General features: G+C 42.1%; 1 protein-coding gene and 1 long non-coding RNA gene across 8 annotated transcripts; one reads left to right on the plus strand and one right to left on the minus strand.

Annotated features, from left to right (window-relative positions):
• The first annotated feature begins 1,830 nt into the window (after positions 1 to 1,830).
• On the plus strand, positions 1,831 to 89,225 carry LOC132681662 (uncharacterized). Of its 7 annotated transcripts, none has more exons than XR_009611186.3 (5): positions 1,831 to 1,908; positions 3,363 to 3,514; positions 5,304 to 5,480; positions 7,060 to 7,090; positions 88,470 to 88,595. It is a non-coding gene; the product is annotated as an uncharacterized LOC132681662 (long non-coding RNA). The 7 variants fall into 7 exon arrangements; XR_009611187.3 differs by lacking the exon at positions 88,470 to 88,595 and adding an exon at positions 18,811 to 19,578; XR_009611185.3 differs by lacking the exons at positions 5,304 to 5,480; positions 7,060 to 7,090 and adding an exon at positions 88,957 to 89,225 and having other exon boundaries at positions 88,470 to 88,568.
• Positions 47,242 to 48,997, minus strand: LOC145715562 (uncharacterized). Its single transcript, XM_081795887.1, has 3 exons — positions 48,931 to 48,997; positions 47,817 to 48,474; positions 47,242 to 47,443 (listed from the first exon to the last, which is right to left on the minus strand). Exons 1-3 carry the CDS (start codon positions 48,995 to 48,997, stop codon positions 47,440 to 47,442), a joined length of 729 nt encoding a protein of 242 aa, XP_081652013.1. The 3' UTR covers positions 47,242 to 47,439.
• Positions 89,226 to 144,179: the final 54,954 nt, after the last annotated feature.

Here is a 144,179-nt window from a genome sequence, read left to right on the forward strand (position 1 = left end):
TCTGCCCCTGCCTATGAGCGTGCACTCTATTCCTCTCTCAAAAAATAAATAAGTAAACTTAAAAAAAGAAAAAAAGAAAAAGAAAAGAAGTGAAAGAATCCAGTTACAAAAGATGGCTTATTATGTGATTCCATTCATATGAAATGTCCAGAATTGACAAATCTATAGAGACAGAAAATAGATTAGTGGTGCCCAGGGCTGGTTGATTGTTGGGGGTTGGGAGCAGTGGAAAAAGAAGAGGAGGGGGACAAAAGCAAATAGCTCGAGAGTGAAGGTTTCTTTTAAAGTGCTGAAAATGTTCTAAAATTGTGGTTGCAGGGGCGCCCAGGTGGCTCAGTCAGTTAAGCGTCCGACTTCAGCTCAGGTCATGATCTCACGGTCATATAAATAAATCCCCATTTAAATTTGATTTATATCTAATTGCCTTTATGTATATATACATTTAGATTAAATGAAAAATATGGCATGGGACATATTTTACTATAACAGTATTTGTTATTTATCTGAAATAAATTTTAACCACCTAAATTATATACCACTTTCCTTAATTTTATTTCCCGGATGATTGGCTCTCCTTAATACTTCCTTGCTTTGCCAAATTTGCTTATAAAGTTCCTGTGGTCACAGTCTATATTCCACTTACACTGTAACATATCATCTACAGTGGTCACATTCAGTTTATTATTATTTTGTCCACCTACTTAACATCCACTAATGAGAAAACATGCTCAATATTATCATTATAAGACAGTATGCTAAACATATACCAGCATAAAGCTAAAGTTCTGATGATTGCTCTTCAAATTTGATTGGTTGAAGCACATACCATCTTTCATGGCATACCTTGTCTTTTATTTATTTATTTATTTATTTATTTATTTGTTTATGTGTTTGTTTGTTTAAGTAGGCTCCACACCCAACATGGGCTTGAACTCACAACCTTGCAATAAAGAGTCACATGCTCTACTGACTGAGCCAGCCAGGTGCCCCCATAACTTGCTTTTTTTTTTTTTTTTTTTTTTTTTTTTAAGCATAGCACAAGGAGGGGAGGGGCAGAGAGAGAATCCCAACCAGGTTCTGGGCTGTCAGTTCAGAGCCGGGCGGGCTAGATCTCAAGAACCATGAGATCATGACTCGAGCCATAATCAAGAGTCCATTGCTTACTGACTGGGCCACCCGGGTGCCCATTGTTGTCCTTTTTTAGTTCCTTCTTCGGTAATATAGGTGATTCCACTTATTCCCATGCTAGAAGACTATTTAGCAACATCCAGTAAAACAAAACAAAACAAAACAAAACAAAACAAAACAAATTCTTCAAAGGATAATATTGACTTCAAAACCTAGTTACAAGTGTTGTAGTAATTATCTACCTCAAGTTGGAATTTCTCTTCCTGTTCAAAAGTACAGTTGACCTTTTCACCAGCAGCCTTGCTAACAAAAGGGATAAAGTTGATGCCAACTTTTTCCTTAACACACTCAGCAAATTCCTTTAAACAGTGGAGTACCGTTGAAAACCTTGTAGCTCTTCTTTCACTTTGCATAATCCTCTTACCAAACTGATTGAAGACAATGACCAAGAAATAGGGAGCTTTCACAGAATAAATTACACCAGTTCCCCCTTCTCTGGGATTTGGCTTTTCCGCAGTTCCAGCTCCAGGCAGTCAACCCCGACCAGAAGCAGGGGCATCAGAAGGTCAATCCGTTGCCTGACGCCACGTCAGTGAAGTCACAAAGTCTGCGACACGCCCCTCACTTATCCCATTCGGTGACGTCACAAAGTCTGCGACACGCCCCTTCCGTGATCCCTCACACAGGCATTTTATCATCTCACATCATCACAGGAGGGGTGAGTACAGTGAGACAAGATGTTTTGAGAGCCAGAGACCACGTTCACATAACTTTTATTACGTATACTGCTATGATTGTTCCCTTTTATTATTTGTTATTGTTGTTACTCTCTTACCGTGCCTAACTTATAAATTAAACTTTATCGAAGGTTCGTACGTATTGGAAAAACATAGTATATGTAGGCTTCGGTCCTATTTGCGGTTTCAGATGGGAGGTCGTAGGATGTATCCCATATGGATAAGGGTGGGGAGACTACTCTATTAAAACTCAATAAGAGGGGTACCTGGGGTGGCTCAGTCAGTTAAGCCTCCGACTTCCGCTCAGGTCATGATCTCAGGGTTGGTGGGTTCAGGCCCCTCGCTGGGCTCTGTGCTGACGGCTTGTTGCCTGGAGCCTGCTTCCAATTCTGTTTCCTTCTCTCTGTGCCCCTCTCCCGCTCGCAGTCTGTCTCTCTCAAAAAAAACATTAAAAAAAACAAAAACAAAAACCTCAACAAGAATTAAGGGGTCCTTTTCTTTATAATTAAAGTATGATTTTATGCTTCAAGTGATAAACTGAGAATTCCTTCAAATGTGTTTGTTAGAACTGAATAATGCCAACAAAATCATGACGTTTTTAATTGCTCAGTACAAAGAGGGTATTGATGCTGATGGCGTTAGTATACATGCTGAAGTAGGAGAACAGTTTCATAACAGTGTCATGACAGTGTCCAAAGAAAGAACATCATATGCTATCCGAGCAGCATTAGGCAGACTAGGGCGGGACAGCCAACACTTTATGGAATCATTGTATGCTTTGCTTCAACTTTGACTTTCAGCACCTTTACACAAACAACTGCATGGTCTACCTCCAATTCAATGTATCTCATTAACTCTGGCTTATAAGAGAGTCTTTGCTACAATTTCCTAATGTTTCTGAAGTCTCATCTGGAAGGGATTTCATGGACAATGGCCTTGTAAGCAATCCTCTTTCACAAAAATATTGCCCAATCAAGAGAAAAGCGTTTTCTGATTGTGGTTACTTGCATTAATGAATGTGGTTTTTACACATTTTAGCATTGCTGTAGATTTTGTCCTGGCCCTTGATTTGATGTTTGTTTAGTATTTGCTTGCAATTTTGAAATGAGAAAATATTTCTGATAGCAGTACATTTAAACATTTGAGCTGAATGAGGATATAGACCATGGAAGGCCATTACAGCCTCTGCTGTGATTATTCTTCATCTGAATCTCTCTAAATCATTTTTAAAAAGTTACTTTATCCTTTTCTTTCGTACTGATTGAGGAAGTCATACATCTCTTGTGCTCAGCTGCTAGGATATGTTGCTTTGTATCTGACAGTATTTATAGTGAGTGAACAATTGTATCTCATACAAAAAGCTTCAAAGGATTTTTGTTTTCTCATTTAATAAATGTCCACTGTTCAGAAATTGGTCATAAAACTTTATTCTCACATTTGGGGTTTTAATTCTGTGCAAATTATGAAATTACCAATTTGCTTTATCAATCACTGCAGAATTTGAGGATTGAATTTGGTAGTCTTCTGACCATGTTGCTGCCATCCATCACTCACAAATCAACTCATCATGACCTGTAACCAGGAACGAAGAGTTGCAAACTTGCCAACTAGCAATGAATTGAACTCAGTTGAACTCTGATGCAGAAAAGGTAAACGTTCTGTTTGCCTACAGGGGAAATCTATACAGCTGACTCTTGAACAACATGGGTTGGAACTGCACGTGCCCATTTACATGCAGATTTTTAAAGATAAATACAGTATGGTACTGTAAATGTATTATCTCTTCATTATGGTTTTCTTCTTCTTTTTTTTTTTTTAAAGATTTTATTTGTAAGTAACCTCTACCCCCAATGTGGGGCTTGAATTCACAACCCTGAGGTCAAGAGTCCCACGCTCTTCCGACTGAGCCAGCCAGGCACCCCCTTATAGTGTTCTTAATAATATTTTTTCTCTAGCTTATTTTCTTGTAAGATTATAGTATATAGAATACATACCATAAGAATAGGTGCTTATTTACCATATATGATAGCCATAAGGCTTCTGGTCAACAGTAGGCTATTAGCCATTAAGGTATTGAGGATTCAAAAGTTATGTACAGATTTTCAACCGCAGGGTCAGCGCCACTCACCCCTGGATTGTTCAAGAGTCAGCTGTGTTTGTAAGACATTGTTTTCTTGAGAAAGCCAGAGTTGATCTTATATAAGGTTTTGAGAAGCTTGACATTCGGGGATCGGTGGGTTTTCAGAAGTGGAGCGTGTACAGATTGAAAGATTTTCAGCTGTGTTAGTGTGTTCACTGGAGAAAGGCTGCTGTCCACCAGCTAACCATGACCTTCAGGAGCTTGGCTGCTGGAGTGGGTATTTTTTTGAATGGCTGTTGTCTCGAAGCGTGCATTGTCCCAGCTTGCTGACATTCAGGACTGGAGGTTTATCACCGAATGTCTTTCAGAAGCTTGGGCTGTTACTGATTTGCTCGCTTTTAGACACTTGGAGTAAGGCTGTTAACTGGCTGCTTTCCAGAAATAGGCCACAGGAGTGAGGCTACAACTGTTTGGCTGATTTTCAGAGCATGTGCACTCATACGAAGTTAACTCGAATTAACAATGCTTACTTGTTCACAGCTTGGGAATTTGGTCGAAGAATAGTCTTTTCTTGAGTATGAAAAAGAAATACTTTTCATTCTCAGTTCCTCTCTTTGATCTCCCTGCAGCCAAACCTGCAGGAGAGGCCATAAGAGATGGTTGAGATGTTTGTGGAGTATGGTTTGCAGCTGGTATTGCCATGTAAGTGATGTAAGTACCATTTACTGGGGCAGAAAGATAGCTCTAGGTGCGGATTTTTGTAATTTCTTTTAAAAAGCTGAATACAGGGCACTTAAGGGGTCATGACAAAGTCAGTACAGGGCACAGTACAACACAAATACGGGGCATGTCCTGTATATACAGGATACTGGCAACCCCACCTAAATGTAATATTCTAGCTATAACATTAAATATAACAGCAAAAGACTTGCTTTCCAAATTAAAAAAAAAAATTTAAAAATATCATCTGAATGGTCTGGGTTCCTTTAAAAACATGAATTATATTAAGCTGATGTCTTCTTTTTTTTTCTCTTTCTCCTTGAATCTCCCCAAACAATATAGAGATATTTAAGATCTATTCTGTAAAAGGAGGCACTTAGTTTCTCTTCTGATGACGATGGTAATAATTTCCCCCTAAAAGATTCTTAACATGAGGTCTGACTTTGCACTTAACCCTTCTGCTTTGTTTACCTCTTTGCCTTTTTCAAAACTATGATTCCATCGTCTCTATTAGATCAATAAATACCACCAGGAATATGATTAATGGGTATTGCTGCATTTTAAAAACAGCAAGTCAAGAATTTCATATTTCTTTTTCTTTTTTAAAAAAAAGTTTTTAATGTTTGTTTATTTTTCAGAGAAAGAGAGACAGAGCATGAGCGGGGCAGGGACAGAGAGAGAGGGAGACACAGAATCTGAAGCAGGCTCCAGGCTCTGAGCTGTCAGCCCAGAGCCCAGTACAGGGCTCAAACCCACAAACTATGAGATCATGACCCCAGGCCAAAGTCGGACACCTAACTTACTGAGCCATCCAGGTGCCCCATTTCATATTTCTTTAGATGTTTCTTAAAACAGTTTATGCAGATCGTAAAGCAAAAGCATTTTTACATAGGCTTCAAGAAATCTCTCATAGATCTCTTAATGGAGATCAAATCATAACAATGTGGATATAAATGTGCTTCATTTTATGCTGTATGTAAATCTAAAATAAGAGTTGTGGTTTAATGGAAATCTATTATAAGTAATTTTGTGAGACCCAACTGTAATTCCAGGAACCTGCAAGCCCATTCAGCAGATTCAATGGAGCAAAGGGGGGTCATAGTTACTAGGGGATCCTGGGGTGCCTGGGTGGCTCAGTCGGTTACGCATCCAACTTCAGCTCAGGTCACGGTCTCTCAGCTTGTGAGTTTGAGCCTTGCCTGGGGCTCTGTGCGGACAGCTTAGAGCCTGGAGCCTGCTTCGGATTTTGGGTCTCTTTCTCTTTTTGTCCCTCCCCCACTCATGCTCTCTCTCTCTCTCTCTCAAAAATAAACATTAAAAAAATTTTTATTTTTAATTAGGGAATCCTGTGCAAAGCAGCTGAGCAGGTTGGCCCTTCCCCCTTTTCCCCACTTAATATAAAGCAGAGGGAGCAGCTCTTGACCCCCGCAGTGGACCTTAGGTCTGAAACAGCAGAGCAGTGCCCTAGAGAGCTGATGACTCTTGGGAGGGGTAGGAAGGACTCTCACACAGAAGACACTGTTGGAACACCTCCTCCAGCTATATGTACTGCCCCACCCCACGATCCCTGGAGACGAGATGTAGGAAACAGAAGCTGAATCCACAGACATGTATACACAGAACCACAGATACAAAGATAAGCACACAACCAAGAGTCACCATTGGAGTAATACTGGGAAAGAAAAGCATCAACCCCAACAACGAATCAACACTTGAAGAAAAGACTCCAAGACAGTTCTTTTTTCAAGTTTATTTAATTTATTTTGAGAGAGAGAGAACAGGGGAGGCACAGAGAGAGAGGGAGAGAGAGAATCCCAAGCAGGCCCCTCCCTGTCAGTCCAGAGCCCGATGAGGGGTTCGATCTCATGAGTTGTGAGATCATGACCTGAGCCCAAACCAAGATGCAGATAGATGTTTAACTGACTGAGCCACCCATGCATCCTCGGGTCTAATGAATATCTTTGGGTAATAAAAGAGGAATACAGGTATATATTCATATGTAACAACATACGCAATTATGAAAACAATTCTTAGAAATCAAGAACATAATCATAGAACCTTTAAAACTTCAATAAGTGAGTTTTATAGAAGAATGGGCAGAGTTGAAGATTAACTCTGGGTAAGAAGATCTAGATGAAGAATTTGCTTATAACCTAGCACAGTCCAGAAGTTCTGATGTCTACCTCAGAGGAGGGAAGATGGGAGGGAAAGAAGAGAGAGGGCTGCCAGAGGTAGGAAGTTTCTAAAAAAATCAAGTCTTCAAAGAGAGATTTAAATAAAGAATTGATAAAAAATAAAATAATAAGTAGTCTTTAGTAGATATTAGCAAATATTAACACATTGTATATATTTATTCATAGACTTACCTTTAACACAACCTATTATTCTTCTCAGATAAGTGGAAGAGTCAAATGACCAGACTGAGGTGGGAATAATATATAAGATGAAGCATTTTGGAGAGGTCTGAGCAGATTCTGTCAAATTGTGCTTCTAGGACTTGTTGAGAGATATTGAAGTCTAAATAGATGCTGAGGATGAATGCTTTTTTTGAATGGGGAAAATACATGGGTCAGATGAAATGAGAAGTGTGTGTTATATGAGAACAGATTCCAGACCCTTGAGTGCTCACAGATGGAACAGTTAATTCCTAAGCTTCCTCCTTTCCTGTTGAGTATCTCATCCTATACTTCTGTTTGATGAGTTCTAGCATATTCTTCTCCTTTCTTTTTTCTTTTTCCTTTCTTTTCTCTTCCTTTCTTTTCTTTCTTTCTTTCTTTCTTTCTTTCTTTCTTTCTTTCTTTCTTTCGAAAGAGAGAGTGAGAGAGCACATGCTAGCAGGGGGAGAGAAGAAGGAGAGGGAGACAGAGAATCTTAAGCAAGTTCCATGCCCAGGGGAGCTTGACACAAGGTTTGATGCAGGGCTCGATCTCACAAACTGTGAGATCATGACCTGAGCTGAAATCAACAGTTGGACGCCTAACCAACTGAGCTACCCATTTGTCCCTATTCTTCTCCTTTCTAATGTGTTTTCTCTTTCTTCAGGATTCTCTTGCCCACCTTCATGACTGGAGGATTTTATTCCAATTTTATAGCCTAATAGAACTTCCCTCCACTGTGACATTCTCATTTCTTCTACAGTGTCACCTTTCTTACCAATGTTTTGATTATCATTATTTTTTAATGTTTATTTATACTTGAGAGAGAGAAAGGGAGGGGCAGAGAGAGAGAGTTGGACAGAGGGTCTGAAGTGGGCTCTGTGCAGGGCTCGAACTTAGAAACTAGGAGATCATGACCTGAGCCTAAATCAGATGCTCAACCAACTAACCCACTAAGGTGCCCCCACCCCCGTTATTTTTAATATATTAAAACTTTTTAGATATCTGATTAGGTAAAGCCATCAGGAAAATATGATTTTGATAAACATTTTAATATCTTGAATTTAGTTCATTGTAGGTGATAGGGGTTTAACATAATGTGCTTCAGAAACTCAAAGCTTAATTTATAAAAGATTAAGAAAATAAATTATCAGAAATGCTGCAAGCCTTATACATATTGTCACTCAACACCTCTCAAGTGACAATATAAGTTAACAGGCATTGTCCTATATTATTGGTGACACATTCACCTTTATTGGATAAAATGGTCAGATAAAACCAGGCCCAGGTGCTTCTTGGGGGAAAATATGTAAGGCTTTATTTTTGTTTTGTAATAAGTAAGCAAATGAGTAAGAGAAAAAAGTTGAAGAATCCAATTTTGAAAAATCTGATAAAGAGAAAAGGAAAAAGTATAGAAATAAAGTATGGGACTTTACATATATATACTAAATATTAAGGATCTTTTATGTATTAGGAGAGTATTACATATAATTTTATGACATTAATACTTTAAATGTAGTGTTTCTCTACAGAAAACAGTAGAAAGGGTAGAGAAATAGAAAATCTGAATACACTAGTATTTACAGGAAAAATAGCAAAAAACATTGCTAGGGCCAAACATTTATCCACAAAAGTGTCACCAAGCCATATTATTCTGTGGCCAGATTATCCCAAACCTTCAAGGAACAGGTAATTCAGGTTATAGAAAGTGATCCAGACAAAGGTGAAAAGTTCCCTACTTCATTCTGTTAGGCTGGAATACCACCACCACCACCAAAGAAAGACAAACAAAACTGTAGGCCAGCCTCAGTTGGGTACCCAGCTGTAAAAAGCACAAATGAAACATTAGCAAATGAAATGCATCATTGTATTAGCAAGTACAGTTTATCTCAGGAATGCATGGATGAGCCCCTATTAGAAGACGTATTACTGTTATTTACAACAGTAAGAGATCATAGAGAATTAATTTTATGATCTTGAGGTGAGAAAGACATCACTTGAGTGAGATTTAAGACAGGCCATTTTGGCACATGCATGGCGTAAGAGGTATTCACTTGTTCTTTCAAATGGATTCCGTTTTTTCCGTTTTCGTTTTTTTGTGTTTTTTTGTGTGTTTTTTTTTTTTGTTATATATTTGTTTTTTTATTTTATTTTTATTTTTTTTTAATATATGAAATTTATTGTCAAATTGGTTTCCATATAACACCCAGTGTTCATCCCAAAAGGTGCCCTCCTCAATACCCATCACCCACCCTCCCCTCCCTCCCATACCCCATCAACCCTCAGTTTGTTCTCAGTTTTTAAGAGTCTCTTATGCTTTGGCTCTCTCCCACTCTAACCTCTTTTTTTTTTTTTTTCCTTCCCCTCCCCCATGGGCTTCTGTTACGTTTCTCAGGATCCACATAAGAGTGAAACCATATGGTCTCTGTCTTTCTCTGTATGGCTTATTTCACTTAGCATCACACTCTCCAGTTCCATCCACGTTGCTACAAAAGGCCATATTTCATTTTTTCTCATTGCCACGTAGTATTCCATTGTGTATATAAACCACAATTTCTTTATCCATTCATCAGTTGATGGACATTTAGGCTCTTTCCATAATTTGGCTATTGTTGAGAGTGCTGCTATAAACATTGGGGTACAAGTGCCCCTATGCATCAGTACTCCTGTATCCCTTGGATAAATTCCTAGCAGTGCTATTGCTGGGTCATAGGGTAGGTCTATTTTTAATTTTGTGAGGAACCTCCACACTGCTTTCCAGAGTGGCTGCACCAATTTGCATTTCCACCAACAGTGCAAGAGGGTTCCCGTTTCTCCACATCCTCGCCAGCATCTATAGTCTCCTGATTTGTTCATTTTGGCCACTCTGACTGGCGTGAGGTGATATCTGAGTGTGGTTTTGATTTGTATTTCCCTGATAAGGAGCGACGTTGAGCATCTTTTCATGTGCCTGTTGGCCATCCGGATGTCTTCTTTAGAGAAGTGTCTATTCATGTTTTCTGCCCATTTCTTCACTGGGTTATTTGTTTTTTGGGTGTGGAGTTTGGTGAGCTCTTTATAGATTTTGGATACTAGCCCTTTGTCCGATATGTCATTTGCAAATATCTTTTCCCATTCCGTTGGTTGCCTTTTAGTTTTGTTGGTTGTTTCCTTTGCTGTGCAGAAGCTTTTTATCTTCATAAGGTCCCAGTAATTCACTTTTGTTTTTAATTCCCTTGCCTTTGGGGATGTGTCGAGTAAGAGATTGCTACGGCTGAGGTCAGAGAGGTCTTTTCCTGCTTTCTCCTCTAAGGTTTTGATGGTTTCCTGTCTCACATTCAGGTCCTTTATCCATTTTGAGTTTATTTTTGTGAATGGTGTGAGAAAGTGGTCTAGTTTCAACCTTCTGCATGTTGCTGTCCAGTTCTCCCAGCACCATTTGTTAAAGAGACTGTCTTTTTTCCACTGGATGTTCTTTCCTGCTTTGTCAAAGATGAGTTGGCCATACATTTGTGGGTCTAGTTCTGGGGTTTCTATTCTATTCCATTGGTCTATGTGTCTGTTTTTGTGCCACGTTTTTTTGTTTTTATTGTGGTTCTTGTTTGGGGGGCAATTTGGCTGAATCTATCAACACATTAAATATGCATACCTTTTGAGTCACCAACTATACTAATAGGAATCTATCCTAAAGAGATTCTAATTGTACGAATTCTCAAAGGTGTATATAGTTCAGTGAGATAACAGCTTGAAAATTTGGACATTTTGATTCCATTTTTGCAATATCCATCCCATCTCTCTACTGTTGAAAGCAGCAGAGCAATTTGGGGAACTGACCCCAAGACAAACAGGGTGTCTGAATGGTCTAAGAGTAATCCCAACCCCATTGCCATTGATTGGTTCAGAAATGGGCATGTGGCCCAAATTTAGCCAATCAGATGTGAGTTACCTTTAGCGAAGACTTCTGGGAAAGTTTTTTTCTACCCTTGAGAACTGAGGGCGCCAGATCTCTTTGTCCATTTGGCTTTGCAAATAAAAAAGCATGCAGGGGTGCTTGGGTGGTTCAGTTGGTTAAGCGTCTGACTTGAGCTCAGGTCGTCTCTGCCCCTCCCTTTGCCTCCCTGTCTCTGCCTCTCCCCCACTAGCTCGCTCTCTCTCTCTCTCTCTCTCTCTCTCTCTCAAAAATAAGTAAACATTAAAAAATTAAAAAAAAAAAAAAAGCGTGCAGTTCTTTCAGTCATTTTATGTGCAGAGGTGAGCCAGCCTTGGGATGGAATGGATTCTGAGAATGGCAGGGAAGAAGGATGGAAAGCACCTGGCTAAATGGTGGCTTTGTTGAGCCCAGACGTGAATATATCAGCAACAAAGCCTCTTTATCTCTCAAGTTCTAGTTCTGTCAGCTAAAAATTTCTTAATGGTTCAAGCAGATTGAATCAGAGTTTCTATTACTTTCAGCCAAATGCATCCTTCATACAGGCAGCACAGCTAGCAATAGCAGAAACAGCCAACCAATCTAAATGCTTCTAAGCAAGGGAGTGGTTAAATAAATTACAGTACTTTGCTTATCACGAATATTATGTAGTCACTAAAATAAGGTAAATCTGTGTGCTGACAGCTCAGAGCCTGGAGCCTGCTTCAGATTCTGTGTCTCTCTCTCTGCCCCTCCCCTGCTCAGGCTCTCACTCTGTCTGAAAAAAATTAAAAAAATTTTTTTTTAAGAAAAAAGAAAAAAAAGAAAAGGTTCCGGAGCAAGCTGTATGTATCTAGCTGATTTTAGGAATAAATGAATTTCAGCTTCCCCTGATACTAATGGGTATTATTGCTAATCTCATAGCTAATTATGTAAGAACTAGCACTTCAGCTTCAGTGGCTTTTTTTGTCCTATTCAGGATACCATGGTACTGACTGCAGCCTTTGGGACATCATAGTTGCTTTGTTATTTCGTAGTAGTTTACTTACATATTTGCTTCTTGCATATATCTTATATAAATAAATTCCTTGCAATAAATCTCATATATATGATCTATACTCTCCTATTGATTCTATTCGCTGGTAGAAACATTAATACACATGTCCATGATGTGATGGGCCCTAAATAGTCAATGATAAACAAAAACAAAGATGCAATTTACAGTTTAATATTGGGAGAAATAGTAAGTAGGTAAGTATGTATTTTCAAGTTGTTGTATGCGCCAAGAAGGAAGACAAACAGGTCATTGAATGGAAATTATTTTTCCTAATTTAAACCAGGTAGTCAGGGATGGCCTCTCTAGGGAGATGATGTATCAGGTGAAGTGTGAGATGGCATCAGCCTTGAAACATGCAAAAAGGGTCCTAGGTAGTGGGAACGGTATGTGCAAAGGCCCTGGGATCAGGTGAGTCCTTGACCTCTTCCTGGAATTACCAGATGACTGAAAAGTAATGTTTCTGACTTCTCTCTTGAAACTCTGGTACTCTACCAATCATCTATTTGGCATACCTGCATATATTTGTGTAACCAGTTTTTTGTCTCTCTCCCCTTACTAAATGAAAGTTCCGTAAAGGCAGAAGTTCTGTCTGTTTTGTTTCCCAGGTCTGCTTTCAACTATGTTGAAAAGTTCCTGGTACTTAGCAGGTACTCATAAATATTAAATGAATGAATACTTGAATGCATGAATGCATGAATGCTTGAATGAATGAATGAATGAATGAATGAATGAATAGTTACGACAGTTAGGAACAGTTGCAGGAGTCCAGGCAAAAGGTGGTGATCGTTTGGTTAAAGTGGAAGTGATGAGGTGAGAGAAGGGTCACGGGTTTGAGATACTTCTGGAGTCAGTCAGTAGCACTGGTTGACAGATGAGAAGTGTGATGTAAAAAAGGAAGAAGTCCAGTGGCTCACAGTTTTCCTGCCTAAAAAACAAGGTAGATCGTGATACCAGTGGCAGAAATGGAAGAGTCTGCAGGGGAAACATTTTGGTATTCCCAAAACCCAGCCTACAAGCTTTATGACTATTTGATAAGTGAATGGATGAAATGGTGAATTTAGTTTCCGTCACTGTTTGTAGCCAAAGGCAGCTGCCTTAATGTTCACTGATTTTCAAGTCCTATTTTACGTTTCCTGTTTTTTAATGTGTTTTTTTTTTGTTTGTTTTAATGATGTTTTAATGATGTCTTTAGCTCCTTCGAGGAAAAAAATGTGTTTTTTTCTTTCATCGTATAAAGTAAATATCTTAATAGTTTGAGGAACTGTGTTTGGATGAGCCTATGAAGGACTTCAGACTATAGTGAAATCTAATGAACAGGAAAATTCCACATGCTACGTGTTACCAAAAATACACATTCTTGATGCAATAACTACAGAATGGGCCCATGACTTTGACACACACACACACACAAAAGGTCTCCCTTGGTCTCTTCCTGCTTTCAGGTCAGATATGTGCTTTCACTTAAAATTTTAAAATTTCATCCTGTTTTAGTTTTGCAAAATATCCAAGTTATTACTTTTTTTTTCTCTAGAACAATTTTCCTCAAACTATCCATGATGAATTAGTATTAGCTCAGAGGCAGAGGAACTGGTGTGGAGACTTGTTAAAAAGTGCACAGTCCTAGGTCTTAGCGGAAACTTAATACATCAGCAATTTTGGGTATGGAAACCCAGGACCAGCATTTTAAATAGGCCTACATGATTCTCGAGCACGTGCCCTAAAAGTTGAAGACTACTACAGAAATATGAAAACATAGATTTTTAGAATAAAAACTCAAAGCGTAGTTTGATTTCATTTTCTTGGAGTGTTTTTGTTTTTGTTTTTGTTTTTTTTAAGAGAGAGAGCACAAGTGGAGGAGAGGGGCAGAGAGAGAGAAAATCCCAAGCAGGCTCTGTGCTGAATGTGATCAGCTCGGGACTCCATCCCACAACCCTGGGATCATGACCGAGCTGAAATCAACAGTCGGACGCTCAACCAACTAAGCCACTCAGGAGCCTCTCCTTGTTTGTTTCTTAATACAAATTTATGGCTCTTAAATGTTTATTTATTTTTGACAGAGAGAGAGAGAGAGAGAGAGAGAGAGAGAGAGCATGAGCGGGGGAGGGGCAGAGAGAGAGGGAGACACAGAATGGGAAGCAGGCTCCAGGCTGCCAGCTGTCAGCACAGAGCCCGACGTGGGGCCAAACTCACAGACCACGAGATCATGACCTGAGCCGAATGGGACGCTCAACCGACTGAGCCACCCGGGTGCCTGGATGGCTCTTAAAACTAGCGGTTCTCAAAGTATGGTGCAAGGGACCCCCAGGGTCTCCCAAGACTTTGCATGCAGTCCACAAATCAAAACTACTTTTGTTATAATACTAAGATGTTATTACTCATTCTCTTATGGATGTGCACTGCAGTTTTACAGAGGTTAAATGATGAATGGTATCACAACAAACTGAATACAGAAGCAGATAGGAGGATCCAGCTTGCTTCTATTAAGCTAGACACTAAAGAGATTTTCAAAATGTAAAACAATGCCACTCTCCTCATTAAGTATCTTTTTTGTTTTGAAAAATGCAGTTACTTCTCATAAATTTGTTACTTAGGCTAACACGTAATGCACCATTGATTGTTATTTTAAAATAAATGAATAAATGTTTTTTAAGTTACAGTTTTAATTTCTAACACACCAAATATCAATAGATATAATGCACACACAAAAGCTGTTTGGGATGTTCAGTATTTTTTTAAGACGGTTTTCCTGAGCCAAAAAATTTGAGAAGTCTTGTCCCAGATTTATTTTCCTCTATAAAAGAATCTTAGGGGATCTCGGGGCACCTGGTTGGCTCAGTTGGTTAAGGGTTCGACTTCGGCTCATGTCATGATGTCGGCGTCCGTGAGTTGGAGCCCCATGTAGGGCTCTGTGCTGACAGCTCAGAGCCTGGATCCTGCTTTGGATTCTGTGTGTCCCTCTCTCTCTGTCCCTCCCCCACTCATGCCTCCATTTCTTTCTCTCTCAAAAGTAAATGAACGTTAAAAAAATGTTTTTTAAGAATCTTTGGGGATCTCAGTGGGAACTCTTTTCTGGTTCCTGATCTGCCGTGCATTCCGAATCCATGTGATTTATAACCAACCAACTGCTTGCCCAGGTGGACAAATATATGGTGAAGCTCTTTGTCTATTCAAGAGCAAACAGTGATGGTTTCCATGAAGATAAATAAAAAACTAGAAAAGCAAGCTCTCAGAATTCCATTCAAGTAGCTGAGTCAAGTCAACACTGAAAGAGGAACAGATGGGGCATTATTAAAACAAAGATGTTTTAGGCATGCATAATATGACACAATAAAAACAACATTGTCCTTGAAGCAGGCCTTCTTGGAGTTAAGATTTCTATTTCTTGCTCTCTGTTTGGTCTTGGGCAAGTCAAACCTCTGGGTTGTCGTCTCCTCATCTAAAATTCATGTGTTCATTCATTTATTCACACATTTATTGTTTTTTCTTTTTTTATTCAACAAATACTGACTAAATATCTCCTTGGATCCAGACCTATTAAGTACTGGAGATACAGCACTGAATAATTTTATTTCAGACTGTGAGGTTTTCACCGTATATGAGCATAGAACATCAATGTATTTAAATTATTTAAGTTATTCTGACTTAAAATAGCTCCACATGTCCACAACTGTTTATGTCTTTTGTTTGTTTGTTTTTACATTTATTTATTTTTGAGAGACAGAGAGAGACAGCACAAGTGGGGGAGGGGCAGAGAGAGAGAGAGAGAGAGAGAGAGAGAGAGAATCTCAAGCAGCCTCCAGGCTCTGAGCTGTCAGCACAGAGCTCTATGTGGGGCTCAAACTCATAAACCATGAGATCATGACCTGAGCCGAAGTCTGATGCTTAACCAAATGAGCCACCCCAGCGCCCCTCACAACTGTTTGTCTGTATCCCACTAAGTATCTCTTCATAGCCCTTATCATCACATGACGTTTTATATGTTTCTGTATTTATTTTGGGGGGAGGATACTTATTATCTATCTTCCTCATCAAACCTTGAGTTCCAGGGATGCAGGGACTTTATCTTGTTGACCAATGTGTTTCCTGGCATATGGGTGACATTCAGTAACTATTTGTTGAATGAGTGAAAAAAAAAGGAGGGGAGAGGGAGAAGAGGGTAAGTACATATATGGGGGGAAGAAAGAAGAAAGAGAAAGAAAGAGAATGCAGAGGAAAACAAATCAATATATTTATTGAAAAAAGAAGAATGAGTTGCTGTTAGGTGAAGTTTTGGGGAGACAGAAAGTATTCTAGGTGGCAGGAAGAGCATCTACAAAGACAGAAAGTATGGAATAACAAAGAAATGTGAGTTGTTCAATAAAGACAGCCGAAGGGGCGCCTGGGTGGTTCAGTCGGTTGAGTGTCTGACTTCAGCTCAGGTCATGATCTCGTGGTTCTTGAGTTCGAGCCCCGCGTCAGGCTCTGTGCTGATGCTTCAGATTCTGTGTCTCCCTCTCTCTCTACCCCTCCCCTGCTCACACTCTGTCTCTCTCTCTCTAAAAAGTAAACATTAAAAAAATAATAAAGACAGCTGAAATGTGTGATCCATAGGCAAGGGGAGGCATGGAAGCGATGGGAAGTTCTAATACTCTCTGAATCTATCAAAGAATGAGTGGCTTTCTGTCACCCTTCTACATGACTACCTATATGATGTGGATCTTGACTGATAGACACGGTTTTTGTATGGGAAGGTTGTTAGCTGTTGAAAGGAAAAAACTCCATTTTTTCCCTTCTCCACACTCAATACTCTCACTACTTCACTTCTAGTCCCCAAATGTGTGGAGTTTTCTCTCCCACTGACCAATTCTCCAACACCAGCTGGTGTCCTACATTCAACTTCCTTCTGACACTATCTACTTGGAGAGATCCCACAAATTAAAGGGACCAGGCCCACAAGACTGCCACCTCACTTCAGACACCAACTGCAAGGCTAAGCTTCTGATTGGCTGTAAATTGGAGGGCTCCACGACCTCCTCCTCGGGTGTGGTAATTTGCTGGAATGGCTCACAGGACTCAGGAAAACAGTTTACTTACTAGGCTACTGGTTTACTACACAAGGGATACACCTCAGGAATGGCTGAGTGTAAGAGATGCATAGGGCAAGGTCTGTGGAAACGGGACAGAGAGTTTCCATGTCCCCTTGAGTCCTACCACCCACCCAGCACCTCCACATGCTCACCAGCCCAGAATCTTTCTGAACTCCAAGCTTCATACTTTAGGGATTTTTATGGGGGCTTCCTTATTTAAACACCATTGATGGAATCTTTGGCCATTGGTGACTTAATCAACCTTCAACCCGTCTCCCTTCCTGGAGGTTGGTGGGCAGGCTGAAAGTTCAACCTCTCTATTCACACAGTTGGTTTCCCTAGCAACCAACCCTCTCTCTCTCTCTCTCTTTCTCTCTCTCTCTCTCTCTCATCGAAGGGCTTTCCAAAATCCTTTTCAGTAACATAAACTCAGACACTGTTGAAAGGGGATCTTTGTGAATCACAAAAGACACTCCTTTTACCTTTATGCTCTGGAGCTATTTCAGGAACCAGTATAAAAGAACAAAAGATGCCCTCACTTCTCAGATTACTTAGGAAATTACTAGAGTTTTAGGAGCTGTGTGTAGAAGAGGGAGACCAAGTTTATATTTCTTATAAATCACAATATCACAGGCATCATCTAACAATGTTGATAACATCGTTATTATGATTATGGCTAATGCATAATGAGTCCTTACTAAGTGAAAAGCACTTGACCTATATTATCTTCAAACAACTTCATGAATCAGAGACTATTATGAATTCCCGGTTTCATAGATAAGGACATTAGTGCAGGGAGGGTCTATGGGACCTTCCCAAAATAAGTGGCAGAGCTGAACTATGATGGCAGGTGCCTAAGAAGGCTCTCAATGATCTTTACCTTGGGACATTCCCAACCTTGTGTAGTTTACCCTCATATTCAAATCAGAGCTGATTCTGGGGCACCTGGGGGGCTCAGTGGTTAAGCATCTGACTCTTGATTTCAACTTAAGTCTTGATCTCATGACCAGGCCATGAGATCAAACCCTGAGTCGGGCTCTGCCCTGAGCGAGGAGCCTACTTAAGATTCTCTCTCTCTTTCCTTCTCCCACTCGCATTCTCTTGCTCTCTTTCTAAATAAGTAAGTAAAATAAAATCAGAGTTGATCTGATTACAATCAATAGAGCATGGTACAAGCGATTGTGTATGACTTCAGAGGCTAACTGAACTCAAGGGGCTTGTCACCATCATATTGAAAACAAAGAACTTTGTATTGTTACAAGTAAGGAGACAGCTCTCAAAACACTGTCCAGCTTTGGGGTTTGTACAGGAAGCTTTTATTCAGTGTATTAGGGGCAGGGGGCAGGGAGCCTGCATAGACTCTTTGGTTCAATTGCATATGCCTGGAAGGTCAACATGTTAGTATATACATATATCATGTGTTCAAAAAATGGCTACAAAGTGCCCATAGGAGGAGATCTTATTGTAATGAGCTAAAGGTAACTTCAGGACAAATGAAGGGGACTTCTGTAGAGAGCCTCAATCCAATCTGGCTCAAACTGGCTCATGTAAAGGGCTAAATGGCGAAATACCTGATTGGATGTCTCCTGCTGATTCTACAAAACAAAACACATTCCTTCCCTCCTTTTGCCCCTTGCCCTCCTCCTTTCTGCTGGTAGCTTTCAGCCCTCTTATTTGAGTAACTTCCCATTGTGTCCCAGCTACCAAGTACAGCTTCAACCTTGATCTTTTTTTTTTTTAATTAAAAAAAATTTTTTTTAGGTTTATTTGGAGAGAAAGCAAGAAGGGAAAGGGCAGAGAGAGGAAGAGACAGAATCCCAAGGAGTCTCTCCACAGTCTCTGTAGAGCTCAGTCGTGGGGCTTGAACTCACAAACCCATGAGATCATGACATGAGCTGAGATTGAGATCCGAAAGCTTAGCCAACTAAGCCACCCAGGCACCCCTCAACATTGATCTTTTGAATTGCTCACTTTGGATGAAACCAGTTGCTATGCTGTGGTCAAGCAGTTCTATGAAAAGGAACTGAGATCTCCCATGAAGAGCCAGCACCAACCAAATGAACACCTTGGAAGTGGATTTGCAACCAGAGTCAAGCCTTCAGATGACGTCAGCCCCAAATGTGGACATCTGACAGTAACTTCACGAGAGACCCCAAGCCAGAACTGCCCAGCCAAGCCACACCTAAATTCCTGACCCACAGAAATACATGCGAGAATAAATGATTACAGTTGTGTTAAGCCACTAAATTTTGAAGCAATTTAATATGTAGAAATAGATCATTTATACAATTGGGATCAGAACTCAGATTTGTCTGACCTGAGAACCATATCTCTTATTATTTTTTTCCCCCTTACTACCTATGTTATAAAATAGCTTGTCTTGCTGAGTGTGACTCAAACAGTAGCCCCAGGAGTAAAGTATGGAATCCAGGAGAGTATTTGATTCTAAAACCACACAATATGCCCCAGTTAGAAAGCTAACAATTGTAGCTTCAACCTTCAACTCCAAATAAAAGGTTGTTTTCCTAATTTGTCATTGAGATTGATTTTTGTTTTTTTAAGTTTCAAGGGGCCATCTTGAGTATATGCATTTTTACTGAAGCAGAAGACAATTTTAAATGCTTACTTATACAATGTCACTTATTAAATCTGCTGTGTATATTTTAAATTAATACTATGTAGAATAATGCACTGGCTTAGAAATGTTATTTAACAAATCAACCATTTTATCCATACGTTCCGTATGCATCTTTTACGCCCCTGCTACAAATACCCATGGATCAACAGCATTGGCATGCCCTGAGAACTTGTTAGAAATGCAAAATGCCCCAGACTGCCTTGAATCAAAATAGGCATTTAAAAAAAATTTTATTTACTTTGAGAGAAAGAGAGAATGAGAGAGAGTGTACACTTGCCTGTGGGGGAGGGTCAGAGAGAGAGAGAGACTCCCAAGCAGTCTCTCTGCTGACAAGTGCAGAGCCCGACGTGGGGCTCGATCTCATGAACCATGATCATGGTCTGAGCTTAAAATCAAGAGTGGGATGCTTAACCACCTGAGCCACCCGGGTGCCCCCCAACTACACATTTTAACAAGATTCCTCAAGTTGTCAGTGTGCACACTAAAGTTTGAGATGCACTGATCTAGAGAACCATCTTGCCATCACTTGTGTCATCTGTTTTCCAGAACACATAATCTTCACTGCCATGTAAACTGCTTGCAATATAACATGCTTTGAACCTCCGATGATGTTATGGTGGATACTGCTCATTGCTCTCCCACCAGCCCTTCCCCTTCCCCCTAACTGTGGAACTCCAGTTGTGTTTGGGTAGACCGATGGGCTCCGATAGAAAAAACTCAGCTTCCCAGATTTCTTTGCAGCTAGACTTGACCACATAGCACAGTTTAACTTCTGACCCACAAGAGGGAAGCAGAAATTAAATGCTGGCTGGGTCTTTAGGAAAATTCTTTATGAAAAGGGAACTCTGTTTGCATGCCCTTTTTTGACTTTCTCTTCTAGTCCTAACCCTTCCTTGTATTTCTGCCCGAAATGTGGATGAGCACCGGGGGAGGTGGAGCTGTTGTCTTGTAATCACAGGGACTAAAAACACACAGTGGAGCCGGGGAAGGAAAAGTGAAAAGGAGCCCAATGGGTTGGCTGCCCTGCCTCATGTGGATTTAGTCTGCTTATGTCTGAACTTCTTGCCATGTGGAAGGAATTCAGTCCTTTTTTGATTAAGCCATTGTAGTCAGGCTTCTGTTACATGCAGCTGAACACAATCCAGAAGCAAGTCACAAGCCCATGTTCACATAACAGCAGGCCCGTATTGTTCCGCATTCCTTCTGTAGGTGTGTACTTCCCTGCTTGCCAAAATTTAACCCCTCACTATACTGCTCTTAAAAGTAATTTTGGGGGCGCCTGGGTGGCTCAGTCGGTTGGGTGTCCGACTTTGGCTCAGGTCATGATCTCACCGTTGGTGGGCTCGAGCTCGCATCGGGCTCTGTGCTGACAGCTCAGAGCCTGGAGCCTGCTTCGGATTCTGTGTCTCCCTCTTTCTCTGCCCCCCCTCCCCTGCTCAAGCTCTGTCTCTGTCTCTCTCAAAAATAAATAAACATTAAAAAAACTTTTTAATTAAAAAATAAAAGTAATTTTGGGGCCCCTGGGTGGCTCAGTCAGTTAAGTGTCTGACCCTTGGTTCGGCTCAGGTCATGATCTCATAGCTCATGAGTTGGAGCCTCATGTCCAGCTTTGTGCTGACAGTGTGGAGCCTGCTTAGGATTCTCTCTCTCCCTCTTGTAGCAGGATTCTTGCACAGAGAGTCGTGACACCGAGGCTTTTCTTTCCAGGAAGCAACTTAATTCCTGCTGGTACCACCCAGATGGGTTCGTACCCAAAGAACTGAGCCCTTAACGCCATGTGGCCATTGTTTACTTCTTTGTCTCCCACGTACAATAACACACAAACATGTAGTCTGATTAAGTGGTCTCATGTTACAAGGCCACGAGGGCTGTTGTCAAGTACACAAATAGCAAGGTTGCCTTGAGGTTTGTTTTTTATTTCCTTTCCTTAGGGAGGGTACCCTAACACACTCTCTCTCTCTGCCCCTCTCCCACTCACATTCTCTCTCTCAAAAATAAATTTTAGAAAAAAGTTTATAGGAAAAAACAAAACAAAAACAAAATAAAACGTTGTTTATAAGAATGTTTAATTGTAACTGTGTGGTGATATACCAGGAATAATGACAAAAGCTATGTTAATTTATTTTCTTCCTTTGATTTTAACTGAGTCGATCAGGTGACCTCTATAAGCAGCCAAAATTAGCATGGCTTGAGCGCTTACCCAAATAATACTTTGTTTTCCAAAGTGGAACAACTGAATTACGACTTTAAAATAGAAAAACTTCATGAAAGCTTAAATGTAAGGCAACTTCCTCTTTTCTGATAATCCTTAACTTCTACTTAGGCATCGAGAAGCATCAGAATAAATCTGGGTATCTGGTATTCTGAATCTAGGTACGGTCAATATTATGGAGGTTGACCTGAGCCCTTAAGGTCTTCTCTCTTTCTAGCCAGGGCGGCTTCCTTGGGGATGGGAATTAAAGGTAGAGTTAAAAATGGAAAAATGCTAAACATTAAATTTTTTTTTTTTTTTAAAGTAAGGGGGTACTTGGGTAGCTCATTCGGTTAAGCGTCTGACTCTTGGTTTCAACTAAGGTCATGATCTCATGGTTTGTGGGTTCAAGCCCCGTGTCAGGCTCTGTGCTGGGAGCATGGAGCTTGCTTGGGATTCTGCCTCTCCTCTCTCTGCCCCACCCCTGCTCATGCTGTCTCTCTCTCTCTCAAAATAAATAAACATCAAAAAAAAATTTTTTTTTAATGGAAAAATGCTCTTGGAGTTTGGGATAAAAATCCTAAGGCAGAGGGAGATTTCTAGAGAAGCAGTTGAATTCACTTTATGGGCACAAGAGCCCTATTTATGGTGTGTTTTGAAACATGGTGTAGAAGAGGCTGGATCTTCATTTCAACATAAAGTGAACTGAACTGAAAATTCTAGAAGAATGGGAGTTTCCTCCCAGAGACTGGATTTTGGGTTTCCGGAATAGCATGACATGGGACTGCAATTATTCACTTGGGTGTTAAGAGACAAGTTGACCCTAGAACACTGGAGGTTTGGAAAGGACTGAGGTTTCATCTGGAAAATCACCTAGCACATGTGTCTAGCATATGGTAGATAGCCACCACAGGCTTGTCAAATGTGAACACATTCATTCGACTATGCCCAAGCTAGGTTCGAAACAGTATAAAAGCTTATCAGGAATATAAATCAAAACAACGGTCCTGTCAAGCCAAGTGTTCTGTATAAATCTCCAGAATTGAATTCAAGATTCCGAACAAACACTTAGCGAGCCTCTGCTTTGTGCCACGCACTGTGCTCGGAATTTTCACGTGCATGTTCACCCACTCCTTGCAACAGTCCTTGCCTTAGAGGTTTCCTCTGCTCAGTTGGCTAAAACAGAAGCCCCACTGCTACACTTGGCAAGGTCCTGTGTTAGTCAAGCCCAGGATGTTCTGCCCCTGCAGAGGAGCTGACCCGCCGGCTCTGAGCATGTATTCCATGTCTCCCTCTCCCCACAAGGCTTCTGGGTAAGAGTGAATTATTTGTGGGGCGCCTGGCTGGCTCGTTCAGTAGAGCATGTGACTCTTAATCTTAGGGTTGTAAGTTCAAGCCGCACATCGGGTGTAGAGATTACTTAAAGATAAGAAAAATCTTTAAAAAAAAAAAAAAAAGAAGAATGAAAGAGTGCCTGGGTGGTTCAGTTGGTTAAGCATCTGACTTCAGCTCAGGTCATGATCTCATGGTTCGTGGGTTCGAGCCCCACATCGGGCTCTGTGCTGACAGGTCAGAGCCTGGAGCCTGCTTCTGGTTCTATGTCTCCCTCTCTCTCTGCTCCTCCCCTGCTTGTGCTTTGCCTCTCCCTCTCAAAAAAATAAACATTAAAAAATTTTTTTCTAAAATATTGAATTGTTCAGTTCTCTGTAAGGCTGTGCATTCCTACTCAAGAACTACATTTACTGGAAAACAGGATGGAGGTTCCTCAAAAAATTAAAACTAGAACTACCCTACGACCCAGCAATTGCACTACTAGGTATTTATCCAAGGGGTACAGGTGTGCTGTTTCGAAGGGACACATGCACCTCCATGTTAATAGCAGCACTATCAACAATAGCCAAAGTATGGAAAGAGCCCAAATGTCCATCGAGAGATGAATGGATAAAGAAGATGTGGTATATATATATACAATGGAGTATTACTTGGCAATCAAAAAGAATGAAATCTGGCCATTTGCAACTACGTGGATGGAACTGGAGGGGATTATGGTAAATGAAATTAGTCACAGAAAGCCGCATATCATATGACTTCACTCATAGGAGGACTTTAAGACACAGAACAGATGAACACAAGGGAAGGGAAGCAAAAATAATATAAAAAGAGGGAAGGGGACAAAACATAAGAGTCTCTTAAATATGGAGAACAAACAGAGGGTTAATGGAGGGAGTGTGGGAGGCGGGGTGGGGTAAATGGGTAAGGGGCATTAAGGAATCTACTCCTAAAATCATTTTGCACTATAGGCTAACTAACTTGGATATAAATTAAAAAAATAAATTAAATAAAAATAAATAAAGTAAAAAAAAAAAAAAAAAGACTACATTTATGCCTAAAACGACTAACACCCTTCACTAATTCCACATCTTTCCACTGAAAGAGCAATAGCATATTAATTTCACCTGAATTTACATCTCACTCAGGGGAATTAGTTCTCATTTAACAGAAAAACTGAGGTAAAGGGGGACTAATCCCAGATTATAGTTAGATATTGTAGTTTAAAAAATTTGTGTAATGTATGACACTGATGTTTCTCAAATTTAAGAATTATATTAACTTTATTAAATTATTTTGTAATTTAAAAATAATTTTAATGTACGTTTTAATTTAAATTTTTAAAAGTTTTTAAATTAAAAAAATTTTAAAATAATATTAACCTTTCCAAGGGGAAAAAATTCTCATAAAATCCCAAGACTAGACCCACTTACCTCAGTGGGAGAAACACTACTTTAATAAACAAAAGTTGTTAGTATCCAAAATATACCAAGAACTTATAAAACTCAACCCCCAAAAATCCCCCAAATAATCCAGTTAAAAATGTGCAGAAGACATTTCTCCAAAGAAGACATCCAGATGGCCAACAGACACACGAACAGATGTTTATTGTCACTTAACACCAGGGAAATGCAAATCAAAACCACAATCAGATATCACCTCACACCTATCAGAATGGCTCAAATCAAAAACATAAGAAACACGAGGTGTTGGCAAGGGTGTGGAGAAAATGCCACCCTCTTGCACTGTTGGTGGGAATGCACACTGGTGCAGCCACTGTGGAAGACAGTATGGAGGTTCCTCAAAAAATTGAAAAAACAACAACCCTATGATCCAGCAATTGTACTACTGGGTATTTACCCAAAGAATACAAGAACACTAATTCAAAGGAATATATGCACCCCTGTTTATTGCAGCATTATTTACAATAGCCAAATTATGGAAGCAGCTCAAGTGTCCAATATATATATATATTATATATTATTATATATATTATTCAGCCATCAAAAAGAATGAAATCTTGCCATTTTTAAAACATGGAAGGAGCTAGACAGTATAACACTAGTAAAATAAACCATTCAGAGAAAGATAAATACCATATGGTTTCACTCGTATGTGGACTTTAAGCAATAAAACAAATGAACAAAGGGGGGAAAAGAGACAAAAACAAAAAAAGAACGAAAGTCTTCTACAAAAGTTTTTCAGGTGTGAATTATCACTACAGATGGATTATTTCTTTATAACCAGTAAGATGGTTTTTATACTCTTCTTTACAATGGAAACTCCACATTAAAATTCTTCACCAAACTCCCAAGCCTTTAAGATTTGAGTAGGTCCCTCCCACTGCCTCCCAGTATGGGAAAATGTATGCCCAACCACAAGATTATTTCTATACAAAACCATTTCCAATCACGTATGGGACTTTGGAGGCCCTGACAGGGAAGGTACCATGCAGATTTCCTTCTATGTGCCCTTAAGGGGGAAATAACCCAGCATAACGCTTTCAACTTAGTCCCTGTAAAATATAGTTAGTCTGCATTTCATCCTCTGGGTTTGCTGGGTGTGTTGCACAAGCTTTTGAGCCACATTTGCATTTTCAAGCATCAGATGCCCTCTGGGGTAGTTCTCTCACATGAAGATGCCCATTCTATCAGTGGCCAGTGTTGCAAGAGTGCCAAGGCCTTGGGAGAGCTTTGTCCTCTGAGGCTACTGGCTGCCCAGAAATCTGCGTTTGTGATGACATGTGGTTGTATGCCATATGGTGTCGCAAGGGGTCTGGGATCCTTTCCTGTAAGAATTCAGCAGAATTGTGTTACAGTGTCCATGGTCTCAGGAGATGCACTCAGTACTGACAAATGAACGGGTGACCTTCTGAAAAGCCCACATAGAAATGGGGCAAGCCACGGAAATGAAGGCACGGATTTACCCATTGAGGAGCAACTCAAGGGAAAAATCGGCCGGGATTCCCCACCAAAACCTGGTGATTCAAAGGACTCATCGTAGAACTGTTCCAAAATGTTGGACAGAACTTTCAGAGTTATATTTATTAGCAGTTCCATTTGGTTCCTATAAAAACTGTTGCTTCAACAAGACTGATGATTAAACATCTCATAGAAAATTTGTTATTCTTATTACCAGAAGGAACAGCATCGAATCTGTGATGATTTTCAGTGGTAGGATGACAAGTGATGTTTTTTCTTTCCTGCTTCTATATGTTTCCTGTGCTTTCCGAATGAGCTCTCATGATGCAAGAGCCAGGATTTAGACTCAGACAGGTGGCTCCACTATCTAATGCCCACCTGGCCTTGGGCAAGGTACTAATCCCACTCTATTTCATTTCCTTCTATAAAATGGGGATAACAGCACTAATAGTGTCTGCCCCCATGAGGCTCTTATGAGGATTAAATAAGACAATACTGGCACATAGTAACTACACCCAAATCTTAGCTGTTATTCCGATGCCTACTAGCCTTCACTGATCCTAAAACTCACTTTGTTTCTCTTTCTAACTTATTACTTCCTACTAATTAGGATGCATCTTTACCTTGGATGGAATAAATGGCTTACCGGGCGGAATTTTTTTTTTTTTTTTTTGGTAAACTTGGTGATACATAAAACAGAAATGCATCATTAGCTGATGGTATTACTTTGTGTTGCATGAGTAGTTATTTCCCATTGTTGTATTTCCAGTAAAGGATATGAGGAAATCGAATTTAGCTCTGATACTTCTGGCCTCTCAGAAGCAGGAAGTACCTCCCCAACCAAAGGGTATGGCAGAAACTGGGCTGAAGAGACTCCTTTCTTGCCTGGTCCTCATGAGACTGCAGTTTGGAGAGGGCGAGTTGAATGCAAAAACATGTTTGCAGCACACCTGGAATAATAGATAAGAAGGAGAATTGACTTGGGTGGCAAAGTGGCAGTATTAGAAGTTTTAGGTGAAGCTGGGTTGCACAGATTTTTGACCACGGTGGTTTCATATAGTAAGTCTGAAAAATTGTACAATTAACTTTTAACTGCTGCACATAAGTGAGCATCTCTTTCTCTTGTGTATTTTATTTTTGTTCATTTTTTTATTAAAATTTTTTTTAACATTTATTTATTTTTGAGAAACAGTAGTGGGAGAAGGGCAGAGAGAGAGAGAGGGAGACAAAGAATCCGAAGCAGGCTCCAGGCTCTGAGCTGTCAGCACAGAGCCCTATGCGGAGCTTGAACCCATGGACTGTGAGATCATGACCCGAGCCAAAGTCTGATTCTTAACCGACTGAGCCACCCAGGCGCCCCTGTTTTTGTTTTTTTTTAAATGTTTATTTATTTTGAGAGAGAGGAAGGGAGAGAGTGCTAACGCTCTTGCAAGCAGGAGTGGGGGGAGGGGCAGAGAGAGAGGGGAAGAGAATCCCAAGTAGGCTCCATGCTGTCAGACACTTAACTGACTGAGCCACCCAGGCTCCCCAATCCTTGTGTATTTTGAACTTGCTGGTTACTGCTGCATATGAGGCTCTATTCGCAGGCCAGTGGTTGTCTTTAATGGAGGAGAACCCAGCAAACATATGAGGGCCACAGTTGGCCTCAGCAGACAGCCACGAGGGGGCTGGTGAGCAGGCAGGCACTGAACTTATTGTCCTCAGCAAAGGTACTGTCCCCAAACGGTGGCTTGACTATGCAGGCTGTAGCTGGTCCTTGGGTTACACAGGCGCGTGTGCTCTGGCCTCCTGGGCTTCTGGCAATATCAGTAGGTCTCAGAGGGATTAAAAGCTGGAGGAGCGGAGGCAGCCATCCAATTTTAGGAAGACGATTCTTTGGCCGTACTTTTAAAGCAGCGTTCTTCAGCTGCTTTGAAGTGCGAGCAGCCGAGTTGTGCGTGTGTGTGCGCGCACGTGCCGCAGAGTCTCAACTGTGCCAGACCTTCTAGGGAGCACCGGCTGCGCTGTCTCAATTCCATTCTGCATCCAGGCCCAAGGAGTGATCTGTGAAGGGGCTAACCTTGGATTCACAGGCCTGGAGCACAGATGCAAGAATTTCCCTAACCATGTGATCTTAATGTGGCTCAAATTAGAAGGCAAGGTTCTGGGGACTAGCGGACCAACAGCAAGAGGTGGTACAAACAGCCTCGATGGCCAAAGACAGAAGAGGTCCGCTCTTATAAGAATGCAAATGCTGGGTGCCTGGGTGGCTATGTCTGTTGAGCGTCTGACTTCGGCTCAGGTCATGATCTCGCAGTTCGTGGGTTCCAGCCCTGAGTCGGGCTCTGTACTGACAGCTCAGAGCCTGGAGCCTGCTTCGGATTCTTTGCCTCCCTCTCTCTCTGCCCTTCCCCCACTCCTCTATCTCTCAAAAATAAACGAATGTTAACAAAATTAAAAAAAAAAAAAAAAGAATGTAAATGCTATGTAACTGGCTGGGGCTGGCCTTCAATTCACATGGGGTTCTAGTGAGGAAAAATGTATGCTCCAAACTATGAAACCCATGTAACTTTGTCACTATCCAGCTAGCACACACTTTTCATGGTTCCCTGATTCTGATTCTCCAGTGGCTATTTTACAACTTTGTAAGTTGCAAATAGTGGAGGGCAGTACCAAAGAATTCCTGTCTACGGTCATGGGAAGGATCTTACGCAAAAGCCAGGTTTGTATGCGTTTGTATACTCATTTCAACACTGCTTACTCTGTAAAAATTTGTGCTTCCTTGACTTCTTTCTCTCAGCCAGTTGTCTGCCTCTTCCATTTAATCTAGGAGTTATATAAAATCTTTAAGACCTGTTCATTTTATATCTGTATGTCAGTCGTGTATTTGCTTCTTTTCAAAATATCTTTTAACACTAGAAACATGGAGTTTATAGGAGGAATGAAAGTTTAGAAAGTTTTCAATATATTGGATAGGAAAGAAAGACATCTTAAATAAGACTGAGGATGCCACCAGGTCACATTTCTAGACTTTGCTGAAAGCAGCAATATCTTAAATGCCCTCCTGTGACAAAAGACAATCTGCGCAAGTGGATTTTTCTCCCAATCTAGAAAATTCATGAGTTGCAAAACTAATTTCCTGCCAAGAGACATTTCCCAACTGATTTGAAGATCACAGAGCACAGATTTTGGACAAGTGGAAGAAATTCTGGCACATTGTTGTAGCTCAACCCAAGGAGGTATCCTCCTCTTTTTCAGTGCCACTGAATTTCTACAGTGATCCTTGCCAACTCTCTTTGGTTTAAACTAAGTACTGAGTCCAGGGAATGTAATTTGGCTCTGGGCTAACTGCCATGGGGACTGGGGATTGAATCATTTTCTAAATTTGGTAGATGTGGGGCCAATGCTAGGGTAATCTTATGTGTCCTACTAATGATTAACTCTAGACTTTTTCAAGGGTGGTTTGTGAGAGATTTAGCATTAAGTGGTACCCCTTCTTACGAACTACATTAATTATGGCAGGGAGCAGCCTCAGCTATAGCTGCTGGAAGAGTCATAACTTTACTGAAGATGGAGAATCCATCTCTCAAGACTGAATAAAATAAGAAATTGGAAGGGGTATATTGTGAACTTTAATGTCTTTGAACTTTCACACTGAAAGGCAAGGGAAATTGATTCTGGACTTTTAATTCCTTTGAACCATAGTGGCTTTCTATTTGCCTTGTAAGTAGGGCTTAGTGTGTAGACCTCAGTTGTTCTTTGAGAACTGTTACTGGAAGGGAGTTTATTTTTTTTTTTATTTTTTTTATTTTTTTAAAATTTTTTAACATTTCTTTATTTTTGAGACAGAGAGAGACAGAGCATGAACGGGGGAGGGGCAGAGAGAGAGGGAGACACAGAATCGGAAGCAGGCTCCAGGCTCTGAGCCATCGGCCCAGAGCCCGACGTGGGGCTCGAACTCACGGACCGTGAGATCGTGACCTGAGCTGAAGTCGGACGCTTAACCGACTGAGCCACCCAGGCGCCCTTGGAAGGGAGTTTATATTCATACCAATATGTTGACCATTTTTGGTTGGACTATACTCACATTGTCATTTCCTATCATTGTGAACCACTAACAGACTATGTTGGACAATGAGGCTGCTCAGAATTTGTGATGGGAAACAGAACAGGTTGTTACCTGGTAGAATTGGGTAGAAAGTGGCCTTGGTCTTAATCTACCCAATGTATTGTTCTGATGCATTTATGAGCCTTCTGGAGGCTAAATCAAAACTGCCCATAGGTGGTCCCAGCATGCTATTCAAAGCGGAAGGCATTGGTATTGAGTCACTCACGGGACTGCTGCTATTTTCCCCCAAGCAGGTGGCTGCACCTCAGGATTAATGGCTCATAGAGCACAAAACTAGAGACTATGTTTGGGAAACACTCCTGATGTGTCTTCCTTGTGAAAGACAGTCATTAGGTAACTCTCCACTCCCTCACTTAATCAGATCCATGAGTTCGGAAGGAGAAAATGGGCCTGCATAGCGTAGATTATTCATTTTCCCCTCCTCCCGAGGGTGAGCTGCTAAAGAGAACATGCACCTTCCTCTTCCTTGTACAGAGGACAGCCCTGTCCAGTGCTGTCGGGAGAGGAGCCATCTAATTCTGGTTCCGGTATCTGGAAGCCTCCTTGTCCATAGATACAAGCCCCCTTAGCCATCATCAGCACCAGCATCAGCTTTATTAGTAATAAAGGTGATGTTGGGATCACATCCAAAACAGGCCCCACACTGACAACAGTGAGCCCGATGTGGGGCTCAAACTCACAGACTGTGAGATCATGACCTGAGCTGAAGTTGGATGCTCAACCGGCTGAGCCACCCAGGCGCCCCCTTTTTTTGGTAACTTTATTTCAAAACAACTCAAGGAGAAGAAGGGTGTCATTTTTGGACTTTCCTCAAATCCCTATATTGTACATTCATATTTTTCATGGTTAATACATTTTATTTAAAAATTATCTCTTAATTATTCAAAACAAACCAATCACATTCCAAAGAGTAAATGGGCTCTACTGAAAAATCCTGGGCTTTTCCCATAAATGCATGACCTTGAGTGAATTTGGGGAGTCTTTGTTTTGGGCTCTCTGTTTCAGCTACTTTGATGTCTTGTGATTTATCTCTTGGGGGACAGCTCAATTTCTGATGTGTGACTATACATCCTGATTTTTCTATGATAGTCCTGATGTCCTAGAGTAATATATTCATACTCTTCTCTTTCATTCTCAAAATTATTCCAGATAGAAGAGATTAAATGGTCACCATACAGGGGCGCCTGGGTGGCTCAGTCGGTTGAGCGTCCAACTTTGGCTCAGGTCATGATCTTGCGATTCATGGCTTCGAGCCCCGCGTCAGAATCTCTGCTGACAGCACGGAGCCTGGAGCCTGCTTCAGATTCTGTCTCCCTCTCTCTCTCTACCCCTCCCTCACAGTCTGTCTCTCTCTCTCTCTCAAAAATAACTAAATATTAAAAAAAAATTTAAATGGTCACCATACAGATGAATGACAGCATCAACAAGACTAAACACTATATGCTAATTTCTTCTCTAAATGATCCATGGATTAGAATTCTACTTAGGTTCCTAAAAAATTAAAAAGAAAATGTGAAAACATAAAGTCATGTTTCATTCTAAACATTTCTAGATTTGTCTGCCCAACAGAACACTGAGGTGGAAGAAAGAAAACTACTATTAATACCCTCTGTTTACATTGCTCTTTGTTGGATACCTTCACGTTTACCAAACCTGTTTAATCCTTAGGATAGATATAATTCCCTTTTACGTGAAATGAGTCTTCGAGAATTAGCTCACAAACCTCAGGGATGACACAAGAAAGGGAAAGAAAAGTTTTGTGCTGCAGGTGGATTCAGACCAGATTCTTTCATTCCTTTCCAACCACAATGTGCCTCTTCTTGGTAATATTATAACATCGTCCTCACACTTGGTTAAGGGGCAGAGGTAGGGCAGGAAAAAAAAAGCCTTAATTTAATTCTGAAATATATGGAGAGCTTTGATTTGAGGAAGTGCTAAATATTATATCATGGCTTTAGTTAACTATAAACCCTACCTGACTAATTACTGCTCCATTTTCTAAGGTCTGTGGCTTTGAAGAACATTTTCACACATGTAATAAAGTAAAGGAATGGAAAATTATGGGGAAAAAATGTGTCTTTAACCATTCTGGGTGTATCGAAGAATGTAAGCCTTCATTTGGACAAGTGAAGGTTTAGACACAAAATCATAGGATTCTGAGGAATATGGGATAGCACTCTGTCCATACATAAACATTAAAAAAAATGTATTGGTATGCTAGGGCTTAAACCATTTTGTTTTTTGTATACTGTTTTTTTCCCTGTGGTTTTTTCATTTCTGTTTCCTTTGTCTTGCCTTCCTTGCCTTTCAGCATTTTTTGGAAATCCATTTGGATTCATCCAGCATTTTTGGAGTATATTTCTATTACAGATTTTTTTCATGATTGTTCTAGTTATAACATTACAGGTGCGTAAATAATCTTAGTCTACTAGTGACAACATTTTATCAGTTCTAGAGAAGTGTAGAAATTTTACTTCCCTTTGAGTCCTTCTAGTTTCTTCCCTTTATAATATAATTGCCTTAAATACTTCCTCTGTAAACAATGAAACACAATGTCTTAATTTTTGTCATATTTATGTCAAACATAATTGAGGAACTCAAGAGAAGGAGAATGTATTGTATTTACCCATATTTGTACCCTTTCTATTGTTCTTCCTTCTTCCCTGATCTTCCAAGATTCCTCCTTCTTTCATTTCCTTTCTGTCTCAGGAACTTCCTGTCGCCACTTTTTAAGGGCAGGGCAGTTCTGCGGGTGACAGATCCTCATCCTTTTCCTTCATCTGACAATGTCTTGATTTCTGCGTCATTTCTGAAGAATGTTTTCCTGAGTATAGGAGTCTGGGTTGACAGTTCTTTTAGCACTTGAGAAATATTAGCCCCTTCCTTCGGGCCTCCAGGGTTCTGATGGGAAATCTAACATCAGTCAAATTGTTTTTCTTTTATTGGTGAGGTGATGCTTCTTTCTGGTGGATTTCAAGATTTCTCCTTGTCTTTAGGTTTTAGAAGTTTGATTATGATGTGTTGTTGGGGTTTTCTTAAATTTTTTTTTTAACATTCGTTTTTGAGAGAGAGACAGAGAGAGACAGCATAAGTGGAGGAGGGGCAGAGAGAGAGGGAGACACAGAATCTGAGGCAGGCTCCAGGCTCTGAGCTGTCAGCACAGAGCCCGACGTGGGGCTTGAACTCATGGACTGCGAGATCATGACCTGAGCCAAAGTCGGACACTTACCAACTGAGCCTCCCAGGCGCCCCTGTTGTTGGGGTTTTCTTTAGGTTTATTCTACTTAGAATTCATGTAGCTTCTTGACTGCTTACACATAGATGTGCTTCTCTGTCTTGCCAAATTGGGGACATTTTTCAGCTATTATCTCTTCAAATGTTAGAAATTTTGTTGTAATCACATAGGTCCCTGGAGCTCTTTTTTGTTTGTTTGTTTGTTTTCCAGTTTATTTTCTCTCTGCAGATCACATTGGGTAATTCTATTGTTCTGTCTTCAAGTTTACTGATTCTTTCCTCTTTCTTCTTCATTGTGCTGTTGAGCCCATACATTGAGTTTTTAATTTTAGTTATTGTATTTGTATCTGTAAAATATCTATGCGGTTTTTCTTTATGTCTTTTTCCCCCTGAGACGTTCTCTTTTTTCCATTTGTTTCAGGTATGTTTGTGAACCTCATTGATGAAATTTATTTATTTTTTTAATGTTTATTTATTTTTGAGAGACAGAGAAAGTGCAAGCAGGGGAAGGGCAGAGAGAGAGGGAGACACAGAATCCAAAGCAGGCTCCTGGCTCTGAGCTGTCAGCACATAGCTGGACATGGGCTCGAGCTCTTGAACCACGAGATCATAACCTGAGCCAAAGTCGGGTGCTTAACTGACGGAGTCACCCAGGTGCTCCTCATTGACACAATTTTATAAAAAATTTCTTTTTATTATGTTTATTTTGAGAGAGAGACAGACATAGTGGGAGTGGGGGAGGGGCAGAGAGAGAGGGGGACAGAATCCGAAGCAGGGTCCAGGCTCTGAACTGTCAGCACAGAGCCCCATGCAGGGCTCAAACCCACAAGTGGTGAGATCATGACCGCCGAAGTCAGATGCTTAACCGACTGAGCCACCGAGGTGCCCTCTTACTGATGCAATTCTATGATAGCTGTTTTAAAATCCTTGTCATATAATTCAAGCAGCATTTGTATCATCTCGGTATTGGCATCTGTTTATTGTTTTTTCTCATTCAAGTTGAGATCTTCCTTATTTTGGTACAAAGGGTCATTTTCTTAGTGAGTATTTTGGACTTTTGAGGTATTATGAGACTCTGGATCGTATTTAAATCTTCTGCTTTGGCAGACCTCTTCTGACATCACACCAGCAGGGCAAGGGGGTACTGCCCATCACACCAGCAGAAGAAGGAAGGAGGTGCTGGGTCGGGTTAGAGATCTAGGTTCTTAGTTCAGCCTCTTTTGATGTCTTCAGGACAGGGAGAGGGCACCTCATTACAGCTGGGTGAGGATGGAAGTCTAGGCTCCCTATTTGGACTTTGCTGACAGGATTGGGTGGGACTTCAGTTTTCTCCATGGTGTTTGGCTGAAGTTGGGTGGTCATTGTCAAAAATTTTCCATCTTGCAGGAAATTTTCCATCTGGGTGGCTCAGTCGGTTGAGCATCTGGCTTTGGCTCAGGTCATGATCTCTTGGTTCGTGGGTTTAAGCCCTGGATTGGGTCCTGTGCTGACAGCCTGGAGTCTGGAGCCTGCTTCAGATTCTGTGTTTCCCTCTCTCTCTGCCCTCCTCTGCTCACACTGTGTCTCTCTCTATCTCAAAAATAAATAAACTTTTTAAAAAAATTAAAAAAAATTTTTCCATCTTGCCAGGCTGGCCCTTTCTTGGTCCTTTGGCTAGAGAATAAAGGCTTTCTCTGGGCTTTATTTTTTTCTTTGTCTGTGCCTGTTGGTGTTTCTGGGTTCCAGGCTCTTCCGGCACCCAGTCCAGAGTATGCAATGCAAAAGAAAATCCAGAAAATGCACTGCCATGTTTTTTTCTAAGGTTTCAAAGTCTCTGGCTGATCTCTTTTCTTCTCTCAATCTCTCCAAGTATTCTTATGCTTTTATTCTGTATAACGTACAGGGCTTTAGCTATACCTAGAGGCAAAGACTGGAAGAAGTATGTCCATTCTATCTTGTAGCTATAATCTTCTAACTCATTTTATGCACTCTTATGGTCCAAATATTTTGAAAAAACTCTGAGCTCCAGAAAGTTCTATTGCCAAGGTGGAAATGTGGATCCCTGTGTCAGCTGGTTCCATCAAATATTTGTATACCTTTGTGTATGTCATTGTGTAGTGTCATTGTGAAGGGATATTAATTTAGGAGAAGATTTACATTGACTGACTTATCTTGGTCAAATTTGCCTTTTCTTTTCCTTTCTCTTCTTTTCTTTTCTTCTTTTCTTTTCTTTCTTTTCTTTTCTTTTCTTCTCTTTTCTTTTCTTTTCTTTTCTTTTCTTTTCCTTCCTCTCCCCCCCCCACCAACCCCACCCTAGAGAATGTGAGCAGGGGAGGGGCAGAGAGAGAGGGAGAGAGAATCCCAAGCAGGCTCTGCCATATCAGTGCAGAGCCCAGTGCAGGGCTCAATCTCATGAACCATGAGATCATGACCTAAGCTGAAATCAAGAGTCAGATGCTTAACCCACCGAGCCATGCAGACGCCCTTAATTTGTCTTTTCGAATTGCATTCTGCCAGGTTACTTTTGGCCACGTTTCTTTCTTTTGCCAAATCATAGGCAAAGTTTAACTTCCTGAGTGAGTATTGACTTCTTTTCCTAATTGGTGAAATAATTTCAGAGACGTTTGCTTTGGATTTAGCAGTGAAACTGAAAGATGACCTCAGCTGCCTCCATTTTGATCTCAAACTTTCTAGCTGGTTTCTCCTTCCAACTTGTCTCTGGGCTCAGGTGGAAAATCCTGAGGGAAAGCATCCCCTGATGGAACTGAAACTAACCCTTTCTGTAATAAGGGCTTCCCTGAGCCTGCAAGACCCCACCTAAGGTTGACTCCGAGACAGTGATCAATTTGCCCTTCACTGCCCATCTGCAGGTACACAGCCACCTTCACCCCACATTCTCCTTATATAAACCTGGAAGTATTTTCATCTTCCCACTGTTGGCCTTGCTGAAGTACATTCCTTTCTTGTTTCACCACCCCTCATCTCTCTGCCTTTGGATTTTGTCAGGGGCCAGTGGCTAAACCTGGTCTGTTTGGGACCCTGGGGCCAGTGCTCTTACATCTCTGCTCCCTGGCTACCAAGCCGCTTTCTCTAATCTCACAGCTCATTTCCAATATGAGCTCCATTGACAGAGTTTACCTGTGAGGTGTGGTTGCTGAGTAAATTTCAGGATGTTGTAAATTCCTTTTCAAGGGAACTTAAATCTCATTGTGAGTGATGTGGGTTCTAGAGTAAGGCAGCTCCAGATTGAGAACCTAGAGTATGTTCCTGGAGGGAGTCACCAGAGTGGAGGCTTTGGCTAAGGGGATCGAGGAAGAGCCCAGGGGATGACAAAGAAAAGGAGAGAAGGGTGTGGTATAAGGTGTGGGAGAACCAGTGTGTGGGTGAAGCCCCAAAGGTTAGAGAAAGGCCACCCAAAGTGGTATATTCCTGAGAGCTAGTCACGTGACTGACTTTGCCTATCAGGGTGGCAGAAGCCAGGGATTTTGTGCTGTATTATGAGAATCAGATTAACTATGACAGGAATTGCAAACTCAGATGGGTACAGGGACCACGGTGATGACATGGTTATGAAAACTATTTCCCTTCCTTCTTAGCTCTACCATAATAAAGTCAGTAACTCCAGCCTGATTATAATTAATAAAACACTACAGAGGCTTCCCGTGTCACCCAGAAATGATAGATTCCTGTCAGTAGTCTACAAGACCCTTTTCTTTCTCTTCCCTGCTATCTCTCTGATCTCTTGTGTATTCTGCTCCAAACGAGAATTGCTGTTTGTTGAGGATGCCATGTCAACTCCCTTGTTTGGGCAGTTGCCTCTGGCTAGAATGCTCTTCCCTGAGTTGCATATATGGCTCGCTCCCTTATCCATTCAGGTTTTTTTTCTCAAAAGTCACCTCTCATTTTCCAAAGAAGACATCCAGATGGCTAACAGACACATGAATAGATGCTCAACATTACTCATCATCAAAGAAATACAAATCAAAACCACAATGAGATACCACCTCACACCAGTAAGAATGGCTAAAACTAACAACTCAGGAAGCCACGGATGTTGGCGAGGATGCGGAGAAACAGGAATCTTCATGCTCTGCTGGTGGGAATGCAAACTGGTGCAGTCACTCTGGAAAACAGGATGGAGGTTCCCCAGAAAGTTAAAAATAGAACTACCCTACAGCAATTGCACTACTAGGGATTTACCTAAAGAATACAAAAATACTGACTTCAAGGGGCGCATGCACCCCAATGTTTATAGCAGTATTATCAACCATAGCCAAACTGTGGAGAGGGACCAAATGTCCATTGACTAATGAATGGATAAAAAAGATGTGGTATATATAAATATAATGGAATATATCATCAAAAAGAATGAAATCTTGCCATTTGCATTGATGTGGATGGAGCTAGAGTGTATAACGCAAAGCAAAGTAAGTCAGTCAGAGAAAGGTGATTACCATGATTTCACTCACGTGTGGAATTTAAGAAACAACACAGATGAACACAGAAGAAAGGGGGAAAAAGAGGGAAGCAAATCATAAGAGACTCTTAACTGTAGAGAACAACCTGAGGGTTGATGGGGGGTTGGCCTACATGGGTGTAAGGTATTAGGAGGGCACTTGTTATGACGAGCACTGGGTGTTGTATGTAAGTGATGACTCATTAAATTCTAAACCTGAAACCAGTTGTACTGTATATGTTAACTGGCTAGAATTTATTTATTTATTTTTTTTATAAATTTTTTTTTTTAACGTTTATTTATTTTTGGGACAGAGAGAGACAGAGCATGAATGGGGGAGGGGCAGAGAGAGAGGGAGACACAGAATCGGAAGCAGGCTCCAGGCTCTGAGCCATCAGCCCAGAGCCTGACGCGGGGCTCGAACTCACGGACCGCGAGATCGTGACCTGAGCTGAAGTCGGACGCTTAACCGACGGAGCCACCCAGGCACCCCTGGCTAGAATTTAAATGAAAACTTGAAATTAGGGGCGCCTGGGTGGCTCAGTTGGTTGAGTGACCAACTTCGGCTCAGGTCATGATCTCACGGTTCGTGAGTTTGAGCCCCGCGTCGGGCTCTGTGCTGACCGCTCAGAGCCTGGAGCCTGCTTTGGATTCTGTGTCTCCCTCTCTCTCTGCCCCTCCCCCACTCATGCTCTGTCTCTCTCTGTCTCAGAAATAAACATTAAAAAAAATTAAAAAAAACCTTGAAATAAAAAAAAAACAAAAACAAATTCTAAGCTAAAAGAAACGAAAGTCACCTGTGACCCAGGGCTTCCCTGACTCCCTAGTTAACATCTACATTTTTTTGTGGATTTCATCTTTTTACTTTGTACTTATGCCATCCAGCAAACTATGTATTTTACTCATTACATTGTTTGTCTCTCTTTCTCCAAACCCGCTAAAATGGAGACTTCACGTAACTTCACGATGGTTAGGCATTTTTGCCTGTTCAGTTGCTGCTTTATCTCCAATACCTAGAATGAAGGGTCTCAATAGACGCACAGGTGTTAAATGAATGACAAGGAACATGTAACGAGCGTTGGGAAAAGGGTCGTAAGTGCAGGACCCTTCGGCAAAGTGGAAAAGGTATACTTCTTCTAAAGGGCAGCTAATACCTATTTCCTGTGATTTGGGGCTTGTGAAAATATAGATCAAATAATGCCAGACATTTTGATCTTCAGGGAAAACTAAACATCTCAAGTCATATAAAAATGTTGCCAGTTTTTAATTTTTCTATCTTATTGAGGTAGACTTTATGTATAATAAAGTGCATTTATTTAAGTGTTCAACTTGATGAGTTTTTTATTATTATATGAAATTTATTGTCAAATTAGTTTCCATACAACACCCAGGGCTCATCCCAAAAGATGCCCTCGTCAATGCCCATCACCTACCCCCCCCCTCCCACCCCCCCATCAACCCTCAGTTTGTTCTCAGTTTTTAAGAGTCTCTTATGCTTTGGCTCTCTCTCCCACTCTAGCCTCTTTTTTTTCTTTGTTTTTTCCTTCCCCTCCCCTATGGGTTTCTGTTAAGTTTCTCAGGATCCACATAAGAGTGAAAACATATGGTATCTGTCTTTCTCTGTATGGCTTATTTCACTTAGTATAAGACTCTCCAGTTCCATCCACATTGCTACAAAGGGCCATATTTCATTCTTTCTCATTGCCACATAGTACTCCATTGTGTATATAAACCACAATTTCTTTATCCATTCATCAGTTGATGGACATTTAGGCTTTTTCCACAATTTGGCTATTGTTGAGAATACTGCTATAAACATTGGGGTACAAGTGCCCCTATGCATCAGTACTCCAGTATCTCTTGGGTAAATTCCTAGCAGTGATATTGCTGGGTTGTAGGGTAGCTTTATTTTTAATTTTTTGAGGAACCTCCACACTGTTTTCCAGAGTGGCTGCACCAGTTTACATTCCCACCAACAATGTAAGAGGGTTCCCGTTTTCCCATATCCTCTCCAGCATCTATAGTCTCCTGATTTGTTCATTTTGGCCACTCTGACTGGCGTGAGGTGATATCTGAGTATGGTTTTGATTTGTATTTCCCTGATAAGGAGCGACGTTGAGCATCTTTTCATGTGCCTGTTGGCCATCTGGATGTCTTCTTTAGAGAAGTGTCTATTCATGTTTTCTGCCCATTTCTTCACTGGGTTATTTGTTTTTTGGGTGTGGAGTTTGGTGAGCTCTTTATAGATTTTGGATACTAACCCTTTGTCCGATGTGTCATTTGCAAATATCTTTTCCCATTCCATTGGCTGCCTTTTAGTTTTGTTGATTGTTTCCTTTGCTGTGCAGAAGCTTTTTATCTTCATAAGGTCCCAATAGTTTTTGCTTTTAATTCCCTTGCCTTTGGGGATGTGTCAAGTAAGAAATTGCTATGGCTGAGGTCAGAGAGGTCTTTTCCTGCTTTCTCCTCTAGTGTTTTGATGGTTTCCTGTCTCACATTCAAGTCCTTTATCCATTTTGAGTTAATTTTTGTGAATGATGTAAGAAAGTGGTCTAGTTTCATTCTTCTACATGTTGCTGTCCAGTTCTCCCAGCACCATTTGTTAAAGACACTGTCTTTTTTCCATTGGATGTTCTTTCCTGCTTTGTCAAAGATAAGTTGGCCATACTTTTGTGGGTCTAGTTCTGGGGTTTCTATCCTATTCCATTGGTCTGTGTGTCTGTTTTTGTGCCAATACCATGCTGTCTTGATGATTACAGCTTTGTAGTAGAGGCTAAAGTCTGGGATTGTGATGCCTCCTGCTTTGGTCTTCTTCAAAATTACTTTGGCTATTCGGGGCCTTTTGTGGTTCCATACGAATTTTAGGATTGCTTGTTCTAGCTTCGAGAAGAATGCTGGTGCAATTTTGATTGGGACTGCATTGAATGTGTAGATAGCTTTGGGTAGTACTAACATTTTAACAGTATTTATTCTTCCAACCCATGAGCACAGAATGTTTTTCCATTTCTTTATATCTTCTTCAATTTCCTTCATAAGCTTTCTATAGTTTTCAGCATACAGATCTTGTACATCTTTGGTTAGATTTATTCCTAGGTATTTTATGCTTCTTGGTGCAATTGTGAATGGGATCAGTTTCTTTATTTGTCTTTCTGTTGCTTCATTATTAGTGTATAAGAATGCAACTGATTTCTGTACATTGATTTTGTATCCTGCAACTTTGCTGAATTCATGTATCAGTTCTAGCAGACTTTTGGTGGAGTCTATCGGCTTTTCCATGTATAATATCATGTCATCTGCAAAAAGTGAAAGCTTAACTTCATCTTTGCTACTTTTGATGCCTTTGATTTCCCTTTGTTGTCCAATTGCTGATGCTAGCACTTCCAACACTATGTTAAACAACAGGGGTGAGAGTGGACATCCCTGTCGTGTTCCTGATCTCAGGGGGAAAGCTCTCAGTTTTTCCCCACTGAGGATGGTATTAGCTGTGGGCTTTTCATAAATGGCTTTTATGATGTTTAAGTATATTCCTTCTACCCCGACTTTCTCAAGGGTTTTTATTAACAAAGGATGCTGAATTTTGTCAAATATTTTTTCTGCATCGATTGACAGGATCATATGGTTATCTTTTCTTTTATTAATGTGATGTATCACGTTGATTGATTTGCGAATGTTGAACCAGCCCTGCATCCCAGGAATGAATCCCACTTGATCATGGTGAATAATTTTTTTTATATGCTGTTGAATTCGATTTGCTAGTATCTTATTGAGAATTTTTTGCATCCATATTCATCAGGGATATTGGCCTGTAGTTCTCTTTTTTTACTGGGTCTCTGTCTGGTTTAGGAATCAAAGCAATACTGGCTTCATAGAATGAGTCTGCAAGTTTTCCTTCCCTTTCTATTTTTTGGAATAGCTTGAGAAGGATAGGTATTATCTCTGCTTTAAATGTCTGGTAGAACTCCCCTGGGAAGCCATCTGGTCTTGGACTCTTATTTGTTGGGAGATTTTTGATGACTGATTCAATTTCTTCACTGGTTATGGGTCTGTTCAAGCTTTCTATTTCCTGCTGTTTGAGTTTTGGAAGTGTGTGGGTGTTTAGGAATTTGTCCATTTCTTCCAGGTTCTCCAGTTTGTTAGCATATAATTTTTCATAGTATTCCCTGATAATTGCTTGTATCTCTGAGGGATTGGTTGTAATAATTCCATTTTCATTCATGATTTTATCTATTTGGGTCATCTCCCTTTTCTTTTTGAGAAGCCTGGCTAGAGGTTTGTCAATTTTGTTTATTTTTTCAAAAAAACAACTCTTGGTTTCGTTGATCTGCTCTACCGTTTTTTTAGATTCTATATTGTTTATTTCTGCTCTGATCTTTATTATTTCTCTTCTTCTGCTGGGTTTGGGGTGTCTTTGCTCTTCTGCTTCTATTTCCTTTAGGTGTGCTGTTAGATTTTGTATTTGGGATTTTTCTTGTTTCTTGAGATAGGCCTGGATTGCAATATATTTTCCTCTCAGGACTGCCTTTGCTGCATCCCAAAGCGTTTGGATTGTTGTATTTTCATTTTTGTTTGTTTCCATATATTTTTTAATTTCTTCTCTAATTGCCTGGTTGACCCATTCATTCTTTTGTAGGGTGTTCTTTAACCTCCATGCTTTTGGGGGTTTTCCAGACATTTTCCTGTGGTTGATTTCAAGCTTCATCGCATTGTGGTCTGAAAGTATGCATGGTATGATCTCAATTCTTGTATACTTATGAAGGGCTGTTTTGTGACCCAGTATGTGATCTATCTTGGAGAATGTTCCATGTGCACTTGAGAAGAAAGTATATTCTGTTGCTTTGGGATGCAGAGTTCTAAATATATCTGTCAAGTCCATCTGATCCAATGTATCATTCAGGGCCCTTGTTTCTTTATTGACCATGTGTCTAGATGATCTATCCATTGCTGTGAGTGGGGTGTTAAAGTCCCCTGCAATTACCACATTCTTGTCAATAAGGTTGCTTATGTTTGTGAGTAATTGTTTTATATATTTGGGGGCTCCCGTATTTGGCGCATAGACATTTATAATTGTTAGCTCTTCCTGATGGATAGACCCTGTGATTATTATATAATGCCCTTCTTCATCTCTTGTTACAGCCTTTAATTTAAAGTCTAGTTTGTCTGATATAAGTATGGCTACTCCAGCTTTCTTTTGACTTCCAGTAGCATGATAAATAGTTCTCTATCCCCTCACTTTCAATCTGAAGGTGTCCTCAAGTCTAAAATGAGTCTCTTGTAGACAGCAAATAGATAGGCCTTGTTTTTTTATCCATTCTGATACCCTATGTCTTTTGGTTGGTGCATTTAGTCCATTTACATCCAGTGTTATTATAGAAAGATATGGGTTTAGAGTGATTGTGATGACTGTAGGTTTCATGCTTGTAGCGATGTTTCTGGTACTTTGTCTCACAGGATCCCCCTTAGGATCTCTTGTAGGGCTGGTTTAGTGGTGATGAATTCCTTCAGTTTTTGTTTGTTTGGGAAGACCTTTATCTCTCCTTCTATTCTAAATGACAGACTTGCTGGATAAAGGATTCTCGGCTGCATATTTTTTCTGTTCATCACATTGAAGATTTCCTGCCATTCCTTTCTGGCCTGCCAAGTTTCAGTAGAGAGATCCGCCACGAGTCTTATAGGTCTCCCTTTATATGTTAGAGCGTGTTTATCCCTAGCTGCTTTCAGAATTTTTTCTTTATCCTTGTATTTTGCCAGTTTCACTATGATATGTTGTGCAGAAGATCGATTCAAGTTACGTCTGAAGGGAGTTCTCTGTGCCTCTTGGATTTCAATGCCTTTTTCCTTCCCCAGATCAGGGAAGTTCTTAGCTATTATTTCTTCAAGTATACTTTCAGCACCTTTCCCTCTGTCTTCCTCCTCTGGAATACCAATTATGGGTAGATTATTTCTCTTTAGTGCATCACTTAGTTCTCTAATTTTCCCTTCATACTCCTGGATTTTTTTTTATCTCTCTTTTTCTCAGATTCTCTTTTTCCATAACTTTATCTTCTAGTTCACCTATTCTCTCCTCTGCCTCTTCAATCCGAGCTGTGGTTGTCTCCATTTTATTTTGCAGCTCGTTAATAGCATTTTTTAGCTCCTCCTGGCTGTTCCTTAGTCCCTTGATCTCTGTAGCAATAGATTCTCTGCTGTCCTTTATACTGTTTTCAAGCCCAGCGATTAATTTTATGAATATTATTCTAAATTCACTTTCTGTTATATCGTTTAAATAGTTTTTCATCAGTTCGTTAGCTGTCGTTATTTCCTGGAGGTTTTTTTTGAGGGGAATTCTTCCGTTTCATCATTTTGGATAGTCCCTGGAGTGGTGCGGAACTGCAGGGCACTTCCCCTGTGCTGTCTTGAGTAACTTGCATTGGTGGGCGGGGCCGCAGTCAGACCTGATGTCTGTCCCCAGCCCACTGCTGGGGCCACAGTCAGACTGGTGTGTACTTTTTCTTTCTCTACCTCACTGTGGGGTGGCGTGGCCTGTCTGGGCTACTTGCACGTTGCTAGGCCTCTGGTGCTGGGGATCTGGCGTATTAGCTGGGGTGGATCGGCAAGGTGCCCCGGGGCGGGAGGGGCAGGCTCAGCTGGCTTATCCTTCGGTGATCCTGAAATGCCCAGAGTCTAAGAGACCCCCAAAAATGAACCACCAGAGTCCAGAGTCAAAGCTAAGCAGCAAGGGTCATTTATTGCAGGTTCGAACCTGGACCTCTGCGCCCTCGTTGCCGGTGACGCCGAGAGGTCCTGAGAGAGGTTTTTACACCCCTTTTATAGACAGGTACAAACAAGTCATGGGGAAATCAGGAATTTTCCACAGTTACAGAGCTGCGATTGGTTGGTGTTTAAAGTTGGACACTTAACAGTATTCGATTGGTTCCTGCCTTTAGGTCAGACCACAACCGGGGGTACGGGTATCACAATGATTGATCAGGAATACACGGATGTGCCAGGCAACAATGATTGATCAGGAGTACACGGATGTGCCAAGTAACAATGGTTGATCAGGAATATACGGATGTGCCAGGCAACAATGATTGATCAGGAATACATGGGCACACCAAGCAATTGTACAGAAGCGGAACAAGCTGGTTAAGCTTGGTTAGGTTTCAGTTTCCTGTAACTTAAGCTTTTAAGTTTTAATTTTCTCAGGCCTCTCATTCCCCCCTTTCTCAAGTACCTGAGGACCCAATCTTGGGTCCTACAGTGTTACCTAATCAAACTCGCTTTCCATGTCGAGGAGCTGATACTGTGGTCTAAGGACCATAACCTGAATGGTGTTTAATCTATCTCTAATAAAGTTCATTATTTTGTTTGGCGTGCGAGGTCCTCTTGGAGCTATTTAATTTTGGTCCGAACTATTCCTGATTTATTGGCATAAAAGCAACATTTTTCTCGTAGGGCTAAGCAGATGCCACCTTATTCTGCGGTTAGCAGATCTAACCCTCTTCTATTTTGTAACACCACTTCTGCTAGGGAATCTAGTTGATCTTGCAGATCCTGGATTGTCCCTGACAAGGCCTCGACATCGTTAATTAGTTGCCGAGAGAGTCCCAGATAGGAGTGTATGGAGACTCCTAATCCCGCTGTCCCGGTAGTTAATGCACCTGTAATTTCTAGGCTTGTCAGGAGGGGGATAAAAACCACAGCTCGTTTGGATCTGCCAGTTGCAAAGTTTAAACTAGGGATGGGCATGGGGTTCCGGCGGACGGCTTTTCCAACTGAGCCACGGCAGCCAGCTTGAAGTTGTATATTATTATCACTAGCTTTTGCTGCCCTGTTACTCTGTAGGATAGCTGTAAAGTAGGTAGTGGAGTTGTCTGGCCCTATACATTGCTGATAGGAGTCATAACAAGAGCTATGCATCGACTCCTGGAAAGTAGAGCAAGGGCATTCTGCTATGGGGGGCAGGGGCTTAGGTTTGTCAACACATAATCACTGCTGTTTTGGGGGTCCTGTGATGTCATAGGTCTGGGTTAAGTGAGCAATTGTGGTCCCACAGTCTTGGGTTTGAGTGTATCTTCGCTGATAGTGACCACCCCTTCCTACAGAGCCGGCTACTAGCCTGTTACCATGTGGCAGGGTAAGGGTTCTAACTACGCCACCTCTGCAATCACAGGGCCTTCTATACAGAGCTCCGTACAATTTCTGTTTGTCAACGGGGGCATTTAGTCCTCCCTCCAGGAGGTTGAGGTTGAGGGCTAGTAGGACAAGGGTTACTATCTTGAACATGTCTAGGGGAGGCACGGCGCAAGGTTAGTTTGAGGGTTTTTTTTTTTTTTTACTCCGGTCTACAGTCCAAGTAGTATTTTTATCAGTGTGTCCCACGAGGTCAGACAGCGGGTCGACAGGCTTCACGTGGGTGTGGTGAATCCAGGTGGGGAGGTTATCTACCTTGATGGCGGTGGGAGTCGTCAGGATGATTTAGTAAGGTCCTTTTCACCTGGGTTCAAGGTTCTCCTGCCAGTGTCACTTGACGAGGACCCAGTCTCCTGGACGATACTGATGAGGAGTGGGTGGGGGCCCCGTCTCATACAGTTCTTTTAGTTTAGGCCACACGGCCTCATGAACCCGCTGTAGAGCCCTGAGAGAAGACAAGAGGCTGTTATCTTGGTCTAATTGAATGAGGTAGGTATGATGAGGTAGGTATGATAGGTGTGGGTCGGCCAAACAGGATTTTATAGGGTGTAAAGCCCAACTTGTATGGGGAGTTGTGAACCCTGTACAGAGCGTAGGGGAGTAACTTTACCCAATTAGCGCCAGTCTCCATAGTCAATTTAGTAAGGGTCTCTTTTAATGTTCTATTTATTTTTTCTACTTGTCCTGAACTTTGGGGCCGGTAGGCACAATGTAATTTCCAATCTGCCCCAAGTACAGAAGCCAATCCCTGACTTACCTTAGAGACGAATGCAGGTCCATTGTCTGACCCTATCATGACTGGAAAACCATACCTGGGCAGGATTTCCTCTAGGATCTTTTTGGCTACTATCTGCGCCGTTTCCTTCTTGGTTGGAAAGGCTTCAGTCCATCCTGAAAAAGTGTCTATGAACACTAGTAAGTATTTATAACCATATTTGCCGGGCTTTACCTCGGTGAAGTCCACTTCCCAGTGGGCTCCTGGTATGGTTCCTTTTTTTCGGTGGCCTTGGGCTGTGGTGTGTGGGTGCGCGTTTTGGAGTTGACATGTGGAACAGGCTGTCACAACCCTTTCCGTCTGGTCAGAGATGTTTCTTAATACCAGTTGAGATCGTCTGAGGAGATCCTGAAGTCTTCGGGGCCCCAAATGGGTAGAGTGGTGTATTTTTGTCAGGATTGCGTGGCCCAATTTTTCGGGAAGGATAAGGCGGTCTCTAGAGTCCCTCCACCATCCATCTGTAACTTGGGTCATGGGGAGCTTGCGCATTCAAATAAGATCATCTTCTGAGTATTCAGGCTCTGGGGGTAAATCTCGGGGCCCTGGGTCTGGTAGCTGCGCAGGGAGTACTTGAATGGGGTTTTGTGCTACCTGGCGTGCAGTCTGGTCAGCGAGGTTATTCCCTCGAGAGACTGGATCAGTTATTTTTTGGTGACCCGGGCAATGTACTATGGCCAATTTTTTAGGGGCCCAAATAGCGGCCAATAGGGCCAGAATTTTATCTTTATTTTTGATGTCTTTGCCTTTAGCAGTGAGTAGTCCCCTCTCACGGTATATTGCCCCATGTATATGGGCCGTGGCAAAGGCATACCGGCTGTCTGTATATACAGTCACTTTGCGGTCCCGCCCCATTCTTAATGCTTGGGTCAATGCAATTAGTTCTGCCCTTTGGGCAGAAGTCCCTGGGGGCAGAGCCTTTGCCCATATCACTTCAGTCTCAGATGTCACTGCTGCCCCCACATACCTCTGTCCTTGATGGACGAAGCTGCTTCCATCAGTAAACCAGGTGACCTCAGCATCAGGTAACGGCCGGTCCTGTAGGTCTTTCCTTGTTCCATGGATCTGCGCTAGGATGTCGGCACCGTCATGGAGCGGGGAGTCCAGGTCAGGGTCGGGTAGCAGCGAGGCCGGGTTTAGAGTTCGGGGAGGGGTGTATGTGGTCTGCAAGGGATTTAACAGGAGTCCCTGATAATGGACCATCCGAGCATTGCTCATCCACCTATCGGGGGGATGCTTGAGTACTCCTTCGATGGCGTGGGGTGTGGTGACATGTAACTCTTGACCCAGGGACAGCTTATCGGCGTCTTTAACCATTAGGGCTGTAGCCGCTATTATCCGGAGACAAGGGGGCCATCCTGCGGCTACAGGGTCCAGTTTCTTTGAGAGATAGGCCACTGGTCTGGGCCATGGACCTAGATGCTGGGTTAGCACTGCCTTGGCTATGCCTTTATGCTCATCCACATATAAGTGGAAGGGCTTAGAGATATCGGGCGGTCCTAGAGCTGGGGCCGATAGGAGAGTTTTCTTTATCTGTTGGAATGCCTGCTCAGCTTCCGCAGACCATTCAAATGATGGTTGGTTTTTAGAGACTGCGTAAAGGGGTTTGGCCATTTCAGCAAAACCTGGGATCCACAACCGGCAGAATCCCGCAGACCCCAGGAATTCCTGAGTTCTGGGTAAATAGGATGGGGGCCGCTTTGGTTTGCCATGGCTCTGACCCCGAGCGCAGTTGCTTCTTTTTGGGACAGTCACGAATCCAATGTCCTTTTTTTCTTTTTTTTTTTTTTTTTTTTTTTTACAGTATTTGCATTGGTCTTTGTCTAGGGGGCGCCTAGGGGGGCGAGTTTTCTGCTTATCCTCTGGAGCGTCCCGATTATTATATACCCGCTGAACAATGCGGAGTAAATCCTGGATCTGTTTTTTTTCTAAATTCTCTACTTTTTGGAGTTTCTTTTTGATGTCAGGGGCAGCCTGGTTTACAAAAGACAGATTTTCAGGGGCCTCAGGGTCCATGGGAGTGTACTGTCTAAAGGCTTCCATTAATCTTTTTAAAAAGTTGGCAGGGCTCTCTGTCTTACCTTGTATTACCGAGTACACCTTGGCCAAATTGGTGGGCTTGCGTGCTGCAGCCCGGAGACCTGCCATTAAAGTCTGGCGATAAATGAGCAGTTGTCCCCTACCTTCTGCCGTGTTGTAGTCCCAATTAGGCCGAATCAGGGAAAATGCAGCATTAATGAGGTCAGGGTTAACAGTGGGTCGACCATCTTCCCCGGGGACCAGCTTCCGCGCCTCAAGTTGAATTCTCTCCCTTTCTTCCGTGGTGAACAGGATTCGCAAAAGCTGTTGGCAGTCATCCCAGGTAGGCTGGTGGGTGAACATTATGCTCTCTAGGAGGGCTATAAGATCTCTAGGGTTATCAGAAAACCGAGCATTTTGGGTTTTTCAATTATATAGGTCACTGGTGGAGAAGGGCCAATACTGGAGTCGGGGATTGCCCGTTTCATCGGGGGGTCCTATTTCCCGCAGGGGTAGGGCTACAGTGGAGTCAGGGAGGCGAGAGCTTGGCTCACACTGGGTGCGCTGGCGAGTTTGGCCGGCTGGCCCTTTAAGGTTGGTTACATTTTCAATAGGGCTTGGCACGGCTGCTGCCTGTAGCCTCCCTGGTTCTGGCACAGCTGCTGCTTCCCACCCCCCGCCCCCGTTCCCCTTGAGGGGCAACCAGAGGGGCAACAGGTGGGGCGGCCGCTTCGGGCAGGGCCTGGGGTGCAAGGGGAGGGGGAAGATAGGGTGAAGGGTTTTTAACAAGATCTTGCCAGACGAGGATGTAGGGAACCTGGTCTGGTCTGGGTGGCCCTGACCTTGGCAACTATAGGCAAACAAAAAGTGCCCTCAGTAGGCCAGCCCACCCCAAAAGTGGGCCACTCAGACTGGCAGAAAGTGATGAGTCTCGACCGGCGGATGTCCAGGCTTAGGTTATGGCCTCTCTCTCTTCTTCCAGCCTGGACATCCTTGAAATTAGCTAGAAGAAGGGAGAGAGGTGTACTCTGGTTCTGTCCCATAGCCTGTATAGGAAAAAATAAATGAGCCAAGTTAGCTTATGTTCCGGAAACGAGTTGGATATACCTGCAGGGGAGAGAAGACAAGTTAAATCGCAAGCGCGGCGGCAAACAGAAAGTGCCTTGGAGAAGAGACCAGATACAGAACGGGTGTCCGTAACCCGAACAAAGAGTTCTGATGGGCCAAAATAGTGCGCCAGACGGGAGCCAGAGGACGTCTCCTACTGGTCCCGACTGACTTCCCTATAGCGCGTCCGCCAGGGCTAGGTCAGTCACTGATACAGATCCCGCGCGGGAGAGCCAGAAACGGACAGACAACTGACACAGACACAGACACAGACACAGACAGAGCCGGCTCACTCACCGATCGGTCTCAGAAATGACCCGTTGACTTGGGGTCTGGTGGGTTTGGGGGGGGGGCCTTCCCAGCCAATGCACCAAATGAAATGCCCAGAGTCTAAGAGACCCCCAAAAACGAACCACCAGAGTCCAGAGTCAAAGCTAAGCAGCAAGGGTCATTTATTGCAGGTTCGAACCTGGACCTCTGCGCCCTCGTTGCCGGTGACGCCGAGAGGTCCTGAGAGAGGTTTTTACACCCCTTTTATAGACAGGTACAAACAAGTCATGGGGAAATCAGGAATTTTCCACAGTTACAGAGCTGCGATTGGTTGGTGTTTAAAGTTGGACACTTAACAGTATTCGATTGGTTCCTGCCTTTAGGTCAGACCACAACCGGGGGTACGGGTATCACAATGATTGATCAGGAATACACGGATGTGCCAGGCAACAATGATTGATCAGGAGTACACGGATGTGCCAAGTAACAATGGTTGATCAGGAATATACGGATGTGCCAGGCAACAATGATTGATCAGGAATACATGGGCGCGCCAAGCAATTGTACAGAAGCGGAACAAGCTGGTTAAGCTTGGTTAGGTTTCAGTTTCCTGTAACTTAAGCTTTTAAGTTTTAATTTTCTCAGGCCTCTCAATCCGCTTCAGGAGGGGCCCTGCAGCACCAGGAGGGAGTCAGATCCGCAGAAGCACAGCGTTCGGTGTTTGTGCGGTGTAAGCCAGTTCCCAGGCAGGAACTGGTTCCCTTTGGGATTTTGGCTGGCGGATGGGCGAAGGAGATGGCGCTGGCGAGCGCCTTTGTTCCCTGCCAAGCTGTGCTCTGTCGTCCGGGGCTCAACAACTCTCCCTCCCATTGTCCTCTAGCCTTCCCGCTCTCTGAGCAGAGCTGTTAACTTATAACCTCCCAGATGTCAATTCCCGCTTGCTGTCGGAACACACTGCGTCCGGCCCCTCCGCTTTTGCAAGCCAGACTCGGGGGCTCTGCTTTGCCGGCAGGCTGCCCCTCCGCCCCGGCTCCCTCCTGCCAGTCCGTGTAGCGTGCACCGCCTCTCCGCCCTTCCTACCCTCTTCTGTGGGCCTCTCTGTGCTTGGCTCCAGAGAATCCGTTCTGCTAGTTTTCTGGCGATTTTCTGGGTTATTTAGGCAGATGTGGGTGGAATCTAAGTGATCCGCAGGACTCGCTGAGCTCAGCATCCTCCTACGCCGCCATCTTCCGAGTTTTTTTTTTTTAAGCAATCTTTACACCCAATGTGGACCTCAAATTTACAACCCCAAGACCAAGAGTCCCATGCTCAACTGACTGAGCCAGGCAGGGATGAATTTTGATGTATGTATACAACCATCACTACAATTAAGAAACAGAACATTTCTGCATTGCTTGGGTGGCTCAGTTAGGCGTCTGGCTTGAGCTCAGGTCATGAGCTAGCAGTTCATGAGTTTGAAATCTGCGTCAGGCTCTGTGCTGACAGCTCAGAGCCTGGAGCCTGCTTCAGATTCTGTGTCTCCCTCTCTCTCTGTCCCTACCCCACTGCTGCTCTGTCTCTTTGTGTCTCTCAAAAATGAATAAAAGGGCGCCTGGGTGGCTCAGTCAGTTAAGCCTCCAACTTCAGCTGAGGTCATAACCTTGCAGTTTGTGGGTTTGAGCCTCCTGTCGGGCTCTATGCTGACTGCTCGGAGCCTGGAGCCTGCTTCAGATTCTGTCTCCCTCTCTGCCCCTCCCCGCTTGCACTCTGTCTCTCCCTCTCTCTCAAAAATAAATAAACGTTAAAAAAAATTTTTTTTAATGTATGTTAAAAAAACATTTAGAGGAAGAAAGAAGAAAGAAAGAAAGAAAGAAAGAAAGAAAGAAAGAAAGAAAACATTTCCATTGCCTGGAAGTTTTCCCTGTGCACTTTTCCAGTCCTTTACTCCCTCCCCTCCACCCTTAAGTCACTGATCAGCTTTCTGTCAAAACACACTGGCTTGCATTTTCTAGAATACTATACAAATGGAATCATGTGGTATATGCTTTTATTTTCTGGTGCCTTTCACTCAGCGTAATGGCCTTGAGATTCAAATCATAATGTGTGTATAATTCATTTAAAAAAAAATGTCAGGTAGTGCTTTCTGGGATGAATATACCACGATTTGTTGATCCATCCACCTGTCGATGGATTCGGGTTCTTTGTTTGTCGATGGATTCGGGTGTCTTTGTTTCGGCAAAGACAAAGCTACTGTAAATATTCACGCACTGGTCTTTGTGGGGACTATGTTTTCATTTCTCTTTAATTCTCCTTTTTTTTTTCAATGTTCATTTATTTATTTAGAGACAGGGAGAGAGTGCATGCACCAGCAGGGAAGGGGCAGAGAAAAAGGGAGAGAGAGAATCCCAAGCAGGCTCCTCACCATCAGCGGAGAGCCTCCTGTGGGGCTCCATCCCACGAACTCTGAGATCAGGACCTGAGCCGAAATCAAGAGTCGGATGCATCAGGTACTTGGGTGGCTCAGTCAGTTAAATGGCTGACTTCGGCACAGGTCATGATCTCACAGTTTGTGAGTTCGGATCCCGCATCAGGCTCTGTGCTGACAGCCTGGAACCTGCTTCTGATTGTCTCTCTGTCTCTCTGCCCCTCCTTTGCTTGTGCACTGCCTCTCTCTCTCTCTCTCAGATATAAATAAACATTTTAAAAAAGAGACGCTTAACCAACTCAGCTACCCAGGTGCCCAATTCTCCTGATTTTTAAATATTGGTAAATGATATAAAAAAAAAAAGAAATTTAGGGGCACCTGGGTGGCTCAGTCAGTTAAGCATCCGACTTCAGCTCAGGTCACAATCTCGCGGTTTGTGAGTTCGAGCCCTGCATCGGGCTCTGTGCTGACAGCTCAGAGCCTGGAGCCTGCTTCGGATTCTGTGTCTCTCCATCTCTTGGCCCTTCCCCTGCTCATGCTCTGTGTCTCGCTGTCTCTCAACAATAAATAAACGTTAAAAACTTTTTTTAAAAATTTTAAGCCCAAGCAGGCCAATAATGAGTAGTTTAAATAAAATGTAGCTGTAAGCCAGCAGGTCCAGCCTGTGGCTGGCCAGTTTGTAGTAGATACTGAAGTGTTATGTTTTTCTTTTTGGTAACAGATGTATCCAGTGGTTTTTTAGTGTAAGCTTTCTGAGGCTTGAGCCCAGATACCTGCATTCACCATCCTGAGGTTGTTCAGTCATGCAGAGACCATGATATGAGGCCATAATTTCTGGCGTTGGTAGTGTTCTTCTGCCTGGACACACTCATTGGGAGTCCGCTGAAAGGGGCTGACCATACACAGCAAGCTTGCGTTCTAGGGATGGGAGGGTATCCTGGCACATCTCCTCCGATGAACTGGAACTGTCGGGACAATTGTCATAGTCAGTTCGGGGTGCCTACTTGGGGTACTTCAGTCTGGTCCCACCTCCCCCCCCCCCAACTCCACCAAAGTAGCTGACTGGGAGCCAGACAGCTTTCTTTCATCTCTGCCTGTGTGGTCCCCCCCAGCTCTTAGCTCCCACAGGTAGCCTCTTAAGGGCTCTGCAGTGACATTTCCAGGAAGGCAGGAACACAGGGATCTTTTGTTCTCTTTGACACGAGGAGGAGGGAGAACCGCAGGATTGGTTTGGACATTAATCCTGTTTATTTATCTTTCACTTCCTTTCTATCAGAGGTAGAGAAAGGGGAGAAGAAGTCACTCCCAGCTCTGGAAGTTCACACTGTCCTCTGCACAAAGGGCAAGTCAACAGAGAAGGTCAATTTGGGTAAAGATAGGTGATAGTGGCCTTGTGAGACCTTCAGTCCCTTGGCTGAGAGGCTGGCAGGAACCCAGCAACAGTGCAGAGCTCTTTCAGGACCGTGTGAGGAGGGCTTCCCTTGGGGATACTGGCAGGGGACATCCCCGCAGGAGAGGCAGCAAATAGGAGACCCACATGGTAGCCAAGATAGTGGTTTCAGGTCCCATGTGGAACACAGCCTGCATACTCCTCCGTGTGGGATGAATTTGAGCTGAGATTCTGCAGAGCGGGTGTGGACAGGCCCGGAGAAATATTACGTTGTTATCACTAGTATGCCCCTCTCCTTTAAAATTGAAAACAATAGCCAGGGACGCCCGGGTGGCTCAGTTAGTTGAGCACCTGACTCTTGATTTTGGCTCAGGTCATGATCTCAAGGTCCGTGAGTTCAAGCCCTGTGTCGGGCTCCACACGCACAAAGCACAGAGCCTGCTTGGGATTTTCTTCCTCTCTCTTTCTGCCCCTCTCCCTGCTTGTGTGCATGCACTCTCTCTATAAAATAAAAAATAAAAATAAATAAGAAAAAGTAAAATTAAAAAAAAACTCTGATTTTTTTCTCTTATAATAGTAGTACACACTTGCAACAATTTCAGAAAATTCAGAAAAGCATGAAGACCAGTATAAAAGTCATTGGAGCCTCTACTATGTAGAGATAGCCACTGTTAACTTTTTGAAGAATATCTTCCTAGAGTTTTCAATATTCAGGGAGCCAGAATCTAGTATATCTATAATATAAAATATAGTATATAATACATAATATACTATATACACATTTATGTGTACATACATATACACATCCATACATAGATACAACATATCTCATGACAGAGACATCCACAGGGCTGGATGTTGGCTGGCACCAAGGCTTTCTGGAAATCAGGCAGCGAAAAGACTGAGGGAATCTAAGGGATCATCACAGTGCCCCTGAAGCCTTGAATAAAGTCAGCAAAAACTCACAAAAGGCTGACAGGGAACAGAGTTATTGTGAAGGAGTAAGTTTTACATTGAAGTCCTAGTTCTAGGAGATGGAACAAGACCAGTACACCCGGGCACAGAAGTGCAGAGGCAGCTGGAGAGACGAAGAAGTAAACTTCCGGGGAGTAGTCAACTCTCAAAGTGCGTTGGTGTGAATCCAATCCAGCTGTCTCGAGGTCCAAAGCCAGTTCAACCCCAGTGGGCACCTTAGCTACTACTTGGCCCTCTCGCTCTCTTTCCATGCATATGTATATGTTAATACCTCTGTGTTGATATATATCAGCACATACGTATGTGTAAATATATATACATACATATCTATATAATTTTCTTTTAATGTTTATTTATTTTGAGAGGGTGTGCGCACACACTTGCATACGGTGGGGTGGGGCAGAGACAGAGAGGGAGAGAGAGAATCCCGAGCAGGCTCTGCACTGTCAGCACAGAGCCTGGCGGGGGCTTGATGGCCACCAACCGTGAGGTCACGACATGAGCCGAAACCAAGAGTCAGATGCTTAACCAACTGAGCCACCCAGGCGCCCCTTAACTTTCACTGTTTATATCTTGCAAATAACTAGCCAGTTGTCCCAGCACCACCGTGTTCTCAGACTTCATATGTCTAATTTACGGCCATCTTATTTTGGCCCCAGATTGGCGGAGATAGAGACATGTAAGAGACACATATGGAAGCTGCCTGCCCCTCTTTTTTTTTTTTTTTTTTTTTTTAATTTTATGTATTTATTTTGAGAAAGAGAGTGTGTGGGCATGAGCCAGGGAGGCACAGAGAGGGAGAGAGAGAATCCCAAGCAGCCTTTGTACTGTCAGTGCAGAGCCCATCACGGGGCGGGAACCCAGAAACCACGAGATCACGACCTGTGGGGAAATCAAGAGTCTGCTATTTAACGGACTGATCCACCCGGGTGCCCTCAGAATATGTGTTCTAACACTGTTCCCCAGGTGATTCACATGCACGATCGTGTTTGAGAAGCCTCAGGGTATTTGTTCAAGGTGATTGGTAGGGACAGAACGTGGACAGTAGTAACTTGAGGTGACAGCATATTGCAAAGAGGGGTTTTTCAGAATAGGGGAGATGTGCACAGGTTTTGGCTGGAAAGGAAGGGAACAGGAGTGGGGAAGAGATTCAAAAGGAGGAGAGAGAGTTGAAGAAAGCAAGTGGATGGAACCAGCAGTGAGGAGAAAAGCTTCTCCTTCTGCAGGAAGTGGAGGGGGAGGGGTGTGGGCACAGAAGGTAGAGGAAAGGTGGTCGTTTTCTCACATAATGCACAGCCTCGAGGACAGGGGCTGTCCTGGGTCACCTACTTTTGGGCCATCCTGAGACACTGCTGTCCTTTAGTAATGATTCATGGAGGGAAACAAGTGAACAGGATAAACCTCAGCAAAAGCAGAATTCCCCGTTGTTGTCATTGGGATTTCCAGGACACTGGAAGGGGACTCTCCCCCAAAGTTATTTCCTCAATCTTTAAAATTTGTTTCTTGTTAAATCGCTTTATTGCTTTTTTTTTTTTTTTTAAACAGAGAGATTGAGAATGAGCTGGGGAGGGAGACAGAGGGAGAGGGAGACAGAGAATCCCAAGCAGACTCAGCACTGTCAGCACAGGGCCCGACTCGGGGCTCGATCCCACAAACCATGAGATCGTGACCTGAGCTGAAGAGTCGGAGGCTTAACCAACTGAGCCACCCACGTGCCCCAATGGGTTTATTCATCTTAACTGATATTTTAAAATAAATTAAGCTCTCTCATATGTGGCTTTCTTAAAGTGGAAGGTCACACTAAAATTAAGTTGTCCTGCCGTTGATATGAGTTTAGTATTCAAGCTATGTGTGTGGGCCCCTAAACTTGTTTTGCAAACTTGTTTTCAGGTGAAATGAAAAAGAATGAAAAGGCATACAGGTTAAAAAAAACTCTGATAAGGTTTTTTTTTTTAATGGAAAAATTAAAATAGGGGTTCTTGGGGGCGCCTGACTGGCTCGTTCACTACAGCATGTGACTCTTTGTGCACTGTAAGTTCGAGCCCTGCAATGGGTATAGAGATTATTTAAAAGTAAAATCTTAAAAAATAGTAATAAATAAATAAAAATTAAAAGATAAAATAAGGTTTCTTTTGTCTTTTCTTTGCAAGTTCAAGTTTACTGCATAATTAAAACATACTTTTTTTTTTTAAGTTTATTTACTTATTTTGAGAGAGACACAGATAGTGTGAGGGAGGGAGGGGCAGAGAGAGAGAGGGAGACAGAATCCCAAGCAGGCTCTACACTGCCAGCACAGAGCCCGATGCAGGGCTCGAACTCACGGAACCGTGAGATGGTGACCTGAGCCGAAACCAAGAGTAGGATGCTTAACTGACTGAGACACCCAGGCACCCCTTAAAGCATATATTTATTCAGGATGTCACAAGAACACATTTGTCAAGCTCCTGTACTGATACGATGGATGTAACAAGCAGGTGTGAGTTAATAGAACAGGCTGCAGGCCAGATGCTGCTACTTGATGTTTGATTTCCAAAAGCAAACCACAAAAACGTTTCATTGTAGAAATGATTAGCATCCTTTGAAAAATTTGCTCAAGAGGAGAAACAGGTCATAAGAATGTGCAAGGGGGACAAAGTCTTTCTTCCCTTGACCTTCTTTCCCTCACACTCTTAAAATCAGAAGCAATCTTTAGAACCAGAACTTCTTTAAAAAGGTAAGAGAAGTTTCTCATGTCTCCCTGTTGGCCCATATTTTGATACAGGGAGCCAGAAGCATGAGAGAGTGTGATCACGAGAACAGTGTGGTGAGCAGGGCGGAGAGGAACCTGCCAAAGGTGAAAGAAAATACAGAGATTTTGCATACCAAAGAGAAATTTCTCCCATTTCACAAGCTTTCTAGGGGTCACCTTAAAATAAACTTCCCTTCAATTCATGTGAGTTTAGCATTCAAGCTGTAGGAATGGCCGAGGAGTTATTTGCAAACTTGTTTTAAAAATGGTTCTAGGGGCACCTGGTTGGCTGGGTCAGTTAAGCGTTGGACTCTTGATTTTGGCTCGGGTCATGATCCCAGGGTCATGGGATCGACCCCCATGTCGGGCTCCAAGCTGAGCCTGGAGCGTGGAGCCTGCTTAAGATTCTCCCCTTCTCTGGGCACCTGGGTGGCTCAGCTGATTAAGCATCTGACTTTGGCTCAGGTCATGATCTCACAATTTGTGAGTTCAAGCCCCAAATCAGGCTATCTGCATACAGCCTGCTTTAGAACCTCTATCCCCTTCTCTCTCTACACCTCCCTCGCTCATTATCTTTCTCTCTCTCTCTCAAACATTAGAAAAAATTTTTCTCTCTCTCCCTCTGCCCCTCTTCTCCAGCTAGCACACTCCCTCTGGAAAACAAAAACAAAACCAAAAACAAATAGTTCTAATGTTTTAATCCGTGGTTTTTATTTCTACTAACATCAAAATTCAGTTTTCCTGCGCCTCACCTGAAGTTAAGATATGAAAATATGCTGTCCTATTTCTTTCTTTTTTTTTCCCAACGGATTGTGAAATAATGCAGAGACATAATGTACTCCATACACTAGGCAGGGTTTGAGGTTTTTAAATCCATTGCAAATACAGTCAGTGGATGGGAATACATCCAGATTCCCACCCCGTTTGTCACTTGTGGTGCATCTGCTTCAAAGTCCCAGTGCCCCAGCTCTGTTCCTTTTACAACAAAACCAGTTTCATGCAGTTTCACACTTGAGATTTTTACACAAGTGGAGACGAGAAGTCTTAGCTCATTCCTACCTACCTGGCTTCAGTTTAAAACCCTCTTATAATTTAGACAGAGTTGCAGACACAAAAACACCTCTGAACCGGTTGAGATTAGGAGAGATGGTTAGTTACTATGGCAACACACCTTTCCCTCCCCTGGTGAGCTGGAAATGGCACTCAGTCATCACCTCATCTCTGCGGTGCTGTCACCATGGATTTCTTCCTCGGGGTAGTTTCAGTGAAGGATATGGGCATCTCACCCACGTGAAAAATTTCTGTCCTTGACACAAGCCAGCAGGTAGGTGGGGTCCCTAAGACCCGTGACTGCTTGTTTTCTTGAAATACCACTAGGGCAGAAAATCATGCCTTGCACATCCCAGAATTCATTTATTTATTTATTTTTTTCCTTTTGCTCCAAAAAAAAAAAGACCGGTGGAAAGTTACCGCGTGTCTAGATTAGGACTGCGGAGTTTACCACAGTTCTGGGAATATCAGTCATTGTGCAAGAGAACAGCCCATTGGTATCTGGGTCTCCCCCAGCCATAAGCAGTAGGTAAACACCACTCATCGCTGGAGTCCAATGTCAAGGCCCTCCTTGCCTCAGTAAGTGGAGTGACTTCACTGTGATCCGGTGAACTCACTTCTCATTGCAGTAGCCACCAAGCCTCCGAGTTACCGCTTGGAGGGTGGCAGGTTTGAAAATCTCTCTCAAGGATTTGAGGCAAGGTTTGCAATGTCCAGTGTCTTCAGGGGACAGGTATGTGATACAAGTGAGGAAGGCAGGCACGTGGAGACTCGGGGAACCACGGCACTCTTGCCCAATATAAAGGCCCTGGCTTGGTTTAAAGTAGCCAGCGCCTCTCTGCTCCATGCCATTTGTGTCACCCAGGAATAGGACTCCCGTGTTGCAAGATCTTTGGGTTTGTCAAGAGAGGCCGGATATTTACGGGAAGGAGGCATCATAAACTGTTGGCAACAAATTCATAAGATATTTTGAACCTGTCATCACGTGGTCCAAAACATGTCATGTCCTTCAGGCCATCACTCAAATGTTGCTTTGTCACTAAGGGTGCCCCTGTTTCCAGTGAGGCTGCCTGCCTCAATCTGGCACTTCCTTGCTCCCTTTCTCTGCCTTATCTTTCTGCATGGCGCCTGCTGCTGCCCACTGAGGGCAGAAACTTCTCTCCCATTGCTTCTTTTCTGGATGTCCAGCATCAGGAACAGTATTTGGACCACAGAAGGTCCTCAGGAATGTTATTGAATAAATGCAGGTCTGACACACAGAGACAGCACTAGAGTAAGGTAAGCAAGGCCCAAGGGCACAGATCTTGCAGGACCACCGGAGTGAGCACCTCCTTACATTATGTATCCTAGGGGCTCCTGGGCAGCTCAGTCAGTTAAGCGTCCAACTTCGGCTCAGGTCATAATATCTCCATTTGTGAGTTCGAGCCCCGCATCAGGCTGTGTGCTGACAGCTCAGAGCCTGGAGCCTGCTTCAGATTCTGTGTCTTCCTCTCTTTCTGCCCCTCCCCCATTCTCTCTCTCTCTCTCTCTCTCTCTCTAAAAATAAGTAAACATTAAAAAAATTAAAAAGTAAATAAATTTTACATCCTAGAGGCCACACCCTCCTCACCTCAGCCACGGCCCAGCTGATGCACTTACCACAGTGGTTGCTGACATGATGCTGAGGGCAGGGTGAGAGACAGGAAAATGGATTGGAACGTTTAAAAACTCATATACTACTCTTATTTAAAAACATACAGCTCTGATGAGACTTGAAGATGCACAGATAATCTTGACTAAGAATGGTACAGTGATCTTCAGCTAGAATGCGTTTCTTCTCAGGATAGGGCACTGGAATTCATACTCTCTTCTGTATTTTCTTTAAAAATTTTTTAAACGTTTATTTATTTATTTTTTATTTTATTTTATTTAAATTTTTTTAACGTTTATTTATTTTTGAGACAAGAGAGAGACAGAGCATGAACAGGGGAGGAGCAGAGAGAGAGGGAGACACAGAATCTGAAACAGGCTCCAGGCTCTGAGCTGTCAGCACACAGCCTGACGCGGGGCTCGAACTCACGGACAGTGAGATCATGACCTGAGCCGAAGTCAGACGCTTAACCGATCAAGCCACCGAGGCGCCCCACGTTTATTTATTTTTGAGAGACAGAGAGAGACAGCATGAGCAGGGGAGGGGCAGAGAGAGAGGGAGACACAGAATCCTAAACAGGCTCCAGGCTCTGAGCTGTCAGCACAGAGCCTGATGCGGGGCTCAAACTCACGGACCGCGAGATCGTGACCTGAGCTGAAGTCGGACGCTTAACCGACTAAGCCACCCAGGAACCCCTCTCTTCTGTATTTTTACATTGAAAAACATAAAATATGATGAGTTCAATGTGGAAATTTCCATCAGCAAGGAGAGACAGAATTGATTTCAAGCCTAGGCCCAGGATGATCCAAGTTGAGAATGCCTATTTAGAGAAGAGCACCTAAAATGTGGAACAAATTGGAAAAAGAATCAATGTCTGTGCCAGAGATATTATAACCCATCTCAAAATGAACTCATATAACCCGTTTCTAATTGAAGTCAAAGCAAAACCTTGAATGAAAAGTAGTTAATTCTAGGCACACCTGGGTGGCTCAGTCGGTTAAGTGTCCAGCTCTTGATTTTGGCTCAGGTCATGATCTCACAGTTTGTGGGTTCGAGCCCCACATCAGACTCTGTGCTGATGGCACAGGGCCAGCTTGGAACTCTTTCTCTTCTCTCTCTCTGCCTCTCCCCACTTGCATTCTCTCTTTTTCTCTCAAAACTAAATAAACATTAAAAAAAAAAGTAGTAATTCTAAGAAAATTTCCAGATACTGTAACAAGGCCAGCCTTGTGTTTGTTTGTTTGTTTGTTTTTAACATTCATTTATTTTTCAAGAGACAGAAAAACAGCGTGAGCAGGGGAGGGGCAGAGAGAGAGGGAGACGCAGGATCCGAAGCAAGTTCCAGGCTCCGGGCTATCAGCACAGAGCCTGATGGGGGCCTGAACTCATAAGCTGTGAGATCACGAACTGAGATCACAACCTGAGCCGAAGTCAGACGCTCAACCAACTGAGCCACCCAGGTGCCCCCAGCCAACGTTTTTTATATACAATTTTACTGGCTGAAAGGAAATGTCATTCTGTGCTCAGTGCTCAGTCCAAGTGACAAGGAGCCATACTATAAAAGGATTAATGTAACAGCGACTGTTATAGTTTGTTAAATAGGAGATTTGGACTGGACGCTCCGAGGTAGGGTAGCTGTCAGGGAACAAAGGAGATAAGGAGGCAGATCAAAACACAAGCTGCCAAAGGAACTGCATGAGAACTGGTTTGTCCAGCAGGGTAGTGGGAGGGACCCATCAAGGGCACTTCTAAGGCACCCACTGTAGTCCTCATGGGAGAATCCCAAGTAGACTGCTGCTGTGCCAGATACTACAAAGCCCTTTAGAATGGCAGGAATCAAGGAAAAACTTTTTGTACTCCTTTACCTTCTTCCCTTTAACCCCAGGGGCTGAGGAGCCTTGTTTAGCAGGCAGAGAGAGAACAAATGCCCACATCCGCTCCTTGAAGTCTGCCCTTGCTAGGAGAGGGGAAAGATCCTCTAGAGCACAGAAAGAGTTCTGCGTGTTACATAGGATCGACATTCTCATTGTCCAATGAAAGCTGTTTTGTGACGTAAAGTGACCTAGGACAGCATATTTCCTAAGAGTGGGCAGAAAAGTCATGGAACATGCTGGATTTTGTGAAGGGGAAAGGGAAACAAAACACATTTTAGAGGGATAGTGGGAGATAAAGCTCGAGCCATGAGTGTTCTTGTTCTGTGTCCTAATTAACCAAAGCTGAAGCAGACGCTGCAGTAATCTTATGACCAGTCTCTGCAATTCTTGTTAAATAATCTAGAAAACCTGCTCTTAGGAAAAACCACTAAAGAGAATAGCTTAATGAGAATGTGAAAAAAAAGGGGCGCCTGGGTGGCTCAATAGGTTGAGCGTCCAACTCTTGATATCGGCTCAGGTCGTGATCTCGAGGTCCTGGGATCCAGCTCCATGTCAGGCCCTGAGCTGAATGTGAAGCCTGCTTGGGGTTTTCTCTCTCCCCCTCTCTCTCCCAAGATAAATAAACAAACTCAAAAAAAAAAAATGCTGGAAAATGCACCATCCACGTTAAGAAAAGCACTTCTATTGTTATCATCATTATTTTGTTGTCATTATATCGTCATTATGTTGTTATATCATTGTTGTTACATTATTGTGCAATGGAAGGCTTATGAACATTCTCGCAGAGATTTTATATGAGAAAAAATATGTTTATTGAGTGTAACCTGCCTGCCTTATGGGACTATTAAGGGAGTACATGACAGAAGACTCGTATAATACACCTGGAAAGACCTCCACATGTACTCTCCTAGAAAATCACCTCTTTCTGAGTTTATTTCACACCCTAAAGATATGTTGGGAGGGTCTCAATAATAAGATTCCTTAAGAAGATTAGAAGAGTTGTTTGAGAGTGAGTTAATCCCCCCCCCCGCCAGCTTCTCTGTCTTTAAAAGAGAAAATGCTGAATTATTTTAGGGTGGTGGAGGCCCGCCCTCCCACAGCTGAAGTAGCAAGCTCTCATGCAAACAGTTTCATGACTTTTGGTCCTGTGCCATCTTGGTAAATATTTGTAGGACCTGACAAACCAAATTGGGATGATTTCCCAGAATCTCAGGGGGTATAACTGTAAAAAAAATTTTTATATGAGTGTGTGTAGTTTTTAGAAGTTTCGACAAGATATAGCTTAAGTTGTGGCCGATAGAAGAAATACCATTACTCCTGTGCCAGTACAGTTAATGGCAGCCATGACATCGGCCGATAAGAATGGATGAGCAGAAGCTGTCGCTTTCTTTACTGGTAAAAGGTTGTGATCTTGTGGTTCCATAAATCATTACATAAGTAGATATTTGAGGACTGGCATTTAGACCATTCATGTGTCCTATCTATAACGAAGTCCCTGATTTTCAAGATGCCATTCCTTTGTGTGTTTGAACTCCTTTGAGACTGTGCTTCCTCCTCAGAGCTTGGGTTCTGGGGCCCTCAGTGAAGTGCTGGTACCCTTGGGAGCCCAGAGTGGGGTCCTTTGAGGATGAGAAAACAGGACGTACAATTCTGGGATTTTATTTCCTACTACCCAAGTTGATCTTGATTGTAGTGGTAGTTACATGTATACACACACACACAAACATACACACATATGTCCAAACTCACTGAATTTGGAGCACCTGGGCGACTCTGTCGGTTGAGTATCCAACTTCAGTTCAGGTCGTGATCTTGAGGTTCATGAGTTCAAGCCCCACATCGGGCTCTGTACTGTCAGTGCAGAGCCTGCTTCAGATCCTCTGTCCCATCTCTCTCTACCCCTCCCCTGCTCCCACTCCCTCTCTCAAAAGTGAATAAACATTTATTGAAAAAAAAAAAAAAACTCACTTCAAAACTCACTAAAGGGATGCACTGAATTATATCTCAATACAACTGATTAAAAATGATTATGCTACAAATTGTTTTTAATTACTTTTTGATGAAATAATAATTGACATTGAAAACAGAACCCTTCAGTGCCTCCCATTTACCTATAAGATTAAATTCACACTGCTGAAGAAGATATTTAAAGCTCTCTACTGTATGACCCCAAGCTACCTTCAGTAAAGGTTTTTAACTAATTGTGTGTTATGAATCTTTTTGGTGGTCTGGTAAAAACTATGGACTCCTTCCGAGAGTAATGTTTTTCAATGCATAAAACAAAACGCATAGGAAAACACATACAAAGTAAACTGATTACCTGGAAATTATATCAAAATACCTACACAATTTGTGATCGTAGTATATGTTCTTCTTTCTTAACTCATGACATAACAAGATCTAGCATAAATCTTGTTACTACATAATTTCAAAGTGCCAACAAGCATAAATGATGGCTTAATATGTCTGCAACTGTAATGTGAAATGAAATAATCTGTGAGTTTTATTGGTGAGGAAGTAACACATACTGCTTATAGTTTTATGGGAGTTTTGCCCACATTCACAATAGCAGGAAATGCTCAATTTCAGTTGGAAGTCAATGAAAATAAAGGTGCGGTTTTTTTCCCTATCAAATTCAACCTCCCTGCACACACTCCCTCCCCCCACTCCTTCCCTGCCTTCATTCCAAGTTAAAAATACCTACCAATTCCTGAGTTTCCCAACAGGCCCCAAGACACCCTCTGCCCTAGTGGAGGGGGTCCCCATCCTGAAGCTGCAGAGACAGCAGGTAACATGAGTATGTGAATGGGTAGGAGAGTCAGACAGCGGAGGACCATAACGATGGACACAGAGCCCATGTCTTTGCTCCAGACGTTCAGAGAAAACTTTTTTTTTTTTTTTTAAACATAGTAATGTACTAGCCAAATCAAGATTAGCCCAGAGTTGGTCAGTGTACAACTACTCTTTAATCAACCAGAATGCACTGCCAGTTCCTTTCTCCCGTCCTCCCCTGCCACATCCATAGAGAGTTCCCCTTATGTAGAAAGCCCTTCCCCTCTAATCTCTATTAATCAAAACACAGCTAGTTCAGAAGTTGGCATTTCCTGCTTCCCCTAGCTGGAAGTCTTCTGGCCCTTGTCCGTGGTTCAAATCCTTCTCTGTGTTCTTTTGTTTATTTACTTATTTTTAAGCACAGGTCACGTCTTGGTTTGTATTGTGCTTACTAATGTTCATGTTCCACCTGCTCTAATCCATCGTGAGGTCTTGGATGGCAGGGCACGGCCACGTTTCTTGCTCTTTGCGGCTCTGTGTGCACACAGCTGAGGGGACATGGTCGGGTCAGGCTAATTGTATGTAGCCAGGCTCTACCTCCTCGCCTCTCTCTGCCTTAGGTCTTTGTCTTTACATATGGGTTCTAAATCTAGAATGAGAACTAAAGACTTAGGTCCTTCGTTCATGGAAGGGCTTACAGTGTGATCACAAACCTCCCAGCCCAAAAAGTAATCGATGTCCTTGAAAGTCTTCTTCTAGGAATGGATATTCAGTTATTCTATCATTCATGCCTATAATCCCTTAGAAACCAGGTGAGGGCTTACTGTATGAAATACATCAGGCAGGGATGGGCAGGATGTACACCCTGTGACACAAGCTTGTGAAACCGTTTCTTAGTAGCCTAGAAACAAGGAAATGAATGCCTCTTCATGAAGAGCACTCATTCTTCCTCTTATGGCGTGAATGTGTCCAAAGAGCATTCTATTAATATGGCTGGTCAGCAGCGCCCAAGGCCCCATGGCATCCCCATAGCTGTGGACTCCATAAAGTTACATTTAAAGGCATGAAAAATAATAAAACCCTACCTTGTATCCTGGTTTTAGAAATGCTTTGCAGTGTGACCTTGAATAAATTACTGAAGATCTCTGAGCCTCCATTTTGTCATCTGTAAAATATGGGTGGTAATAATATCTACCCCCCAGGGTTATTTGATGGTTACATGACTTAATACATGTACCACGCTTAGAACAGTGCCTGGTACATGGTAAACGCTCAAGGAATGTCACCAGTGCTAGCTAAAACAAGACACCTCCCAAATATCTATTTCCTATCCAAGCACCTACTGTGGGCTAGGCACTGGGTTAGACATCAGGTTATATAAAGCTGAACAAAACATAGCTTTTTTCCTCAAGGCGTTCATAACATAATATAATGGCTTTCAATCTGTAGACTGGAGATTCCTTTGGAAGGCTTTTTTCCTGAGAGTCTATTTGTTCATCAGACTGAATAAATAATTTGCCTCAGACATACATGCTTTATTTTTTTTTAAGCTTATTTATTTATTGAGAGAGGGAGAGAGTGCATGAGCACGGAAAGGGAAGAGAGAGAGGGAGAGAGAGAGAATCCCAAGCAGGCTCTTCAGTGTCAGTGCAGAGCCCGATGCGGGGCTTGATCCCATGAACTGTGAGATCATGACCTGAGCTGAAATCAAGAGCCGGATGCTTAACAAGTGAGCCACCCAGACACCCCTATGCTTTATTGTTTAAAATGTATGTAGTTACTTTGCGCTTAATACCTGTCAAAATCATTTAGAAAGACTCCTTATTTCATATTTTTGGTCATTCTATATTATCTCAACCGATGGTAGGTCACAAATGTGATCATATGGTGGTTCCCAACATTTTTTGGAGAGTATTAAAAATAGCTTCTTATGATTAAATAGTCTGGATGTACCATTCGAGTGGACAGTATGGTGTGATAGAAACCCAAATAATCATGTTTGCTTAGGCAGAGAAAATTCTGCCCCTGAAGAGTGGCAGTCTGTACCAAGATACTGCAGGATAGAGACTGACTCTCAGGGAATGTTTAACCAAAAGTTTTCAGGTACATGCAAAAAAGGTGGGAACCCTTCACATAAAAGGAAGATGTAGGGGGCGGCTGGGTGGCTTAATTGGTTAAAAGTCGTACTCTTGATTTCGGCTCAGGCCATGATCTCATGGTTCATGGATTTAAGCCTAGAGTCAGGTTCTGTGTGGATAGCTGGGAGCCTGCTTGGGATTCTCTTTCTCCATCTCTCTCTGCCCCTACCCTGCTCGTGCAGGCTCTCTCTCTCTCAAAAATAAATAGATATTTTTTTAACAACTTAAAAAAAAAAAAAAAAAGAAGATGTAGAAGTAAACTCCCAAAATGACCACACAGAGAGGGCTTCTGTTCAGGAGCAAATTCTACTGTTTCTTTGATCCAGGTGAGGAAGGAGAAGGTCTCCAAGGTTCCCAAAATCAGAGGGGGCAACCAGCCTGTGGCCACTAAATGCTGGACTTGTGTGGATGCCGTGTGGGCACGGTTACCAATGGAAGTTTCCCTAAAGAGACAGGGTTTGCAGAGAAGCATTTGATTCCCTTCTTCCTGCTGCTGATCTGGTACTTTAGGGAATTAGGAATTGTTCATTCTCGTGTGGTCAGTTGCTAACCAGCAGGTTTAAGTTCTTAGATCACCTCTTTTTGTAATGGATGACAAGATGTGGTGGGTGGGGGTGCAGGAAGCATGAGGGGTTTGGATGCTGGTCCCCATTACAGTTTGAATTTTCTGTCTTGGCAATCCTCCTAGGTAAAGTCTTTAAAAGACCACAATGACTTACTTCTCTGGCAAAATCACCAGGAAGCGTTGCCAATGCTAAGAAACTCATACTCGGAAACTCAGAGATTGGATATGAGCAAACCTCCTACCTTTTTCTTTAAAGTCCCATGCTTGAAAAATAGTTATGGTGCAATATTCCTTTATAAAGAAGTTCATTAATATTTACATTCTGAGCCAGAGCGAAAAGTCAGTACACTTGGCTGCAGACAGGTCTTGGTGTTCCCTTGATATTTATTTCATTCTCAAGGCACTTGGTGATCTCCATGGAAAAAGAAACCTCCCTGTTTTTGTGTTCTGTTTTGCTTTGTTTGATTTTTGTTTTTCTTGTCTGGGAACTAACATCTTTGGTTACTCCCAGAAAAATCACAGTGCTGTAATGCAGCACCAAGTTTATTGGCTGGCAGATAGCAGACCCTCACTATGAGTTTATTGATTGACTAAAGAAATGATTTTTCAGGGCACCTGGGTGACTCAGTTGGTGAAGCGTCTGCTTAGGTCATGACCTTGTGGTTGGAGAGTTTGAGCCCCGTTTTGGGCTCTCTGCTGTCATCACACAGCCTGCTTTGGATCCTCTCTCCCTCACTCTCTGCCCCTCCTGCTTGCCCTCTCTCTTTCTCTTTTCTCTCTCTATAAAAAATACGTGAACATTAAAAAAAAAAGAAAAGAAATGATTTTTCACATACCAAGCAGTGTTAGCCCTCCTTAGTCACATTCTCATATCTGAAGTATTTTCCTTCAAGCACTTGCCTTCTTTTACTCAAAAAGCTGCTACAGGCCTAATGAACAAGTGGTATTGTTTTGCAGCTAAGAGCTTAAGGTTTGCAGTCAAACACACCCACACGTTGATTCTGGTTCTGCAGATAACCAGATGGGAAACCAGATGAACAAACAACTCTTGAGCCTCAGTTTCTTCTTCACTGTTGCCCTTCATCAACAACGCTAAAGGGCAACCAATGGAACGGGAGAAGATATTTGCAAATGACATAATTGATAAAGGGCTAGTATCCAAAATGCATAAAGAACTTACACAATTCAACACCCAAAAGACAAATAATCCAATTAAAAAATGGACAGAAGACATGCACAGATGTTTCTCCAAAGACATACAGATGGCCAACAAATACCTGAAAAGATGATCACCGTCTTGTCATCAGGGAAATGCAAATCAAAACCACAATGAGATATCACCTTACATCTGTCAGAATGTCAAAAATCAACAGCACAAGAAACAGCAGGTGTTGGCAAGGATGTGGAGAAAAAAGAACCTTCTTGCACTGTTGGTGGGAATGCAAACTGGTGCAGCCACTGTGGAAAACAGTATGGAGCTTCCTCAAAAAGTTACAAATAGAACCTCTTTATGATCCAGCAATCACACTACCAGGTATTTACCCAAAGAATACAAAAACACTAATTCAAAAGGATACATGCACCTGGATGTTTATAGCAACATTATTTATAATAGCCAACATATGGAAGCAACCCAAGTGTCCATTGATTGATGAACATAAAAAATTCAGCCATAAAAAAAGAATGAAATCTTGCCATTTGCAATGACATGGATGGAACTAGAGTCAGTCAGGGAAAGACAAATACCATCTGATTTCACTCATATGTGGAATTTAAGAAACAAAACAAATGAGCAAAGGTAGAGGGGTGGGGGGGGGTGGAGAGAGAGAGAGAAACCAAGGAACAGACTCTTAACTCTAGAGAACAAACCAATGGTTGCAGGAGGGAAGGTGGGTGTGGGAGGGGTGAAATAGGTGATGGGGATTAAGGGTGTACCTGTCATGATGAGCACTGGGTGATGTATGGAAGTGTTGAATCACCATATCATACACCTGAAACTAATATAACACTACGTTAACTAATTGGAATTAAAAACTTTTAAAAAAGCATATGGAAAAAAAAAAAACCCCATGTGTTCAATGGAACCTACCTTATAGGGTTGTTAGAAGAATTAAATGAAATAAAGCAGGGGTCCCCAAATTTCAGTCATTTGCAACTTGCTTGCACATTTTTGCCTATGCCTTATTCCCTTAACGTTTTCTTTAGCTCAGTTTTTAAGACAGATCAATTTCAAAAGATAAATGGACACTTATCACCTCCCTGGTAATAGAAGTGGTAGAATTTAAATGGAACAATAAATGTAATGGAGAGCAACCAGCATTATTAATTCCGCCTGGATGTTTTTGCCCGCAAAAGTCTCTGTCCTGAGGTCTGTTCTGTTGGTCCGAAAGAACGATTTCGGTCAGGTGTTAAAGGTATAACCGCCCTGACCTGACACTTTCTTTTTTATTTAATCCAAAGAACTGAAAAAAAATGATGGAAAGGAACTTTTTCACTCTTGCACTCGATGTAACTTAATACTCTGCATTTGTGCCTCGTAATATTGTCTCAGATATCGCCAATGGCCGGTGCATCACCTTTTAGGAAACCGAGATACCATTTCTGAAGATTTTGTGTTTCTCAGTGAAAGGACAGATGTACATCGAAGAGACAACTGTACAGGGTCCTGTGTAGGAACACTATCTGCTTAGAAAGTGTAGTTTAACATAGAAGGGAAGGAGGGAAACACTTCTCTGGAACCCTGCTGGCTATTTCTGAACTTCCACACAGGACAAGAGGTCAATTCCTAATTTAGCAGTGGGTTCTCAAACTCGGAAATCACTCCTGGCCTCCAGGAAGACCAAGAACGCTCACACAATCTACAGAGCTCTCGACTGCTGGCTGTGTTCCGAGGATAACGGAAGGAAACAAGGAAGGAGAAGCACTTTTCAAAACTCAAAACCCATCCTAGTCTCCACCTCCGAATGACCAGGGGCCGAATGAGCCCCCCTCACCCCCCCCGCCCCCCCGCCGCCCATACCTCAGATTGTGACTGTACATGGAGACAAGGTCCTTAGATAATTAAGGTAAAATGAGGTCTCATATGAGTTGTGTCTTAGAAGAAAAGATAAGGACATGGACACACACACAGGCAGAAGAGGGTCACGGCACACCTGAGAGAGGCCTCAGGAGAAACCAACCTTGCTCACACCTGATCTCGAACTTTGAGCTTCCAGAACTGGGAGATGATGAATTTATGTTGTATAAGCATCCCCCCTCCCGCCCCCCAGTCTGGGGCACAGTGAGCAACAGTCACATAAAGTTGTTATAGAGTGCATGCCTCCCATCTGAGTAAGGGGACAGGGGCTAAATAGTTCATCGCCCATGGACAGTGACACCCAATGCCGTGCACAGGCTGGTGTGTTTGAGAGAGCCAGGATTGTCTGACTTTAATCGTCTGTCTTCTCATTTACCATCCCCTCAAATCTGGCCACCCAAATTCTTCCCGTGACAAAACAAACAAACAAACAAGCAAACAAAGACAAATGGTTGGGAGAGGGGAGTCCAGAAAAGTCTTGGTTATTTTGTCAGCTTAGAGGACAGATTTTAGTGAAGTTTTATGTAATCTTGGTAAGAGATCGATACATTCGATGATCTTAAATGACAAAAGAGAAATCTCTTTCTTAGCCTGCTCAAGTCCCAGATAAGCTTATTTCCCCTCCTTTGACCTTCTCCTCACTTGTACTTCCTTTTTTTAAAATTTTTTTTAATGTTTATTAATTTTTGAAAGAAAAGGAGAGAGAGAGAAAGAGAGAGAGAGTGAACAGGGGAGGAGCAGAGAGATAGGGAGGCAGAATCAGAAGTAAGCTCCAGGCTCCGAAGTGTCAGCACAGAGCCTGACGCGGGGCTCGAACTCACAACCTCGAGATCATGACCTGAGCCGAAGTCGGACGCTCAACAACCTCGAGATCATGACCTGAGCCGAAGTCGGACGCTCAACCGACTGAGCCACCCAGGCGCCCCTCTTCACTTGTACTTCTTAAGCACAAAAATAGCATTTCCTCTTTGTGGTAGCTCCGTCCTGTGCGTAAGTCCTAAAGTGATGCCCACTTACATTCTTTCCTCTTTCCCGCTTTTCCTCTGCCTCCTTACTGTCATCACTGTGTCACCAGAAGGCTCTAACTTTGGGGCGCCTGGGTGGCTCAGTTGGTTAAGCATCTGACTTCAGCTTAGGTCATGATTTCACGGTTTGTGAGTTAGAACCCTGAGTCCACCTCTGTGCTAACAGAGTGGGATCTGCTTGGGATTCTGTGTCTCTTTCTCTATCTCTCAAAAATAAATAAACTTTTTTTTTCTTTTTAAGGCTCTAACTTCAAGCATTGACCACCATCTTCCCCCTCGCTCCCAGGCCTTTCTGAGCATCTCTGACGTGCACGACACTCTGCTAAAATGCCAGTTAATATTTAAGTCCATTAAGCTCATTATATATTCTTTCTGCTCATGGCGTACCCAAAGAATTCAGCACAGCCAACATCTCAAAGGCTTTCCTTCCTAGAGCGCAGGGTAAATTCTCCCGGTGACTGTGTACCTTTGCGGCTAGCTGCCGGAATTCAGACTGTCCCCAGTTAGTTTGTGAAGTGTTGGCCATTGTACATTCTGTTTCTTGAGAAAAGTTCTTCTATTCCCATGTATCCAAAGTCCAAATGGAACTTGTGTTTGGATATCGTCTATAATCATAAACCTAGGCCAGACAGGCCAGTCTTTGAGGACCACATCCAACACGTTCATCCAGGAGTAATGGCAGCATGCTAGAAATGACTAACATATCTCCTCCTCAGCCACGAGGCAGGGGCAGGGGGAAAAAGAACAAGATAAAAAAGCTGCCGTCAGACCTCTGGGTAAACGGTGGGTCCCTCAAGTCCCAGGAGCCTCTAATAATTTCGTGTGATGTGCCCGTGACAGGGAAGATGAGGACTGCATGTCAGAAACCCCAGGTGTGAAAAGCGGCTCCACATCCTGGGTGAAAAGGCAACTGATTACTCCCTGCTTTTTTTGCCTTTTTTTTGTTTCATGTGGACACCGTTTTTCTTCTTGGGAATAAATCCCTCCCTCTGAGAGGTTTTCCTGGCCTGATTGCAAGGCCTATCTCTTAGTTACACAATGTGTTCTGGTTCATACATTTTTGTGAAATCTCAGCCTGTGAATAGATCCTTTATCCTGCCTGAAAGTTTCTTTGCAGCTGGAGTTTCAAAAATGTGCTGAGTTCTGAACCCTATATTTCTCCTCACAGACCTTGGGTGGCCCTGTGGGAAAAGTCTTGTGTTTTCTTTTACCTCTTAAAGAGCTCCTCGTTCTGGGGCACCTGGGTGTCTCAGTGGGTTGAATGTCCGACTTCAGCCCAGGTCATGATCTTGGTTCATGAGTTCGAGCCCTACATCGGGCTCTCTGCTGTCAGTGTGGAGCCTTCCTGGGATTCTCTCTCTCTCTCTCTCTCTCTCTCTCTCTCTCTCTCCCCCTTCCCCGCTTGAACTCTCTTTCTCTCTCAAAATAAATAAATAAACTTTTAGAAAAAGTACTTTAAAAAGAACCACATAGCACCCTTGTTAACATTTTTTGCAGCACCTCCAAAATTCCAGAAGAGCAGAGTGGACTACAACCCCCCAGGCACCTGGGCGCCAGTACCCTCTGAGAGCAGACTGGGGTTCTGTCCACCACAGAGTGTGTCCTCACACCAGGTCTTTGTCCTCCTCCCTTATCTCCTGGCTCACTTTTCTAAGCAATGTATTTCCAGACTTTCTGTCGCAGAAAACAGATGAGTTAACTAGGAGTGAAGAGTGGCAAGGAACCGTCTTTTGCACATCACATTAAGGGCAAGCGTGTTTTGCAGCCTCACGCCTGCCCATCATGTTTAGTCCGTTTACAACAGGCGTGATACCAGAAGTTATTCGCTCAGCCATTCATGGACAGACATGAATCAAGGAAGGGGCACTGTTTTAGACTCAAGATGCCTCTATGGGTACGTTGGACAGGGCCCCTGATCCCACCCGCTCACCTGCTGGGTGAGTGCAGGGCCCTTAACAGTTCTGCCTAACCTCATGGAACCTCCTTCCAGAGGGTCCCATAGCAAACAGGCTGTCAGGTGGTGCCCGACAATCCCATCTTCTGTTACTCAGGTCCTTGTGTTGTGACCTCTAACGATAGAACGTGACAAAGATCATGGGATGTCCCTTCACGGGTTATAGCAGGATATACAAGATTTCATCTCGCTTGCATACTCACTCTAGAAATTCTGAACTGACTTGGAAGAGGTATGGGACTTTAGTGGGAGGCCCACGTGGCAAGGGGCTGAGGGCAGGTGCCAGCCAACAGCCAGCAAGCAGCCGGGCCCTCGGGCCTACAGCTGCAAGGAACTGAATTCTGCGACCACCTGAGTGAGTAGGGAGGTGGAGTCTTCCCCTGTCGGGCCTCCAGATGAGAACGCAGGCTGCCCGACGCTCTGACTCTAGTCTTGTGAGATCCAGATAAGCCATTCCTAGACTCCTGACTCCCCAAAACCATGAGGTAATACATGGGTGTGTTTTAAGCCGCTAATTTGTGGTAATTTGTTAAGTAGCAGAGCGGACTAATACAGAGGCCCTGTGGACAAGTGGAGTAAGCTGGCCTAGCACTGCCCCACCGACCTTGAGAGCTGGCTAGGGTGGCTTCCCTTTGGGTCCTTGGATTGCTGGTTGTAAGCTCTCCACAACACTTCCCTGAGCTAATGCGTTTACAACCTCCATGGCCCCTGGACCTCCTTAAAATCAGAAAAATGATGGAGCAGAGTTGTCTGCAGCAAGACCATGGATAAAGGGAAATCTCTGGAAAACTGTTTGAGCACTATGTGACTGCAGGGATTGAAGACATGTACTCTCCCATCCCCTCACTCTCAAGTACTTTCTAGACTCCATATTCCCACTGTTGGAGGGTTTGTCTCAAGGATGTGATAACTTTCCCTTCTTTCATTCACGAGTTCAACACACAGATTTTTAAAAATATTTAAAAATTTTTTTATTTATTATTTTGAAGGAGAGAGAGACAGAGTGCGAGTGGGGGAGGGACAGAGAGAGACAGAGGGAGACACAGAATCCAGCAGAGAGCCTGACTCGGGGCTTGAACCCACAAAGCACGAGATAATGACCTGAGCTGAAGTCCCACACTTAACCAACTGAGCTACCCAGCTGCCCCATGAGTTCAACACACAGATTTAATTTACTCATCTGTAAAATGAGTGTGATAATAGTGCCAGTCTCATATAGTTGTCATGAGAGGAAATGAATTAGTTTCTATAAATCGCGTAAATAATTGCTTAGCACCCCTGTAAACATTATATAACTGTACGTTATTATGATGATGCTATTATCATTGATGTAGTTTTCAGCATTGTTTATTAGTATAGCCAGGCAGTAACCTAGACACGAGGAATACAGATATAAATAAGACATGACCTTGCCCTTTAGCTGGCTCCTTATCTATCAAGTTAGTAAGCTAAGTTCTGAACAGAAAGGCAAACAGGACAGGAAGTGTTATGAAGCAGGGGCTTGAAATTAGCAATACTAATTCCAGAAGCACATAATGCATCCTGGAAAAACACATTCTAGAACAGGTGGAGTTTGGAGTTGGGAGTTATAAAAAATGAATCCAACAGCATCCTATGTCCTCTTGGTCTCTTAGAGGTCAGTCAGTGCTGAAAGAGAAGAGATGGATGAAGAAAAGCCCATCTATATTATTTTTCACAGGGTCAGTGCTGCTAATGCAAAAAAAGTAATTTTTTTAAACTGCAAACACTCACCACAGCTATGGGATTATTGCTCCTGGCAAATTATATACATGGTAAACACATGGTACAATAAGTAGTTATTTATGGCTTCAATAAAAGTCTTAAGTATCAGGAAAGTTAGATATCCCTGCTCGTCTTTTAGGAAAACTAGTGGGGAATCTAAGGGTCAACAGTCTTTGGTGGCAGGCAGGAGCAGAGTGCTGAGACTAGTCTGTTCCCTCTTCTCCGGGAACATAGTTCCTTTTCCTGAATAAAACATGATGAAGCAAAGGCAGAGTGAGCTTCCCTGTCCCATATGGGACAGTCGTAAAAAATGAACCTCAGGGACAAGACTTGGCCTCCAAACAAACAAGATATTCAGAAATAAATCCATGTTTCCTTGGGGGTTTCTTGATCGAGGTAGCATCCAGGATAAGAATAAAAATGAGACTGTATCCTTATGAGATCAGTGGCTGGTGAGCGTGTCTCAATCTGTGGTTGAACTTTGTATTCCTTCCTTTTACCTCCGTTCCTAGCATGGTGTCTGCTAACAGCAAAATAGTCTATGTTTACGAATAAGGAGTCACTGAATTAATGGAACTAGACACGAATGCTCTCTTTCAAAAATAAATAAAACATTTAAAAAAAAAGAGGAGGGTGCCTGGGTGGCTCAGTCGGTTAAGCGTCCAGCTTCAGCTCAAGTCATGATCTTGTGGTTCACAGGTTCGAGCCTCACATCGGGCTCTGTGCTGACAGCTCAGAGCCTGGAGCCTGCTTTGTGGATTCTGTCTCTCTCTCTCTGCCTCTCCCCCACTTGTTCTCTCTCTCTCTCTCTCTCTCTCTCTCTCAAAAATAAATAAAACATTTAAAAAAATTTTTAAAAAGGAACTAGACAGGAATGGTTAAATATTCAAAATAGGGGCAAAACAACTCATTACCCAATAGGTTCTCATTCCCATTTGTGGGCTCCCACCTTGAGGGAGCATTTTGACCAATTTGGATACAATTCTGGTAAGGATAGAATTGCAATCTCAAAGTGAGGGACTTTGTACCAGTATTGGGTCTATAGCAATCATCAGTTTCTTGAGACCTTTCCCTAACAACTCTGTACAACTAGCACTTTGTCTTTCTGGCATAGAAAGGATGGAGAAGAATTGTCTGGTCCTTTTCTCCTAAACTCTGACTCTGCCAGGATTTATAAATGTTTGCATACTGAGTAAAACCAGATATTTTGATTTCCTCTCCTGGTCTATCACAAGATGCCTGGATTTTTACCACTGGGGTTTTTATAGCTTGAGAAATTGTTATGAAAGTCCCAACTTGACTGGGCTAAGGCATGCCCAGATGGTGAAACATTATATCTGGGTGTGTCTGTGAGGGTGTTTCGGGAAGAGAGTCACATTTGCGTTGGAAGACTGCGTAAAGAGAGCCTTCAACGGTGTGGGCAGGCCTCATCCAATCCACTGAGGGACTGGATAGAACAAAATGGTGGGCGAGGGGCAAACTTGCTCGTTTTGCTTGAGCTGGGACATTCATTCATCTTCTGCTGCCCTCACATATCGGCACTCCTGGTTCTTCCAGAGCGCAGGCCTTCAGACTCTGTCTGGGGTTTGTGTCATCAGCCCCCCTGAATCTCAGGCCTTTGATTTGGACTGAATGACACCACTGGTATTCCTGGTTCTCCGGTTTGCAGATTGCATATCGTGCATCTTGTACACCGTAATTGCACGAGCTCATTCCTATAATGAATTCTCTCTCTTTACCTCTATCTATCTGTCTCCTATAGGTTCTGTTTTTCTGGAGAACCCTGACTTTTACAGACTTCTTCGTATATCAGCTAGTGAAAAAATAGCTTTGCTAAATGAATATTTGAATTTGAATGAGCTTCGCTGTTTATTTCTTGCAGTGGATGACATGTGAAAATGGGATGTCACAAGGAGGTAGTGTCTGTCACGATTAAAAAGAAGGGCTTGTGCTAGAATCTAAGCTCTACTACTATCTTGAATAAGGTAAACTTTCTAAGCCTCCTCTTCTTGTAAAATGAGAATACAATCACTTAATCGAGATCATATAATTCAATGAGATGGTTTCTGTGAAAATACTCGGCATAAAAGTAAAGCAGTCAGTAATCATTAACTATTCCTGCTGTGTTTTGATTGGGACTCAGGAAAAGGAGAGAGGAGGAAGGATTAAGAACTCAGGCGCTGTCTGACACTGTATGGAAGGGGGAGGGGAGAGGGTGCAGGAGTGAGTGGTTAAAAATGGTGTTGATGGAGAGCTACATATTTCTCTAAACTCCTCATCTCACAAAAGGCCAATTCTAGGTGTTTACACTTTGTGCTAATGCATGCTGCAAGAACATCATACTTGTTCCCCATCAAATTCCTGGGATTCAAATGCCCCCCCCCCTTTTTTTAAAGTAAGTTCCACAACCAACATGGGGCTTGAACTCATGACGCTGAGATCAAGAGTTGGACGCTCTATCGACTGGGCCAGCCAGGCACCCCCAGATGCATTTAATATATGTCTTCCAATAAAGTGTGGTAGACAGAATAATGGTCCACCAAAACTGCACATGTCCTAATTTCTAGAATTCGTAAGTATGTTACCTGACATGGGAGAAGGAATTTTGCAGATGTGATGAAGAGTATAAGCCTTGATATGGGGAAATTATCCTGGTTTATCTGAGTAATACCCATCTACCCATATAAGTTCTTAAAAGCGGAAGAAGAAGGCAGAAGAGTCAGTCAGAAGGATGTGGTGGAATAAGGAGGAGAGATTCAGTACCTGAGAGGCACTCGACCCCCTATTGCTGGCTTGAAGCTGGAGGAAGGAAGCCATGAGCCAAGGAATCCAGGCTGCGTCTAGAACCTCAGTGAGGCCTCAACTGACAGCCAGCCAGCCAGCCAGGAAACGGGGGCATGGTCCCACAACCAGAAAGAACTGAATTCTGCCAACAACCCGCAGGATCCAGGGAACGAATTGTCCCCTGGAGCCTCCAGAAAGAAATGTGGTCCTATTGACACCTTGATTTCAGCCCAGTGAGGCCCATGCTGGGCTTCTGACATGGAGAAATGTAAGATAATGCATTTTGTTGTTTGAGCCACTAAATTAGTGGTAATTTGTTTTGGGGGCAATATAACACTAACACACAAAGGTAAAGACAAAAAGTCCATTTAATTCCATTTATTCATTCATTCACTCACTTATTCATTTTTCAAGCAATCACTGAGCAGCTTTAGCCAACGAGGCCCTGAGCCAGTTGCTGGTCATAAAAGCATGAGTGATAGCCAGTCCCGACTCTCAACATATTATAGGAAGCCAGTCGAATGAGCAGAAAAAGGTTTCAGACTTTGCAAACAACTTGTTCTGCCTTAATTCTCTGAACTGCTCAACCTTTCCTCTTGCCCACAGTTTCAAAACAGTTAGTCACAGTGGGGGTGTGTCGTGTTTTGCAAACTCATTGGCATGAATGTAGTATGGGCCAGCTCAAGAAAAACGAATGGATTTTCCCCCCTTGGCCTGTGTCCAGTGAGAACATGGCTTTGGTGTCCAGTGAGAACATGGCCTTGCAGAGCTGCGGCCACTTAATAAACACCCACATCACACTGCTGCTTCCAGGTGATGCAGCGGCATCTTCTTGCCCAGGCCAGGGCTTCCCAAAGCTTCGTGTGTCTAAAAATCACCTGGAAGCCTTATTAAAATACAGACGTCTGGGCCCCCAGCCCAGAGAGTCCAATTCAGTAGATCTAGGTTTGGGTCTGAGAATCTGAATTTCTAAGTTTCCCAGATGGTGCTTTCTGTCTACAGGGCACACTCTGAGAGTCTTTGGTGGGGCCTGGGGCTCTTGCCATCATACACAGCGTCCTCCTGGAGAAGGTAAAAACAAAGTGTTGCAATCTCTCATTGTGCAACTCAGCATAAGAACAGACCATGTGTCCTACTCGAGGGGCAGGCAAAGCGATTGCACAATGTGCTCTGGGGACACTGAGGGCATCACATGATATGCCGCTTCTCCCCACCTGCCTCCTCCAATATCCTCTCCCCAAATTCTGTTGTCCTTGATTTCCCTCGCTGCCATCCTTCCATGAACTCTTTCAAGCCAAAGAGATGTACTGACATACAGGTGCTAATGACTTACTACTGGGTCCTCTAACATTGTCCCTCTACAGATCTTTCATGCGAGCTGTGACGTGGCCATAAACCTCAACACGGTGATTCCAGGCAATGATCTTGCTTGAACTCCCAAACTGAGTACTTGTACCTGTCACATCACTTTGGCCGTGTGGATCCTGGTTCCCCTTTTTAAGATTCAGAAAGATAAGATGGGGTTTGAGTCCATTGTTTGGAAAAATCCAACTGGAATTGCAAAGCATCCTCTCCATGGTTTGAAAGAACAGAAGCATCATAAATCAAAAATTTGTCCAATAGTGCTTGCTGGATTAAAAGGAAAAATACCAGCCTTGTTGTTGAAATTGGTTTTCCCTTAGGTCCCCTTTCTAAACCAGAGATCTTTCCAGAGCTTTACGAAGATGGTGTATCTCCAGACGACTGTGGTAAAATTCTTTCCTTTGTTCCAGGTCTCTGCAAAATGAAAAAGATTTGTTTGATGTGCATCTCTTTTCTTTTAGTGAGACTAAAAGACCGTTATTGCTTTTATTTGTTAAATTATTGTTTAGTTTCATTTTGCTCTAAGGCAGGGCTTCTTAGCTTATTTTGTGCTATGAACCTCTCTGGACATCTGGTGATGCCTACACACCCCTTTTAAGAATACTGTTGTAACAAACAAATGAAAAGGAGGAATAGACCCATGCATTCAGAGAATAAACTGATGGTTTCCAGAGGGAAGGAGAGACGGGGGGACGGGGGGTCAGGGAATGGGCAAAATAAGTGAAGGGGAGGATGAGATACAGGCTTCCAGTTATGGAATGAATAAGTCATGGGAATTAAAGGCGCAGCACAGGGAATATGGTCAATGGTATTGTAATCACGTTGAATGGTGACAGGTGGTGGCTACACTTGTGGTGAGCACAGCATAACGTCCAGTTGCAATGTTGTACACCTGAAACTCATGTCACGTTGTGTGTCAGCTATAGTCAAACAAACAAACAAGAATAATGTTTTAAATGCATTAAAAACACCACCCAGAAAGCTACAAATAAAAACAATCACTAATAAATAGATACTCAAATATTAAGTCAAATTTGTAATATGATAATACATGCTTCTTTATTAATTTATTAATTACAGTCTAGCAGGCCCATGACCTACTCTAATTTTGAAGTAGCGATGGACAGTAATAGTATTTTGAGATACTGCAACAAGTGTAATGGGTATGAATAGATCTGTGATTCCCACTGGAGATACAGACTCTCTTGTCTAGTACTGTGGTTTGCTGTCTACACTCTTAACTGAAGGAGATTCTAATTTCAGATAGGTGTTAGTGAAAATAAAGGGACAGTTATTCCCATCCAGGTTTATGGACTCCGTGAATTCTGTCTGTATATATCCTTGGGAGTCATTGGATCACAGAATGAGAAAATCTCCCTAAAGCATCCCGACTTCCTTCCCTTCCCTTCCCTTCCCTTCCCTTCCCTTCCCTTCCCTTCCCTTCCTTTCCCTTCCCTTCCTTCCCTTCCCTACCCTCTCTCTCTCTCTCTCCCTTTCTTTCTTTCTTTCTTTCTTTCTTTCTTTCTTTCTTTCTTTCTCTCTCTTTCTCTCTTTCTTATTTTTTTTAGTAATCTCTATACCCAGTGTGGACCTCGAACTCACGACCCTGAGATCAAGGTCACATGCTCTTCCAGCAGAGCCAGCCAGATGTAAAACACCCCAACTTTAATGTCTCTTCTCCCTCTGAGCTTCTTTTCATCAACTCTAAATTGTAATGATTTCAAGAAAAGGATTTCTGTAACAAATGAAGGCCGTTGTCTTTTTGTGGGCAACATTTCAAAGCTTCCAATAGAATTCCAGGAAGTATAATGATCAAAGTCACTGACCCTCATGGAGTTTTAATTATTTCAGCAGCAAACTGATCCGATGTCTTTGAAAATTTTCTAAAAAACATTGAAATACATATACAAAATAAGAAAAAAAAAAAAAGAAATTTATTCTCCTCAGCCTCCACTTCTACTCTCTTGCCCAGAAGGGAATCTCTGTTGACAATGAATTTATGGGATACATACTTCATAATTCTCTGATCTTCATACGCCAAAGGGAACATGGATGTATTATTGTACTTAGCAGTAACTGGCAAAAAGCAAAGTACTCAATTTATTTCAGCAGGTTTAATATCTGATGGTTCAGGCTCCCAAAGAGAGATTAGCTATATTTTCTCTCATATGCCAAAAATCCCAGGGAGGTTTTCTTAAAGCTACCTTGAGTCAGATGCCAACTCTTGGTCCAGTCACCCGGCTGGGACAGATGTAGTGTTGGATTAAGTTAATTCATGAGTATTTCTGCTGCAGTCGTGTAAATAGGTGGGTTGGGCAATTTTGTCCTTCTAGAATTACCGAGCAGATGCCTCCACCAACCAATCTTTAGAAGACTCGTTAGTGCTTTGTCCTTGGCCTCAACAGAATGGAAGCCTTTATGGAAACTGAGAGAACTTTCTTTTTGTTATGAACAAGGAATCATTTTTTTAAAAAATAATCTTTTTCTGAATATAAAGTAATGCACAAGAAACTGAGAATTGAGGAAGTTTTTTTTTTTTTAAGTGCAGTAAGAAGTAAAAAAAAAAAAAAAAGTATCTCCCATTTCTTTAAGATAAGTTCTGCCAACTATGTGGGCTAAATTTTCTTCTTGCTTTTGTCCTTTGTTTGGATTTGAATGTTTAAGTCCGTGGTTATTACTCTTGACTTCATATTAGAATCTCCTAGGGAGGGGCGCCTGGGTGGCTTAGTCATTAAGCCTCTGACTCTTGGCTGCAGCTTCTCAGGTCATGATCACACAGTCTTCAGATTGCGCCCCACCTCGAGCTCTGCATTGATTGACAGAGCAAAGCCTGCTTGGGATTCTCCGTGTCCCTCTCTCTCTGCCCGTCCCCTTTCCACGCTCTTCCTCTCTCTCTCTTTCTCTCTCAAAAATGAATACATAAACATAAAAAAGAATCACCTGGAGAACGTTTAACACTACTCATGCCTGGGTCCCATCCCAGAGATTCTGACATGATTGATTTGGGGTGTGCCCTGTTCATTGGGGTGTTGTTGTTGTTGTTTTTAAACCCCTCAGGTGATTCTTGGCCTTGTTTTTTTTTAAAGTAGGCTCCACACTTCATATGGGGCTTGAACTCATGACCCCAAGATCATCAGTCACACGCTCGACCAACTGAACCAGCCAGGCGCCCCCTCCTCAGGTGACTCTTACAGCCAAGATTGAGAACCACTCACTTATGTTGTTCTACTATTCTTGTTAGTTGTACAAGTAATGCATAAATACGTTCTTGTGAGTTTTTTTTTTCAAATGTGGTTCTCAGTGTTTAAAACAATTTTCAAAATACACGGAACAGGGGTTCTCAAAACTCTGGCATGCAACACAATTACCCAGGAGCATATTCAATGTGCAGACTTCCATGCTTGATCTGATTCATTAAGTATGAGGTGGGATTCGGAAGGTGTGGTTTTTTACGAGCTCCCCCTTTTCCCTTAAAGAAGACACTTTTTTAAGTGTTTATTTATTTATTTATTTATTTTTTTTAATTTTTTTTTCAACGTTTTTTATTTATTTTTGGGACAGAGAGAGACAGAGCATGAACGGGGGAGGGGCAGAGAGAGAGGGAGACACAGAATCGGAAACAGGCTCCAGGCTCCGAGCCATCAGCCCAGAGCCTGACGCGGGGCTCGAACTCACAGACCGCGAGATCGTGACCTGGCTGAAGTCGGACGCTTAACCGACTGCGCCACCCAGGCGCCCCAAGTGTTTATTTATTTTTGAAAGAGAGAGAGACAGACTGTGAGCAGGGGAGGGGCAGAGAGAGAGACACACACACAGAATCCAAAGCAGGCTGGCAGCACAGAGCCTGACACTGGGATCAAACTCACAAACAGTGAGATCATGACCTGAGCCAAAGCTGGAGGCTAACTGACAGAGCCACCCAGGCCCCCCTCTCCCCTTACCCTTTTGAACAAAAGTCTTTAATTTGAAGTAAGTTTGTATTTACATAAGAGTTGCAGAGAATTCCCCTCTATCCTTCGTCTGGCTTCAAACATGTTACATAACCATGATGCACTCAATCACGACTAAGAAATAAACCTTACTGCAATACTATTAATTAAACTACAGACTGTACTAAAGTCTTTTCTGTTTCAGGATTCAATCTAGAATACCATGTTACCTTCAGTTACCACTGCTCCTATCTCTCCCTCAATCTGGAACAGTAGTTTGGTCTTTCCTTACCCTTCATGTGACCTTGACTCTTTTGAAGAGTATTAATTAGTTATCTCCCAACTGTTTTTGATGTAGAATTGAAAAAGAAATTCTCTTTTACCCTTAACCTTAATTTTAGCACCTTCCTTTGAGATAACCACTGATAACTCTTCTGTATTCTTCCAGATTTTTTCCTACTTAAAAAAAATACACATACCAACATATCCATTATATACTAACATAAATATTGTTGGCAACTTGCTTTTATTCATGCTTTTATTCATGTATTTGATTTAGTGATTTTTTTTCTTATGATAGGATGTAGAATGTTTAATGTAGCATTTGTATACCTTGGAAAGGATAAAGTATGTTCTAAATAGAGAAACTTCTGTGGTTGATGTTCAAGACATCAAAACCTAGGGAATGGTAAAGCAGAGAAGCCATTTCTCTGATTTTGTTTCAAAATGTTCATACAGATTGGGGCACCTGGGTGGCTCAGTCGGTTAAGCGTCTGACTCTTGGTTTCGGCTCAGGTCATGATCTCACAATTTGTGAGTTCCAGACCCACATTGGGCTCTGCACCAACAGATTCTCTCTCTCTCTCCCTCTCTCTGCCTGTCCCCCACGTGGTGCTGTTTCTATCTCTCTCAAAACGAATAAATAAACTTAAAAAAAATGCTTATACAGATATGGAAATGACTCGATGGGAAGCACATTAGCAAATGAACATGCTAATTGTATTCTAAACTTTTCTTCACTGCTTGAACATTTGTATTTTTTTTAGGTCTATTTATTTTTGAGAGAGAGAAGGAGCAAGGGGAAGAGAGAGGGAGACAGAGGATTGGAAAGCCGGCTCTGCGCTGACAGCAGAGAGCCCCACGTGGGGCTCAAACTCACAAACCGTGAGAAAAGGAGCTGAGCCAAAGTCGGAGTCTCAACCAACAGAGCCCACCCAGGTGCCCCATTGAACATAAGTGTGTTAAATGCAAATAACAACAGAAAGAAAGCAACAGGCTAGAAATGAAGTCTTGTTCTACTGGGTACTGAGAGGAGCTCTGAGAGGTAGAAATCCTTTGAAACTGGGTAAGTCATTCAAACTCCCATTGCTCCCTTTCTTTTGTGTATTTCGTGGAATTAACTAACTGCACAGCACTGTTGTGAGAAAAGGTTTCTAGATATTTTTTTATATGAAGGCTTTGAATACACATGAATATGAATTTGAAAAAACTTCTTCCACTGAGAACAGAGGAAATAGCGTTTTAACGGGGGTTGGTGGTTGCAGCAAAAATGAATGTGGTCTCCTAAAGAAGACAAACTTGTATTGTGGTCATGTACAGTTATGATTTTAAATTTTTTAATGTGTAATTTTTGAGAAAGAGAGAGAGAGACAGAGTGTGAACGGGGGAGGGGCCAAGAGAGAGGGAAACACAGAATCCGAAGCAGGCTCCAGGCTCTGAGCTGTCAGCAGAGAGCCCAATGTGGAGCTCGAACTCACGGACGGTGAGACCATGACCTGAGCTGAAGTCAGCTGCGTAACCAACTGAGCCACCCAGGCGCTCCATATGGTTATGCTTTTAAAACAAATGCATTTTTTCTATACTGTCTTGCTGACTTTGGAATCCTTGTTTCTCTGGAGCATTCAATATTGGAAGAGGGGTCTGATATGGAAAATAAGGTTCACTCCTTGGCAGGTGATACATCAAACAGCCTCATCTCTCACTGGATAAGATGTCTGGTCGGCAATTAAGCTGAACATTTGGGGCAAAGAGAGCTTCACTGTGCTAACTCAAGGCGTTTTGAGATCTCATATTCTGACCTTGAAACCAAGGTATATATATGTATATGTATATATACATATAATTTATTTAAAGAACAAAAAGCTGTATTTATTTATTTTTTTTTTGAAAAAGGCCTTGGTGTAGGCTTATCACTTTGGGTCCTTATTGTACAACATGGTGGTCCTATGGGATCAAGTTAATAGATTTGATTTTTAAATGGCTTTAGTCAGCTTTCCGTAGAGAAAACCTCTTTTCTCCAGGCATGGACAGTAGTTCTAATTTTAGCTAACTTCTATACAAATCCATTCTTGGATCAGTCAGGGTTTTCCAGAGAAATAAAACCAATAGAATGGATGATTGGATGGATGATTGGATGGATGGATGGATGGATGGAAAGAAGATAGATATGGATACAAAGAAATTCATTTTGAGAAATTGGCTCACATGATTAGGGGGACTGGCAAGTCTAGAATTTGTAGGGCAGCCAGACCTGCTTGTAACTCAGACAGGAGCTGATACTGCAGTCTTGAGGCAGAATTTCTTCTTCCTGGGAAACCTCAGATTTTGCTCTTAAGGTCTTCAACTGATTAAATGAGGCCTATCATACTATCAAGCATAATTTCCTTTACTCAAAGTCAAGTGATTGTAGATAGTAATCACATGTTCAAAATATCTTCACAGCAGCACGTAGATTACTATTTGAATAAATGGGTACTATAGCTTAGCCAATTTTACACATAAAATTAACAATCATAGTTTCCTTGTTTAAACGAGCAGAACAGGGGCACCTGGGTGGCTCAGTCAGTTAAGCGTCCAACTTCTGCTCAGGTCATGATCTCACGGTTCATGGGTTCAAGCCCCATATCAGACTCTGTGCTGACAGCTCAGAGCCTGGAGCCTGCTTCAAATTCTGTGTATCCCTCTCTCTCTGCCACCTCCCCGCTTGTGCTCTGTGTGTGTCTTTCTCTCAAAAAATAAAATTAAAAATTTTTTGAAAGGAAAAGAAAAATATCATGTGCAAAGAGGCACTTAATAAATTTCACTGATTGAGTTCCTATTCATATTAGCTCAAAGAGTGATAGTGGAAAACATCTCACCAATCATTAGTGATAGGATTTGTAGGAAATGGTTCCTAAGGCTATTAATGTGTTATTAAGAAGAAAAAAACTAAATTTGAATGTGCTTATTATAAATAAAATATCAATCATAATGAAATTGGTTGTTTTAGCCCTAGGTGATTAAATCTTCTATGAGGTTGAGTGCTTCTGGTTGATGGTTATGGAAGTTGTAGGTCAATCTTTGTGAAGTCTGACAGGTGTATCTTTGTAATAATGAAACCAGCTTTTTTGTGCAAGTCTGGATCCATGACTCTTTTCCTGTGGACTCAAATAGCCAAGAGTTCTTTCCTGAAGATCTCTTGAAGTTTTGCCTAGAATCTCTGATCCATGGTTTGTAGCAGGAGATTTTAGGCAACGAGAACGGAAAAGCAGGAACTATTTATTGATGACACAACTGAATGGCTCCGGGCAATAGCTAGTATTATCAACTATTAATTAATATTATAGAATATATTAATATTCTCCGGAGTCATTAGAATGAAAAAAGTGGAATGTCTTTTAATATATATGACTACAGGTCTCCTGAAAATACAAATATATTTACATTCAGGGTCCCTGGGTGGCTCAGTCTGTTAAGCATCCAGCTCCCGGTTTCAGTTCAGGTCATGATCTCACAGTTGGTGGGATCGAGCCCCACATCCAGCTCTGCACTAACAGCAAGGAGCCTGCTTGAAATTCTCTCTCTCTGCCCCTCTCCCACTTGCACACACGCTCTCTCACTCTCTCTCAAAATAAATCAGTAAACATTTTTTTAAAAGAATATATTTACATCCATAATATTTTACTTGCATATAATTAATCTATAGAGGTAATGTGTTTTTTATTTGAGAGCATTTCTTTGTCCCATAATGTGAAATTGGCAACAGGATGGCTCTCACTGTCATGTAGAGCTAATTACCAATATATCTGTGCACGCTCCACATATTCACATATAACACATATTCTTAATCATTTATAGTAATATGCATTTTATAAATTCCTGGAACAAATATTTGGCATGTCCTAGAAGCCTCCTGAGAAACCCCCAAAATAGACAAAATAGCATCTTTATTCAGGACCAGACCAAGACCTGTTTTTTTTTAATAAAGCACTTTGTTCCTTAAATAAATGACATATATCTATTCCAAAGTCAGAAGACGGGACCTCAGAATGCTGTGAGTTAGCACAGTGTAGTTCTCTTTGCCCCGAAAGACAAAATAACACCCTTAGACAAAATAATGCCTTAACATTTCATTATGCAATAATTGGAGCCTAGATTTGAGAAATTCAATATCCAGAATAATTATCAAGAAACATTTTAGGGAACGCCTATGTCTCAGTCGGTCAAGCATCTGACTCTTCATTTCCACTTAGGTCATGATCGCACAGTTTGTGAGTTCGAGCCCCATATCAGGCTCTGCACTGATCGCACAGTTTGTGAGTTCGAGCCCCATATCAGGCTCTGCACTGTCAGCGCGGATTCTCTCTCTGCCCCTCTCTCACGCACATGCTCTCTCTCACAATAAACTTAAAAAAAAAAAAGAAAAGAAACATTGTATAGCATTAGTATATACATTATAGGTATTTAAGACAAAAAAATTACTGGAATTTTAGCCACACAAATAATCAGAAGGAATGAGTAAATCAAACAATAAGTAACAAGTGATACATTTTAACCTTTTTTTCAGAAATAAGAGATTTTAGTCAAAAAGTGAACCAAGAAGTCAGCACGAAACGACGAAGATTTATGAGCCTCTCCGGAAGTGCTCTATGAGATAAGAAGGTCTGTTCTCCATAAAAGCCACCAAATAAGACATAGCATTTTTTTGCTTTTTTTTTTTTTTTTTAGAGAACAGACTGAATATTCAAGGACCATTTCCCCGTCACTTAATTCTATTTTCGTCTTAATTATTCACAAGATTCCCGGTTTTCCCATTTCTAATATAACTCTCCAAGTGGGTTTAAACATACACAAATCCATATAAATGAGATGAGGATTTTAAAGCTTAAATTTTGGCATTCAGACATGTTAACTGTGTCACTGATTTATATAAGACTGTGAATGTACGATATCACATTTGTCATCATAATTCACACCTTTACCAAGACAAAATACCTGTTACTTGTTTATACTGCTTTTGTAATTTCTGTCTTTCTAACTTTTACTCTCTTTAGAAGTATCCAGATAACCAAAGACTTCAGACAACTGAAGTTTATCCATAAGTTAATTTAATATTCGTCCAAGCCCTAAGGATCTTGGAAAGAATACTCAAGTTGAAACAGTGTGGAGTAATAGAATTGCTATTGATATTAAAATTTGAACAGATGGTCTTTAAAAGTTTGCAGAAAATGAAATCATTCAAAATGAATTGCAGTATTGTCTGGTGTTTACAAGACATGATCCGTTTAAAAGATAGTACTTATTACAATTTAATTTAGTCAGACACATACGTTTATATTTTTGTGATCATAAATATTTTGTGGAAGAATCAACTTATCTGATCCATTAAACCATCAAGACATTTTTGAAAGTTTAATTAGTCTTCTTCAAGAGTAACCAAGTCCTAAGTCATACAGAAAAGAGAATGTACATTGTAACCTTATTTTACATTTTATTGCAATGAAATCAGCAAGGGGACATATAGTTTTTATTAACAGCTTTATTTAGACACAATTCATACAGCATATAGTTCACCAATTTAAAACTTATCATTCATCCACGGATATGTGCAACCATCACCACAGTCCATTTTGGAACTTTTTCATTATTCCCAAAAGAAACCCCAAACCCTTTAGTTACCTCATTCCCCGCAAGACCTAAGCAACCACTAATCTATTTTATGTCTCTATGGATTTTCCCATTCTAGACTCTTCATATAATTGGAATTATCAAATATGTGGCCTTTTGTGCTTGGCTTATTTCACGTAGCATAAATTTTTGAAGACCTTTATTGTTTCAGCACAGTTTTAGGTTCATGGCAAAATTGAAAGGGAGCTACAGAGATTTCCCATAACCCCCTTTCACCCACCTGCCTAGCCTTCCCTGTTATCAACATCTGCCACCAGGATGGTACATTTGTTACCACTGATGAACCTACACTGACATGCCATTTTTCATTCAAAGCTCATAGTTTACAACTGGTAAACTTGATGTTGTACAGTCTATGGGTCTAGACAAATGTATGAAGACACGGATCCATCATAGTATCATACATAGTATATTCAGCACCCTAAAAATCCTCTGTGCTGGACCTATTCATCCTTCTCCCCACCCCGGCCACTGGCAATCATTTACCTTTTTACTGTCTTCATAGTTTTGCTTTTTCAAGAATGCCATACAAGAGCGCCAAGGTGGCCCAGTTGGTTGATCATCTGACTCTTGATTTCAGCTCAGGTCATGATCCCAAGATGGCGGGATCGGGCTCCGTGTCAGGCTCTGTACTGAGCATGGAGCCTGCTTAAGATTCTCTCTCTCTGCCCCTCTTCCCCACTCACTCTGCCTCTCTCTCTAAAAAAAATAACAATAATAAAAAGAATATCAGATACCTGGAATCCTATAGCACATAGGCTTTTCAGATTGGTTTCTTTCACTTTTAGTAATATGCATTTAAGTTTCTTCTATGTCTTCTCATGACTTGAGAGCTCATTTCTTTTACACGCTGAATAATATTCCATTGTCTGGGTGTAACACAGTTTATCTGTCATTCACCACTGAAGAACATCTTGGTTGCTTACAAGTCCTAGCAGTTCTTAGTAAAGCTGCTATAGGGGCGCCTGGGTGGCTCAGTCGGTGAAGCGTCCGACTTCAGCTCAGGTCATGATCTCACGGTTTGTGAGTTCGAGCCCCACATTGAGCTCTGTGCTGACAGCTCGGAGCCTGGAGCCTGCTTCGGATTCTGTGTCTCCCTCTCTCTCTGCCCCTCCCCCATTCATGCTCTGTCTCTCTCTCTCAAAAATAAATAAACATTTTTTTTTTAAATAAATAAAACATGTCCATGTGTGAACATGTTTTCGACTCCTTTGGGCAAATACCAAGGGGCATGATGACTGGATCATATGAAAAGAGTATATTTACTTTTGTAAGCACCTACCTGACTGTCTTCCAAAGTGGCCGTACCATTTTGCACTCCCACCAGCAAATGAAGGAGAGTCACTCTTGCTCCACATTCTCGCCAGCATCTGGTGTCATCTGTGTTTTCATTTGACTTTCTAATACGTGTGGCATAATGTTTTCAAGACTAATTCGTATTGTAGCATGTATCATATTTCATTCTTTTCTTTAATGTTTATTTTTGAGAGAGAGAGAGAGAGAGAGCATGCACAGGGTAGGGACAGAGAGAAAGGAGGGCAGAGCATCCCAAGCAGACTCCACACTGTCAGTGAAGAGCCCGACGTGGGGCTTGAACCCATGAACCATGAGATCATGACCTGAGCTGAAGTCGGACGCTTAACCGACTGAGCCACCCAAGTGTCCATTACTTCAGTCATTTTTATTGCTGGTTAATATTCCATTGTGTGGATATGCAATATTTTGTTTAGTCATACATCAACTGATGGACATTTGGGTTGCTTGCACCCAAATTATACTATTTTTTACTATTTTTTTACTATTCTAAAAAATGCTGCAGAAAACACGTGCAAATTTTTTTGTGGACACGTTTTTCTTTCTTTCTTTTTTAAAATCTTTTATTTATTTTTGAGAGAGAGAGTGCAAGTGGGGGAGGAACAGAGACAGAGGGAGACACAGAATGTGAAGCAGCACAGAGCCCGACGTGGGGCTTGAACTCAGAAACTGTAAGATTGTGACGCAAGCCAAAGTCAGACACTTAACTGACTGAGCCACCCAGGTGCCCCCACATGTTTTGATTTTTCTTGGGCATATACCTAGGAGTAGAATTTCTGTGTCATAAATTAATCCTATGTTTAACTATTTGTGGAAGTGCCAAATTCTTTCCAAAGTGGCTGCACCATTTTACATTCAATGTAGTCAAAGAGACAGATAATAAAGTAGATAAATAAGAAATGCAATGAAGAAAAACATAAAGAATGTAGAAGGCTAGATCATGTTTGGGGGTTAAAATTTTAGTTGAAGTGAGGAGACCATTTTGTGTCTAAGCTGAATTGTACATATATTATCTCACTGAGTCCCCAAAAAAATGAAACCAAAAGTTTTAACATCATGTGGGTACCTAGATTCACAGAAGTTAGACATCGTGCCCAAGATTACATGGCAGGGAAATGGTGAACTGGAATTTCAATCCAGATTGCTCTGAATTCAAGGCTCAAGCTCTTTTCACTATACCACATTTTAATAAGTGTTCATTTTTCTAGAGTAAGAACTTATTCCTTAAAATGTAAGTATAATATATTTGGGACAAAACTGACAGTTAATGTATGGAGCTCATATTTTCCTTAAATAGTCTCAGCAGAAACTATGAACAGACTCAAAAAGAGTATGCTCTTTGACCCAACCTCTGCGTGAATAATATCATAAATACTATATGGCAGAGAAAAACTTTCCTATTGTCTTTGGGAGCCTCTTCTGAGGTACAGCATTGCATATAACTCCTGGGGAGATCCTACATTGTTAGATTTCTAGTTAAAAAATAAAAACATCCTCATTTTAATGACATATCAACATGTAGCCAGACTTAATACTTAGAAGTCCTACCCTAGTTTCTGGCCCACACAGTTGGGGGGACTGACAGGTCTGAATGTCATAGGGCAAGAGTCTAGTAAGGAAGAATTGATACTACAATCTTGAGTTGAAAGGCATTGTGGATGCAGAATTCTTTCTTCATTCTTTTTTATTTTGTAAGGCCTTCAGCTGATTGGATGGGGCCAACCTTCATCATGGAATGGAGGGTAATCTGCTTTAGTCACAGTCTACTGATTTAGATGTTGCTCACATCTCAAAAATACCCTCATAACAGGGAAGCCTCATAACAGGGCACAGGTCAGGGGTTAAGCATCAGACTCTTGATCTCAGCTCAGGTCTTGAGCCAGGGTGCTGAAATCAAGCCCCATGTTGGACTCCACAATGGGTATGAAGCCTACTTAGAAAAAAAACCCCAAAACCCTCATAGGAACATCTAGACTGACGTTTGAGCAAGTCATCTGGGCAGAAGAGTCTGGCCATGCTGGACACATGAAATTAACCATTATGTTCCCTTACCCCAGTGGACCATCCTGAGTACACCTGGGGTATATCTGCTGCAGTTTGGAGATTTTTCTGGGTTGGCTGAGCAGGGCTGTAATGGTTCAGCAGTCTGTAGGGTGACTCTAAATAAAGTTTAGTGGCAAAGACGAGGAAGTGGGGAAACAATTATTTTCTGGGCACCTATTCTAGACCCTGAGACATAGCAGCAAATGAGACAGATGAGGTCTTACAGAACTTACTTTACAGCAGGTAAGATTAAAATTAAAATTACCTACCTAAGACAAAATCATCTGTGTGCCACGGGAAAGGAGAAACATATGAGGAAAGAGAGTGGCATTTGAGCCAAGACCTTGAAGAACAGGTACGTTTTTAAAAATTATTATTTATTTATTTTGAGAGAGAGGGAGAGAGAGCATGTGGGAGGGGCAGAGAAAAATGAAAAGAGAGAGAATCCCAAGCAGGCTCCACACTGTCAGGGCAGAGCCTGATGCGGGGCTCAAACCTATAAACTGCGAGATCATGACCTGAGCTGAAATCAAGAGTCAGATGCTCAACCGACTGAGCCACCCAGGTGCCCGCAGGTAAGTTTTTAACAAAAGAAAATGGGGAAAAGGATGTGAGAAATACAAATCAGATTCTTAAGAATGAATGCCATTGAATTACTTTACAGGCAACAATAGCAACAAAAAGTCTGTTTTTGCAATTAATTCTTAAGAATAATCAGACGTGATCATTTCCTCTTTTATTCTGAACTAACTGATGATTTGAAATCAGTTAGCACTAGAAAACGATAAGGAAAAACATTCAAACATTTTCCTGACGTCGAGTTAAACATGAAATTATTCTACATTTTGGAGATGGAAATTGCGGTGGCATTCATAGGAGTACTTTTTCTGTATCCAGAATTTTCCAAACGAGCTGGAAGCTCAATTAAAACGTTAGGGGACAGATGTTTTCAAGCTCTTGTCTCACCCTTCTTAAAGACCTACCGTGTCCACTCACCATGTCCCCCCACCCAGTCCCCAAACCCTTTTAACAAATACATGTTCTGACCTAACGGCTCTTCCCCCTCAAAAAGTCCGATTGCTACCCCCTAGCAACACTTTTTGTCTATCAGCTTCCAAAAGCAGCCAGTTCCTGAGTAACTCTTGACTTCTTCAGTGTTTGGGTTGGGAATTTTCTAAGGGATAATTATCTAAAAAGGGAATTATCTAAAAAAAAAAATCCAACACAGGCAAATTCATGCCTATAGCCGGAGGGCAGGCCAGAAGAACAAGCAAATACTGAGGACTTCGGTATTGCAAGCGGTAGTATATTAAGCGATTGGAACACAGGCAGGCAGTTTTTAGCCAAGCATCTGGCCTGATCTGCAGCAGCTTGCCTTTCGTTAAAAATAGATGCGATGTTTGCCAATAACTTTCCCTGCGAGCTTAATGTGGTATGTTCCACATAGAAGGAGGAAACACCGAGCCAACTCGAGACAACCTATGTTCATTATGTAGGACTGTTGGAGCACGACGGTTAGCATTTCAGGACTTATTAACCACACAACATGGAACACAAGAGCTTCTCACGTTTTCCTAGGGCGTTAGCAAGTCTTGCCCCACCTTGTCCTTTAAAAGGCTCTGTGCGGGCGACAGACGTTCGCAGTTGTCCTCCTGACATCATGGAAACCAAACGTTCTCAGTCAAGGTCAGATCAACCCATCACAGAGGTTGTGATCATCCGCTCAGCAAATGACAAAATGTCAGGCGACAGGGAAAGGGGCAGGACTGAGTTGATTGCCAGAGTGTCTAGCGCTCAGTCCCAGGCTGCTTGACATTTTTGCCTCCGTTAACCCTGGCTCATCCGTCTCACCTCCCTGCTTGTCTGTAATTAAACACCCTGCAAGGCCAGGAGAACAGCTTTGAAATATCAGGCTTGCTTGCAAGCACCTTCTTTGGTGGATACTCGGCTCTTTTCATAGGAGTCCACCTTGTCCTGCAGATTTTCTCCCTTGGTGGAAGTTTTCAGAAGGCATTAATAAGCCACAGGGCAAGAATGCCCAGTGTTTGGACCATTTCCTGATACTGAAGTTTTTAGAACCCTCTATGTATGGTTACCATGCATAGAGCAGAGCAGCTCAGAGAACAAAAATCTTTCTCCTCAAGTTTCACTTATATTACAAACTGCATGGGTCTCAAATCTAGCAGATACAAATCTAATTGCATGGTAGAGCACTCACAGACACTCAGTAATATTTGTTAAGTAAATAAATATATCAAATCAGGGTGTGTGGGTGTGGGTGGGTGTGTGTGTATTTAATCTAGGCTGCTGACGATGACAGCTTTCACAAAGTAAAAGTTTCCCCCCACACACGTTCTTTATTCTACTTCTCTGAAAGGACAATTATTTTTTTAATTTCTTAAAAGTGTATTTCTTTTGAAAGAGAGAGAGAGAGAGAGGACACAAATGGTGGTGGGCCAAGAGACAGGGAGAGAGAGAATCCCAAGCAAGCTCCAGTCTCTCAGCACAGAGCCTGATGCAGGGCTCGAACCCACAGATTGTGAGATCATGACCTGAGCCGAGATCAACAGTTGGTCGCCTCACTGACTGAGCCACCCAGGCACCTCTAGAGGGTAATGATTTTGTTTAAAGTCCTTTAACCTTTTTTGGAAAGACAAATTAGTAAACACAGTCACTACTGTATTGCTCTATTTCCTACAATAGCAGAGTAGCTCAGAGAACAAAAATCTTTCTCCTCAAGTTTCACTTATATTACAGACTGCATGGGTCTCAAATTTCCACTTGGAAATACATGTTTCCCAGGCAGTGAGAGAGAATGGCTCATTTTTTGGCCTGGAGTCGGTTTCTATTGTGGATGGGTGGAAAAAAAAGGGAGCATAGCCATCGATATTCTGCACTAGACCCTAGACCCTGCTTCCCCTCCATGGAGAACTGAGTGGCTGTATGTTAAAAGGGGCATGGCACAGAGCACCTGGTGGCTGAGTCCGTTAAGCGTCCGGCTTCGGCTCAGGTCATGATCTCACGGTTCATGGGTTTGAGCCCCACGTCGGGCTCTGTGCCGACAGCTCAGAGCCTGGAGCCTGCTTCAGATTCTGTGTCTCCCTCTCTCTCTGCTCCTCCCCTGCTAGGTCTCTCAAAAAGAAATAAACATTAAAAAAAAATGTTTTTAAATGGCAAGGCACTGAGAAAGCTTTGTGTCCAATTTTGTGGTTTTACTGAAGAAGAAACAGTAGTTCTAATAGACAAGGAATCCAGTTAGCCCATTAATGGAAATTGAGTCTCTTGTCTCCACACGGGTGGTGTAAGACTTTCTTCCCATCAGCTGGCATGGCAGTCCTCATCCGAATGTTCTCCCATTTCTGTTCCAACCTAAGATTTCAAACACTGACAGAAGCAGTGTTCTAAACTTCCAGATTTCTGGAGATGCGGTGTGTTGTTGTTTCTTCTGGATTACAGGAGAATGGGAAAGCTGAATGATTGGCGAAACGGTCACACAATTATGTATTTCCTGTCATGGCAAGATGTGAAGTCAGAAAAGCAAGTTGCAGAAAAATGTATAGCAATCAAGCCCATTTTGTGCATGTGAAGCTTAAAAAGAGATCTGAACTAAAATTGTTAAAAATGGTTGCCCTGGGGAGCATGAGTGGGATTAGAAAGTGGGAATTAGAGGGGTACTTTCCTATTTTTCTGTTTGTTACTATTCTATCACTGCCACAGTGAAAATGTCATCTTGTATTTCATGAGTAACGTGCTAAAAGGTACTTGAACTTGACAAAGGGCTAATATCTAGAATACATAAAGAACTCTCAAAACTCAACAGTAAAAGCAATAACCAGTCTGGTTAGAAAATTCACGAAAGACATGACAGACATTTCACTGCCATCCAGATGACCAGTAGCAAATGAAAAGGTTTCCGATGTCATTAGACATAAGAAAAATAAAAATTAAAACTACAGTTCTATGTCATTACACAACTATCAGAGTGGCTTAAACAAAGATTAGTGAAGGGCGCCTGGGTGGCTCAGTCAGTTAAGTGTCCGACTTCGGCTCAGGTCATGATCTTGCAGTCTATGAGTTTGAGCCCCGTGTTGGGCTCTGTGCTGACAGCTCGGAGACTGGAGTCTGCTTTGGATCCTGTGTCTCACTCTCTCTCTCTGCTCTTCCCCGTTTGGCACTGTCTCTCTCTCTGTCTCTCTCTCTCTGTCTCTCTCAAAAATGAAAAACATTAAAAAAAAGAATAGTGAAAACATCAAATTCTGACAAGGATTTGGAAAACTTGGGCCCCTTGGCTGGTGGGAATATGCTATGGCACAGCTACATGGGAAAATAATTTGCCAATTTCTTATAAATTGTACTCTTGTGTATTTATTCCAAATAAGTGAAAACTTATGTTCACGCAAAAATGAATGCTCGTAGCAGCTGTATTCCTAAGAGCTAAGATCTGGAAACAGTCCAGAGATTCTTCAGTGGGAAAATAGTTCAGTGCACTGTCGCACTCTTGTACCATGGAATACTGTTGATACACGGGACAACTTGGGTGACTCTCCAGGGAATTACACTGAGGGAAAAGAGCCAATCCCAAAAGGTTACATAATGTATGATTCCATTTATAGAAGAGTTTGAAATGACAAAGTTTTAGAAAGGCAGAACAGACTAGTGGTTGCCAGGGGCGAGGGGAGTGGGAGGAGGGCTGGGCAGAGTTGGTGTGGTTATAGAAAGGCAACGCAGGAATCCTTGTGGGAGTGAAAGTGTTTTGCTCATTGGTTGTGGTCACAGACACACGTGAATTTACATGTGATAACCCTGGATACAGCTAGGGGCACCTGGGTGGCTCAGTTCTTTGAGTGTCTGACTCTTGATTTCAGCTCAGGTCATGATCTCATGGTCCTGAGATCAAGCCCTGTGTCAAGCTGGTGATAGTAATGTGCTGCCAGGATTGAGACCCACCCCTCCGGGTTAGAGTGGTTAGCATGGTGATGGCTTATAAAGCCCAACCCAGTGGCGCCTGGGTGGCTCAGTTGGTTAGATATCTGACTTCGGCTCAGGTCATGATCTCAAGGTTTGTGGGTTCGAGCCCCATGTCAGGCTCTGGACTGATAACTCGGAGCCTGGAGCCTGCTTCAGATTCTGTGTCTTTTTCTCTTTCTGCTCCTCCTCTGCTCGCACTCTGTCTCTCTCTCTAAAATAAATAGATATAAAATAATGGGAATGCAAGCTGGTGCAGCCACTCTGGAAAACAGTATGGAGGTTCCTCAAAAAACTAAAAACAGAACTACCCTACAATCCAGCAATTACACTACTAGGTATTTATCCAAGGGATACAGGTGTGATGTTTCGAAGGGGCACATGCACCCCCATGTTTATAGCAGCACTATCCACAATAGCCAAAGTATGGAAAGAGCCCAAATGTCCATCGATGGATGAATGGATAAAGAAGATGTGGTATATATATATATACAATGGAGTATTACTTGGCAATCAAAAAGAATGAAATCTTGCCATTTGCAACTACGTGGATGGAACTGGAGGGTATCATGCTGAGTGAAATTAGTCAGTCAGAGAAAGACAAATATAGTATGACTTCACTCATATGAGGACTTTAAGAGACAAAACAGAGGAACATAAGGCAAGGGAAACAAAAATAATCTAAAAACAGGGAGGGGGCCAAAACAGAAGAGACTCATAAATATGGAGAACAAACAGAGGGTTCCTGGAGGGGTTGTGGGAGGGGGGGTGGGCTAAGTGGGCACTAAGGAGTCGACTCCTGAAATCATTGTTGCACCATATGCTAACTAACTTGGATGTCAATTTAAAAAATTACATACATACATACATAAAATAAAAATAAAAAATTGTTTAAAGAAAAAGAAACCACCAGCTCAGGTCCTCTTTTCTCACTATCCCAGACTATACTTCTGCGGTCAGAGGGCTGTGTGAGGGGCAGGCTGGTGGCTGAGTGCTAGAACACACACAGGCATGCTTAGTATTCTCCAGGCTGTGTACTTGGCTGAGTCTCTCCACATGTGGCTGAGGCTCTGACGGTTTTCTCTACTGGCTGCTTCTGAGGCTGCTGAGAGACTGAGCAAACTGTGGCCAGAGCCCTTGAGGCCCGGGAAGGGTAAAAGAGGCAGAGGTAAAAGACAACAAAGCCTTCTGGGGCCTAGCTCAGCCTCAGTGGCCAGCGCCACTGAACGCTCTTCACCCTCTCTGGGGTCTGGCCGGTGGCAGGGAGGCACGTGGGCACTGGGGATTAATCTCCACGTCTCCTGAGCACAAAAGGGGCTGGACATTTAGTGCCTCCCTGCAGCATACTTCTGGTTAGGGTACTCACTTCCAAACACCCCCAGAGACCATGTGAAAGGAAAACTCATTTAAAATCTCCTGCATACGCGTTGCATCCAGCAGCCGTTAGCATCCGGAAGGCAAACGGAGCTCTGGAAAATACTGCCTGAATATATCATAAGTACCACAAGAATTTCTCGAATAACCCACACAAATTTCGCAGACTCTGCTAGACGTCAAGCAGAGGGATTTCTGCTTTCTGGCCATTTCTGGCCATTTGTGCTCTACCCCCCGCCCCCCGCCCCCCGCCCCGCCGCCACTGTTATTTATGAATTCCAGACATTTTCTTGATTGTTCTAGAGAACAGCAAAGTTAGCTTCTCCCTCAATCCAGCTGTGTCCCATTATCCACACTTGTCACCTTTCAGATTCTGTCCCTAGGCTGCTGATAAAGATCCATTCATCAGTACCCAAAAAGCCACATGCTACCTGACCCCGGATTCATTGTGTTTATAGAATTGCAAGTGTGACCGCTGAACCAGATGTTCTTTGTCTTTGTGCCAAGGTCGTGTTAGTTGGTCCTGTCTTCTGTTGAACCTTTGGAGAATGGAAGAAAACAAATCATTTTCTCTCCTCTATTTTTTTCTATTTGCTGTTGCAGGCACTCCAGCAGAGAGACTTCTCTGAGAAGTCATTGTCAAGAGAAACAAAAGATTGAAAAGGCAAAACATCTAGCACCCTACAACTTGCTACTGTCTGGGCTTGAGGGCATGCTGTCAGATTCCAGGAGGGCCCCCCCCCCCCCCCCCCGTCCCCTGCCGCTGGAATCTTCTCTGACTCCATTCTTAACTCCTTCATCTTCTCTCCTCTCTCTTCTGGTCTTGACTCAAAATGAGGACGCCGGTTATGTTTTCCATAAGACAGCCCCAAACCTACATGAAAACTCTATAGAGTCTGTAGCAGATTTCTGCTTTTTTTTTTTTTTTTTTCCCCTTTAGATCAGAGGTGCTCAGACCTTACAATAAAACTTAAAAGGTCAGACTCAACGGTGTCTATGTGACCAAGGCCCAGTAAGAACTCTGGACATGAAGGCTCGGCCTTTGTTGGCACTACCCCGTGTGTATTGTGACATACTGTTGCCTGAACAAATCACTGGTCACGGCTCACCATTCATGGGCCTCTCCTGGAGTCTGCCCCGTGGGCCTCTCGTCCTAGCTGATTCTACTCTGTACCCTTTCGTTGTAACAAACCACAGCCACAAATATAACAGCTTCCAGGGAATTCTATGAGTCCTCCCCGGGAATCATCAAACCTGAGACCCCTGAACTCGCAATTGTTGTCCGAAGTGGTCTTGGGGATTTCCTTAACTTTGCAGTTCTAGTTAATAATCCTGGGAAAGTCAGATGACCTTTCTGGTCTTCTGTTAGCTCATCTGGAAAGTGAGGACATGATTATATCTTAACTGCTGGCCCTCATATAAAGAATCATGTAGCTAGGGTGCCTGGGTGGCTCAGTTGGTTGAGCGTCCAACTCTTGATTTCAGCTCAAGTCATGATCCCAGGGTTGTGGGATCAAGCCCCGCTTTGGGCTCCATGCTTGGTGTGGAGCCAGCCTAAGATTCTCCCTCTCTCTCTGCCGGTCACCACCAGCTCTGTCTCAAACTAAAAAAAAAAACAAAAAAACAAAACTGAACCAATGAATTTGAAAGAACTTTGTGAACCGTGAGAGAGTTTGTCAATGATACAGACAATTATTGTCACAGTTGAATGCTGTCTCAGAGTTCCAGGTGACAGATAGCATGGCTGTAGAAGTGAATGGTCCAGACTTTGGAGTCAGTCCGATTTGGCTTTGGTCTCCATGTGTACCCATTACTGAGGCTACTTAATCTCTACATTTTCACAATCCGCATCTACAAAATGGATGTGATGACATTTAGTTCACAGCTGTTGTAAGAACTTAAAAAGACTCTAAGGACATAACACCTACACAGATGGTCCTCAACTTGCAAGGGTTTGACTTACGAGTTTTCAACTGTACGTTGGTGTGAGAGCGACACACATTCAATAGAAACCATGCTTCAGGGCGCCTGGGTGGCTCAGTTGGTTAAGCGGCCGACTTCAGCTCAGGTCAAGATCTCGCGGTCCATGAGTTCGAGCCCCGCGTCGGGCTCTGTGCTGACAGCTCAGAGCCTGGAGCCTGTGTCAGATTCTGTGTCTCCCTCTCTCTGACCCTCCCCTGTTCATGCTGTCTCTCTCTGTCTCAAAAATAAATAAATGTTAAAAAAAAAATTTTAAAAAATAGAAACCATGCTTCAAATTTTGAATTTCGATCTTTTCCCGGGCTAGTAGTACGGGTATGATAGTCTCTCGCAATACTGGGCAGCAACGAGCTGAGACTCCCAGGCAGCCACCCAATCATGATGGTAAACAACTTCGAAGGATTCTGTACCAGACAACCACCTGTCTTTCACTTTCAGTTCAGTGTTCAATACATCATATAAGGTATTCAACACTTTATGATAAAATGGGCCTGGTGTTAGATGATGTTGCCCGACTGTAGACTAATGTGTTCCGAGCATGTTTAAGGTAGGTTGGGCTAAGCTATGATGTTCAGTAGGTTAGGTGTATTAAATCTATTCTGACTTTGAATATTTTCAACTTTTGATGGGTTTATCAGGATAGTGCTTCAATGTAAGTCAAGGAAGATGTAGAGTTATCATTGTTACAATTATTATTATTATTGTTATTGTTTTCATGTTGTATTCTTTTTTTTAATGTTTATTATTTCCAGAGACAGAGTGAGAGACAGAGCACAGGCAGGGGGAGGGGCAGAGAGAGAGGGAGACACAGAATCTGAAGCAGGCTCCAGGCTCTGAGCTGTAAGCACAGAGCCGGGGGCGGGGGGGGGGGGTCGCTAAAAACTCACGAACTGCGAGATCATGATCTGAGCCAAAGTCAGACGCTTAACTGACTGAGCCACTCAGGCACCCCTAATGTTTTATTCATTTTTGAGAGAGAGAGACAGAAAGACAGAGCATGAGCAGGGAAGGGGCAAAGAGAGGGAGACACAGAATCCAAGGCAGACTCCACACTGTCAGCAAAGAGCCTGATGCAGGGGTTGAACTCATGAATGGGAGATTATGACTTGAGCCGCATTCGGACGCTTAACCAACAGAGCCACCCAAATGCCCCGTGATTATTACTTTTAACTACTCCTATTCCATTGGCTAACCAGCTGTGGAGGTGGGGATATATTGCCATATTTTTGCATGAAACCCAACATGTCATTTCTCTTTGCTTCACAATATTATTATGGTATTGGCTAGTAAGTTATTGTTTTATTTTGTTTTTTAATGTTCATTTATTTATCTTGGTAGAGAGAGAGAGCATGAGCAGGGGAGGGGCAGAGAGAGAGAGAGCGAGAGAGAATCCTAAGCAGGCTCCACACTGTCAGTGCAGAACCCGAGGCGGGACTCAAACCCATGAACTGTGAGATCATGACCTGAGCCAAAATCAAGGGTCGGACATTTAACCCAGGCGCCCCTAGTAAGTTATTGTTTTAGAATATTAAATAGCTACAGATATTAATATAGTTAATATAACCTCAATACTCTAAGTTACCGGTAAGGTATAATCAAGATTGCATTTTCTATGTCAGTTTGGTTTTATTTAAGCATGTATATTAATTGGTGGGTTGTTGATTTGTTGATTAAGGTACTAATATTCATCTTCACTGTACTCACGATTGGGAGTGGACTCTAACAAGAACTCATAAAATCATATAATAAAAACAGGGATAGAAATTAGAACAGGGTTGGAGGAAGTAGTTCAAGGCTGACACGTTGAAGAATAGCTTTAACACTGAAGGTGCCTGGGTGGCTCAGTTGGTTAAGCATCTGACTCTTGATTTAGGTTCAGGTCATGATCTCAAAGTTCGTGAGTTCGAGCCCCACATCAGGCTCTGTGCTGACAGTGTGGTGCCTGCTTGGGATTCTCTCTTTCTCCCTCTCTCTGCCCCTTCCCCACTTACCCTGTCTCTAAATAAATAAATAGATAAATAAATAGATAATCTAAAACATAGGGTTTCCTTCTTCCCTAAAATGATTTCTGTTAATACTTCCTTGTCTCTTCCCCTGTTTTCCAATCTTGACCCCCCTGAGGAGGTAGCATTGTACCAGGCCAGGCAGCGCTCTTGTCTTCCCCTGAAGGCTACCTGAGGTACGCTTTTGAACAACCAACATTCCATTCCATTTTGTTTTAAGGAGTTGAAATCCAAATGGAAGGTGACATTTTGATATCATTGCCAGGACCGCCTTACCAAAATGTGGGCCTAAAACATAGTTTCTTTTCTGTTTTGCTTGTTTGTTTTTCTAATGACCATGTGTAAAACAGATCTCCGCCTGCGTGTGAAAGAGTGAATGAAGAGGTCTGTTTCCACACATCTCTTCACTACTTCCAGCTTCTGTCTCAGCCTCTCCACCCCTGAGCCCCACCTCGTCTCTGGGGATCACCTTGTTCATGACTTGTATCCTATTCTTCCCCCCATCCCTGAGCTCCACTGTCTTCTCTGAGATTCACCCACTCTTGACTCCCACCCCCATCGCTGAGCACCCCCACCTCACAGCCATCAGGAGCTAGGGAGAAGTGGCATGCCACACCCCTGGAAAAATGACCACCGGAAAAGACACACCGCTTCTTTTCACAGTCCATTAACCACACTGGAGGGACATGATCACATGTAGCTACGAAGGCCTTTATTGTAGTGGCGTCTGGGTGGCTCAGTCGGTTGAGTGTCTGACTCTTGGTTTTGGCTCGGGTCATTATCTCGTGTGTGCTTCATGGGTTCGAGCCCTGCATCGGGCTCTGTGTTGGTGGCACTAAGCCTGCTTAGGATTCTCTCTCTCCTTCTCTCTGCCCCTCCCCCACTTGTGCTCAGGCTCTCTCTCTCAAAATAAATAAACTTAAAAAAAATACACACAAAGGCCTTTATTGTAGGAACTGTGCACACCCTCTGCCACTACAACTTTGCCTGGCTTACAGTGATTGGCAACACCACATTTTGTATTGTTTTCTAGCATTTCACACCATTTTCTTTTGCTTGATGAGCAAAGATACATGGTCACGGTAGAAAATTTGTAAAGTACACAATGCTGCTAAGAGGCAGTTAGAAATATTACCCACAATCCTATCGCCCAAGAGAAATAGTGATTCATATTTTGATATGTTTCTTTCCAGAACTTTCTCTGTCCATTCCTTTACCTAGCTCAGATAAAATTATGAATGCAATTTGTACTTCAAGTTGTGTTTTCATTTATTAGTAATTGTGTCATCTAATTGCATCTGGTCACCTAACAGCAGTGTCTCTAATGCTTGAGAGAGGAAGACAGTGTCTCTGTCCTCAGAGTCTGGAGGAGAGAAATGGGGGATACAGAAGTGTGGTTCTGGAGACTTAAGAGGGTGGCTGCCCATTCTCATGTAATCTAGACAAACTGGGGAGATGACTGTGGGCGTGAATAATTCAAAGAAAGAGCAGAGCTAAGTCCAGACCCTTGATAAGTGGACACTAGAGGTCTTTGAGCCAAAATCATGTAGGCAAAGATGGAAGGAACGATGGCCTTTGACCTCTGCACGTGAAGAGTGTTCAGAGGGTTGTTCGTGAAATCCAGGTGTCTGCATGAAGAAGATTGAGCCGACCAATGGACGGGGACACAAGTCACTGGCTGTCAAAATTCATCATTTGGGCAGGTAGAAGTCTCAGCCCTGGCAGCAAAACAGATGAAACTTTCCAGTTTCCTGATAATTCTAATGATGGTAGGTTATGGGTGTTTCCTGAAGATTCTAACAAGGGTAGGTTCTGGGCAGGCCACATATGAAGAAAGGTATTCTCATATTAGAAAATGACCATCAAAGGGGGCAGTGCACTACAGTGATTTACAGGTCCCTTCAGCACTGAGTGCCTCAGGGCTACCGTGCAGATCCCAATCACAAATAGGGCGGGGCTTTGAGGGAAAAGACTGCATCATAATGGAGCTTCCCCAAATAACACTGAGCACACCCTAACCCTCTTCTAGTACTAGTCTACCTAAAGGATGGTAATAAAATACTTAGAAAGGCATAACTGCAAGTCTCTTGGATCAATATTCTCAAACTTGTTTTTACCTTAATCAACTCTGTTCAGATAAGGGAACCCCTTGTTCACACCTAGATCTACCTCCCACTGGGAAAAGGAACTTGGGGATTCCAAAGAATTAAGACAGGGCCAAGATTATAATTACCATGGTCTTATTGAAGTAATGGGGGGAAAATACAAAAGGATCAACAAACTGAAACCTTTTGATAATTATACAAATATATTACTAATATAAACCTTATATATTAATTGGAACCCTTGGCCCATTCAAACCAACATTGATGATGTAGTTAAGTGTGTCTCATCCTGGGGTGACTGGATGGCTCAGTTGGTTAAGCCTCTGACTCTTGATTCCAGCTCAGGTCATGATGTCACAATTCATGAGATCGAGCCCTGCATGGGGCTCTGCACTAACAAGCACCAACATAGAGCCTGCTTGGGATTCTCTCTCTCCCTTTCTCTCTGCCCCTCCCTTGCTCAATGCTCTTTCTCTCTCAAAATAAACATGGGGAAAAAAAGTGTGTCTTATCTAAAAATTGTTGCAATCTCAACTCTGTGTAAGAAGCTTTGGAACTAGAGGTGCCTGGGTGGCTCCATCGGTTAAGTATCTGACTCTCAATTTCAGTTCAGGTCATGATCTCATGGTTCGTGAGATCAAACCCCATGTGGGGCTCTATGGTGATAGTGAGGAGCCTGCTTGAGATTCTCTCTCTCCTCTCTCTGCAGCCCCCCCTCAAGCTCCACACACACTCTCTCTCTCTCTCATAAAAACTTAAAAAAAAAAAAAGCAGCAGCTTTGGAACTAAACAATCACCGTTAAACATTCAGCTTAAATTTAAATTATCAAATAATGTGTGTAATAGAAACCCTCATCCTCAATTCCTATTTCTACCCTTGACCCTCACCTGCATCCCTGATCCTTGCCACCCCTTGCTCCTCAGATTCCACCTCTCTTGTAACCTGGAGCCCCAATATAATAACTTGATAACTTTTCAAAAACGAAAATAGAATCTTGTCTTGTTAGCATCACGAATCGGGAATGAATGTAAAATATCTCATGTTTGTGACCACAGCTGCTTGTTATTTCCAGTTCTTCAATACTTAATGCAAAATCAACCTAAAAAAATTTTTTAAATGTTTTTATTTATTTTTGAGACAGAGAGAGACAGAGCATGAGCTGAGGAGGGGCAGAGAGAGAGAGGGAGACACAGAATCTGAAGCAGGCTCCACACTCTGAGCTGTCAGCACAGAGCCTGACGTGGGGCTTGAACCATGAACTGTGAGATCATGACCTGAGCTGAAGTCAGACGCTTAACCAACTGAGCCACCCAGGCGCCCCAATGCAAAATCAACTTAAAAAAAATTTTTAATGTCTTTATCTTTGAGATAGAGACAGAGCATGATCAGGGGAGGGGCAGAGAGAGAGGGAGATACAGAATCCAAAGCAGGCTCCAGGCTCTAAGCTGTCAGCACAGAGACCGACGCAGGGCTCGAACTTATGGAATGTGAGATCATGACCTGAGCTAAAGTCGGTCGTTCAACTGATGGAGCCACCCAGGTACCCCAATGCAAAATCAACTTTAGATGTAGACTCTGGTCCAATATTTCAGATATTGTGATAATAGAGACCCAAATGTTAGAAGTATGAAAAAATGTACCCTAAAATATTAAATATGGGGTGCTGGCCACAGAGCTAGGGCAAATGTGGAAACCTATTCCTCGGCCAGTAGAATCAGTGGAATTATATCAGGGTGGTTTTATGTGCCCTAGCCTGAACAGCTTGTAGAATTGGGATCCCTCCTATATAGGCATTCATTCAGTAGAGAGTGTGGCCCCCCAAATAAACAATACTTTATCACTCAAAGCAAATACTTCACAGTATTGAGCGTGTTTATTCTTGTACACCAATATGTCAGTTCAAGTCTTCTGGGGAGCAGATGCCAGATGGAATTAGAAGTTTAAGAGATTTGTTGGGGGAAATGCCTGCAACGAATAAAAGGGAGAGGGAAGTGGAATACACAGGGAGAGACTTCAGGCTGAGATGCGGGTCTGACACCTGTGAAAGGGGCAGGGAAGGAAGATTGGGTGGAAGAGTTTTAGTCTGCAGTATGGCTCTGAGAAAGCCAGGCAACCCTGGAGTAGAAGGTTGCTCATTGGACGAGTCCTGCATCAGGCAGAAGTGGACCACCTTCAGTACCCCCACCATGCCCACTCACTGGCTGGGGCAGCCTGGGTAGAGCATTGACCCGGCTTGGACAGCAGGTTTTCAAGAAGGAAGATCTGAGCACTGCACCTTCATGAGTGCCCCAGTCCACCCCTTGTGCTGCTCAGATCCTTTGCTCCACATATTCAAGGAACTGTGGACCTCTCTTCCTGAGGGAAAGTCTTGATGACTTACTTGGTGCTGTGACCCAAACCCTCATTCCTACAGGGTCTGAGGCCTTGGTAATTATACCCATTTCGGGTTGCATTTGCTACACGTCCATTCACTGCTTCATCTGGGCAACGTCTGCCAAGAAATACCTAAATGGATTACCTGGACTTGCACATTATTCTGCCCTGCTCTCCTGTAAGAGCATGAGACAGGCAGTCTGCTTCTGCTGGTAAGGGTCCATTATCCCTGCCATGATGGTGACTCTTTTCACCTGCTGGAACATGGTTATAAGGAGTCCACAGTTCCCTGGCAGTAGCCATAGCATATAGTTCAATGGGACCCTTGCTGTGTACCCTGGTAAGAGTGTGCCCCATTGGGTACCAGGACTTTACCATCCATGATCACAGAGTTGCCCAAGAAGCACCAAGTCTCTCAGTGGTCACAGACAGTGATGACAAGTGAAGCCTCTCTTGTTTCCATCCCTTGGGTCTCAGATGCTTCTGTTTCCTATAGAAGACACATCACCATATAAAGTTCTCTGATTTGGTGTCTATAGTGCATCCCAAAGGAAGGCACCCCATTTTGCAGAGTACTGTCAGCAAGGTGGCACCTCAGTTGCACCTTTGGAAGGCCACCAGTGAAAAGCCACTTCTCTTGGATGGTGCTGTAGATGATGTAATGCGTGGATCCCATGGTCATGAGCCCACTTCCATATCTCCTTTGCAGTGAAATGGGTCCCCTGGTTGGGTGCTGTGTTGTATGAGATTTTATGCTTGTAAATCAGGCATTCTGTGAGTTTCTAGATAGTAGTGTTGGCTGAAGCTCTGTGAGCAAGAAAAACAAACCCATAGCCCAAATAGTTATCTTTCCTGTTGAAGATAACTACTGGCTGGCTCTTCTAGCAAAGAAGGGGACCGGCCTAGTTTACTTGCCATAAAATGATGGGTTGGTCTCCTAAAAGAGCAGTGCTATTTAGGGGACTTAGTTTGGTCTCTGTTGCTGGCAGGTTGGAACTTCAGAGGCGGAAGTACCTAAATCAGTCTTGGTAATGGGCATATATGCTGCTGAGTTCATGCACGTCCTCTGTCTCGGGCCTTGTCTGGGCCACTCCATTCAGTGGGCACAGTGTGCCAATTCTGGGATGGTCAGTGATGAAGGTTGGCTAATATTGCCCCAGACCCCCTTGACTCTAGTCCTCCAGTTTTGTTTTCCCTTCCAGGCCTCTGAAACGGAGCCCATTGGCACCTAGGAATCTATATATTCCCAACTTGGGCTACTTTTTCTTCCACACAAAGTCAATGACAGGATGCACTGCTCCCAGCTTTGCACATTGGAAAGATTTTTGTCTCTAAGGTCTTTCAAATCCAGCTCTGAATGTAGCTGTAAATGCAGCTGCTCTCCATTTTCAGCTTAGATTCAGACCAAGCCAGCTCATCCCAAAGGCTGGCTTTTTCTTCCCTCTTCATTCTGTTTGTATGAGTTTCTCACATAAGTGGTCCTACGTGCAAGGTGAAGGAGGGGCACCGGTGTAACCAGAGTGGGTGACATGGGTGTTTTGGGCTGCCTGCTCATGCCCTCTGGTCCTGCTTGGTCTCAATCCCAGACATTCCATTTCTATCTTGCTGTGGACTTCCGCTGGGCCTATTCCACATTATGACTTGGTGTGTCTAACAAAAGCCACTTCATAATGGGCAATTGTGCATGCAGAGTCACTCAGTGCCCTATGGTCGAGCACTCCAGCTCTCACAGGGGCCCAGGAACATGTCAGGAGCTATTTCTCAAAAGGCATATAATTCTGCCCTGCAGGTGGCATGGCCTTGCTCCAGAGCTCCAGGGGCTCACACTGTGATTCCCTCATGGACCTTGCCACACTGCAGCTTTTTCCATCCCTGAAGTCATGGACACCATAAGGTGTCCTGAATCATATGGTCCAACAGAAGATCCCCTTGCATAGCAGCCTAGACTTGCTGCAGAGCTCATTCTTGGTTGGGCCCCAGTCATGGTTGACATATCCCTCAGTAAGGGACCTAGAGAGGTATTCCCAGACATGTAGCGTGTTGCATTCAGGACCCAAAAAGGCTCACCAAGCGTTATGCTTCCATCTGTAAAGCAGGGAATGCAAGATTCAGAAATTTGTCTTTTACTTTGGAGAGGGTGTCTTGGCAAGGCCCGGAGTACAGAACCTCGAAAAAATTTACTCCAATAGTAGGTTTCTGAGTCTCCCGGGGCGTGGCCCCCGCCCCGTGGAGCGTAGTTGTCTTCCCAAGGCTTCTAGCATATTAGTCGCCACTTTGTTAACCTGTCCACTCAGCACGATGTCATCGACGTAATGGATCAGGGTGATGTTCTGTGAGATGTCCAGAAGGTCCAGATCACTTCAGACGATACAGTAAATGAATATTCTTGTCAGTTAAGGGAGTCTTGCGTCAGGTAAACCGGACCTGACTCTAGCACCTCCCCCCCGCTTCGATTAGCTCAGCCATTGGCTGGGAGGGGGCAGGAGGTGTGGCCTCGGGGATCCAGAAGGCGTGGCCGGTCCTTGCACAGTTAGGGAGGACAGATCCATGGTGTGTGCGTTAGGGCGATGCTTATTCTTTTCTGGTACTGTTCTCTATGTCCCAAAATTTCTGAAGTGCACACGTATTATCTCTAAAATGAGAAGAAGCTAAAACATATGCACAATCATATTCCAAAAGTGTCTATGTCCAGTTTTTTTTAGACCTATCCTGTTGCACAGTGAAATGTCTATCACACTAGATTTTTGAAAAAGACTCTGGCCAGGAAACCTTCAAATGGTTTACTACCATTTTAATCTTGTTTACAAAATGTTAATGCTATAACTTTGGCGAGGTTCTTAGTATTTTTGCCTTATTTTTTTTCTGACTGTTGATATATGTTAATTTTAGAAAATGTGGAAAGTTACATAACTTAGGAAACAAATGCTTAGAAATAATATCCCAAATCTTACCATGCTTGGACAAATCATTCTAGTGTTCTGCTGTAGTTTCCATTCGTCTTTTCTCTTACTTTTTTATCATTATTATTCCTTGAAAAAGCTGACATCAAAGTATGCCAGTTTTTGCATAATTTTTTCCTCTTCAAACTGTTTCAGCTAACAGGGTAGTTTTGCCCTTAAAAGAAGTGTCACTCATCTGGAGAAATGAAACTGGTGTGGGCCTGGGAGTTAGAGAGACAAGATTACCTCCACCTCAAAGGTGCAGAAAAACTTGGTGGTCAAAAGGTGACTGTCCTGCATGAAGCAGGACATGCCCAAACCTAAGCCACTGCATCTACTGAGATGACAGGCTTGGGTTCAGGGGAGAGACCGAGAGCGAGTAAAATCGTAAAATGTTGACTTCCTAGAGAAGAAAGCAGAGTCAAGGCCATGGGGAGTGAAACCCTCACATTTGTTCCATGATTATGCTCAGTGCGGTAGGTGGAGGGCATGACTATGTGACTGTGTTTTTATTTGTGGTGAGTTTTTAAGGCCTAGCTCCCATGTCCAGAATTAACTGCACGGAGAGAGTCCTCATGCCCTAAGGCCAGGATCACATCACGTTGTTATATTACCAAGTTTAACCTTATTCCCAAAATTTATCATGTGGCAGGAGCAAAGCAGCAGAGAATAAGGCCAATCTAGTATTCTAGGGGCTCTCCATGTGGGTCTGGATGATTAAGCCTTGGCAGCTCCTGGGCTTCTCATGAGAGGCTGGCTTAGTGAGAAAAATGAAAAGCTATTTTCATGATGCCAAGGATGGAAGAATTACGAGCTATATCCTGATTTTTAAAATCCCAAACCAGAGAAGGTGGTCATATAGGCTAGAGTCAGAGCATTTTTACTGCACCTTTCTACAAGTCTTTAAGTACGGAAGTTACGAATTAAATAAGTTTGGCTATGTGTTAATAATTGGAGCATTGCAGTTTCTCCCTGCTTTTGGATGTTTTATATTTTCCATAGTAATAAAATTTTTTAAATTTTTATTCATTTATTTATGAGAGATTAGAGAGAGAGAGAGAGAGAGAGAGAGGGAATCCCAAGCAGGCTCCATGCTGTCAGCTCAGGCCCTGACTCAGGGCTTCATCTCAAGAACCATGAGATTGTGAGCTGAGTCAAAATCAAGGGTCCAGCGCTTAACCCACTGAGCCATCCAGGTGCCCCATAATAATAAAAATTTTCAAAAAAAAATATTTGTAACAACTTTAATGATTTCATAACATTAAATCATAAAAGCCTCATGAACTCACTGTCTATCTTGTTCACCAATTTATCTCCAGTGCCTAGAACAATCCTGCCCCATTAGCTTCTTAATTAATTAATCAATCATATTAATCAAATTAATTAATCAAATTAATTGATTAATTAATCAAATTAATTAATCAAATTAATTGATTAATTAATCAAATTAATTAATCAAATTAATTGATTAATTAATCAAATTAATACAATTAATTTCCTTAAAAATAGAGACTCTTTTTTTTTTTAAGAGAGAGTGCAAGCAGGGGAGAGGGGCAGAGGGAGAAAGAGAGACAATTTTTAGCAGACTCCATGCTCAGCCCGCCGTGGGGCTTGATCCCACAACCCTGGGATCATGACCTGAAGTGAAATCAAGAGTCAAACGCTCAACTGACTGAGTCACCCCAGGTGCCCACAAAATAGAGACTCTTAAATAGATTACAACTGCTCAATGAATGGATAAATTTCAGGGTTGATCCATAACCTTGACCTAATTAAGAGTAGAAACTGGAGAATTTCTACAACAGCTACAGTTACCTCTTCTTTGTAGGAAACCCTAGTGTAGCAGGCCAGAGTGACAAAGCAGTCAGAGAAAGGAGGGCTGAGGTAGGGAGGTTGGGTGCAAAATAACAGAATGATACGAACATCAGAAATAAACTTCAGAAACAGCAGCCTCTTGTCTTTCATCATAGTCCTCTCCTACCTTCATTTTGTACAGAGAGTATCACCAAAATATTGTCCACATAGACCACTCTTAATTTCCACACAATGTCTCACGTATTCCATAAGGATATTCCTCAGCCAGGGTTCTCTGGAATATTTGTGGTTCCCATGGATCTGGGCTCAAGTGTAATATTAGTTTCCTCTGAAATTCTGAATTATTATAGTTTCTAGGGGAAGAAAACAATATTTAAACTTCCTTTGTGATGTGTCTTCGCTAAAGAGCCACTCTTTGAGTATAAATAATAGCAACGGTTCTTATTTGCTGACTATTTATTTACTAATCTGGAAAGCACTTTACAAAAAGCATCTAGAAAAATATTGACCTCATTTAAAGATGAGAAAACTGAGGGTCGATACAATTAATCCCTTTGCCCAAGTCCACAGAACTGGAAAATGGTGCAGTAATAAGGTTTGACTCTAAAACATACACTCTTAACTACTTATGGAAGAATATTCCCTTAGGAGCTCAGTCTGGATACTTTAAGACAAGAACACTTTCCCTTAATTCATTTGCAAAGTTCAAACAGAAACTATGAGATTTCTGAGCGTACTATCAGAATTAATTAACCTTATACTCCAGATCTTCTTTAGGGGATGTTAATGCAGTTGTGCAAAGAGAGTCTTTCAACAAATGGTGCTGGAACAGCTGGACGTACACATGCAAAAAAAGAATTGAATTTAGACACAGACCTTACACCCTGCACAAACATTAACTCAAAATGGGTCAGAGACCTAAATGCTAAAGTATGATACTACAAAACCCATAGAAGAAAATATAAATAATAGATAAATCTATAAAAAATGGATAATAGATCAAATAGAAGAATATAATATAATCTATTAAAAAATAGAGAAGAATATATGGATAATAGATCAAATGTAAAACTCAGATGACCTTGCATATGGTGATGACTTTTTATATACAGCACCAAAGGTACAATCCTTGAAAAAATAACCAAAAAGCTGCACTTCATTAAAATTAAAAACTTAAGGGGCGCCTGGGTGGCTCAGTCGGTTGGGCGGCCGACTTCAGCTCAGGTCATGATCTCGCGGTCCGCGAGTTCGAGCCCCAGGTCGGGCTCTGTGCTGACAGCTCAGAGTCTGGAGCCTGTTTCAGATTCTGTGTCTCCCTCTCTCTGATCCTCCCTCGTTCATGCTCTGTCTCTCTCTGTCTCAAAAATAAATAAACGTTAAAAAAATTTTTTTTAAAAATTAAAAACTTAAGACAATACCAAGATGATGAGAAAACAGATGGGGAGAAAATAATTGCAAAAGACATATCTGATAAAGAACTATTATCTAAAATATACAAAGAACTCTTTAAACTCCACAGTAAGAAAACAAACAAGTCAATTTAAAAATGGGCCAAAGACCCAACAGACACCTCACTAAAGATATATATACCAGGGTCATGTGAGCATCTGAACAGATGCTCAACATCATATGTCATCAGAGAATTGCAAATTAAAGCAACAGGGTGATACCACTACACGCCTATTAGAATGGCCAAAATTCAGAACACAGACAACACCAAATGCTGGTGAGGAGGTGGACCAAGAGGAACTCTCACCCCTTACAGGTAGAAATGCAGAATGTAAAGCTACCTTGGAAAACAGTCTTTTTAAAATATACATATATATTTTTTTTAATAAATAAATATATATATATTTGGTGTTTTGGGGTTTTTTTTTTGTTTTGTTTTGTTTTTTTTGTTTGTTTGTTTGTTTTAGAGAGAGAACACGAGCAAAGGAGAGGACAGAGAGAGGAAGAGAGAGAGAGAGAGAAAGGGGGGGAGAATCTCAAGTAGGGTCCACACTCAGCACAGAGCCCAATGATAGGCTCAATCCCACCACCCTGGGATCATGACCTGAGCCAAAATCAAGAGTCAGATGCTCAACTGACTGAGCCACTCAGGTGTTCCGAGCAGTTTCTTATAAAATGAATTATGCCATATAATCCTGCAGTCATGCTCCTCGATGTTTACCCAAAGAAGCTGAAAACTTTTGTCCACCCAAACACCTGCACACAGATGTCTGTAGCAGCTTTATTAACAATGGCCAAAACTTGGAAACAACCAAGATGTCTTTCAGCAGGTGAGTAGATTAAAAAATAGTATTAAATCCAGACAACGGAATATTACTCAGCACTAAAAAGAAATGAGCTTGGAAAGTTCATGCCATGAAAATATATGGAGGAAACTTCAATGCACATTATTACTAAGTGAAAGAAGCCAATCTGAAAAGGTTGTGTGCTAATTCCAACTATATGACATTTTAGAAAAGCAAAACTATGGAGACAGTGAAAAGATCAGTGGTTGCCAAATGTTGGGGGCAGGGGGCAGGTAAGGATGAATAAGTGGAACACAAATAATTTCTAGGGCAGCGAAAATAATCTGTGATTTTGATACCACAATGATGGATACATGTCATTATATATTTATCCAAACCTATGGAATGTACAATACCAAGAGTTAACCCTAAGGTAAACCATGGACTTCAGGTGATAATGATGTAGTTTATCAATTGTAACAAATGTGCCATTTTGGTTAGGGAACATTGTTAATGGGGAAGGCTGTGCATGTGTGAGGGTAGAAAGTATATGAAAAATCTCTGTGCCTTTCTCTTAATTTTGCTGTAAATCTACAATTGCTCTAAATGAAAAGTCTTTTTTTTTTTTTTTACATTTATTTATTTTTGAGAGACAGAGAGATACAGAGCACGAACAGGGGAGGGGCAGAGAGAGAAGGAGACACAGAATCTGAAGCAGGTTCCAAGCTCCGAGCTGGACAGCACAGAGCCTGACGCGGGGCTTGAACTCACAAACCGTGAGATCATGACCTGAGCCGAAGTCGGACGCTCAACTGACTGCACCACCCAGGCGCCCCTAAACGAAAAGTCTTTTTAAAAAGCACTTGTATAAAACAATACATATATAATTGTATTGTTGGAATTATAACTTACAGAAATGCAATATATTTGAAAATAACAGCACAAAAGATACAGGTGGCAGTAAAGCTGTATTGGAGTAAGCTGTATTGGTATTATTGGAGTAATAATACCAAATCGTAACTTAAATCCACAAGAACAAATGAAGAGAACTATATGTGGTATATAAAGTTAGTATAGAAAACTCTGTAAATGTCAACTTTTTCTCAACTTTTTTAAAAGACATGACATTATTCAAAGTCATGATCATGATAATGTATTGCTGAATTTGTAAGACACACACACACACAAACACACATATATAATCATAATAGCCCAAAAAGGGGAAAAAGAAGAGAATTATATAGGGTAACATTTTTATATCTCAGTGGAATTAACTTAGAATAAATCTGAAGTAGATGCTGTTAAGTTAAAATGTATATGGTAAGTCTGTCATTAAGAAAATATTCCAAAAGCTATGAAAAAAATTATTAAAGTGATAATATGTTATAACAAAAATATTCTCTTAATGCAAAAGAAAGCAGTAAAAGAGGACAGTAGAACAAAGAAGACATGAGGTATATAGAAAACGAAAAGTAAAATATCAGATGTAAATAAAAGTATATCAATAATAACATTAAATGTAAGTGGATTAAACAATCCAATAAAAAGGCAGAAATTGTCAAATTGGATTAAAAAAACAAGATCCAACTATATACTATCTAAAGTAAACATACTTTAGATTCAAAGATACAAATGGGTTGAAAGTAAAAGGACATTAGATGTACAATGCAAATAGCAATCAAAGAAACTGAGTGCCTATAATAATAGTGGACAAATTAGACAATTAAAAATATTACTGAAATAAAGATGGCATTCTAGGGGCTCCTGGGTGGCTCAGTCTGTTAAGTGTCCAACTTGGGCTCAGGTCATGATCTCACGGTTCGTGAATATGAACCCCACATCCAGCTCTGTGCAGATAGCTCAGAGCCTGGAGCCTGCTTCAGATTCTGTGTCTTCCTGTCTCTCTGCCCTCCCCCACTCACACTCTGTCTTTCTGTCTCTCTCTCTCAAAAATAAATAAACATTAAAAAAAAAGAAAAGACAAGATGGGCATTTTGTAATTATAAATAGGTCCATCCATTAGGAAGATATAAAAATTATAAATGAAACTAACAAATAATACGTGGAAAAACACTGAAAAATTTTTTTAAAAATTTTAATGTTTATTCATTTTTGAGAGACAGAGAGAGAGACAGAACATGAGTGGGGGAGTAGCAGAGAGAGAGAGAGACACAGAATCCAAAGCAGGCTCCAGGCTCTAAGCTGTCAGCACAGAGCCCGCCACGGAGCGCGAACTCAAGAGATGTGAGATCATGACCTGAATCTAAGTCAGATACTCAACCAACTGAGCCCCAAACACTGACAGAATTGAAGAGAGAAATCAACAATTCAATAATAATAGAGGCTTCAATACTTTATTTTTCAATAATGGGTTCAACTCAAGAAAATTGAAATATATGTTTCCATAAAAATCTGTACACAAATGTTCATAGCAGCATTGTTCCTTAATAGCCAAAGGGTGGAAACAACCCAAGTATCTGTCACCTTATAGGTGGATAAACAAAATGTAGTGTATCCATACAAGGCAATGTTATTCAGCCATAAAAAAGAATGTATATCAACACATGCTACACCAGTGAGCTTTGAAACCATCTCGCAAAATGAAAGAAGCCAATTATAGAAGACCATATCTATATATTGCATGATTCCATTTATATAAAATTCCAGAATATGTAAATCCATAGAGACAGGAAGCAGATGAGTAATGTGTAGGGACAAGGGTAGGAGGGAATCAAGACTGATTGCTCATAAGTAGGGGATTTCTTTTTAGGTTGAAGGAAATGTCCTGAATTAGTGGTGATGATTGTGTGATATAGATAATATATGAAAAACCACAAACTGCACATTTTAACAAGGTAAATTTTTGATATGTGAATTTTATCTCAGGAGAAGGAGAGGAGGAGAATGAGGAGAAGGAGGGAGAAGAGAAGAAGGGTGCAGACATTTCATTTTAGGAAAGCAAAGCAAAGAAAGTCTCAAGAAGGAGGGAGTTGTCATAAGTCAGACAAGTTAGATGAAAATGGCAAAGGGTCTCTTGTATTCATGAGTGACAGTGAACTTAAAAATGCAATGGCTTAAGAAGTGACTGGATGATGGAAAAATGGAAACACTTTCAGACATTTGCTTATGGAAGAAAGAGTAGTGATAGTGTAGTAACTAGAGGGAGAAGGAACCAGAGAATATTTTCTTTTTCAGTGTTGAGAAACAATTCTTCATGGGTCTCTCACTTTTTTATATATCTTGCCTAGGTACTGATTACTTTTCTTCAGAACTATCTCTTGAGAATGTTCGTATAGTGAAAAGTCTTAGAAGATAAGAGATAATGTTTTCCTTGGAGCAAAAAGCAGATTCATTTACTCTCCAGTAAACAAGATAATGTCTCCCTTTGGGGCAAAATTCAGACAGACATACTGCCCATTATAAAAGACACAGTTTCCCTAAGTTTGGGGCACCTCTCCCTGTAATGCATTCTATTACTTCTGTGGGTATCACGTGACACTCTTTACATTGTCCTTTGGGAAATGGGGCTCAGGGAACCCCAGTTCCCTGGTACTTATGCTGCTTGCTGTGTTGTGAATAATAAAGTCATTTTCCTCTGAAAAAAAAATGGATAAAACAACACAGCAGAAGATCAACAAAAAATAAAAGACTTGAATAACACTAAAAACCACTACACCTGATAGATATCTATTGAATACTCCACCCAATAGCAGCATGATATATATTTTTCTCAAGTGTCCATGGAACATTGTCTAGTATATACCTTATGCTAGGCCATAAAACAAGTTTCAATAAATTCAAAAGAATTGAAATCATACAAAGTATATTCTTCAATCACAGTGGAATATAATTAGAAATCAGTAACAGAGAAATTGGGGACATTGATAAATCTATGGAAAATTTAAAACATAGTCATAAATAGCCAATAAGTCAAAAAAAGTCACAACGGAAAGTTAAAAATACTTTGAGATGAATGAAAATGAAAACATGACACACTGAAACTTATGAGTCACCACTCATATAGTACTTAGATAGCTACAGGTGTAAATGCCTACATTAAAAAATAAATAAGATCTCACATACATAGCCTAACCTTCCACTTCAAGACACTTAAGAGCAAACTAAACCTAAAACAAAAGAAGGAAGGAAATAATAATGTTTAGAGTAGAAAATAATGAAATAGAGAATTAAAAAAAACAATAGAGAAAATCAATAAAACAAAAGTTGGTTCTTTGATAAGGTTAAAAAGCAATTGGTAAATCTTTAGCCACACTGATCAAGAATAGAGAAAACTTGGGGCACCTGGGTAGCTCGGTAGGTTAAGCATCCAACTTTGGCTCAGGTTATGATGTCACAGTTTGTGGGTTCGAGCCCCGCGTTGGGCTCTGTGCTGACAGCTCAGAGCCTGGAGCCTGCCTCTGATTCTGTGTCTTTCTCTTTCTCTGCCCCTCCCCTACTTGCACTCTGTCTCTCTCTCTTTCTCTCTCTTAAAACTAAATAAACATTACAAGTTAAAAAAAATAGAGAAAACTCAAATTACTAAAGTTAGGAATAAAAGAGGAGACATCACTACTGACCCTAGAGAAACAAATAAAAGGATGCATCAGAATCCACCTTTCCAAAGCGAAAGTGAGCACAACTTTTCTATACTTTAGAATCCACATCTTTAAAGCATAGAATGAAAAGCTTCTTACAAAGGCACTAATGAAAGCCCCTAAGCTCAGGAGATTTAAAATTTCTTAGACTTCTGCCAACACAGTCAGGACAAAAGTTGCTGCAGCCTACCTACCCAAGCTATTCCCATCTCCCACTGGAAAAAAAGAACTTGGTGATAACCCAGGCTTAGAGAGGACCCAAATTAAAATAAAAATGGTAACATTTCAGCAATTACAGGAAAAATTACGATTACATAAAAACAAAATGACCCACAGAAGGAAAACATCCTTAATTTATATTAATTATTTCAGGAACAGCAGTAATGGAAACCATGACCCACTCAGGTCAGCACTGATGGTGCAGATAATGCAGTGCAGTCTGAGAATCAATAGAAATTCTGCTCTTCCTGTGTCAAGGGCAATGGGAATCTTACAGCACTCAGTGGCAGCTAGATGTCATGTACTGGTCTTCAGTAAACTCTGCTAACTGGCTAATTTTGGTCTTCATTTAAAGTAGAGTAAGTCTAGGGGTGCCTGGGTAGCTCTGTCAGTTAAGCGTCTGACTCTTGATTTCAGCTCAGGTCATGATCTCACGGTTCATGGGTTCAAGCCTTACATCGGTCTGTGCTGACAGCTCAGAGCCTGGAGCCTGTTTGGGATTCTGTGTCTTCCTCTCTCTCTGCCCCTCCCCTGCTCATGCTCTCTCTGTCTCTGTCTCTGTCTCTCTCTCTCTCTCAAAATAAAGGAATAAACTTTAAAAAAATAAAAAACAAAAAGTAGAGTAAGTCTATATAATTGTGCATGAGTCACCCATAATAATTTTTTAAGTTTTTTTATTTATTTTGAGAGAGAGTGAGAGTGCACGCATGCATGCACAGAAAGGGAGGGCGAGAGAGAGAGGGAGAGAGAGGGAATTCCAAGCAGGCTCTGCACTGTCAGCCAAGAGCCCAACATGGGGCTTGATCTTGGGAACGTGGGATCATGAACTGAGCCAAAATCAAGAGTCCAGTGCTCAACCAGCTGAACCACCCAGGAGCCCCCATAATAATTTTTAAAAGGGCTTGCACAGGAATCCTGGGTGGTTCAATTAAGCGTCCGACTTCAGCTCAGGTCATGATCTCACAGTTTGCAGGTTTGAGCCCCGCATCTGACTCTGTGCTGGCAGCTCAGAGCCTAGAGCCTGCTTTGGATTCTGTGTCTCCCTCTCTCTCCCCCCTTTTCCTTCCCCTGCTCATGCTCTTTCTCTCTCTCTCTCTTTCTCTCTCTCAAGGATAAATAAACATTAAAAAGATTTTTTAAAGGGTTTGTACAAAGAGGAGTCCCAAATCCCATTATTATTTGGCAAATCTTATTTTCAGAATCACTGCTTTGTAACTGTGTGTTGATTGTCATTTATGGACTTGGGCATATAACATATAACCCAGCGTCAGCAGGACCTTCTTCTTGTCTTTCAAAAAAAACAAGTGGTAAAGTTGACTTGGACCCCAAGCCCATGGAAGTCCAAAGCTCTTCCATAATTTCTGTAAGTTTCAGGGGTGGGGGGCAAGTGGGCACATTTTACAATCTCAAGATCTCTTTGTCTTGATCCTTTCTTCCATGTGAGAGGTCCCTGTGCTGCATCACAGTGACACAGATGTGAGAGTCAGGCCCCTCTTTAAATCCCAGCACCGACAACAAAATCCCCTCAAAAGATGTTTTTGGGGGACATGTGGGAAGATGGGGAATGATTGGTGAAAGGACAACAGAAGCACCTTCAAATAAAGGAATAGGTTTCCCGTGTTGGGAACAGTGTTCACCTCCCTCTCCTTCCATTCCCTTCTCACCACTTCTGCCTGCCCTCTCCCCCAGCTTTGGAGTTCCATCAACACTTCCTACCTAGTCCCAGCTGATCTCCATCTGGTTTGCTCATCCTGATTCTCCTATTCTCTCTGCTTTTGGTTTTCTTCTCTCCTCTGTTTAGAACAACAAACCGATTCACCCCATGCTCAGAGAGAGAAGAGCTTTACTACTCTGACCACATGACACCTTGAGGGCCCACTCACGTCCTTGGGATCCCACCTTGAACTTATTCCCAGTGCTGAGCCAGGAACTTTTCCTTGAGAATCAGCTATAACTGGCATGTAGGATTATGTGAGAACATGGAACCCTTGCTGAGCTACCTGGCTAGATGGCGGGGGGGAGGGGGTGGTGGTGAGAGCATTTCTCAAGGAAAGCAGTGATTCCCACCCCTCACCCCCCACCCCCCCCACCCCCCCAACCCCCCCACCCCACCCCCCGCCGCCAGGAGAAGGTGATGGCAATGTAGGCAAAGAGCTAAGTGTTTAGTAAATATTTGCTGAGGAATAATGAGTTAGGAGCAGGCAGGTAAAGAGAAGGAGATGGTACTGGGTTAGCATTAAAAACTAAAATGAAAAGATCACCCTGTTTCAGCAGAAAGGATGCCTCTTTTACTGAGGTAGCATGGAAAAAGATGAGGTGGTGCAGTTAGGGTATGTTTGTAGGTTTGTAGGCGCAAGGGTGGTTAGCTGAGGGCATGTCTGTTCAACGACTTGCAACTTCTCAGTGAAGTCAGGATCAACGTCATCCGCTGACTGTTGCATGTGGTAGCTCAGCGTGGTGACTGGAGATCATTTGTGACCAGTATTTCCAGGTTATCCCGTTGTACAATCTTGTCCACCATACACACCCACCGATGGGTAGGAGCAGATGAGACGTATGATGGCCCGGCTCGTGGACTGTGGTTTTGTGAATCCAGTAAAACAGAAGGATGTGAAGGCAGGTCAGCAAGGACAGCGATGGACCAAATATGTCATCTAAGGGGATGTGGTAAATTGGGAGACACTTAAGTGGCTCCAAGGACTGGACATGGATGAGATTAGACGTATGGAGAGGAGAAGAGTGAGCGGGAAGAATAAGAGAGTGCTGACAGAGGCTATATACACTCTTAATGTATAGGATATCCCCTGAAGATCAGCTACAAATCATGACATAGCCCAGACTGTGGTCCATGGGAATAGATTTTCGTGGACTGTTGTTGAAAACCCCTGGCGTTGAGAAGGTCAAGGTGCTCAGAAGCTAGGATGTTTGCTTGGCAATGGACAGTTAGATGTCTCAGGACAGGGCCAGCTAAGCATGAAGAGGAAGACTGAGCCAAATGCCCAGACCACATGGCCAGGAGGCCAGAACACGGCATTAACAAAGTTGTGCAGGAGAAGAAAAACACGTGAGAATTTCACAAGAAGAATTTTAACTCTTGAAGTGAAGTCATAATTTGCACGGAATAAATACCAAATTTTGTATAGGAATCTGAGTTGACTCTCAAGGGAGGACACGGGAGAGAAAAAAGTAGAATGAGTGGCACAGCAGCGGAGAGAAAAGTTAGAAAAGTTGACCACAGTGTTCGACTCTCATGCTTCAAATGATCAAGACGTAACTCCAAACCCCAATAGGTTGGTGTGTCCAGATGTGGGATTTTTTTTTTTATATAGGTTAAAAAGAGTGGGTTGAGACCTGCTAGCCAAAATTGACCTCTTGGAAAACCCAGTAGTGATGGATGTTGGAAGTTACTGAAATAGTCCAAGGAAGGAAGGCTCCTCTAAAACCAAGGAAACAAATGCCCTCATTGAAAACCATACACACTCACACACAGCACCAGAGGTGTAATCCTCGTATGGAAAGGCAATCACCATGCAAAAGAGCTAGATGGCCAAACAAATAACTTGCAAGTGCTTGAAAAAGGTTTTTCTTTCTGTATTAAAAATTCACAGTGAAATTACTGAGATAAATTACAGAGGAGAGCATCCTTGGACACAATGTGTAGAACAGTGTCAAAGCTCTGGAAACTTTGGCTCTGTTTCTTCAGAACACATTGTCCCTCTGGGGACATGGAATTCTGCTTCTGATCTGACACTCTGTGCCTGGCTTGATTTGGCAGATCAGCATCTTACAAAAAAATATTACCCATCCTTAAGAGTTCCACCAATCAACGAACAGGGAAAATCTGTCAGGCTGTGCGATTACTGGCCAGAAAGAAAGAAGGTGAATATTGTATTTTTCTTCTCAGTCACTACTCTTTAGGTTTCTGGGACAAAATTGAAGGAAAGAACAATTCCTTTAAAGAAAGACATCCAGGGGACCTGGGTGGCTCAGTCAGTTAGGCATGTGTCTCTTGATTTCAGCTCAGGTCATAATCTCCTGGTTCGTGAGTTCAAGCCCTACATCCGGGGCTCCCTGCTTGGGATTCTCTGTCTCCCTTACTGTCTGCACCTCCCCTGCTCATTCTCTATCTCTCTCTCAAAATAAATAAACTAAAAAAAAAAAAAAAAAAAAAAAAAGACATCCTGGGGTTAGCCTGGAGCCTGCTTCAGATTCTGTGTCTCCCTGTCTCTCTGCCCCTCCCTGGCTCTCTCTCTCTCTCTCTCTCTCTCGCTTGCTCTCTCTCTCAAAATATAATAAACACTAAAAAAAATTTTTCTTAAAGACATCCTGACAGATAAACCAAAGGCATCTACTCATGACCTTAAGCATCAGAGGTTTAATTGCAAGCTATTTGACCCCAAGGTTGTTAAAATTGACCAAATACTGGAAAATGTGTTTCAAATGCCAGAATTTGGTTACAAAAGAGAGGAGAGGTGCCTGGCTGGCTGTCAGTGGAGCGTGTGACTCTCGATTTCCAGGTTGTGAGTTCAAGCTCCACACTGGGTGTAGAGATTACTCAAAAAATAAAATCTTTAAAAAAAAATAACAGAAGGAAGATCTCCACGGTGAAGTAGAATTTATCCATTCATTTATTCACTCATTCAAGATGTATTTAAGCCAGATGCCAGAGTATAAGAGGAAAGAAAAAGAATTTTTAGCAAAAGTTACTTGCAAGTATTTAAGTCCTAGATCCTCCCAGGAGGAGGCAGATATGTTTCTTGTTTCTCGGTTCTCTGGAGAACTTTAGATGTAGTGTTATCTGTATTTATTCCAATGATTAAATATTTGTAAATCAGACTTGGTGTATCGTCTTACACTGATGTAACACTGCCAGTGTTTAGAAACAAAATGAGCCAGGCAGCAAGCCCAAAGAAACACTCCTATTGCTTGTTTGCTGAAAAGTGCTTTGTTTTCAGCATCTCATAAAATAGTAATGCATCTTGCTTGATTCCATGGGGGCGGCAGTTGGGGGGTGGGGCGGCACAGAATCTATCTCTAGGCGAAACCCATCAAGGCCAAAGTGAGAGAACATGTTTGCTTGAGGACAGCAGAGTGTCGTTTGAATCGCCTCCTTTGGGATGCTGTACATTTCGTCAGTTAAGACTCTAATTGAGAGGCAAGAATGATCCAGCCACCTGCAGTCTCTACAGCTCTGTCCGATTAACCACTGATTAGCATTAACCGAGAAGCATCTCCTGTCAAAATTCACTCTCCTAAAGCCGGAATTGAAACCCATCCCAATGAAAACTGCAAGCTTAGTGCTACGCCATGCGCTTTGAAAGCACCAGAGGATCCTTTCAGTATTGATGGTGTAGGAATGCGGGCTTTTCTCTGGAGGAGAGCACATTGTTGAAAGAGGACACACACACACACACACACACACACACACAGTATGAGCCAAGGGCTTGGCCTCAGAGCAGATCACAGGATAGAGTGGAGATTAGCTCTGCTCTCATTGTGGATACTGCTGGGATCTGATTTCCTTTACTCACGGACTGTGTGGGGAAATGAAGGATAACACTCAGAAGGTTTGAATTCCGAGTATTCGAAAACTTGGGAGAGCTCCGCACAGTTTCTAAGAGCCCTGGTCTTTCTGAGCTTTACCATCGCACCACTAATTGTAAATCTCATTTTAGCAGCTTCGGTCCAGGAGGCTCCAAGGAAGAGAGGAGAACAATTCTTCAGGGAAGGCGTACTTAAATTGTCTTACAACTACTGAATGCACATGAACTCTGCCAAATGAGGGTATTCATCTCCCAAATTTAAATTTAAACCACGTGCTGAATCTTCCAAAAGTTCCAATGAAAACACAATCAGCAAACATTTTGTACATGTTGCATATTATAGAAACCATCTTCTAAGCACTCATTTAAAGGGAAAAAAATAAGTGTAACATTAAGGAAAAACCTATGTTGAGATCCTGGAGGTTGCTAAAGGAACAGTGATTTCTTTTTTTAGTTTTTTTAAATATTTATTTTTGAAAGAGAGAGGGAGAGAGCATGAGGTGGGGGAGGGACAGAGAGAGAGGGAGACACAGAATCTGAAGCAGGCTCCAGGCTCTGAGCACAGGCTAAGAGACACAGAATCTGAAGCAGGTTCCAGGCATTGTCAGCACAGAGCCCGACGTGGGGCTCAAACCCACTAACCATGAGACCGTGACCTCAGCTGAAGTTAGATGCTTAACCAACTGGGCCACCCAGGTGCCCTGGAGAAGTGACATTTTTATTCTTTCAAAGTAGTTGAGGTAGGGTTTTGTTTTTTGTTTTTTTGTATTGGTCTAATCTTACTTTAGGACATTGAATTGCAAATGCAGAAATCTAAAACAAATTAGTCTGAGCAAAAAAGCAATTGCTTTTGGGAGCAGCCACTGCTGGATTCAGGATTGCTCCAACAATATTGTTCTCAACCTGTCTTGCACCTTCTTATTCTCCATGTCTGCTCTGCTTTCCTCCTCTGTGGGCATCCGTCTCAGGCAAGGCATTCTTTGCATTGTGTTGGAAAGATGGTCATCAGTAACTTTAGGCTTAATTCAACCTGGCTAATAACCTCAAGGAAAGAGGTCACCATCTTCCCAGTGGTTTCCTGTAAAATCATAAGAATGACACTGGCCCGGTGGAGCAGGGGCCCATCCCTGCTCCAACCACCTGTAAGCTTGTGTTTTACTTAGCCGTACCTGGATCATGGGTCCAACATCGAACCGGGGGACTGGGTCAGTATCTCAGGAAACAAAACCATATGTAGTCAGCATGTGTGAGGAGTGGTTCCCAGAGGGCTAAATGATAGGACGTTAGCAAAACAAGAGGGAAAGGACACTGGTCAGGTAAACACAACAGGTTGCAAGAATTAAGACACAAGGTCAAGTTACCTCTAAGGATAGGATTTTATTTCAAGAATTCCTGTGAAAGTAAGAGAGATCAGGAAACAGTTTCAAGAGGCTTCATGGAGGGGCACCTGGGTGGCTCAGTTGGTTAAGCATCAGACTTCAATTTAGGTCATGATCTCATGGTTTGTGAGTTCCATCCCCACATCAGGCTCTGTGCTGACAGCTCAGAGCCTGAAGCCTGCTCCGGATTCTGTGTGTCTCTCTTTCTCTGCCCCTCCCCTACTTGTGCTCTGTCTCTCTCTCTCTGTCTTTCTCTCTCTCTGTCTCTCTCTCCCAAAAGTAAATAAACATTAAATTTTTTTTTTAAAAACAAAGATACTTTATGGAGAATTGAACCACAATTCCTGATACAGCTGTGGCTCCAGTAGTCTGTCTGCAGCTCTGGAATAAAACAGCCACTCTAGAAATTGCCACATCACAGAGGCATAGAGTATGCTATACTCCCTCTTGCAGGGCTGGTCCATTTTGATGCTTCTGTTTCTTCTGTTTCTGTTACTACTAACTCATGACTGTTGTTCATTTTCTTCTCTGTAAATGGCTTCTACTGCCTGTGGCTTCCTTTTATTACTTTCTTTATATACATTTCTCTTCTGAGCTACTTTTTTTTTTTCTGTTATATTAATTTCTGCTTTTCACATATTTCAGCCAGATTTTTGTTTTTTGTTTTTTGTTTTCTGAGAGAGAGAGACAGAGAGGGAGTGAGGGAGGGACAGAGAGGGAGACAGAATCCCAACCAGGCTTTGCCATGTCAAATCAATGCCTGATGCAGGGCTCAAACCTACAAACCGTGAGATCACTGCCTGAGCTGAAATCAAGGGTCAGGATGCTTAACTGACTGAGCCACGCACACACCCCTCTGCCAGTTTTCTTTAGCATTTCTCTATGGTTCTTTTCCTATCATTTTAAAAAGGTTGAATAGCTCATTAATTTCCCATCTTTCTTGTTTTGTAGTATGTACGATCAAGGATATAAATGGCCCTCTAAATTTTGTATCCCACAAATTTTGATATGTAGTGCTTTCTGTCTCCTTCAGCTCCAAATATATTATAATTTCCTTACAATATCTTCTTTAGCCCATGGTTTAAAAAAATTGTGGAAGTATACTATACGTAAAGTGCACACAAGTCTTGAAGTGAACAACCCCATGAATGGTGCATGTGTATACACCTGTATAGCCACTCCCTAGATCAAGGTATAGAACATTTCCAGCATCCCAAAGAGCTCTTTTATGCCCCTTGCTGATAAATACTTCCCTAGAAGTGAGCACTATTAACTTTTAACATCATGCATTAGTTTTGCCTCTTTTTGAACATCGAAATTTGAATCATACATCCCATTTTGTTACTGTGAGATTTATTCACGTTGTAGCAAGTATATATCTCTCCCTCACCCTCTCTTCATTACTGGCAGTAAATATATTCATTATTCATTCATTCTACTGTTTTTTTTTAATGCTTATTTTATTTTTGAGAGACAGAGAGAGCACAAGCAGAGGAGGAGGAGAGAGAGGGAGGCAGAATCCAAAGCAGGCTCCAGGCTCTGAGGTGTCAGCACAGCGCCCAATGCGGGGCTCGAACCCATGAACCGTGAGATCATGACCTGAGCTAAAGTTGGACCCTTAAACAAATGAGTCACCTAGGTGACCCTCATTCATTCTATTCTTGATGCATATTTGGATTGTTTCTAGTTTGAGGTATGAATAACACTATGGATGTTCTTATAATTGTCTTTTGGTGGACATATGTCCTCATTTCTCCTGTGTATAACACTAGGAGGAGAATTGTGGGGTCTTAGTAAGGTAGGCATATATTTAACTTTATTAGATACTTCCAAATGTTTTTTCCATTGTGGTTTTTACCAACTTATACTCCCAGTCGTAATCATTCCACATCCTATCAATATTTGGTATTCTTAATTTTTCCTTTCTTTTTTTTTTTTTTAATTTTAGCTATTCTGGCTGTGTGTGTAGTATCTCAAAGTCCTTTTAATCTCCATTTCTGTGCTGATTATAATGTTGAATACCTTAGTCATATGCTTGGTGGCTACTTGAATATCTTCTTTTATGAGTGTTTGTTCAACCCTTTTGCCTATTTCTAACTTGGGTCGTCTTCTTTTGGTCGGGTTGTAAGAGTTTTTTACATACTCGGGATCAGTCCTTCACAGATACATGAGTTAGGAATTTCTTTGCCTGGTCTGAGGTTTGCCTTTTCACTCTCCAAATGGTCTCTTTTGATGAATTGAAGTGAATAACTCAGTGTAATCTAACTTTTTGTCTTTTGGTGGTTGTGTTTATCGTGCCCTGTTTAAGAAATCCTTGCCCCCTCCAAGGTCATGAAGATATTCTCGTATGTTTTCTCTTAAAAGCTTCATTGTTTTACCATTTACATTTAAGCGTATGACCCATTTCTTAATTTTTGTGTATGGTATTATATAGGAATCAAAGTTCATTTTCTTTTCCATATGGATATCCAACTGACCAAATGCCATTTATTAGAAAGAACATTGAGAAGTGTGCATGAGTGGCTCAGTTGCTTAAGCAGTGGACTCCTGATTTCCACTCAGGTCATGATCTCACGGTTCATGGGACTGAGCTCTGTGTCAGGCTCTGCAATAACAGCAAGCAGCCTGCTTGGGATTCTCTCTGCCTCTTTTTCTGCGCCTCCCCACCCACACATGTGCACATGCTCTCTCTCTCTCTCTCTCAAAATAAATAAAATACAATAAAAACTTAAAAAAAAAAAAAGAATATTGAGATAATCCTTTCCCCGCAGTGAATGCAGCAGTATTTTTCTATGAATCTGTTCTGGACTTTTTGGTGCCACTGGCTATCCTTGTAGCAATATCACATTGTCTTATTTAATATAGCTTTATGATAAGCCTTAAAACCTGGTAGTCTAAATGCTCAAACTCTTTTTCTTTCTACAAGATTGATTTGGTCATTCCAGATTCTTTGTATTACCATATGAAATTTTAAATCAGCTTGTCAGTTTCCACAAACAAAAACCTGCTGGAATTTTGATCAGCATTATATCTATAGGTTAATTTGGATAGAATTGACATTTAATCAACAGTGAGTCTTTCAATCTATGATATGGAATATTTCTCCATTTATTCAGGTCTGCTTTAATTTTTTCATTGATATTTTTTCCCTGGAGTTTATTTCTGGATATTTGATTGTTTTAGCTATCAAAAATGGTACTTAAAAATTATTGTGTTCTGATATTTATTGCTAATCTATAGAGATACAGTTGATTTTGCATATTGACCTTGCACCTAGTGACCTAATTTCATGTATGAATTTAAATAGATTTGGGGGGGTGGGGTGGTGCCTGGTTGGCTCAGTCAGTTAAGCATCACCTTTGGCTCAAGTCATGATCTCACGGCTTGTGGGTTTGAACCCCCCTCCGGCTCTGTACAGACAACTGGGAGCCTGGAGCCTGCATCAGATGCTGTGCCTCTGTCTCTTTCTCTTTCTGCCCCTCCCCTACTCATGTTCTGTCTCTGTCTCTCTCTCTCAAAAATAAATAAACACTAAAAAAATTTTTTTTAGGTAGGTCTTTTGTGGGGTGGAGACACTTCGGATTTTCTACACACACATTCATTCATGTGCACAGAATGGCAATTTTATTACTTCCTTCCCAAACTCTATGCCTTGTATTTATTCTTCTTGCCTTATAGCACCCATGAATTTTTTGTAGTGTGCTTTTAAGAGTTCTGAAACATATGAGGGTTTTCTGCTCTGTCTTTATTGTTAGGTTCTAATTTTGCTGCACTCTGCTGAGGAGAAAATCAAAGAGTGCCATAACAGAAGACAAGGTAACAGTGTTTCTAGAAGACAGAATTCCATACTGCACACACTTCTGATAATCACATAGTTTATAAAGAATGAGAATATTCATTATTTTTCCCCTGCCACATGGCATGTCTTATAGGACCACCCTTAGGCTTGGACGAGAGGGGCTCCTCCCCTGGGCTCCATGCACTAGAGGGGTCCACAAATCACGCTCACACAAAATATTTATCAATCGATACTTGGGATCACTCAACTCTAGGGAAATTCTTCTCCACTTCTCTTACCCTGTATCTTTGAAACAAAAAGATATACAACATTTCTAGCATCCCAGAGAGCTCTTTTATGCCCCTTCCTGATAAATACATACCTTCCCAATGAATACACACCTTTAAGTGTCTGCCTTGAAGGTGTGTGCGTTGTACTGTTGTTGACATCAAGGAAATGCACTGCTTTAGAATGAAGTCTTTCAACAGTAGGCTTTCTCGTAACACCTAAGTTACAAACAGAAGACAAATTTGTTGACTTTTCAAACTTTTCTCCTGGTAGCATAAAGGCAATAGATTCTTTCATACAGAAGTATCCATCTCCAGTAATGTCAAACAACATCCATTTTCTTCCTTCTCATTGTCTTTCAGTGCTTCATTCCAGAGACACCATGAGTCAAGACATTCACAACAGTTGCATAGAGCAACTGAGATTACTTTGCGATATTAAACAATTTATATTCTGTTACACTGTATAATTTTAGGCGTAATCTGAAACATCCTTGATGCTGATATACATTGGAAACTATATGGGTATTGAATATTAAAACTCCAAATAGTCCTATTTTTCTAACAGTATTTGATAAAATTTAATTGTTTTCAAAATATTAAAAAATTTTCATTAAAATTTTTCATATTAACCATACATCCTATTTTGTTTCATATTTTAATAGGTCATTCTGAATATTTTTAGGAGAAAAGTAACTTTCGAAACATAATAATAAGTTTAAAATTTAAATCTTTTGATTTTTACATATATTTTAATTCACTTTTTTATTAAAATATATTCAGGGTGCCTGGGTGGCTCAGTCGGTTAAGTGTCCAGCTTCAGCTCAGGTCATGATCTTATGGCTTGTGGGTTCGAGCCCCGTATTGGGCTCTGTGCTGACAGCTCAGAGCCTGGAGCCTGCTTTGGCTTCTTTGTCTCCCTCTCTCTCTGCCCCTCCCCCATTCACGCTCTGTATGTCTCTCCTTCAAAAATAAATAAACATTAACAAAATAAAATATATTCAAATTTTGTACTGTCCAAATACATTTTCATGTTTAACTCTTCAGAAACATTGCCTTCAATAGAATACAAATTTTGTAAATATCTTAATTTAACAGTAGAATTAAATAATTTTGCTGAGGGGTGCCTGGATGGTTCAGTCAGTTAAGCGTCCAACTTCAGCTCAGGTCTCAATCTCATGGTTCATGAGTTCAAGCCCCATGTCAGGCTCAGTATGGACAGCTCAAAGCCTGGAGCCTGCTTTGGATTCTGTGTCTCACTCTCTCTCTGCCCTCCCCTGTTAATTCTCTCTCTCTCTCTCTCTCAAAAAGAAACATTAAAAAAAAGACATCTTTAAAAAAATAATTTTGCTGAAATGACAGAAAAAATAAGTTTTATGAAATCAATATGCTTTCTAAATTATTTATGTCTTATGTCAATGAGCACTTTTAAAATTTTATTGTCCTTAGTATTCTACCAACTTGCAATCACATATGATCACACTTCCTGCAAAATTTTCTTTTTTTGTCTTTCTGAAGTTATTTCTGAACAAGTAAGAAAATGGAACATATTTTACCTAACACTTTGTAGTTTGATTTATTATTGATTTGTAACTGTTCTTTATATGTTCTAGACACAAGTTTACTGTCACATGTATGATTTACAAATGTTTTCTCCCATTCTGTGGGTTGTCTTTTCACTTTCTTGATAGTGTCCTTTGAAGCACAAAAGTTTCTAATTGGAAGTCCCAATTTATTTATCTTTTCTTTTATTCTTTGTGCTTTTGGTGTCAGATATAAAAAAAAAAAAACATTGCCTAATCAAAGGTCATAAAGATCACACCTGTGTTTTCTTTTTTTTTTTAAGAGTTGAATGTTTATTTATTTTGAGAGAGAGAGAGAGAGAGAGAGAGCATGAGTAGGGAAAGGCAAAGGGAGAGGGAGAGGGAGAGAGAGAATCTCAAGCAGGCTCCATGCTGTCAGCACAGAGCCCAGCGCAGGGCGTGATCCCACGAACTAGGAGATCATGACCTGAGCTGAAATCAAGAGTTGGATGCTTAATCGACTGAGCCACCCAGGTGCCCCATGCCTGTGTTTTCTCATGAGAGTTTTATACTTTTAGTTCTTACAAATTAGGTCTCTGATCGATTTTGAGTTGATTTATTTTTACATATGAGCAAGGGGTCCAACTTCATTGTTTGCAGATAGCCTGCTCTCCCTGTATCATTAGTTGAAAAGACAATTCTTTCCCCATTGAATTGTCTTGGCAGTCTTGTCGAAAATCCATTTGCTATAAATGTGAGACTTTCTTTCTCAATTCTTTTCTGCTGATGTATGTATCTGTCCTGATGCCAGTATTACATGCTGTCTTGATTAATGTAGCTCCGCAGTAAATGTTGAAATTGAGAAGTATGAGGCCCCTAGCTTTGTTTTCTTTCAAGATACTTTTAGCTAGTTGAGGTTCTTTGAAATTCCACAGGATCTTCAGGATCAACTTATTGATTTCTGCAAAGAAAGGAACTGGAATTTTGATAGATTGTGCATTTCATCAGTAGCTCATTTTATTTAAACTTTTCCATATTTATACATATGATACCTAGGTGTTCAGGCCCCACAAATATGAAGCTGGGCATGACTTCATTTACAGTATTTTCATGACTCAAACTGACCCTATGGGGAAAACATTATTAAGGAAATTTCTCAAGATCACACAGCTTAGTAAGTGGCTGAAATGGGACAACTCTTGTAGGTTTGGTTCCCCAAACTACAATCTTCTCATGGTATTATGCTATCTCTAATAATAATATCTTATATTTTGAGGGCTATATATTTTTATATTTTCTTATGTGTTGTCATTATGTACAAAAACTACACGTTAGAAAGGATAAAAATGATCACTTCCAATTAGAAAGCCAATTGGGTGTTAAAGCACCCTGTGTCTGCCTTTATTATCATAGCTCTCCTCCATAGCTGTTCTCCATGGCACTGGGAGTGCCTTCAGGATGGTGGCTATATCTGGATATTCTTCTATTTCCAGTACCTGGACAAATTCCTGGCACTGGGAAGGGCTCGGTGATGGCTGAGTGAATAAATGATCATGTTACACCTTTGACCCTTAGCATTCAGAGGCTGGTGTCATAAATCCCCTTTTTTTCTGGAGTGTGATTCATTTCCCCCCACTACTCTGGGGAAGCCCAAAGACAGAGCCAAAGTTTTGCTCATGATAGATGCTCAATGCTTAAAACTTATGGTCCAGGAAGGATTCTTCTTCGGTACAAGAAGAACTAACGTATCTTGAGAAAACAAGTGCGTGTGGTTCACTGAGAAGAGATAGTAACCAGCAAGTACACAAAGATGTTCAACCTCACTATCGATCAAAGAGACACAAATGAAATAAGACTTTGCCTTTTACCTCTGAAACTAGCAAAGAGTAAAAAGTTGATAGTAAGAACATAGAGAGATGGGCCCTCTTGTGCAGTCTTGCTGGGAATGTAACTTCATGCAAGTTTTCTGAAGAGAATTTTGGCAATGGGTATCAAGTTGTAAAATACAAAATACGCTTGGATGTCACAATTCCATTGTTTTTACAAGAGCACAGTGTTGGGAGAGACCATTCTTGTTGGGCTTCTTGCTGGGCATGCCCTCAGACTGCAAGACTCCAACTGCTTTCATTGGGGCCATTTATCCGGATTATCTTATTTTTAAAAATTTTTTTAATGTTTTTCATTTATTTTTGAGAAAGATGGAGCACGAACAGGGGAAGGGCAGAGAGAGAGGGGGACACAGAATCCAAAGCAGGCTCCAGCCTCTGAGCCGTCAGCACAGAGCCCAGTGCAGGGCTTGAACTCACGAACCATGAGATCATGACCTGAGCCGAAGTTGGTCAACCTACTGAGCCACCCAGGTGCCCCTCTCAGGATTATCTTATACAGTTGGTAAACTTGAGAGATAAGTTAACTTCGTCCTTCTGATCAAGAGCAGACTTGTTTAGTGCTTGCTATAAAAGCAGTGGATCCTCCAAGCTCAGTGCTCCTCAACTACAACACAAAGCCACTGTGGGCCCAGCCCCGTCTGGCTCATATCATGTCACGCCCAGGGTACTTGGTGGCAATGGAGAACAACACAAACATGTTGATGCTACTGATGCTTGCTGTGCAATGAGTAATAAGTCCTTTATCTCTGGGAAAAAAAAATTATCAGACCCATTTCGTACAGATAAGTGAAGCGATTGTCAAAGTTGAGTGACCATCCCAGATTACACAGTTGTTTACCTTGGGAGACAAGACCAGAGCCCCGGGTAGCTGAGCCTCTACCACAAAACAGAGCACCTGGATAAACATTATGAGACAGAAGTACAGCAACAGCTCTCATAGTAGAACTTCGTCTAATCAGCTTCCTGGATTATCTGGCACTCTCGGAAAGGTCCAGACTGTTTGTGGCCCATGCCAGCTACCAAGGCACTCTCCAGAACAGTGGTTCCCAAAGTATGGTCTCCTGGATCAGAAGCATCAGCCTCCTCTGATAACTTGTTAGAAATTCAAAGTTCTCAGGCCTGAACCCAGACCAGCTGAAACTTGGCAACATGTGTTTTTAACAAGCCCTGCTGGTGATTCTGATGCACACGAAAGTTTACACCACACTGCCCCGTGCACAGTGCAACTTCACTCTCTCCAGCTGGGTTGCAGCCTCACCAAGGGTTTGCTTCTACACATGTATGTGCAGTGTACTGGTCATTCTATTTACATATTTTTTAAATGTTTATTTATTTTTGAGAGAGAGCTGGGGAGGGACAGAGAGAGGGGGAACAGGGGATCTGAAGTGGGCTCTGCACTGAGAGCACAGAGCCCAATGCGGGGCTCAAACCCACAAAACGTGAGACCAGGACCTGAGCCAGAGTCAGATGACTGACCAACTGAACCACCCAGGCACCCCTCTATTTACATATTTTAATTAACTGTTATATTTACCAACGAAATAGGAGGGAAAAAAGAGAATTGTTATTTCTATTGAAAACTAAATGCAATCTTTTAGAAAGATTCAATGAAGACAAGTCACTAAAAAATTGGTTTTGAAAGAGTGAGCTGAGTAGTAAACATCCACTGATTTGCTCTCAGTCTGCTTCATCAAAGCTTTTGAGTGTTCATTCCACTTCAAATCTGGAGATTATCAAAAATGGATGGTTTTAGGTGAGAAATATGAAGCAGAACACCAAGCAATGATTCTACATATTTTTTAAAGAAGCCCTGGACCAGGGAGCCTGGGTGGCTCAGTAGGTTAAGCGTCCGACTTTGGCTCACGTCACGATCTCACGGTTTGTGGGTTCGAGCCCCGCATCGGCTCTGTGCTGACAGTTCGGAGCCTGGAGTCTGCTTCAGATTCTGTGTCTCCCTCTCTCTGCTCCTCCCCTGTTCATGCTCTGTCTCAATCTCTCTCTCTCAAAAATAAACATTAAAAAAATTTTAAAAAGGCCTTGGACCCACATCAAAAGATTTGCAGATAAAAATACAGTGATGTGATTTAAGTTAAAATAAAATGTACATGGTATGTATGTACTGTTTTTTGTAATTTGCCATGTAACTAATATTTTACCTCCATTAATTGGCAAATTTTTGGCCTGCATTCTGTGGGCAAGAGAGCTTCTCTTGGATACAATTTTTTTAATCAAGTTTATTTATTTATTTTAAGAAGGAGAGAGAGGGAATCCTAAGCCAGCTCTATGCTATCAGCATAGAGCCCATTGCAGGACTCCATCTCACAAAGCACAAGATCATGACCTGAGCCCAACTCAAGAGTCAGACACTTAACCAACCGAGCCACCTGGTGCCTCGTCCCTCGGATACAATTTAAACCCTGATCGAAGATTACCATCTAGAGCGCGGGATCTGGCATAGTATCTCCTGATTGCTGTTTCTCTCATTCTCGACTCATTAAAGAAGGTTGGGTCTGTCCTCTTCTCCTCTACTCTTCTGTTTCTAAACCAAGATGACACCATGGTTAAACGTCTATGCCCTTGAGCAGTTGTTGCTAGGGGCATGATTAATGGTAATACCTGGTACATGTCCTGGAGTCCATTTATTAAGCCCAGTGGCAGATCAGTGTGTAGCTTGGACTTTAGCCAGAAAATTATTGTCCTCCCAAGGGGTACAGAAGCTCAAAGGACAGAGTAGGCAGAAGGAAGTGGTGGCAGGAAACCTTTCACCCCCACACCATCAGAGAAACCATTCGCCCCAGGGAGAGAAGCCATTGTTCTCTCCATCCCAAGGCTCCTCCTCAAAGAACCTTCCCTCACCTCCTTCTCAGAAATTTGGCCCCCATGTTGGCCCGCTCCAATGTAAATACATTAGACTGGGGGTGGAAACCTAATTTCCACTGATCAGTCTCTTCACTTTCCTGCAAATATGGGAGGATTTGGCATGTAGAACATTTAAATCGTCGCCAAGTGAATGAATTGGAAGGGATGTACAGCTTGGGCTGGTGAGGTGGCAGTATCCTCCCGTGTGCTGGAAGAAGCAGAAAGAGCAATCCCAGAAGAGAGAGAAGAAAGCACGTGCACAAAGAGAAGCAGCAACGAGCGATCATGTAAACATGGACAGAATACTCTTGGCTGGAAACTTTCCATCTCCTGCTTCCAGTCCAAGTCAAGAACCCCGGCTGTACTCCTGTACTTTGCGATCATCAACTACCCCTGCTTCTTTCTACTAAACTGCCCCTTTTCCTTCCTGAAGCTCATTTCAGTAGGCTTCTGGGCCTTGCCTGATTCTCCTCCTGGAGCAAAAAGTACTTGATGTCTGGCATCTTCATGAGCACATTGAAAACAAACATTGGCAACTCCATGATAATGACTCTGTTGTTTAAAATCTGAACTTTAAGCAATTAGAGATAGAGATAGTTTACTGATTAGTAATAAGGGCCCTGACACAGAAACATGACATTCCGGTATGAAATGGGAACAGCCTGAGTATCATAAAAAAAAAAAAAAAAAAAAGATAAGCAGACTTTGGTCAACATATTACGGAAGAGACATTTGGACTAGAGCTGAAGAAAAGCTATTCTGTCTGCCATTCCCAGCCAAGGCATTTTTATTCATTCTATTTATTTTTAACTTTTTAAAAAATGTTTGTTTACTTTTGAGAGAGAGAAACATAGCATAAGCAGGGGAGGAGAGAGAGGGAGGGAGACATGGAACCCAAAGCAGGCTCCAGGCTCTGAGCTGTCAGCACAGAGCTCGACGTGGGGCTCAAACTCACCAACCGTGAGATCATGACCTGAGCCGAAGTCGGACGCTCAACCGACTGAGCCACCCAGGCGCCCCTATTTAATTTATTTTTTAAAGTTTTATTTATTTATTTTGAGAGAGACAGGGACAGTGCAAGTGGGGAAGGAGCAGAGAGAGAGAGAATCCTAAGCAGGCTCTGTGCTGTCAGCATAGGGCTCTGACGCAGGGCTCGAACCCACAAAACCATGGGATCATGACCTGAGCTGAGGCCAAGAGTCAGACGCTTAACTGACTGAGCCACCCAGGTGCCCCACCAAAGGCACTTTTAAAACAATTCTTTATTGATAGAGGAATTAGAAATTAATATCAGAAGCATTGTATAGCGTTTGTGTATTGCACATAATTATGATTAAATTAGTTCTTATTCTGCAGTGTGGATTCAGTAGGTTCTCACAGACCCTGCTGGTATTTTAATGAAATCTTGAGTTAGAGAACCTTCCCACCCTTTTCACCCCCTCACCCCAGAGGACTATGGAATATGGACATAGTCACGGGCCCTACCTGCCTAATATGGTCAAGACTCAGGTGCCCAGAATGGCAATATCAGGTGAACAGCCCCTCTCACTGAATACTCCTTTTTTTCCCCCAGTTTATTTATTTTGAGAGAGAGAGAGAGAGAGAGAGAGAGAGAGAGAGAGAATGCATGCACGAGCAGTCATGGGGCAGAAAGAGAGGTAGAGAGAGAATCCAAAGCAGACTCCATGCTGTCAGCACAGAGCCCGACTCCGGGCTCAATCTCATGAACCATAAGATCATGACCTGAGCTGAAAACAAGTCAGAGGCTGAACCAACTGAGCCACCCAGGCGCCGCTTGCTGAAAACTCTTTCAACAAGACGTATTTCTATCTGGGAGTGTGACACACTCTTGAGACCCTTCTAAATGTAGCAAAGGTTTCCTCCTGCACCCCTTTCCTTGTGTTCCTTCCTAAACTCTTTAGGAAAGGAAAACAGATGACAAAGGTATACCCGGAAGGACCCAAAGGAAGAGAGAGGGTAGGCTACAATTCAGAAGAAAACAACACTAAGATTCCTCTGGGTGTCTCTGACTATGGGCTGGAGAAGGGCTTTGGGAAGGAGGCAAGAAGGCTGCTGGGGAGACAAGGATCCCCAGATACAGATAAATGGGTGCATGACCTGACTGACAGGGGGCAGAGGAAGGCTCTTTTCTCTTCCCCCCACCGCCATCACGGGGGGCTTTGTCTTTGGGAAAAGAGAGGAGTAAGAGTGGGGTTCAGGTGAAAGGGGTGTGAGTAGCTGAGCTGAGGCAGAACCTGATGGAAGGGAAGTAAAGGAAAACACACAATAAAAGGGAAAAGATAAAGAATTCACTCATAGCTTGATGTGGTGGGTGTGTACACAAGTCAGTAAGAGCCAGGTGTGTGTGTGTGTGTGTGTGTGTGTGTACACACTTACACCAAGGAATAGACTTTTAGTGTAATGGTTTCAGTGGAAACAGAGCACCTCCATTTCGCCTTCTTGTTTGCTTTCTAAGAAGACATTTCACAAAAAATTTAAAAAAAAGAAAACATTTAAAAATTTTAAAAAGATGGAAAGGCTGTGTAAAATCTGGTGTTCGATGTGATTACAAAAAGAGGCTTTGCCACTAATTAGCTGCATCACCTCAGTTAACTTGGTTAATTTACTTAACCTCTCTATTAATAGAGGTTTATTAATAGTAAATCACAGTAACGCCCATGTAATAGAACTGCCCTGAGAAAGAAACAAGATAATGTATGTAAAGCAATTGATCGTGTATTGAGACCTGTTTTTTGCCAGCTCCTGTTCACATCTTTAATGTTTATTTATTTTCTGAGAAAGACAGAGAGTGAGTAGGGGAGGGGCAGAGAGAGGGGGAGACACAGAATCTTTTTTTTTTAATTTTTTTTAATGTTTATTTATTTATTTTTGAGAGAGAGAGACAGAGTGTGAGAGGGGGAGGGGCAGAGAGAGAGAGGGAGACACAGAATCCGAAGCAGGCTCCAGGCTCCGAGCTGTCAGTACAGAGCCTGATGTGGGGCCTGAACTCACAAGCTGTGAGATCATGACCTGAGCTGAAGTCAGACGCTTAACCAACTGAGCCACCCAGGCTCCCCTCCTGTTCACATCTTTAATACCTTGGTGCATTTAAAGCTACCATTAATTATGGTGTTGACACCAAGATTTATACTTACCCCCTGTATTCTGTTTCCTTAGGATTTTTTTTAATGTTTATTTATTTTTGAGACAGAGAGAGACAGAGCATGAATAGGGGAGGGACATAGAGAGAGGGAGACACAGAATCCGAAGCAGGCTCCAGGCTCTGAGCTATCAGCACAGAGCTAGACGCAGGGCTCGAACCCATGAACTGTGAGATGATGACCTGAGCCAAAGTGGGACGCTCAACCGACTGAGCCCCTGTTTCCTTAGGAATTTTAATCATCTTCAGAGTTGACATGAATACCATGGATGTATTCTGTATGAATCGAGTGCATAAAGTCTGTAGTCCAAATTGAAATTAGTTACATTTCCTGTTTGAAGAACAACTTGGTTATGCTACATAAATGTTTGAGTAGATGTGCATGCCACACGGAAACAAACATAAATGAGTCATATAATGTAATTATTTTTTATGCTCACCACAAATATAGCCACCACCCGTCAGCATACAACACTGTTAGAATACCATTGACTGTATTCCCTATGCTATACAATGTAATTATTTTCAGAGAAATTTGTCAGGGGCGCCTGGGTTGCTCAGTTGGTTAAGCGTCCCATTCTCAGTTTTGGCTCATAGTTCTGTGAGTTCAAGCCTCGCTTCCGGCTTTGCACTGACAGTGTGGAGTCCGCTTGGGATTCTGTCTCCCTCTCTTTCTGCCTCTCTCCTGCTCTCTGTCTCTCAAAATAAATAAACATTAAAAAAGAAAAGAAAAGAAATGTTCCAAAGGGTGCAAGAAAATAAGTTTCATTATTTTATAATCTCCTTTCCTTTTCCCCTTCTTCCAAAAAAAAAAAAAGGTAATACCTACCTAAATTATTCACATCCCATTCCAATGATTTTTGGTTATTTCTTAAAATAATCTCCTTCCTTAAACCTAAAAGTTTTTCCTGCCAGCATAGTCATTAAGAACATGATATGGGCAACAACAAAGAAGCAAAGGCGGAGCCCAAGAGAATCTTTTGTACCCTAGAGCTCTGGCTCTTTTGGCCACAACTTTGAGGGTGGAGAGGACCACACTTACGTTTGGCACATGAGTTAAATCTGGCAAGGCCACTTCAAGGTTGCTCCTCATTCATATTCTTTGGTTTGCCTTCCATACCCAAACTGAATTCTCCAGTCCGCCTTCCCCAAAGGTTTACAATTCTCTTTGCTCTTTGTAGTTCTGTGTCGTTTTGTGGCAGGACCACACATGGTGACGGAAATTCCTCAGAAAGAGTTTCCTGGTTTGGTTTCTATAACCCAGCTCATCTACTTACTGTAGTATTTATTCTTGCATTTAGACCCTGGAAACATGTTTTTTGGGTTTTTTTTGTTTTTTTAGAAATAAGTATAAAGTATCATTATGGGTGGGCTTGGGGGAGACACGGTACTGTATAGTACCATAGAGAGACAGCAGTACATTGTCTAGCCCAGAGCTATATAAAAACAATATATTGTCTTATATTGTTGCATAATAAGAAAACTCATGGGAGATTACTATCCGGACCCTAGGCTTTTCTCTTGTATCTTCGCCTTTGACACATTATCTTGCTTCTGCTGTTGTTTTCTCCCTTGTCCTATTTCTGAAGTGAATATTGGAACAAAATATATGCATATGTATGGTAGAGCCTAATTCAGAAACTGCATCCTATTCTAAGAGCCATTTGAGGAGTGTTGGCTGGCTCAGTTGGTGGAGGGTGCGACTCTTGATCTTGGGGCTGTGAGTTTGAGCCCCATGTTGGGTATAGAGATTATTTGTAAAATAAAATCTTTAGGGGAGCCTGGGTGGTTCAGTCAGTTAAGTATCCAACTTTGGCTCATGTCATGATCTCACCACCCTGAGTTTTAGCCCCGCATCGGGCTCTGTGCTGACAGCTCAGAGCCTGGAGCCTGCTTTAGATTTTGTGTCTCCCTCTCTCTTTGCCCCTCTCCTCCTTGCTCTTTGTCTCTCTCTCAAATAAATAAATAAATAAATAAACATTAAAAAATAAAATCTCAAAAAAAAAAAAACAACGCACTATGGCTTAGCATTAGGGAAGCTCAGTAAATTCACCTACTCTCAAGATTAACATCATCACATGTAACCAGTGAGTGAGGAATGAGGATTGAGTTAATTTTCATCACAGATAATATAACTTCAAAATAAAACTTTACCCTATTCTCCATCTGGATTAAGTAAGTATATAAAATATGAAACATGAACTCAATATTATGTGTAACATTTGTGAAACTACTGCTGGGTATTTTTCTTCTTCTTGCTTAGTCAACTATCAGGTGAAGAATTTCTATATTGGACACATAGCCATTGTTTACCATCCGGGCATGACCAAAAAGCGAATTGTTTTGTTTCGTTTCGTTTTGTTTTATCTCTGTAGAAAGGTCAGTGTGCAATTTGTTTAATCATATTTACTTTCTGAACGTGATTATGTGACATACGTTACATAACCCTTCTGTGCCTTTTCATGATGGGGATTAGACTCTACATCACACAAGTCACAGAAATTGAATAAGCTATCCAGTGTAAAGCTAAAAGTAACAAAAGTATGACTCATGAGTTATCAGAGTTCTTTTTAACTCATGAGAGTCATACTCTAAAGTGAAATGAATATCCACTTCCCAGTACATGTTATCACATGGCCTAATGAGCAATATTCTCAGAGGGGTGGCCTGTTATCGTTTCTCGTTAAGACCTTTGGAGACAAGTTCAAGAGCTCACATATAATCAGCATGAACATCAAAATGGCCAATAATATGTTATTTTATTCATCTGTGTGTGTATCTTTTTAAGAATGCTTCACACCCAGCCCAACATGGGGCTTGAGCTCACAACCCTGGGCTCAAGAGCTGAGCTGAGATTAAGAGTCGGGTGTTTAACCAGCTGAGCCACCCCAGTGCTCTCTGTTCATTTGTTTTCAATCATAAGCTACAGCCAACCCAAATGATTACTAAAGTATATTTCATACATATTTCCTAAAAAGTCCCACTGAATAAATGACAAAAGTTCAGATTCCAGGGTATGAAGCCAATCGCCCACGGAATGCAGTGGTGAGATGACTAATCTTTGGGGCAGATCTTTGGGGTACCAGGAAGTAGAATTAATTGTTCCTGAAAGCACCAGATAACAAAGCTGAGAGTGGCCCACATCTCGAAATGTTTTCCTCAAAGCACCACATGAAACTCTAAACCCTTCCAGTGACTGATGAAACCTGAAATCTCTGAAAACCAAACCTAGAGATTAATTCTTGGGCTGCCTCATTATGATGTTAGTGGAAACTAGAAAACCAATTATCAGGATGCACTTAGGACCTGGAGAATCCAGAACCCCCAAAATCTTCTGAAATATTCAGCCCTGCTTGCTTTTGCTGGGGAAGCTCATCTTGGTTGCTAGAGAAATCTTCCGACATCCTGCTGGAAGTCTCACTGTGGCCTGGCTGGCGGCCAGAATGCAAACTCAAATGTAGTGAAATATAGAACCAGAGTAGGGAAAACGAGAATGACGTTACAAAGAATGGCAGGAATTTGCTAACTCACGTCATCAAAAGTTTGGAGAATATTAGTGGAAATGGCTTTTGAAGGTGATCGGTTGAGGAGGTAATGTTTTCCGATACCATATATATATATATTTGTTTTAATTTTTTAATGCTTATTTCTTTTTGACACAGAGAGTGTGAGTGGGGGAGGGGGAGAGAGAGAGGGAGACACAGAATCCGAAGCAGGCTCCAGGCTCCGAGCCGTCAGCATAGAACCCCATGTGCGGCTTGAACTCACGAACCGTGAGATCATGACCTGAGCTGCAGTCGGATGCTTAACCGACTGAGCCACCCAGGTGCCCCTCCGCTCCTCCCCCATAGTTATATTTCGATGTAGGTGTTACCCTTCTTTGAACTGGCTCAGGAAATCAAATGTGACTCTGAAAATGTGCTGGCTGGACCAGCAGCTTCCAGCCTGCAACAAATGAATGTGTTAAACTCCATCAAAGGCAACATATTCCTTTACACGCGGCTGTGGAATGAATTCAGAGATTTCAGAGGACCTCCATGTTGGATTCGATATGAAAGCATCCCTCCAAAGTATCCTGTTACCACTGCAGACTTGAAGATTTTCACCTCTGCCGTGATGGATCAGGGAGATCCATTGTGATGGTCGGGGAGAAGAGTGTCAGCCCCATTAAAGCATGTTTTAGTGGCTGTCCTTAGTCAGCTGGGAAGGCT

Source organism: Panthera onca, chromosome A1 (genome assembly GCF_046562875.1).
Source record: "Panthera onca isolate mPanOnc1 chromosome A1, mPanOnc1 haplotype 2, whole genome shotgun sequence".
In the NCBI taxonomy this organism is placed as follows: domain Eukaryota; kingdom Metazoa; phylum Chordata; class Mammalia; order Carnivora; family Felidae; genus Panthera; species Panthera onca.

Coding starts and splice junctions, on each gene's coding strand:
- LOC145715562 (XM_081795887.1), bottom strand. CDS start 48,997: ATGGCAGGTCTCCGGGCTGCAGCACGCAAGCCCACCAATTTGGCCAAG. Junction 48,475..48,930: donor GGTGTACTCGGTAATACAAG/GTAAGACAGAGA, acceptor TGTGGATCCCAG/GTTTTGCTGAAATGGCCAAA.